This window comes from Bidens hawaiensis, unplaced genomic scaffold (assembly GCF_021521415.1).
Source record: "Bidens hawaiensis isolate Kalapana, Puna unplaced genomic scaffold, B.hawaiensis_p1.1 tig00012184_1, whole genome shotgun sequence".
NCBI classification, from domain to species: domain Eukaryota; kingdom Viridiplantae; phylum Streptophyta; class Magnoliopsida; order Asterales; family Asteraceae; genus Bidens; species Bidens hawaiensis.
In genome coordinates, this window is record NW_027491981.1 from 308,129 (window position 1) to 452,307 (window position 144,179).

A 144,179-nucleotide genomic window follows, 5' to 3' on the forward strand; every position below is an offset into this window, starting at 1 on the left:
AAAGAAGAGGAAGGAAGGAAGTATAATAATAATAATAATTAGGTGGTACAACTTAGATTTTGTAAGTAATAACTTTTGATAAATAAAGTTAAGTAATACACTAAGTAAGTCTGAAATTTAATTATAACTACTATTCACAAACTTAAAAATAAATCATAAATCTCTAAATACTTCTTTCGATACAACATTAGATAATACACTAAAAATATGGTAGCAACTAAAGTAAAATAGTATTATGAGAACATAAACGGTACAATCGAAACAATACGAACAAATCATCAATAGAAGAAAATGTTCGATTAGTTGAAGAATGTACAGTAAAGGAGAATTATTAAGGTTTTGATCGACAAAATATGGATAGAAAGAAAGATATTACGGTTACAGGTGAAAAGAAGGCAGACCAGGTTCAATTAAGATCCACGTGTTTTTAACAATGATCCCGTTGAATAATGAAAATGTTCAGTTTATAAAAATGTTTTATAAAACGTTTTTTAAAAATATAATATATGTTTTGTAAAAGCAATTAGAAAATTTATTAAACAAAAAATATATAAAAATAACTTTTAAAAGGTAGTATAATTAATAGGAGACAGAGGCGGGAAGAAAAAATAATAATACATAAGAGAATGACATGTGGCATAAGAAAACTTTTATTTATTATATAGTATAGATTACTATAGTTTACATACATACTAAGGCTATGTGTAGTGGAGGGGCTACAATTGGGGGGCGAATTGTGACACATGGCGCCCAGTCAGCAAGGAGTGAAAATTTGTTTTTGTGTGTAATAGTGTAAGGGACTAGGGGCTACAAGTTGGGCCCACAGTGTCTTTTTTTATTATTTTCTTTTTATAATTAAACTAATTAAATAAAAACCAATTTATTCAAATAATTAAATAAAAATGCATTAAAATTAAAAAGAAATACAAAAAATACATAACTAAAAATTAAAAAAATACATAACTAAAAAAATACTAATATCCATAATATTCGCGCATTTTTTTCAATTTGTTGTCGTTACAATAATGCGGCATCTTCGTGTAACCCGGCCACTTTGAGATATTCGTATTCTTTACTCATTTCCCGCAATTTCAACATAGCGGCAATCTTTTCGTGTTGTTTGTTGGTTTCTCTTATGGCATCGTTGAATTCCTCGAAACACTTTTCGTGTTTTTTGATCATTTCTGTCATGATAGCGGTGAGTTCCACGGGTTTCGGTTGGTTCGGGTTGTTTGTAGGATTCATTTTGTTAGATTTTTTGAAGAATGTGTTTGTTTATATAGATGTGAAATGGAGAAGAAGGATATGAAATGGTGAAGAAGGTTTATGTTTATATAGATATATAAATATATTGTTTTAATTAATTTTTTTTTATTTTTTACCGTTGTCAAACGGTCAAATTAATAAAATATTATTATTTTCTCACAAGTTTAGGCGACATTAACAATCCGCCCCCGCCCCTTATCGCCCAAAAATCGCGGGGGGGGGGGGGGGGGGGTTGTTCTAGCCCCTTCGCGCCCACTACATATTGCCTAATGCTTCTCGAATTTCTTGGTAATTAAATAATGTCATTCAAAAGTAACAATTCAATTCGTATATGAATGTTAATGATTGTGATATAAATAAAATAGTAAATCCATACTAATGGGGTGGTTAGTAGGGCTGAGCCAAAAACCGAATTAACCGAACCAAAACCTAATTAACTGAAAAAATCGAACCCAAGCATCAACCGACGGTTAATTTTTTGTTTTTTTTGAAAAACCTAACTGAACCGATTGACGGTAATAAAGATTATCAAGATGATGTGGAATAGGCTAAACTTTGAAAATAAATAAGATGATGAGTGAAGATTGTGACTACACATATAATGTTATTTAATTAAGAACTTTGTTGAATTTTTAACTTTGTAACACGTGTCTAATTTTGTTTTTTTTTTAATTCAATATATATGTGGTACTCTAATGCATTCTTAAACAAGCTTAAAATATGCATTTTCATTTTTAATTTTTTTTTTCGCAATGTCTACACGGAATTGAAAAAAAACCGAAAATAACTGAACCGAAACCGAATATAACCGGAAAACCGAACGTTTGTATATTCAAATAACCGATTAGTTCGGTTTCGGTATGGGTTTCGCCTAATAAGCGAACCGAACCGAAACCGAAAATAACCGGAAAACCGAACGTTTGTATATTCAAATAACCGATTAGTTAGATTTCGGTATGGGTTTCGCCTAATAAGCGAACCGAACCGAAACCGAAAATAACCGAAAACCGAACGGCTTGTATATTCAAATAACCGATTACTTCGGTTTCGATATGGGTTTCGCCTAATAAGCAAACCAAACCGAACCCTGCTCAGCTCTAGTCGTTAGTCAATCACATTGATTGTTGGTGCACGATTTTGGTGTCCGTAGTGATCGAATAAGTTATAGGTTGTCTAGTCTTTGTATTTAATGTATATTTATTGTGAATTGTGCTTTGGCTTATAAATAGGTAGATTATGTTCATAATTGAGTGAGAGAGCTAGTACATAGATAGAGAGAGATCTAGATCTAAGTTATTATCTCGATAACTTATTATTATTCACCATTATGTATTCATCCATATTTATCAATAAAGTATGTGTTTAACGTTTAGATCTCGTGTATTCGTATTGTTTAATTGATGTATCAACGTGGCTAGATCTTGGAAGGTTTTCACATTTGGTATCAGAGCAGACGGCTGCTCTCGGTGCATCGATTAAGGTATGACTCTGGTCAAAATAGTGTTCATCGGGTTTTGGTCAGATCTGGAGTAAATTAGTGTGTTATTGGTGGAATTGATGGTAGATTCGTGTTTGTTGATGTAATACGAATCTTCCTGTGTAATTTGGTGTTAAGTTATGGTGTATTGAAGGATCTGCCATGGAAGAGCATGGTTATGGTTTGATTCAGTTTATGATGATTCGGTCTTTGTTAAGTTAAATTGATGTTAGATTTGGAATCGCAATGAAATTCTGAGCTTTCGGTGTGATTTTCGTGGTTAATTATGTGGTTTTGATGAATCTACCATGGTTGAAGTTCAAATTTCCAGAATCCGGCCAGATCTACGATTTTCCGGCGAGATAACCACTTTTTCCGGCAAAACACGCTTTTCCGGTGATCTGTTACAGATCCAACAACCTGATTCGTTAAGTTACTGTAGCAATTCGTTATGGAAACTTAACGAATGTAAAATTTAACGAATTAAGGTAATTCGTTAAATTAAAGATAACGAATTAAGGCAATTCGTTAAGTTAATTCGTCATGGTAATTCGTTAAATTAATGATAACCAATTAAGGTAATTCGTTAAGTTAAAGGTAACGAATTAAGGTAATTCATTAATGTGTACGACGAAGTGGATATCTTAACGAATGGAAGGCCATTCGTGTGATTGTTATAACGAATTAAGAATGGAGAGCACGAACTAAGTTAACAAATGGGGTGGATATTTATAACGAATGGAGAGTTCATTCGTTAAAAAAAAATACGTTAAGTTCTGGAGAATTTACTGGAGGGAGGAGAACGTTGGTGTGGCTAGTCAATAGGCTCGTTTTGACCATGCAACTGCGGCTTGAAGAGTTTATCAACTAAAACTCATGTTTTGAAAAGAGTGGGTGATGTGGGCTTTATCTTTGAATCCCATGGAAACCATGTTTTGAGAAGCGAATGAACATATAAAAAGAATTAAAAAAACTTGAAAACTAAAAAAAAAATTATTTGGCGGGAAAATTTTACTTGAACGAATTTTTTCCTGGATACTCCTCATAAGTGAGACATCATTCTTGAAAATTTTGGCGAAAAATATTTATTTTCCGATAATTTTCGATGAATTTTTGGTGGCAAAATCGGAAAAAATTCTCTTAATCGAAATTTTTCTGGGATGTTTGTAAGGCCCCGTTACCGGTAGCCCTACTTTCGTGTTGGATTTACTCATAAACGCAGTTCTAAATATCAGAGTTAATTAAAACATTCGCGGAATATAAAAGCTTTCATAAAACATTTCATAACAAAACACATCTTGTCTTAAAACATCATTTTGTCTTTCAAAATAAACAAACATTAGACTTAAACGTCTTGAGTCTTCCGATGCCAGCCTCTTATTCAGTGCCACGTGTCTCCTCAAGCGAGCTGGCTCATCCTACTCACCTGCGTGCATACTAAAAGTCAGCTACGCTGAGTGAGTTCTAGTTAATCATACATTATACAATACACATAAACTTATATTCTTTCATTCATACTTTCATACTTTCATACTTTCTTTTTGTATTAACTTGCTTTCATATCTTACGTTATAAAGAGCATTACGCCCTACATTCCTCGAGTATTATTAGGGCTCGGTACTCTTTTTACTCGAGTATTATTAGGGCTCGGTACCCTCCTTCCTCGAGTATTATTAGGGCTCGGTACCCTCCTTCCTCGAGTATTATTAGGGCTCGGTACCCTCTTTCCTCGAATATTAGTAGGGTTCGGTTCCCTAGTTCTCGAATATTAGTAGGGTTCGATTCCCTCCTCGTTACCATACAACCATACATCATACCTCGAGTATTATTAGGGCCCGGTACCCTCTTCGTAACCATACAACCATACAACCATCATTTCCTTCTTTTATTAACTTTATCCCATTCATAGGCATAAGCATACATATCATACTTACCTTATACATAGCGTTACAACCTGACAGTACGTGCAATATCCGAAGATCGTTCACGTACCATCAAGCAATCATTCATACATTTCACATTATTCACATAAGGCATACACTTATCTCTTAAGATAAGCGTATTAACAAACATATTGAGTATGCACACAGCCCCGAAAACATAACACATAAATGGGGCTAGAAACTCACCTGAATCCTGTTATGTAACATCCCGAAATTTCAAGATAATATTAATTATATTACTTAATAATAGAGGGAAAGTTTACTCGGGTTATCAGGAAATAAATAAAAGAGTAGGAGTTGGTATGGGTCGGGCTAGTGTCGGGTAATGGACGTTGGTTATGGATTTGGATTAATTGAGATGGGTTAAATGAGAATGGGATTTCAGAGATATAAATACCCCCAAAATCCCAAAATATCTTTCATATTTCCCCCACTCTCCTAAACACATACATACACACACACTCAAAACACACACATTCTAACCGATCAAGATTCGAAGCCGAGACCCGAGATTTTGTTGATAGATCTGAGTTGGTAAGGTAAGAACAAATCCAACAAAGCTAATATTACTGAAAATGGTTAGGATTGGATGGGTTAACCGGACCCGAAACCCAAACTGCCCAAATCGGACCCCTAAAACGTCGATTTTAGGCCGATTTGATGGTTGGGATTTGTAGGCGCCGATCATACGATTCCGTGGGTACCAAAATCGAGTTATTTGGCTAAGAAACGAAGGATTTATGGGCAAACAGATCTGCAGCGCGATAACTTCGCCTGCAAGATTAAGTTCGCCTGATGAACTTCGCCTTCAAGCGTAACTTCGCCTTCAAGCGTAACTTCGCCTAAGGATAACTTCGCCTACGGCCAAGTTCGCCTAAGGATAACTTCGCCTGAAGCCAAGTTCGCCTAAGGATAACTTCGCCTGAAGCCAAGTTCGCCTAAGGTTTAACTTCGCCTGAAGCCAAGTTCGCCTAAGGTTTAACTTCGCCTGAAGCCAAGTTCGCCTAAGGTTTAACTTCGCCTGAAGCCAAGTTCGCCTAAGGTTTAACTTCGCCTGAAGCCAAGTTCGCCTAAGGTTTAACTTCGCCTGAAGCTAAGTTCGCCCGAGGGTTAACTTCGCCTAAAGCCAAGTTTGATTAGAAAATAAATTATAAAGCGATAAGTTAAAGTAAGCTAATACTAGGCCACCAGATTAGATCAGACGAGTATTGATACGTGTAACTTGTTCAGTCAGCCGAGCTCAGTTAAAGAAGGGATTTACAGCTATCAGAAGAAAGAAGCAGAGTCCAGGTGAGTTTCTAGCCCCATTCCTTGTTATGTTTTCGGGGCTGTGTGCATACTTGATGTGTTGTTAATACATTTATCCTAAGTGATAAGTGTATGCCATATGTGATATATGTGATATGTATGAATGATTGCTTGATGGTACGTGAACGATCTTCGGATATTGCACGTACTGTCAGGTTGTAACGTTATAAATATGGTAGGTATGATATGTATGTTTATGTGTATGAACGTAATAAAGTTAATAAAAGAAGGAAAGGACGGTTGTATGGTTGTATGGTAACGAAGAGGGAATCGAACCCTACTAATATTCGAAAACAAGGGACCAGACCCTTATAATATCTGTGATGTTAGGGACCAGACCCTTATAATATCTGTGATGTTAGGGACCAGACCCTTATAATATCTGTGATGTTAGGGACCAGACCCTTATAATATCTGTGATGTTAGGGACCAGACCCTTATAATATCTGTGATGTTAGGGACCAGACCCTTATAATATCTGTGATGTTAGGGACCAGACCCTTATAATATCTGTGATGTTAGGGACCAGACCCTTATAATATCTGTGATGTTAGGGACCAGACCCTTACAATATCTGTGAGGATAGGGACCAGACCTTCATAATATCTGTGATGTTAGGGACCAGACCCTTATAATATCTGTGATGTTAGGGACCAGACCCTTATAATATCTGTGAGGTTATAGGGCGAAAGGCTCTTTAAAACGTATGATTATGAATGTAAAGAAAGTATGTAAGTAAGAATGAAGGTGTGAGTACTTATGTGTGTATGAAAGAAAGTTATGAGGTTAAGTACGTATGTATGTAATAAGGTATTGTATGGTATTGTATGATTAACTAGAACTCACTCAGCGTAGCTGACTTTTAGTATGCACGCAGGTGAGTAGGATGAGACAGCTGGCTTGAGTGGAGGACACATGGCAGAAGACTAAAGCCTGGCATCTGAAGATCTGATATGTTTTATAAGTTATGTTTTGATTTTGAAAGACAAGAGGAATGTTTTAAGATATGATTATGAATTGATATGTAATGTTTTATGAAAGTTTTATATTCCGCGTAAAGTTTTTAATAAACTCTGATTTGAAGAACTGTGTTTATGAGTAAATCCGACGCTAAAGTAGGGTCACCGGGTTCGGGGCCTTACAAGTTGGTATCAGAGCATAAGTTCGAGAGATTTAAGCATCCTACATGCTTAGACTCGAACAGAGAATGGGATTTAAGTAAGAAAAGAAAGAAGATGCCAGTTCAAGAATGCCATGTGTCGCTCAAGAAAAAATAGTAAAGGTATGGTGTATGATTAAATGATATATGTTAATGAGAAAGAAAAGATACGTGAACGATAAGGATAGAAGTAATTGATTGTTTGATTTAACTAACTGCTTAAGTAGAACCAGCACAAATAGACTCATAAAGGGAAGTGTATAGGACACGGAAAGCAACGTGATCAGCTAGTCACAGCTGGCCACTGTTATTACCTGTTAGCCTTGCTATCCTTGTACTAAATAGTTCCTTGAGTGATGATGTTTGTGTTGTCCCTTTAAGAAGAATATGTGGTATGTCACAGCCGTTTTATGTTTAGTAGTTAAAGAGTGTTTTATGTTACAGTTGAACCTATGTTTGTTTAGCAAGCTTGAATGATTTCCTTTTATGTTATGATGAAATGTTGTTTTAGACAATAGTGTTAAAAGTACTAATCGAAACCCTTAGAAGGATGAGACGAGACTTGGTACATCGAGGGCCTCATGGACAAGCTACCTTAAATAGCTAATACACATGACCACCATTCGATGACTGTAAAACCGGAAGTAAGAAGGGTAACATAGAAAACGAAGGCGATTCAATAAAGCGTGTAAATATAAGAAGTTTTCCTTTTATAGGGAATAAGTTTGGTTTCGGGGACGAAACCTCTTTAAGGAGGGGAGACTTGTAACATCCCGAAATTTCAAGATAATATTAATTATATTACTTAATAATAGAGGGAAAGTTTACTCGGGTTATCAGGAAATAAATAAAAGAGTAGGAGTTGGTATGGGTCGGGCTAGTGTCGGGTAATGGACGTTGGTTATGGATTTGGATTAATTGAGATGGGTTAAATGAGAATGGAATTTCAGAGATATAAATACCCCCAAAATCCCAAAATATCTTTCATATTTCCCCCACTCTCCTAAACACATACATACACACACACTCAAAACACACACATTCTAACCGATCAAGATTCGAAGCCGAGACCCGAGATTTTGTTGATAGATCTGAGTTGGTAAGGTAAGAACAAATCCAACAAAGCTAATATTACTGAAAATGGTTAGGATTGGATGGGTTAACCGGACCCGAAACCCAAACTGCCCAAATCGGACCCCTAAAACGTCGATTTTAGGCCGATTTGATGGTTGGGATTTGTAGGCGCCGATCATACGATTCCGTGGGTACCAAAATCGAGTTATTTGGCTAAGAAACGAAGGATTTATGGGCAAACAGATCTGCAGCGCGATAACTTCGCCTGCAAGATTAAGTTCGCCTGATGAACTTCGCCTTCAAGCGTAACTTCGCCTTCAAGCGTAACTTCGCCTAAGGATAACTTCGCCTACGGCCAAGTTCGCCTAAGGATAACTTCGCCTGAAGCCAAGTTCGCCTAAGGATAACTTCGCCTGAAGCCAAGTTCGCCTAAGGTTTAACTTCGCCTGAAGCCAAGTTCGCCTAAGGTTTAACTTCGCCTGAAGCCAAGTTCGCCTAAGGTTTAACTTCGCCTGAAGCCAAGTTCGCCTAAGGTTTAACTTCGCCTGAAGCCAAGTTCGCCTAAGGTTTAACTTCGCCTGAAGCTAAGTTCGCCCGAGGGTTAACTTCGCCTAAAGCCAAGTTTGATTAGAAAATAAATTATAAAGCGATAAGTTAAAGTAAGCTAATACTAGGCCACCAGATTAGATCAGACGAGTATTGATACGTGTAACTTGTTCAGTCAGCCGAGCTCAGTTAAAGAAGGGATTTACAGCTATCAGAAGAAAGAAGCAGAGTCCAGGTGAGTTTCTAGCCCCATTCCTTGTTATGTTTTCGGGGCTGTGTGCATACTTGATGTGTTGTTAATACATTTATCCTAAGTGATAAGTGTATGTCATATGTGATATATGTGATATGTATGAATGATTGCTTGATGGTACGTGAACGATCTTCGGATATTGCACGTACTGTCAGGTTGTAACGTTATAAATATGGTAGGTATGATATGTATGTTTATGTGTATGAACGTAATAAAGTTAATAAAAGAAGGAAAGGACGGTTGTATGGTTGTATGGTAACGAAGAGGGAATCGAACCCTACTAATATTCGAAAACAAGGGACCAGACCCTTATAATATCTGTGATGTTAGGGACCAGACCCTTATAATATCTGTGATGTTAGGGACCAGACCCTTATAATATCTGTGATGTTAGGGACCAGACCCTTATAATATCTGTGATGTTAGGGACCAGACCCTTATAATATCTGTGATGTTAGGGACCAGACCCTTACAATATCTGTGAGGATAGGGACCAGACCCTCATAATATCTGTGATGTTAGGGACCAGACCCTTATAATATCTGTGATGTTAGGGACCAGACCCTTATAATATCTGTGAGGTTATAGGGCGAAAGGCTCTTTAAAACGTATGATTATGAATGTAAAGAAAGTATGTAAGTAAGAATGAAGGTGTGAGTACTTATGTGTGTATGAAAGAAAGTTATGAGGTTAAGTACGTATGTATGTAATAAGGTATTGTATGGTATTGTATGATTAACTAGAACTCACTCAGCGTAGCTGACTTTTAGTATGCACGCAGGTGAGTAGGATGAGACAGCTGGCTTGAGTGGAGGACACATGGCAGAAGACTAAAGCCTGGTATCTGAAGATCTGATATGTTTTATAAGTTATGTTTTGATTTTGAAAGACAAGAGGAATGTTTTAAGATATGATTATGAATTGATATGTAATGTTTTATGAAAGTTTTATATTCCGCGTAAAGTTTTTAATAAACTCTGATTTGAAGAACTGTGTTTATGAGTAAATCCGACGCTAAAGTAGGGTCACCGGGTTCGGGGCCTTACATGTTACGCTCTCCGTTAATCGTTATTCTATTCTTGAGCTGTGCACGGCTAACTGTATAATATTTACATGTATCAATTAACTACTACTACTCATGTTGTATTTCCATCTTTATATAACCCACAACGAACGGGGGTCCGGGGGCAGCGCCCCTGGCAGCGGGGTCTAGGGGCGGCAACCCCTAGCAGGGTCCAAGGGGAGAGCCCCTGGCTGGGGTCGAGCTGCCAGGTCAGCTTGGAAAAATTTTATTCCCATTAACTGTCTTAACACGTTTCTCATTAGGTTTTTAATTTATTTTCTAATTTGCTAACTTCAGCGAACTTATCATTAAGCGAACTTAACATTAAGCGAACTTACTGTTAAGCGAACTTAGTGTTAAGCGAACTTAACATTAAGCGAAGTTAAGCATTCAGCGAACTTAACTCAGGCGAAGTTAACCCTAGGCGAACATATGTCAGGCGAAGTTATCAGTTAGGCGAACTTGTCACCAGGCGAAGTTATCATGGGCGAACTTATCACCAGGCGAAGTTATCAGCTAGGCGAACTTGGCCTTAGGCGAAGTTATCAGCTAGGCGAACTTGCTTGCAAGCGAACTTGCATGAAGGCGAAGTTATGGCTTGCAGGCGAAGTTGCCCAGCTGTCGTCTCTGTTCAAACTTAATCACCAAAATCACCCTTATTTCATCGAGAATTTCTTGGATATTACGTTAACTAACTCCGCGATCATTCCCATGGCCTAGTTCGGGTAAAACTTAGCCCGAAAAGACATAAAGTTTGGAGCTTTCGGTTAAAACGTTTAATAACAAGTCGCCGTACATAGCCATAGGTTTGTCAAGTTCATTTCCAACATCAAGTTTGTTACTTTACGTTTTGTTTAGACCCGATTTACTTTATGTTTAAGTTTCAAAGCTAACCGATCCTAAAAACGTAAACTTTAAGGTAAAAGGCATACCTTTACGCGTTCGGTGTGGTCGCGGTTTGCTTGGTTATCTCGTATCTAGCTCGTATATCGAAGGTCTAATAATGGTTGGCTTGATTTTGGACTCGATTCCCGTTCTCTCTCTCTCGCGGCCGTGTGAGGTGAAAGATGTGTGTGTTTTTGAGTGTGTAGAGATTAAGATGGAATGAAATAAGGTTTAGGGTTTTATGGTGGTTTAGGAGGATATTTATACCTCTTGAAGCCCGTGGACCTAAAGCCCATTACCACTTAATCCACCTTAATTAATCTAAGTCCATGATCCGTTCTTTACTCGATATTAAATAAATTAATAACGCGAAGTCACTAAACGTAACTTTCTTTATTTAACATTATAATATTTTAAGATGTTACAATGTTCCTAATGCATTGGGTACTCTTCTCTCAAATTTTGGTAATATATTTTCTGCCCGACTTTTTGCGCGTTTCAATTGGCCGATGGGGAGCCCGCGAGTAATTTAAGGAGGAGTTTGTTTGTGAACTTTGAAGATTATTCAAGACCTTGTTGAATTTGTCAAGATAAGGTGGAGATAAAACATTCATATGAGTTTATTTAGCTTACATTTTCCTACGTTTGCAAAGTTTCTTGAAAAATTACTGCAATTCGAGTGGTAATTCATGCTTGCAAAGCTACGTGTGACTGAGTTCAAGACTGCAATTGTTCTTCGATTGTTGATTGGTTTGTTTGAGATTGAAACCTGACTATGTGGGATACGAGTGTCTGTTCGTTTACTTCTTTCTGAGGGACTTTGATCCTGACTATGTTGGCTACGAGTATACGGCGGATTACTTCTGTTGAGGGGGACGATTCTCGAACGAGTTGATCTTATTGAAGAATATACGAGTCTTGTCATTGGATTGAAGTGATCATTTGGGGTTTATTAATGGAGGTTGGAACTTTGAATCATATGCCCAAACATTAGTGCATCTTTGCGAATGAGATGTGGAAGAGCTTCAAAGAGTTATTGGGATAAACGTTATCAAGAGAGGGAAAACCGAAGTGAAAGATGTTGAATGATCGAGTTGTTCATGAAGATGTGTGACGAGGGTACATGTAAAGATATGTTTTCTTTATCGGTGCTGATGGATAGCTGATGACTTGTTGCTGATTGTTGAAAGATTGAACCATATCATACGCCAATGGATGATCGGGATGATCTCCAAGAGTTGCTCACTTTGAGGGGGTGAATATGAGAGGCTACAAGTTGTTGGTTTGCTGAAAAGATTTAAACATTGTCTTTTTGCACAAGCCCTAAAATCATTAGTCAAGGGGGTGTATGTTAGTGCACAGTTTTGTTACTGGTGATTTGCAGTCAAAGTATTCAAGATTAAAGTATTCGATAGCTACGGAAAATGGGGTGTCTGTTAGTGCACGGTTTTGGTGTCCGTAGCGATCGAATAAGTTATAGGTTGTCTAGTCTTTGTATTTAATGTATATTTATTGTGAATTGGGCTTTGGCCTATAAATAAGTAGATTATGTTCATAATTGAGTGAGAGAGCTAGTACATAGATAGAGAGAGATCTAGATCTAAGTTATTCTCTCCATAAGTTATTATTATTCACCATTATGTATTCCTCCATATTTATCAATAAAGTATGTATTTAACGTTTAGATCTCGTGTGTTCGTATTGTTTAATTGATGTATCGACGCGGCTAGATCTTGGAAGGTTTTCACATTGATTATTATGTATCAAAAATTAAGGCACAAACATTGTATGGAATTAGAGAAAGAAACAAATTTATGTTTTTAAAACATTCAAACAACCTTAAATATTCAGATACTTAATAAATTTATTTTTTGAATTTGTTAATCAATTGGGTATTGTCTATATAAATATAAGGTATAAAATATGTATCTAGTTATACTAATATAATAGACTCATTTCCCTTGTTATAATACAAACCACCTTCCATTATAATATCACGATTTAGTAAAATTCATATAAAAACTGATTCAAAGAAACTAATTTAGGTGTTTCCTAATTAGACTATTAAGAGATTAATACTATTTAATAACACACTTTTTATTAATTCTTATTCAGGACAACATATTCTTATTCAATACACAATATTGGTGGGCAAGACATTTTTAAAGTAACGATTGTCGTAAATAATTAGTTGTGTTTGTATATTTCGTGATTAACATTAATGAGTTAGATATTCAAATAATTACTCAATGCAGTTTGTTGTGTCCTTACTCAATTTTGTACTGTATATCAAGAACAAAAATTATGGTGCAAAAACAGTATGGTCTTCTACTAACAAACGCATTTCCTTTTTCAAAAAATTCAAACCACCTAAAATATTCACATATTAACCAATGTAACTTCTACATTATAATAGGCCTATTTATTGGATTTCTTAGATTAACTGAATTCCTTTTATAGATCAATTTCTACAAACAATCTTCCGGTTTCCTAATTTACCTATGAAAAGTTGAATACTAATTAACTCTACACGTTTTGTTTATATACATTCAACACACAATGTTGGCAAGTTAAACACTTTTACATTATTGATTTTATAATCCTCTATGTCGTTTGAAGTTAGCCGTTATTCTTCGTATCCAGTAAACTAAGGTATGTTATTTATGTTTTCCGTGCGATGTTTATAATTTCTATATTTTTACAATTACATTATGAACATCCAATAGAAATAAGTCACGATTGTGACTAAACTTAATATTCTTTGTTATGTTTTTCTAATTTTTACATTTTGTAAATCAACAAAATTAGACAGCATGCCATATACGTTTTTTTGTCAACATTTATGGACTTTCTCATTTTCATATGGTAACCTTGTTATATTATATTACAGATGTTTTCAAAATCAAATAAGCGTAATTTATTCAATCAACCTCTTCCAATAAGAGGAGTAATTCAAACGGTTAGTCATTTTAATATTCTTTATTTACCTTTCAAATGTTCTAAAATAATGTTTTTTTTTCTGAAAGTGCAGTGCCAACGTCAAGAAAACCACTAAGTAGCATTTCGAATGGTAACAATTTATTTATAACGCTTTATGATGCGACATGTGTGGGTATTGAAAAAGTGTTAAGTTTTTCAAATGTTTTGTTCACACAGTGGCTAAATTTAAATTTATAAAAATGATCATTATCTTAAGTAAACCACACACACATAGGCAAGTGTACATATCGTATATGTAGTAAAGTATAGGTAAGAACCAAATACCGAACAACGGACACAATACTAAACCGTTGTATTTTAACCGGAAGTAAGCATCATAGTGATTTTGTTTGATAAGTAGGCTTTCAAGAGAAATTTAAAAACATAAATTAAAAGACAATATTTTTGGGTTTTTGTATTTTTTTAGATAGAAGATAAAGGATAAAAGTGTATCATCTTGGTTCAAACTCCTCTTAACTTGGTTTAACAATAAATTAGTAAACATGTGATGTAACAACTCGGGCTTTTTGATTAAGAAAATTTTATCCGTAAAATATCGCGTTTATCTGGTAATTTTTATATTAATTTTGTTTGTTTATTATATTTATTTAATATATATAGTTTAACTTTGAAAAATATATACATTTTTAACCAAAAACTATACTTTAAACCTATCTTGTCTCCACCCCAATACTTCAGGGACCAATATGTAAATCTGCCATATATATTATAATATTATAACCCTACCTGGTCCAACCAGGTACCCATACCTGACCCACATCACAAATCGGACCGTTCGATTTCCTTGAACCATAATTCTCATAATAGTATTGGTAATTAAATCATGGGTATCGATCCTCATACCATAATCGACTCTGCCGACGTATTTGATTAGGGAACCAGATCAAATGCGATATGTATTGGCCTATTAAGCATCCGTCTATGAGCCACTTATTAATAGGGGTGTTCAAGAAATCCGAAATCCGAAAAAAACCAAAATCCGAACCGAAATCGAAACCCAAATAAACCAATCCGAATTCTTATTCGGATCGGATCAATCCGAATATCCGAATAGCTAATTCGGATTCGGATATGGAACTTTAAAAAATTGGGATTGTTCGAATTATTCGGATATCCGTTTAATCCGAATAAAAAACATGTTTTTAGTGGTATTTTCTAGTTTGGTATATTTATTAGACTATTATTTGAAGTTTAAATTTTAAATTTGTGTTAAGAGTAATTCGTATTTTCCGGTTTGTATGTTTATTATGTATCTAAACTATTAAATGTTAGGCACAAAAAAATAGGAAATTTTTTAGGTTTATTTCGGATGATTCGGATAATTTCGGATTATTCGGATATTATCCGAATCCGATCCGAATTGAATTTGGATAGATTCGGATTGGATATGAATATTCCTAATTCGGATCGGATTGTATTTCGGATATGATCCAAAAATTTTCAAATCCGAATAACCCGAATAATCCGTTATCTGATCCGATGAACACCCCTACTTATTAATATACATTATAACGATCACCATAAAACATTTAACTCTGCAGACCTCATTCTCTTCCCGTCGCTAACTAAAGCCCCATCAATAATTACACCATCGTTAACGTTTGATGCCTAATCTCCATCGTAGCTTGGCCGGCTCTTGAGCGATCAATTAAACACGCCTGTTATCATCGTTGGAGGTAATATTAAGTCATGTAGCGAGTTCGTTTATATTCAAGGAGCAATGGCCCTAGTGTTAATTTAACTAAAGCTTAACGATTTGAACGATCGGGAATTAAGGTTCCTGAGTATTAGGGATTTAAATAGTATACTATTTTAATTTTTGTTTATGTTTCTAACCAACTGACACACCCAGCGCAGTTGGCTGGGTGTGTGGGTGTTAACGTGTGTTGGCCACTGGCTCGGGTTCGAGTCCAGGCCATGGCAGCTTTGGCTTGATTTTTGTTTTATTTGTTTTATGGATCTAAAAGGTTTAAACAAATTAATGTAAATAATATTTTGTTTATATTTTTTTAAAACGAACATATTAACCGAGCATAGACCGAACCGATGTTAAAACCATATATATATATATTTACCTTACTCTGGTCACACAAAATAATGGTGTTTTCTTCCCATATTATTATTATTATTATTATTATCATTTACTGTTGGACTTTGATTTCCATATATTGACCCAGACATATGTATTATAGAGCTGAGGGTCTCTCTGGAAACCACCTCTTTATCCATATGGATAGAGGTACGGTGTGCCTACATCCCACCCTCCCCAGACCCTACTTATAGCTTTGCTGTTGGTGGGATTTCACTGGGTATGATTGATTGATATGTATATGTATTTTAATTGTTAAAGGGTTTTATATAAAATATATATTTAAATTTAATCTTGTTAACTAATATATTAAGATATAGCTACAAGTATTTTATAAAAATCATATGTTATATAAGTCTTATTATTAATTATTTATTATCTATTATCTATGATTTGCAACAAGTATTTAAAAGAGATCTTTATTAATAATAAAAAAATATATATAAATGCCTTAAATGTGTTTTTAGATTGAAATAAACAAATCTCGATATATAAACTATCCAAATTTTTATAAATAATTACTTAAGGATTTTGTTAATTAAAATATACCATTTAAACTAATAAAATAATAATAAATCTTTGTAATATTAAACTTTTGTTAGAACACACTCGACCATCAATTTCCGAACCTCTATCTAATTTTAGCTTCGTATTCAATCCATATTTATTTTCTTGCAATTATTGTTACTTAGGACTTCTTGTCGGTATCATTCCCGAAGAGTTTCGTTTACCGCTTTCTTACTTAACTTGCTTAATCATCAAGGTGAGTACCACATTCCCCTATTTTACTTATTTTTCACGTTTTGGGGACATATGCGTAAATTATACTTCTCATATATAGTTAGTTATACTCAACACTGCAACTATTGTCTCATGTGTTAACAACTTATACCTTACTTGTTTATGTGCTTACTTGTTTTATATGCTTCCGCATTCGAAGAGGTCCAGCATAATCTCATAATAGTATGATCATACGCCAGTCGTTAGCCTTTGTGCTTCTCGACATCTCAATTATACTTACTCATTTGGTTCATTTGTTATTCTCGTATGACTTGTTGCAATAACTTATTTTTTTATATATATTATATGTACATTTAAACTGGTGTGTTGCTTACTCAACATGTGTTGTTGACAAAATTCTATTTTATACACATATGAAGGTTATCGTAGAAATTTAATGCAGGTTGGTGAACACTTAGTGAAGAATTTAAGTTAGAGAATAATTAATCAAGATCATTTGTGATATAAGTTGTATTGTTGTATGTTTATGGATTATGTATTTGTTGTATTTGATTTATTTGAAAACTTAATTTAATTAATAGAAATTGTCATTTTAAATAATGTTGCATGATAGTAACCTTTGAAAAGCTGTGAACAATCAGTTCGCTCCCGGCATTTCTGTCGTAGGTTGGGGTGTGACATGTGATGTAAGTTTTCTATATTGATTAAATGTGGGAATAAAACTTTTGTGACATTCGTCAATTTCGGGTTACTTTTGTTATGTAAACCCGACCCGTTTGTAACCCGAACAATTTAAATATATAAAATATTGGATTTTCTCATTTAAAATATATAAAATATTGGATTTTTATATTTGTTTTATTATGCATTGTTTGACCATTTAAACATACCCATTTTCATGCAAACCATAAAAGAATCCTTATACCCAACCCTTCACTATTTTCCTATATAAACAAGCTCATCTCTTTCATTTCCACCTTGTTCACCTCTCATCTTTTCTCTCCCAAACAAAGAACACAACTTCATCTCTTAAAGGTTTCTTTATAATCAATCAAGAATCATTCTTTAATTTTTGTTTTGTTACTTAAGCTTGTGGTACAACATATATATAATATACACCCCCTTGTTACCTTTGGTAGTTACTTCTCCGATTCCGGTCGGTGAAGTTTCGGACCTCTTAAGGCAAGGTTTCATGGAGGACTTCGTATTCTTATATATATATGTACTTATATAACTTGTTTATACATATTATTCATGCTTAACTTCTGCTCATTTTAGTTTATTTACAAGTTCCATGGTTATGAGTTTGAGGGTCTATGCTTCGGTTTAACCGTTAATAGTTCTAAACTGTAAACCGAACTTTGCTGACTAGCTTTTGTTAAATACTTCTATAAACATGTTTAATGTTAGATCTCAGTTTATAAAACCATTTTTATGAGTTCCATGGTATTGGGTTAGTAGATTCTAAACTCGGTCTTGACCCGAAACTAGATCCAAACCGTAAACCGAACTTTGTTTAAAGACTTTATTGTTAACTTTTTGGTTGTAAAACTTAATATTTTCATTTGTACATTATTATACAAGTTCTTGGGTATATGGGCATGTGAAAACCATCTATGAACTTATTGTGAGATGGAAATCGAACCAATCCAATTTTTACTCGCTTAAGACACGCAAGTGTGTTTTTAGCTACCCAAGACTTGTATATTTCTTTAAAAATAGTTTACAAACTGATTTTAATTATTTTCTTAAGTACTTGGAAATGTTGGATCCAACTTGATCTTATAACAAAGTTTGGACCGACAAAACTGAACACTCGCTTAACGTACGTTGTTAGTTCTAAAACAATAGATCTACATACTTGGTTAAGTATTATTGTATTTTTGTGAGTTATCTCATAACATTTAATATTTTGGAAAGTTGACTTTAGGTTTGACCAATTATAAAGACCCGAACCAACAACCCGAACACTCGTTAAAACTCGTTTTAGTATCTTTATTCCCAAGGGACTTGCATTCTTGCATTTTACCCACCTTATTACTTAACATAGGTTGAGTAAATATTAAGGTTATATAATTTAACCCGGTTTCGAGCAAACTTACATTTTTAAAGGGTTATTATTATAAATTCTTAAATAGTTACATTTTAAACCTTGAAAATTTAATTGCTTACATTTTCCAACATTTATTTTACTTAAAGACTTTCAAGACAACCTTTTCTAAATTCAATACTTCTTTCCTTTAGGCCTTGTTCGTTAAACCCGCCGTTGCGGCAAATCTTCAAATTATCAACTTTTCAAGTTTATTACTTGAACGTGAGTACTTTCATACCCCGCTTTCCATCTTTTGTTTTTGGGGTGACATTTCATACTTATTCAACTAAATGTTTTATACTTGAATCTTAAACCACAAACTTTATTGTATACTTTACTTGAATAATTGCCCGATTTGGTGTTCTATGATTATATGCCTATGTGTTTATCACTTTTGGTTGGTGGAACTATAAAATCCTAGTCTATCTGGCATCCCCTTATAGCAAGGTGTCGTTAACGTAATGCAATTAACGATAACTATAAAATCCTAGACTATTTGGCATCCCCTTATAGTTAGGTGTCGCTACGTAATTCTATTAGCGATTTTATCCAAATTATTGCTTTTATTTATTGTTTCGTATACGAGTTTTGTGGCTCTTTCTTACTATATATCTATATGCTCAAACTTATGAATTGATCACCAACCTTTGTATTGATAAACTTTATTTTATGAAATGTTACAGGTTTACATCTTGGTTGATTATGGAGTTGGAGAAAACGTCATCAAGACTTTAGGATATTAGTAAAAATGAACAATATTTATTTGCTATATTTTGTTATGTTTATCTTATGAAACAAGTATGTTATGTGAAATGAAATGAGTTTGTTAAATATTGTCGCTTTAATAGTGTTGTCACACCCCGACTTAGGGCCTAGGCGTGTGACCAATAGTTGGTACCTGTTTTGTAAATATATAAGAGTTTAGCGGAAGTCTTTAAGTTATATTAAATATTAATATACTTTTGAAACAACAATTTAATTGTAAACCTTTATTTATAATAATATATTAATTTATTTTGGAAAACTTCTCGGATAATAAATATCCAAGTGTTTACTTTATAAACTTTGTTTAAATATTTTAATGATTTAAAACTGAGTCATCTCTACCTTGCGAACGTATGTATTCTTGAATGTCTTTAATTCCTTGCTACTTGTACTAACTTTATTTCCTAAAATGTTAGAAAAATACGTCAGCGGTATGCTGGTGAATCGTTGACTCTAAAAACATTTAATAAATCTTTCTTTGACTGACAGATAGTTTTCTTGAACACACTCAGCAGAAACGTCTCTTATTTCTGGGATTGTGCCACTGCCATACACACACAATTACGGTTCTCTGGGAACTGACGCCCATTGGAGAACTTTTATTATGATCTCTAGTCTGCGGCCACGTAGCCTTGATTGATAGACTAGATTAATTATGTTTGGATCCAGACACGTGTACTCGGTCTGAGTTGCTTTAATTTTCTCTTGTAATTTTAATAGGGATCACGTAATCTCATAAATCTTTATTTAATTGACTTTGTTTAAGATAAACAACTCGTTTATCTTGACTGAAAAAGGTTTAACGTATTCACCTGTGATTGTCTGTTCTGAATGATGTGGTGATCTCGTTTGAAAAACCTTTGTGAATGAATGAATGACTGACCTATAATAAAATAGGTTTATATAAATATCCGGATCGTCTTTTAATTCGGCCATAGTCCTTTAGTCTGGTTTTGATAGCTTTAAACTTGTCATCATTTGCTTTTATAAAACATTTGGACCTTTAGTCCCTTTGTTTATTTATCATATATATGTTACGTTTCTTCGTTACGAAGAAACGTCTTTTGTTTTTCTTTTTCAACAAGAAATATCAATCTAACCATAACCCTCATATATAAAACTTTATGTTTCTTATTTATGTTTCTTAATCACAATGAAACACTATTATGAATTCCATTATTTGTGTGTAAACCTTATGTTTCTTAGTTATAAGAAACATTATTTTGTTTATATCCTTGACTTATGAAGAGTTATATTTAGCTTATAATCAATCAAAGTTTAAGCTATACACTCGACTAGGGTCTAAGCCAATATAATAATATTACTTAAGCGAAATCCCTACCTTAATACGGTTATAAAGCTTACAAACGAACTGGAGACATTTCTATTGCACGTCGGGTGTCGGGAAACGAAAAGTCGGACCCCAGGTAATGGTGTCGAAGTTTCACTTGATTATTTAGAACCCGTGCTTAAGACCCTTACGTCCCACTCGTTTACTTTCTTGATCGGGTTAACCAGCTAATGCTATTAACGCATTGTTATGGTTCACCACTAAGTTTCTTTTTGTGTGTTTCTTCCGAAATGTTCTTTCACTTTGATGCAGTTTCGACTAGCAATCAAATGGCTCAAGAATATAATGATTTCATTCAAACGATTCGAACCGAATGATTCGGTTAACAAGCTTAAAAGCTTACAATCTTTAATTCAAAAACAATCAACTGACTAAACAAGAGACTTAATAATCCTATTTATAAATAAAAATAAACATTTGGGTCGAGCCGAGTTGTTGGGTCGGATGCTACTGCATCATACTCCCTGTCTTTAAAAAAACTCGTCCTCGAGTTTTGCTTTCGGATCAAAGCCACCCGGATCGAAAGGAACTTCAACCCGATTTCGAATTATTATTATCACCAACCTATAAACCTGAACTTCGTGTGTTGTGTCGCTTGGCTTTGGGCCGGTACCACCCGGATCAAATGGAACCTCATAAAACCTTGGCCAACCATGAGCTTTTGCAAGTAACCCACATGACTTGCCATGCATAAGCAAGCAATTACCCATACAAATTGAAACCTCCAACTTATGAGAAATATCATGATTTCCATCATTTTGTGTGGGTCCCTTGAATTGAACTTGCCATATTAAATGTTTGCCAAAAGAAGATTTATTCATAATTCTGGCTAAAATATGCTCATCGTCGGCAACCCTAATTATTTCCATATTTTGATTTTGCAAAACAATGTTGAATTCCGTACAAATCGGATCAACAACTAACTCACAATACAAGTTAACCTTATCTTTAGCAACACTAAAATTTTCCATAATTATGGACGAAGATAATGGGATTTCAAAACTTAAACCAAAATTATCAGTTACCTCCTCCATGAATGTCATCGACATAACGATCGGAACTTCCAAAAACAAGGCAACACCTCCAACCAATTTGTTGCCACCGCAGTCAGCGCATCACCACCGATATCCACCCGAACCCCACCACTGTTGGTAGTGATACCCTTTAAGAACTCATCAAATATAACCGCAGATATCCACACATAGTTTGTCATCTCCTGGCTTAGCGATTTTCCACACAAACCTTTTGTTTCAGTCACTTCACAACGAGCCGAGCCCAGACAAAAACCATCAGTAATATTTAACGCCTATACGAGTTCATCATTACCAACCATACCACCGTCCACCACCGTGCATTCTTCCTCGTCCCCGTAGTCATCAAATACGGGTGGCGAATCATAGATAAAATCGCCATTAGAAGGATACTCCTCATCCCCGGTTAAGTCGTCCCTGACGGGTGATTCCGGTTCCGTTTCCTTCCATGTCGATGCTTCAAGATCTCAGATTCGTTGGCGAAGCCGTTTTATCTCTTGTTGTCTTTCAAGATCACGAACTCGCTTTCGGAGCCGTTCGATCTCTTCAAGATCGCGGACTCGTTGTCGAAGTCGTTTGATCTTCGTAAGATCCCGCGGGTCAGAACATACTCCACCGCTGCCTCGGGTCAGCGACTCTGCGGGTAGGGCGTCGATCTTCTCCACAAGTACGTGAATCGCCAATGTTCTTGTCGATGCCTCGGTCGGCGACTCTTCGAACAAGAAAACTTTCGTCTTCACGTAGAGCCATTTGAACAACCATGAGCTCTGATACCAACTGATGCAGTTTCGGCTAGCAATCAAATGGCTCAAGAACATAATGATTTCATTTAAACGATTCGAACCGAATGATTCGGTTAACAAACTTATAAGCTTACAATCTTTAATTCAAAAACAATCAACTGACTAAACAAGAGACTTAATAATCCTATTTATAAATAAAAATAAACATTTAGGTCGGGCCGAGTTGTTGGGCCGGATGCTACTACATCACACTTGCTAATTTCTAATTTGTTTGGTATCTTTTGTTGTTGGAGCTAAAAGTATTGAGTATATATATAGAAAGCAAGTAATTGCCTATAATTAATGGATAAATGTTTGATTTTTGGTGGCCATTTGTAAATCTAACAGCTTTCACATTTAATACAATGGTGGAAACATACATGCAACGTGGCTTAGTTTTAATTACAGGAGGTGTAAAGTACTCATGCCATAAGTTCATACTTAATCCATATTTCACAACTTATCATTTTAAAACATTTATATACTCTATATATACTATAATATATCTTTTTATTTGAACTAATATGAATATAGATATGTTGCGACATGTACTGTGTTTTGTTATTATAAGTTTAACTCTCTCTCTCTCTATATATATATATTTTTTATCCCCTGTATTATGGGGGATTGTTTTATATTGTTTGTTATAATATTTATTTATTTTATGAATTTATATTTTTTTTACTGAAAGTTAATAATATACTTATGGTTTGATGATAAATTGTTTCACAAATACATGAGATGTTATAACCCGGTTTAAAAGCTATATAGTTTTGATGAGACCCAAGACCCGTTTATTTTTTTACTATAAAGTTGGTTTTTTAATTATAAATAATATTTATGAAAGTTAATAATATACTTATGGTTTGATGAGACCTAAGACCCGTTTATTTTTTTTTTGTTATCAAATTGGTTTTTTAATTTAAATAATATATATATATATATATATATTTAAAATAAATAAGATATTAATTTTTATTATATCCTATTTTATAGAATTTTTACATCAATAATTTGGTGAGAATAATTTTTAATTTAATGAGATATTATAACCCGTTTAAGGAATATCTGAGTTTGGTAAGACTCATACCTATAAATTCAGGTCAAATGCATGAGAAGCCTCCATTTAAAAATCAAGCAAATCTGGTGACTTCAAAAAAAAATGGGAGCGACCACATCGCGACACGTGGGATTTTTATGTCTTCGTTTATATATATTATAGATATATTACATACTATTAATAATAATAGTTTATAAATAATATGTATTATTATTTCGTCTAAATTTTATTGTTTCTTTGATGATTGGTTAAAATATCTCTCGCTACTCATATGATCTTTTATCATTTAAACGCTCAAGTATTAACATTTTGAATATTAGTTGAACTATGTAGATTTTGAAAACGACCATACCATATATTTACACCTTGGCTTTTAAGGTCTTTTTATTTATTTATTTATTCATATTTTTTTAGTTGAAACTTATGAGATTTTGGCGCGTGTTACAAGTGTCATGTGCTTATGGGCAATCGTTACATCTCGGCATGTTCTGTCGCCTTTGGTCGGGGTGTGACAACTTTATTCCTAAGTCATGTTATTCCATAATAATTAAAGAAAAAGATATGCATAACTTCATGATCTCCACTAAAAGATCATTCTATGTAAACAAGTGGTTTATGATAAATCTTTAAAAGATAACTCACTTTAAAGATAAGATAATCCCTTAAATTACTAAGTGAGTTGCCCTTGATATTTTATTAAAAATAACATTTGTATCATACTTAAAATACCAATTAAGATTAGTTAAGTTGTTAAGGATTAACCTTGAATTACTGAGTATTAACCCACACAACTATTGAACAATTATAAAACTCATGTAATAACCACCAAAGAGTTGTTTAAAATAGGTTATGTTGCACCAATTAATCGATTTTAGTGGATGAATATCAACAAATGGTTTCCACAAACATTTTTGATAGTTCCCATTTTAAAATGATTAATTGATACTAATATTCCACTTGGTCCATGTCAATATTAGGATTTACGCCCCCCTCCCCCCAACCAAGCCCTTACAAGAATGACAATTCCTTGGCTTATCATCAATCTCGGAACTTGGCGGCTCTCTTAAAGATTCATAATTTATTAACCAAGTCATAACAAGAGTGACATCTTCCCGGTTTATCATTAAGCTCGGAACTTGGGGTCTATTTTAAGGTTCGCCAAGGCCTCACAAGACTAGCAGTTTCTCGGCTTATCGTTAAGCCTGGCACTTGGGATATATTTTAAGAGTATTTTAATATTCCTCATCAAGTGATAATTGCAACATAACCAATACTTATTAAAAACCGATCACATCTTTAACTATCATTATTAAACTTTAATTAAGGTTCATTATAAACCAAGATGATACTATGAAAGTTTAGCCAATAAAAACATAATGTTAATCATTAAAGTAATAGATACAAATATGACCAAATGGAAACAATCTAACCAATTTGGATAACTAATCTTTGATGCTAATGACCTATTCCAAGAGTTTAATCTCCTTAATCTTCAAGTATTGAATGGATGGGATAATTTTCTTATTAATGGTGGTGAAAATATGTGGTTGAAGTGGAGTAAATGAGGTTGTAAGATGTGTTGAATGGGGAAGATGAAAATTCAATTTATAGGATGATCAGGTGCCCAAAAAACGACTGTGTTTAACAAAACACTATCATGGTGACCTTTTTGTCATGTTGTAATCAATGCTCGTTGTCAGATCGTACAACAGAGGTGAACACGGGCGTGTTGACTTAAACATAGTCGTGTTGACTTGGGAACGACCGTGTTGACCTTTTTTTGTCTTATTGTCTTAATTGCTCGTCGGCAGATGGCACAACAGGGAAGTGAACACGACCGTGTTGAGTTGGGCACGACCATGTTGAGTCTAAAAGAGTCCAAATTTGTGTTTTTCTCTTCTACTTCAACATGGGGTGTGTTTTGGTAAAATAAGACCATGTTTAGCTTCAGAATCTTCTATTTTGTATATTCTTGTTCTTGTAAACATGGTGTGTTAAGGTTAACATGACCATGTTATGACTTCCTGAATTTTGTCTTTTCCTCGTAATACTTAAACATGGCCATGTATTGATTCTCCATGGGGCGTGTTGCGTTTGTTTTCACAATTTTTCTTCGTACATTAACTCGTTTTATTCTTTAGGGCTATATTTACTTATAGGTAAAAATTATAAACATTAGTGGTTACTTATTCTAATATAATTGCCGATATTACGCTTATTTGAAAATATTTTAGTGCCGAAAAGGTGTATAAATTCTTATACATCACCTTAATACAATAACGTATATTTAAATTTATTTTGTTATGTTATCAGCTTCAAGTTAAAGATTATATCAAATGATACAATATACTATAAACGTGAACAAGTATTTCTACCCCGCATGTTGCGGCGGAGCGGGTTAAATGCGTTACATGTTCGAAAGCTATCACGTTTTGCAACGGGAACGCGTCGAGAAGTCGGTTGATATCGGATCGATTCGTTACGGTAAAAATTTTGTGGCAGAAGTTTCATTACCAAAGTTAATGGAATAAAAAGTAAACATACAAAACTAAAGTTGAGGGGTTCAGAAAAATATAAGTGTAAAAACATTTATGCCAAAAGTCTAATAAACCAAAGTTTGTGATAAAAGTTTAAAGGCTAAAAAGTTAATTATTTGAAATTATTGTGATATAATTATAAGAAAAAATACTTTAGTGTTTACCTTTTAAATGCATATATAATACTTATGCAATGATTAGTTGTACATTATGTAGGAAGATATGAACACTGATAAATAGTAATTGTGTGAGTGTAGTAAATAAGGGTTTTTAATATATATATATATATATATATATATAATGTATAGTCAAATAACAATTGATTTTTTATGTACCATCAATTATACAAAATGTAACATACATAATTAGTCAAGAATAAGTAATGGAATATGTTGTAACCATATTTTTCAGTGTTGATTAACAACATATTTTTAATACATTTTAAAACTTAATGCCGAAATTCAACTTTGGTTATTTTTGTTAGCTTGTAATAAATAAAAGTGTATCATAAGACGTTATAATGTCACAAACCTAAATCCAATTAAATTATTATGTTTATTTTAAGTAGGGTGGCAATCTTGACCCAACCATTTCAAACGGGTCAATTTGGGTTGTTTTAAAAATTAATGGATTGGTTTGAGTTAGAGATTTTAACTAAATGGGTCACTTAAAATTCCATCTTGTTATTTTCGGGTCAATATGGGTTGATAAAATCAAATAAATTGGTCGTTGTGGGTTAGTGTCCAAAGTAAACGTGGCTAGTTTCGGATCAGAATGGTTTTCGCACGAGACAGGTTTCGGCACAAAACGTGTTTCAAATTGGAACGGGTTCGGTACATGTTTTAAGCCAACACGACTTTTCACACGGAACGGGTTGGGTTTTGGTTTATTTTTGGCCGATTCCGGACTCGTTTTTGGTTTTTTGTTTCGTTTGTATGCGTTATTTCAGTTTCTTTTATGTTCGATTTCAATTTTTTTAGCTTCGTTTGATCAATTTCTTTGATTTCGATTGATTTGGTTCGGTTTTGATTTTTTGTTTAATTTTCGTCGATTTTTTTAGTTTCGGTTCGATTTCTCGGTAGGTTTTTTCTTTTTTTTATGGATCAAGGACAACGTAATAAACATTTTAGTATTTTTACTTTTTTGTTTTTGATTTATATTTTGAGTTATGATTTTTTTAGTTGCCTTTTAATAAGTTTTAAAGGGTTTTGGATCTTAATAGAAAACCCTCATAAAAAAATTCAAAACAAATAATAAAAAAAAATCAAAACTCAAAATATAAAACAAAAATCTAGAAGACTAAAATGTTTATGTCGTTATCCTTATTCAAAAAAAAAAACTGAAATTCGTTTTGACCTGTTTCGACCCTAACATGAATAGACCCAAATCAAAACAAACCTTTTTTAATTGACCCCGTTCTGACCCTAACTCAATCTGACACTAACCCGTTTCGACCCATGACTCGTTCGATCCAAGCTAACCCATTTGCCACCTCTAATTTTAAGTGAATGTGATGAATACTAACTATTAAACTTTTAAAGTATATTGCTTAGATATTCCTATTAAAGTTATGTATTTTTAGAAATATATTATTTTCTACAGATATTAACACCACATTAGTTTACCTTCCTCAGTACAATCAATAACATTTTTGGGCCCATTATAAATACTTAGCCAATTAGCCTAATCCAATTACATTATAATTTATATAAACACATACATATTTTTCAGCATGATGCTTCGTAAGGGCTCTGACATGATAAATTTTAGTTATCATTTAGACAATATAATTTCTTATGTAAGTCCTAAAGTTCTATATTATGTGTTTGTCATATTTATTACAACATTTATTTGTGAATTATATATGTTTTTATAGGTTTTTTTCATGTTTCTATGATTTTACATTACATTTATTTGTGTATTCAAGCCACATACGTAATAAATCATGTTGACATCCCCAAAAATATACTACAAATTATCTTGTCATTTACAATTATGTGTTTATTAGACGATTTCTATATTTCCACATATGTTGTACACGGGTCAATAACCAACTAGGAAGAGATTAAAACAAATCTTGAGTTAAATGCCAACCAATCAGAATTTACCATAACAAAATTAACTTATTTAATATTTTGTGATTTTCATTCATTCTTTTTATATTTATTTTGTACCTTTTCTAATGACGTATAGTGGTAGGAAGACTGAGTTCATTAATGAAGACTTAGGTTTAATCATTACATATAATATTTTAGGGTGAAGACCGGGATTTTTGTGACATTCAGTTCGATATTGAGGGCGTACGGGATTTACCACCAGTGGGGCTTCGAGCAGGTGAGTTTTCCTCAAAATTGGAGATAACTTGAGGCGCTTAAGGGCTATGTACGTCTGGGTTAGGCCAACTGGCGGTGGCCTTTTGCCATTGGATCACCCCATACAAAATATCTAGACAATTCTCTGTTTGTTGGTCGTTCATAAAAAAATAAGGTTAACTCCTTATTTCTCTTGTTTTTGTTCATTAATTTATTATATGTTTATTTCTAATTTAAAAAAGTGAACCATGCATTTCTAATATAAACCCAACATACTAAATTATATAAAGAATTATAGTATTGTTTGTAGTTAGTATATTATTTAATTTGTTTACACTTTTTATAAACTTATATTTATAAAAATGTTATCACCAGTAAGGTCACCGGTACGATGTCTGGTTTGGTTATGAAACGTTGACACTCCACCATATATATTTTCAGAATATATTTCTACTAGAAGAAATGAGTATAGATGGGTATAACCGTATCACCCAGTTCCAATTCCTACCCTATAAGGATCACACCCAATCCAAACTTGATAAACATGATAGTTCTTACCCATTTCTGTATTCTCTTTCATTCCGTTCGTACCTGGTTATAGTCTTTTTTTTCTTTTGAGAAAAATCGGGAGTTTCCGGCAACTGTAGAGCAAATTTTGACCCTTTTTGAACTTGAGGACCCCCTAGAATGAAATCCGTCTCCCGATCTGAGAAACCTTGAACCTGAACTAATTCGGTTGGTTCTTGAAAAGACTAGCCCAAACCAAAGTAATTCAGTTGGTTCCTGGGTCTTGTTTTTTTGTTTTCAGGACAACATGTATATTTTTTTTTGTTTTTAAACCTTATACAAATATTATTTGGTACAACTGACGTAAGGCATTGCACGTTTCCATCGCTGTCATATACGAAGCTATAATCTGAGCACATGCGGCGGAAAACATCACTGTCTTACTTCTAGAACAGCCATAGGCAGCCGAACATCGAATGTTGTCACCATTTTACTTATGTCACAACATTACCTTCGCCTATGGAGATACATGAAGGCGTACAACATATTATGCAGACATTAAAATGAATGGTTAAATAAAGAGGAGATTTTAAACTTGAAAATAATGTATGATAATAATACCGCCACCGCCACTGCATAGGGTTCCAAACTAGAACTCAATAACAATCACAGTCGGACCATAGACGGTGAACAACATCATCAACTCAATTCTCACATGTAACATCTATGGATTTTTCTTGTTAATAAACGCTAATTTTTCTACTCATTTAATAAAGTTATAGTATTCATTTCATAGTCTACATTTATTATTCTTGAATTATATGTTATTTATTGAATAACATTAACTTTATAGCTTCATTTCATCATAAACATGCTTAATCGTTAATATGACACGTTGAACCAGAATACCTAGATTAATATTTTATAACATGTAACAAAACATTTTGTTATCGTTATTAATATTTATTTTATCCTAAGTATTTAAATTAATTATACAATTTAAAAATGAAACATTCTAAAACCTTCTAAACTTGTTCATCAAGTTAGTTTATCAAATCTTTTTAATTTGAAAACAAAAAATAAATAAATAGATAAATAAAGTGCCGTGCACATTATATGTGCACATGTATATATTATTTTTTATTATAATATTATTATCATTATCATTTTTAAATATCTAAACTTATAATTTAGGGCGCGTTCGTTTCACAGAATTCGTGGGAATTCAAAGGAATTGGAATTAAAATCTCATGAGATGGCATGTTCGTTTCGTTGGAATTGGAATCTCAATTCCATTCTGGTGTACTCGTTGTCAAAGAATTAGAATTGGAATTGGAATTGGAATTCAATTCCTTCAAATTCCTTTAAATAAAGGGATTCCAAATCATTCCAAAATGTAGAGGAATTCAAGTAAATTCATTGAAATGTTTTCTCGAATGGTTTTACTTAACAAGGGCAACGAATAAAACATTTTAGTTTTTTTTTTACTTTTTTTGTTTTTGATTTATATTTTGAGTTATGAATTTATTATTATTATTTTTGAATAATTTTTTTAAGGGGTTTTTGATCTTAATAGAAAACCCATAAAAAATTCAAAAAAGATAATAAAAAAATCATGATGCAAATTATATAAATAAAAAACAAAAAATTTAAAAAAACTAAAATGTTTCCGCTGTTATTCTCGTAAAAGAAAAAAAAACGATTCCAATTCATTTGTCGTTTACAATTCATATGTCAAACAAACACATCAAAAATGGAATTGGATTTTAATTCCTTTCAATTTCAATTCCTATTGGAACGTTCAGATTCCAAAGCCAATTCCTTCAAATACCAAATCCTATGCAAATTCCAATTCCAATTTCATTCTGTGAAACGAACGCGCCCTTAATCTTTAAACAAGTTTTATCTCTATCTCAATTGTATTCAAACCGCCTTACCTCCACTATAAATAGAGGCTCTCATTCTCATTATTTTTCACACCAAATCTCATTCTCTCTTTTCTCTCTAAGCATAAACAAGTCTTATAATTATTTTGCTTTTAATTGTTGTTTTTATACATTTTTGATTTCTATTATGAATTTCTTCTTGTTTGTTCTTATGTTCTTGAGTTTTTCTTTGAATCTTCATAGTTGTTCATATACCCTCACCATGATCATCATAAATTGTTAATAAAACCCTTACCTTTTTGCTTTAAAGATTATGATGATCATGTTATTCCAAGAAATCACAATTATTTTCTCAAGATCTTGGATCAAAAGTATAATTTTTCCATGAACAACTATGAATATTTTTATGATCTTCAAAAACTCATAAAATTATCATAAATACATTAAACCCTATACTTTCATAAATGACAATAAACATCCTAAACTATAATATTTACACTTTGAACCCTATACTTTCCTAAATGATAATAAATACATAAAACTATATGATATTACACTTTTAACCTCCTACTTTCTTATTTATCAAAACCATTCTAAAACATTTTGAGTTAGTATACAAATAGAGTATAAACCGGGTATGTATGTATCTGACAAGCAAACGGTTCTGCCTAAGGCAAGAGTGGCGTAAATAATCCCATTGGACCCGTGACTCTTACCTGGGAATCAACTTGCTGGAGGTCATGCTCTTGGTTTAGAACATTCTAGTATGCGACACTCTAACTAATTTAAAAATCGAAACTTAATCTAGGGCATCCCGTGACCGGTTCAACTAACTCTTGCTCGTATTCGTGTTCATCTATCAAGCAAGGTGAGATCATAGCCCCTTTTACATGCTTTTAAATGTTTTATACTTTGGGGTGGTAACATGCAACTTATTATTCTATGTTTTATAAATGCTATTTGATTCAAGCTTTATTCATGATATTCATGGAGTGTGATCATTAGGAGTATATACTTAATCGCATGTACAACCATTAACTTGTTAAGCCCGTGGTAGTATGATGATAGATCTATTGGCCTCACCCGCCCACTCAGGCCTCGAGTAGAGGCCTGTGTGTTCAGAATCCGATTATCGTTAAACGTTAAACATAATAGTCTAATCGTGGATTAAACGACTCGCTAATCGTGTCAGAGGTTTGGTTGTAATCACTAAAGTATATAAAGTAACTTAACACATATGAAATGTTTTTAACATAATACATATTTTTCTATTTAAAAACCTATGTTCTCACAAACTATTTTTAGTTGACACTCTCGCATGTTTTTCAGGTTATGAAAATTAAGGAAGATTCTTGAAGTTTCACATAGGGGATGAGTCAGACTTAGAAGTTTAATGAATTAATTGCTATGTCATGTTTTCTATATTGGATATGTTTGGTTTATTTTAAGAAGAGATTTTACATTTAATACCATGTGCATGATTTCAATCTAGGCACGCCCCGGCGTTTCCGCCTTCTGCTGGGGGTGTGACAGATTGGTATCAGAGCATTGGTCGTAGAGAGTTAGTAACCGACCTACGTCTTAGAATGTCCCTTAGGTTGAAATTATGTTCTATTAGATGTACTAACTTCCTTTTGTAGCATGTCATTTGATTCCGCCAACCCTTCCGAAAACTCCTGCATCCCCTTACCACCGTTGGACGAAGACTACATTGCGCTAGAGGACTTGGACATGCCTTTGAACCCTCCATCACCAAGTATCTCTACCTACAGCCCAATTAGTTGGGCCCGTTTAATGAGAATTCCTTCCCCCACCCATGGAGAACTAATAGACCCAATCGGAGAATTCTTAGCCCCGTCAGTCAATAGCTCAGTAGGAAGTAATCAACTTCTTGACGACGAGCTCGAGGATGATGCCACTAGCAAATGGGGCGGGACCATTACAACTATCTGGAAGACTAGCGGACTTGTTGTACTTGGAATATTGATCTGTTTTTTTTTATATTTTTTAATCTATCTATGTGTAATCTTGATCCGCCTTTATATATTTTGATTTTAAACCCCTCGTTAATTTGAAACCGACAAAACTCAAGTTCCCCTACACCATCGAGTTAGCCAATGGTAAAACCGTCCAAGCTAATACTCTTATACGCGATTCCACCTTGACTTTTGATGATCATTCTCTTAATATTGATCTAGTTCCCTTTAAGCTTGGTAGCTTTGACCTAGTTGTGGGAATGGATTGGTTATCCCGTAATCAAGCCAAAGTTGTGTGTGCTGAGAAGCTTATTCGTATCCCGTTACCATCCGGTGGAACACTAATCATTCATGGAGAAAAACCTGATCGTAACCTAAAAATCATCTCTTGTATGAAGGCCCGTAAACTTTTGAGAAAACAATGCTATGCCTTTTTAGCCCATGCAGTTGACAAGAAATCCGAAGGGAAAAGGATTCAAGACATTCCCGTTGTCAAAGACTATCCCAAAGTTTTTCCCGACGACCTGCCAGGACTTCCTCCGTCTCGACAAGTCGAATTCCGAATCGACCTTATACCCGGTGCAACTTTCCGTAGCCAAATCTCCCTACCGCTTAGCCCCGTCCAAAATGCAAGAACTCTCTAGCCAACTTTAAGAACTTCTCGACAAATTCATCATTGTTTTTATCGATGACATTTTAATCTATTCAATAACCAAGACCGAGCATGAGCAACATCTTCGTCTCACTTTGGAACTGTTGAAGAAAGAACAACTTTATGCTAAATTTTCGAAATGTGAATATTGGCTTCGCGAAGTTCAATTTTTGGGTCATGTTATTAACGATAAAGGCATACACGTGGATCCCGCAAAAATTAAAGCCATCAAGAATTGTGAAGCTCCGAAAACCCCATCAGAAATCTGTTCCTTCCTTGGTTTAGCTGGTTATTATCGTTGATTCATCTCGAAGTTCTAAAAAATTGCATTACCTCTCACCACTTTAACTCAAAAAGGCAAGCCGTTCATTTGGAACAAAAGCAAGAAGACGCATTCCAAACCCTAAAACAAAAACTGTGTAACGCACTCATCTTAACCCTTCCCGATGGAAACGACGATTTCATTGTCTATTGTGATGCTTCAAATCAAAGTCTCGGTTGTGTACTCATGCAACGATGCAAATTCATAGCATATGCCTCTCGTCAACTCAAGATCCATGAAAAGAACTACATCACTCACGATCTTGAGTTAGATGCGGTGATTTTCCGCTCTTAAAATTTAGAGGCACTACCTTTATGGAAGTAAATGTGTCATCTATACCGATCATAAAAGCTTGCAACACATCCTCAACCAAAAAGAACTCAACATGAGGCAACGACGTTGGGTCGAGTTACTCAATGACTATGATTGCGAAATTCGCTACCACCCCGGGAAAGCGAATGCCGTGGACGATGCCCTAATCCAAAAGGATAGAGTTAAACCCTCTCATATTCGGGCCATGGAAATGATTATTCACACTACCCTTAAGGCCCGAATTCTTCAAGCTCAAGCCCAAGTGGTAGCCCAAAACAATCTCAAGGCCGAATTGGATTGTGGAGCCGAAAAACAATTTGAAACTAAGTCCGATGGAGTTCTTTACTTCATGGGACGCATATGGATTCCAAATTCTGAAGACCTTCGAAATCTTATCCTTGATGAAGCACAGAAAACTCAATACTCGATCCATCCGGGAGCCGATAAAATGTACCACGATCTTAGGGAATTCTATTGGTGGCCTGGTATGAAGAAGGATATATCCTTGTATGTTGGGAAGTGTCTCACTTGCTCATAAGTCAAAGCCGAACATTGAAAGCCCTCGGGTCTGCTTCAATAACCCGAGATTCCTCTATGGAAGTGGGATCAAATTACCATGGATTTCATCACTAAACTACCAAAAACCACTCGTAAGCATGATTCTATTTGGGTTATAGTCGATCGTCTCTCCAAATCAGCTCATTTCATCCCTGTTAGTGAAGCCTACAAGACGAAGAGGCTGTCTCAAATTTACATCAACGAAATCGTGACATGTCATGGTGTTCCCTTATCCATAATCTCTGACCAAGAGAAACGCTTTACCTCTAAGTTTTGGCAATCCCTTCAAAAAGCTTTGGGGACTCGTGTAGATCTTAGTACAGCCTACTATCCCCAAACGGATGGTCAAACCGAGAGAACCATCCAAACCTTGGAAGACATGCTTCGTTCTTTCATAATCGAGTTTGGAGGAAATTCGGATGATCATCTACCTCTCATTGAATTTTCCTATAATAACAGCTACCATACTAGCATCAAATGTGCTCCTTTTGAGGTTTTGTATGGTAGGAAATGTCGAACACCCGTGTGTTGGACCGAGTTGGTGACTCACAAGTTATTGGTCTCGAAATCGTCCAAGCAACCTCCGACAGGATTGTTATCATTCGAGAAAGACTTATGGCCGCTCGTGATCGACAAAAGAGTTATGCTGACAATCGAAGGAAACCACTTGAGTTTCAAGTTGGCGACCGAGTCTTACTCAAAGTTCCCCCCTGGAAAGGCATTGTCCGATTTGGGAAAAAGGGAAAGCTTGCTCCTAGGTATGTTGGACCTTTCGAGATTCTTGATAGGATTGGTCCAGTGGCATACAAACTCAAACTACCTCAGGAATTGCGCGGTATTCATGACACTTTCCATGTTTCTAACCTCAATAAATGCTTATCCGATGACACTCAGCCTATTCCCCTTGAAGATATCTGCATTGATCATAAACTTCACTTTGTTGAGAAACCTATCGAAATCGTGGACCGAGATGTAAAGAAACTCAAGCGAAGTCGAATCCGTCTCGTGAAAGGCAAGTGGAACTATAAGCAAGGATTTACTTGGGAACTTGAAGATCAAACGAAACAAAAGTACCCTCACCTTTTTTTAATCCAAACCAGTATCCACTATTTAATTTCGGGACGAAATTCCCTTAAGTGGGGGAGACCGTAGCATCTATGAACTTTTCTTGTTAATAAATGCTAATTTTTCTACTCATTTAATAAAGTTATAGTATTCATTTCATCGTCTACATTTATTAATGTTGAATTATATGTAATTTATTGAATAACATTAACTTTATATCTTCATTTCATCATAAACATGCTTAATCGTTAATATGACACGTTGAACCGGAATGCCTAGATTAATATTTTATAACATGTAACAAAACATTTTGTTATTATTATTAATATTTATTTTATCCTAAGTATTTAAATTAATTATACAATTTAAAAATGGAAAATTCTAGAACCTTCTAAGTTAAACTTGTTCATCAAGTTAGTTTATCTAATCTTTTTAATTTGAAAAAAAAGGAAAAAAAAAAGTGTCGTGCACATTATACGTGCACATGTATATATTATTTTTATTATAATATTATTATCATTATCATTTTTAAATATCTAAACTTATCATTTAATCTTTAAACAAGTTTTATCTCTATCTCAATTGTATTCAAACCTCCTTACATCCACTATAAATAGAGGCTCTCATTTTCATTATTTTTCACACCAAATCTCATTCTCTCTTTTCTCTCTAAGCATAAACAAGTAAGTCTTATAATTATTTTGCTTTTAATTGTTGTTTTTATACATTTTTGCTTTCTATTATGAATTTCTTCTTGTTTGTTCTTATGTTCTTGAATTTTCCTTTAAATCTTCATAGTTGTTCATATACCCTCACCATGATCATCATAAATTGTTAATAAAACCCTTACGTTTTGCTTTAAAGATTATGATGATCATGTTATTCCAAGAAATCACAATTATTTTCTCAAGATCTTGGATCAAAAGTATAATTTTTCCATGAACAACTATGAATATTTTTATGATCTTCAAAAACTCATAAAATTATCATAAATACTTTAAACCCTATACTTTCATAAATGTCAATAAACATCCTAAACTATAATATTTACACTTTGAACCCTATAATTTCCTAAATGATAATAAATACATAAAACTATATGATATTACACTTTTAACCTCGTACTTTCTTATTTATCAAAACCATTCTAAAACATTTTGAGTTAGTATACAAATAGAGTATAAACTGGGTATGTATGTATCTAACAAGCAAACGGTTCTGCCTAAGGCAAGAGTGGCGTAAATAATCCCATTGGACCCGTGACTCTTACCTGGGAATCAACTTGCTGGAGGTCATGCTCTTGGTTTAGAACATTCTAGTATGCGACACTCTAACTAATTTAAAAATCGAAACTTAATCTAGGGAATCCCGTGACCGGTTCAACTAACTCTTGCTCGTATTCGTGTTCATCTATCAAGCAAGGTGAGATCATAGCCCCTTTTACATGCTTTTAAATGTTTTATACTTTGGGGTGGTAACATGCAACTTATTATTCTATGTTTTATAAATGCTATTTGATTCAAGCTTTATTCATGATATTCATGGAGTGTGATCATTACGAGTATATACTTAATCGCATGTACAACCATTAACTTGTTAAGCCCGTGGTAGTATGATGATAGATCTATTGGCCCCACCCGCCCACTCAGGCCTCGAGTAGAGGCTTGTGTGTTCAGAATCCGATGATCGTTAAACGTTAAACATAATAGTCTAATCGTGGATTAAACGACTCGCTAATCGTGTCAGAGGTTTGGTTGTAATCACTAAAGTATATAAAGTAACTTAACACATATGAAATGTTTTCAACATAATACATATTTTTCTATTTAAAAACCTATGTACTTACCAACTATTTTTAGTTGACACTCTCGCATGTTTTTCAGGTTATGAAAATTAAGGAAGATTCTTGAAGTTTCACATAGGGGATGAGTCAGACTTAAAAGTTTAATGAATTAATTGCCATGTCATGTTTTCTATTTTGGATTATGTTTGGTTTTAAAAACTTGTTGGATTATTTTAAGAAGAGTTTTTACATTTAATACCATGTGCATGATTTCAATCTACGCACGCCCCGGCATTTCCGCCTTCGGCCAGGGGTATGACATCACACAACCAAAAGTTGGCGGTCTTCGAAACCGGCGTCACCTAGGGTTACAAAATGGAACTTGACAACAGCCACATCATCGCCCCCTCCCCGACCACATCATTCATTGAGACAATCGGTGAAACATGTGGACGGAAAACTTTAAAAGATATTTGAAATGATAATAAAGCCTCAATTTTTTTGGGGTAAAATTCTACCTTACGCACCATCTCATGAAACATGTGGACGGAAAACTTATCTCTGTCCAAATTATCTATAAACACAAACTTACCACATACATACTTTCTACCATGGAAGAGCTTATACAGCAAACCAAAAATAAAATAAAATACAAGCGAATGAAAAGTGAAGAAATAAAACAAGTGTGTTTTTATCCCACGTTGGAGGAGAAAGAAAATGAAATGCTTCCACCTTGTTATAGATAAAAATGTAGGTTCTTGTCACATATCGCCAGATTACAAAACTTGTAAGCTCTTTATAAAAAAGAAAGTTCACATTATAATATTCTTATATGACAAGACACTCTCCGTGGTCCTAGCGGAGGGTACGAAGAACCCGACGCACACGAGCAAAGTTCGTTGGCTGCAGCGTGACACTTTGATGACGCGCTTTGCACTTAGTATATTTGTGGAAAATAAAAATGAGTTTTATTCTGAGTTTATGAAATAGAATCATGGTGTTTTTATAACTGTGATAAAATTTTCTAACTACGGCCCTGATGAAACATTCCGATGCAAATTATTATAATAAACACTAATACCAACGCTCGATGTTTACGGCTCCCCTCCCAGGAGTTGGGGGTTGTGACACCTTAAACTCACCACCATAATGTAGCTTCATGGTAAACAAATTAGGGCTTGTTGCACCTGAACAAAATAAAAACACGTAAACTTTATGATCAAACTACAAAAAAAACTCCATAAAAACAACATTGAGTGCAATAACCACATATGAAATCTTACCATAACCATGGTAGGGGTGATTGGGGTCGAAGTCATCGTGTTTCGCCCTTATGTACCAAGTTGTAATAGGGTTCATTGTCCTCATAATACTTCTAATCGATCGATTATGCAAGATCGCTCCATAAATTTTAGATTTTCAGTGTGACCATGTGTTTTCTTGTGTGTTTGAAGAAAGAGAGAGTTGATATAGGAGGGAAATTGAAACTGACATATAGGGACTAGGACTGTTCATTCCAAAAGTTGCCATCATTTAAGTTGTAAAATGACGATAATACCCTCACGTGAGAAGCAGTTGGGGAGACTTAACGGCAAAAACTAACGGAGGAATCACGAGAGTGATAAGTTGTAAACGTTAAGGATCACGTTTGTAAATAGTAAACCTCAGGGGTCAAGTGTGAAACTTTGACAAACCGCAACCAGAGAATAATAAATAATTTGTTCTTGTACGTATTGTGGAAGCAAGAATAAATTTAGGTACCACCTTTGCTCATGTTCGATCGACCTGCCAGGTAGATTATTCAATACTCAAAATTTGAGATATTGTATGTATATTTCAAATCGTTCTCAGAAACCCTAATTTCATTCACTATGAATGTACAGTATGTATCTGGTTAGGTGCCTTTAGCTATGACCTCTGTACTTAAAAGCAGTTTCCAGCCTTCAAGGTAAAATTTTATTTCAAGTGTGTATAATTTACATGCTATGATTAGTCAAATGTGAGTATCTATATTTATCATCATACCTTGATTTCATACAAGTAGTCGAGTAAAATTTTTATTTTTGTTTTGTTTGTGTTGCGTGTCTGTCTCCGTATGATTCGGTGTTAATTTGGGATGATATTTGTTGAATTTTGGTTACACTTTTGCAAGTGATGATTTGGGGATACGCAGGGGCGAAGCTTCTTCAAGGAGTCGATTCCAAACAGGGGTAGTTTTGGGAACAAAATTCTTAAAAGAAGTCTGATTTTCGTGTTTTGAATTTTAATTTACTGTTGATATGCTAGGTCAAAATTTGGTTTTAATATTATGATCTTAGGCAGTAATTCCATTTCAAAAAAAAAAAACAAGAATTCCATGTAATTTGATGGTTGTAGACTCGGGTTAATGAAAAAGACACAACATCCATACTCAATTAGCAACGAGATTTCAGAGCATTTGATAACTTTAAAGACATTTCAGAGCATCATTCAACTCTATTTGCATTTTGTTTTTTCTTGAGTTCAGGGCTTATGACAAAGTTGCCATTAACTGCAATAGCACGGAAGCTGTGACCAACTTTGAGCCTAGCATCTGCGAGACAGATAGAAGTTCCCGAAGCCATGTATCAAAGTATTCGTTGTTCTTATAATGACAATATTTGAAGTTGCTGTGACAGGGGCACTTGCAATTAATTGTTCCTGAGTTGCTTCAAACCAGGTGTTTTTCATTATCTTTTTCTTTACAATATTGTACTTTATCCTACTAGTTTTCAACTTGGGTTGGGTGATGGGTTAGAATAGGTTTGGGTCCATATGGGTTATGAGCAAAATGAGTTCGGGTGAAAACGGGTTACGGGTGAAATGACTCTAGTTCAAAACAGGTGGTGCTAAGTAAATACTACTTTGGTTCGGGTGAAAACGGGTTACGGGCGAAATGACTGTAGTTCAAAACAGGTGGTGCTAAGTAAATATTACTTTGGTTCGGGTCAAAATGATTGCCAAACAAAATGAACTTGGGTTGATGTGAGCTGATTTAGGGAAAAGAAATAATATCAAATGGTTCATCTATTTTATTTATATGCCGGTTATTTATTATTTCTGATGGTTTCGAACCGAATCCAATTGAGACCATTTCTTTGCGATAATAAAAAACAAACAAACCGAGGACTGGACTCGCTTTAGTCACTTTGGTTTTCGATGAAGTTTTGGGTAGTTTTGTTACAATTTTGTTCAATTGTTGCCAACTTTTTTTAAATATTAAAATTTGGTGATTTTATTTTGTTTTAGTTATGATCTCCATTACTTTGTAAAATTACTATAGTGTCCCTGCTTTGACGATTTTTTAAATTCGCTATGTGGCAACATGGGCGGGCAAATTGATTTTCGAAATTTGTAATCGCGATTGAATTAAAACATGCCACTTTTGTTTGGTTAAAAACGGCATATTATATTGCGTCAACACAAACATAGTTTTTGCTTACCTTATGTTTTCATATAACTAACTAGGATAGAGCCCGTGTGATACACGAGTTGTTAAAAAAATACAACAAAAAAATTAAATTTAATAAAATGCATAATAACATACCTTATGGATTATAAGATATAAACAATTTTCTAATATACATAGATTAGTAAGAACAATTTGAATTTGTATTAGAAATCAAAATGGAAGGTTTTGAATATGTACCAATTAAGAAAAAGAGAATATTATTAATTCATCATAGTTGAGTTGGTTACCCACGGTAATGAGTTCAATTCCCACCAACAACATAGTTTTCATTTTATCACTCATGAAGTTTAAAATGTAAAAATGGAAACTTGTATACTTGCCAATCTATGTGGAGGGTTAGTTGAATGACATGTGAAAAGATGGTTTTGCTTTAATTGTATAGGTAGATTAATGCAGTTGATTATAATTGCAAAACCATATTATGTCAATATCAATATAGATGCTCTCAAGATTATGGAACGTATTCAACATGTTAACATGGGGGTGTTCAATATTCGAGTTGGACTCGAGGAACTTGAAATCTGGATTCGACTCGCATTCGAATTCGATTTAGTAGTCGAATACGAATTTATGATTTTAAATTCAATTCGAAATTCGAATTCAAATTATGCATTTTATCTTTATTATAAATATACATATTCGAACAAAGATATATTACATAAGTCTTTTAAGTTCTAAAGACTAATATTTGAAAGTTCATGTAATTGGGTGTTACCATTTTGAATATTTAGAATGCCATAACCTTGAATTATTTATTTGTTTTATAAACTTGTACTTTTTTTTTGTTAAAAAATTCAAGTTTGTAGTGATTTTGAAATTATAATTAAAATAGATTTTTTTAACTGAAGTCGAATTGAATTGATTGGAATCGTAGTACTTAAGTTTTGGTTCTGCTTGTATGGAATCATAGTATTTTGGCATAAAATTGTCTGTGCATTCCATATTATTGGTCCCCGTCACTTCATTTATGCTTTAGATAAAGGACATGCACATGGAAACAATAATTTGCAATATGCCTTGGAATACTTTGGTTCTGCTTGTATGGTTCTGCTTTTTCCCAAATTGGAAGAAAGAGCATCCATTTTGAGATGTAGGTTAAATAAAATCGTATTTTGTATTATGTTTATAACTAGCTGTGTAATTCATGGGTAGCTAACTAAAACATAATATCTAATATTTAATGAATACATATAATACAGTTTAATAATCAAGTTAATAAAAAGTTTTAATACAAGCCGGGTATTGGTAATCCTAGTCCCATACCCGTTTGTAAAATCATGTCTCATACCCGACCCATTACCTGCCGGGTATCCGGCATAACCACGGGTATCGCCATACTAAAATGAAGCAGTAATAGTATATATATATTAAAATTTTAAAGTCTCCGAGTATACGATTCATGTAAACATGTATGTGATTTTGGGTAATCAAGTCGGGTATTATCTAATCCCAAACCTGCACAAAGTTTTAAATTATAATCCAATACGGGCCATACCCGTCTGTTTTTGGGTATACCCGTGCCATATGTTTCGGGTATACCCGTCGAGCTCGGGCTTTTTTGCCATCACTATGTAATTATGTATAAGATTAGGTCGAATAATTTTAAAAAAGAAACAAAGTCAAAAGGCTTCTTAAAACATTAAACTACGTATTATACAAGTAACATTGCATAGGATAGAACAAGTAACATTGCATACGATAGAACGATTTTTCAAGCCGAAAGTTGTTTTCAAGATTAACAATTTTTTTTTTGTTGAAGTGCTTAGTTCCAATATTAACAAAATTTCTTTTTTTTAATAACATCATTAACACGAAGTGCATTGAACTTAGTGTTTAGTTTCCAGTTTTAACAAAAAATTTTTTTTTAATAATGTCATTCCTTTATTAAAAAGGGAGTGTTTAAAGTGTTGTTTTATTCTTTGATTCAACTGTTTTAAAGTGATATAAGGTAAAATACACTTTTAATTTTTATTCCAAAAAAAAGTTCATAATTTAAACAAAATAAAAGTAGGAATGAAATTATTAATTATATATATCTATACAAGTTTAAATTTATACTAGTTTATACATGAATATATACAAATTCTTAGCTTTCATTAATAAATTATCACATTTAAACAAAATAAAAGTAGGAATGAAATTATTAATTATATAACAAGTTTAAATTTATATAAGTTTATACATGAATATATACAAATTCTTAGCTTTTTATTAATAAATTAACACATAACTTGCTCTTTTTGTTACATAAAACAATGCATTTTATAATTTCTGAAATTAAAATTAACTTTAAAAAAGTTCATTAATTATAAATGTATACAAATTGTATTTATTGTCTTTAAAACAAACGGTAACATTTGAAATACGCATTTAGAGGACATATATGAGCTCGTCCTCCAGTCATGGATGAACCACCAAATACGATGTGCATGCCTTCATCGTATACCACTCCTCACAACATTTATGGCTATCCATGATAACCCATTATAATTTATGAGTTCCTATACTTATAAAAAAAGTAGATTGATCTCAATTAGAGATGACAATGGGTCGGATTCGGCCCGAGTACTGCTAATACAAATCCTATACCCGTTTGTAAAATAATGTCCCATACCCGGCCATTAATTGTCGGGTATCTGGCATACCGCGGGTGTCCACATACTAAATGAACCAAACTCTATCCTAGTTAGTTATATGAAAACAGAAGGTAAGCAAAAACTATGTTTATGTTGACGCAATATAATATGCCGTTTTTAACCAAACAAAATGGCATGTTTTAATTCAATCGCGATTACAAATTTCGAAAATCAATTTGCCCGCCCATGTTGCCACATAGCGAATTTAAAAAATCGTCAAAGCAGGGACACTATAGTAATTTTACAAAGTAATGGAGATCATAACTAAAATAATATAACCTAATTTTAATATTTAAAAAAGTTTGGCAAAAATTTAACAAAATCATAACAAAAATAACCAATAGTTATCGAACACCAAAGTGACTAAAGCCAGTCCAGTCCTCGGTATTTGTATTTTCATTTTTTTTATTTTTATTTATTTATTTTTTTTTTTGCAAAGAAATGGTCTCAATTGGATTTGGTTCAAAACAATCAGAAATAATTAATAACCGGCATCTATAATATATATAAACGAAAACATAAAAATCCTATGTGTTGCGATGTAATCGCTCCCCTTTTTTTGGAGTCATCAGATTTGCTTGATTTTTAAATGGAGGCTTCTCATGCATTTGACCCGAATTCATGGGTATGGGTCTTACCAAACCCAGATATTCCTTAAACGGGTTATAACATCTTATTAAATTAAAAGTTATTTTCACCAATTTATTTATGTAAAAATCCTATAAAATAGAATATAATAAAAAATAATATCTTATTTATTTAAAAAAAGATATATATATATATATATATATTATCTAAATTAAAAAACCAATTTGATAGTAAAAAAAATAAACGGGTCTTGGGTCTCATCAAACCATAAGTATATTATTAACTTTCATAAATATTATTTATAATTAAAAAACCAATTTCATAGTAAAAAAATAAACGGGTCTTGGGTCTCATCAAAACCATATAGCTTTTAAATTGAGTTATAACATCTCGTTTATTTGCGAAACAATTTATCATCAAACCATAAGTATATTATTAACTTTCATACAATAAAAAATATATAAATTAAAAAATAAATAAATATTAGAACAAACAATATAAAACAACCCCCGTAATATGGGGGATAAAAACTAGTATAATCTATAATATATATAAACGAAAACATAAAAATCCTATGTGTCGCGATGTGGTCGCTCCTCCTTTTTTAGGAGTCACTAGATTTGCTTGATTTTTAAATGGAGACTTCTCATGCATTTGACCCGAATTCATGTGTATGGGTTTTACCAAACCCAGATATTCCTTAAACGGGTTATAAAATCTCATTAAATTAAAAATTATTCTCACCAAATTATTGATGTAAAAATCCTATAAAATAGGATATACTAAAAATTAATATCTTATTTATTTTGAAAAGGATATATATATTATTTTAATTAAAAAACCAATTTTATAGTAAAAAAAATAAACGGGTCTTGGGTCTCATCAAACCATAAGTATATTATTAACTTTCATAAATATTATTTATAATTAAAAACCAATTTTATATAAAATAAACGGGTCTTGGGTCTCATCAAAATCATATAGCTTTTAAGCCGGGTTATAACATCCCATTTACTTGTGAAATAATTATCATCAAACCATAAATATATTATTAACTTTCATATAATAATAAAATATATATTCAAAAAATAAATAAATATTAGAACAAGATAAAATTATTATATGATTTTTTTTTAAAAAAAAGAAGAAACAATTTTTTAGTAAAAAAAATAAGTAGGTCTTGGATCTCACCCAACCCAGATAACTTTTAAACCAGGTTATAACATCTTAGTTATTTGTAAAACCCTTGTATCATCAAACTCTAAGTATATTATGAATTTCTTTATAATAAATAAAATTAAACTCCAAAAAAGTATATAAATATTAAAAACGAATAATGTAAAACAGCCTCCGTAATACGGGGGATAAAAACTAGTATATATATAAATTAGGTGAACCCATTTGATATTATTTCTTTTCCTTAAATCAGCTCACATCAACCCAAGTTAGTAGTTATTTAGCACCACCTGGTTTGATCTAGAATCATTTTGCCCGTAACCCGTTTTCACTCGAACTTGTTTTTCTCATAACCCGTATGGACTCGAACCTATTCTAACCCGTCACCCAACCCAAGTTGAAAACCAGTATGATAAAGTACAATATTGTAAAGAAAAAAGATAATGAAAAACACATGGTTTGCAACAAATCAGGAATAATTAATTGCAAGTGCCCATGTCACAGCAGCTCCAAATATTGTCATTATAAGAACAAAGAATACTTTGATACGTGGCTTTGAAACTTCTATCTGTCTCGTAGATGCTGGGTTCAAAGTTGGTCTAATGGCAACTTTGTCATAAGCCCTGAACTCAAGAAAAATAAAATGCAAATAAAGTTGAATGATGCTCTAAATGTCTTTAAAGTTTATACACATTAAATGCTTTGAAATCTCGTTGCTAATTGAGTATGGATGTCGTGTCTTTTTCATTAGCCCAAATATACAACCATCAAATTACATGGAATTCTTGGATATTTCAGAAGTTTTAAATTAATGAACTATGATTAAAAAAAGAATACAATTAAGTTTTAAATTTTATCAATTGCATCTTTAGCTACTTAAATGTACTTTATCAGTACGTAGATCCTTTTACACACAAATGGAATTGCTGCCTCTAAGATCATAACATAAAAACCAAATTTTGACTTAGCATATCAACAGTAAATTAAAATTCAAAACACGAAAATCGACTTCTTTTAAGAATTATCGTTTGGAATTAATTACTGTACCTTTTTAGTGTTCTTGATAGTACTCAGAAACCCTATCCTCAAATCATCACTTTAGATGACAGCACCTGCAAAAGGGCAATCAAAATTTAACAAAAAGAAAGCAATTAAAAACATACAATGATTTACTCCTAAATATAAAATGGCTAATCTGACTCAAACTCTCGTCGTCAAACAATCATAGTATGTAAATTAGACACACGTGAAACACCTTGTAGGCTGGAAAGTGCTTTAATCAAAAATCTATTCTCCTTGTCTTCTTTAAGTACAGAGGTCATAGCTAAAGGTACCTAACCAGATACATAGTTTTCTAAGAACGATTTGAAATATACAATATCTCAAATTTTGAGTATTGAATGATGAACAAAGGCAGTACGTACCTAAGTTTATTCTTGCTTCCACTAATCAAAAAAAAATATTCTCTGGTTACGGGTTGTCATTGTCAAAGTTTCACGCTTGATCCTTGAGGTTTACTATTTACAAATGTGATCCTTAACGTTTACTTCTTATCATTCTCGTGATTCTAGCGATGAACGCCCGTTAGTTTTTGCCGTTAAGTCTCCCGAAGTAACACGAAATCACCCCCTTAGGTCTAATTACTTAGTCCAAGGGAGATGATCTAGTATTTCCCACGATGGGTTATATTCCTTGTAGGCGCAAATGAGTAGCACACCTACAAAACAGAACACCGTAAGTTCGTCACGAGGGATATAGGGGGATCCTCTCGTAACCACCCTCCGGCGTGAGAATCAATATACTAATTATGATAAATATTGAGAGAGAGAGAGAGTTGAGAGTGTTAGATGCTAGATCCTTTACCATTTGAAGGTAGGTTGATATTTATAGCTGTTGGAGAGGAGAGAGGGAATATGGCCAACTGCCCTACGCTATCTGACGGGTTTCCCCCGTCTCTTAGGATCGACTAACCCATGTGCAAGTGCCGTTCACATGGAACCTTTCCCCTCTTCGGACTTCAAAGTTCTCATTTGAATATTTGCTACCTGCGGGCACCCCATTCGGCCCGTCTTGAAACACGGACCAAGGAGTCTGACATGTGTGCGAGTCAACGGGTGAGTAAACCCGTAAGGCACGAGGAAGCTGATTGACGGGATTCCCCTAGCAGGGTGCACCGCCGACCGACCTTGATCTTCTGGCTCTCCACCACCAATCATGTCCCTTGCACGTGTGTTCCCTGGAGTTGGTGTTGTACAAACAGAATTAACGTACCCGTAAATGATGCGTGATTGAATACCTTGATGATGAATAAATATAGCAACTTGGATTAATCTTGGAATCGTGATGTCACTATCAGATTAAACTATTTGAAGGTATACTCAATGCTTAATCGGATTAGACCAAGATATCTTAAAAACATAATTTTGATATTGAAAGTTATGTGAGAAAAAACTTGTACCATGTGTATATGATCTAAAAACTTGTACAGAATGTGTATATTGAAAGTTTCTGTGAGAAAAAACTTGTACCATGTGTTTATTAGATCATCAAGTTAATCCAATAACACTAAATCATGTTGATAACACTAAAATTACCAACTTTCCTCCCCCATTTTAGTGATATCCATGATTAACTTAAACATCCTCACAGTAACACAAACACATTCATTACTTTCTCTCAAGATCAACTGTCAATCTTACATCTACCGGTGGCGGAAAGTTAGTAAGGATCCTACAGGGGCAATCGGCGGAACCAAGCGGGTTCTCTGCAAATCGGTTTTGGCACAGTAGTATTTGTGTTTTACGAGAGCTATTCGTTACCGAAAGTTTAAACCTTCTTTCCTGATCCACGGAAGTGATAGGACTTGGACAACAAAGAATTTATTTATTCATTATTATTTAAATTTGTTTTTGCTAATTAATATTCGAGTATGATAAGTGTTTGTATTCTAGTCTAATTAGGTTTTCAAGTTTAAATTAGTATATATATCCGAGTTTATGGGTTATATCATTAAGAGTTTATGTATTGTAATTTTCGAGCTAATAAGAATTACAATTAACAAAGATCGAGCTTATAATCTAAATTTTCGTTTTTATGCTTATTTGTCCTGGTCACCAAACTTCAACCCCATGTCTCGATTGCAGAACCAAAGCCGCTGCCAACTACCTCTGGTCATGAACCTGGTATTTAACTCAGTTTGTTCCCTTGAATTACTCGTCCTTGAACACAATTTGTTAAATATGCAGTTTAATTATTTTCAAAAGTAGTGGTTAATTGATTTATAAATGAAACAAATGATTTTTGTTCGTTGAGGCATTCACCAGATTCTAGATGGTTTGTGTATCTTAATTATTTTATGTAGTTACGAGGGACATTTGAGCCCGGCCCTGAAATATTAATCGTTATAGTATGTTTAAATTGTCGGCACCAAGCTAAGTGAAATTTGTGTTTGTTAAAATATACGGATATTTCAATTCTATAGCAAATAATATTGAAAATATTAAAGAGAACATTGTTCTAATAGAATTTTGTTTGTTTTGTATGTTGGATTGGACAGAGAATAATCTGGGCTGAACTTAAAACTTACGCTGGGCTGAACACGTGCTGGTGGGCTAAGAGATAAATGGGCTGCAATGGGCTTTGAGGATTCAAGTATGGATGAAGCCCATTTGTGTTGTGATCTTAAAAAACAAGTCTTTCACCAGTTATATTAATGCAGGCGTATTGTTCATCGTGATGATTGGTTCTCTCTCTGCGAGTTCATCTCATTTTGTATTAGGTTTTCATTCGGTTAGTCTGGTTTTATTATTTTTCGTCTTTCTTTCATTTCATCATTTGATTTGTATCAGTAGGTGATTGTTTGTAATGTTGATTAATAACTCATGTATGTGAGTTATGAAGGTTTGGGAGGTGTTTTCGGTTTGGATTAATATCTAATAAAGTTTTGTCGCTAATTTTGCCACCACATCTTTCTTGTGTGTAAGATTATCTATAAATTCTGACAATGTTAAACAAGTATAAAAGTCTATAAAACTTGGATTTTGAGTAAAAACAGTTTGCTCAAATATAAATATAAATAAATTAATTTATGACTTGGCGATTTTACAAAATTTGCCAATATCTCGAACTTAACCTAAATAAAAATTTCTAAAACCTTCTGTTCCCGGAAAGATGGAAGTTAATTAAGTCGTGATATTTTTTTCCGAAAGAAATTAAATTGTAGGTTCTTTTTGGTTTTTAACGACGAATTGAGTTGTTTTCCTTTACTTGCTAAACTAAGGTACGGTTACTGTTTTCGCTTACTCATAGTACGTATTAACTCTATTCCGTTACTTCGTGGTACGGATTCTGTTTTCTTTACTCGTAGTATTCTATTTTGTTTTATATTCGGTTTCGTCACTTTGTAGTGCGAAATTATCCGTTATCTTTTAGTTGTCATTGAGTTCGATTTATCCGGTATGTTACGTCTTATATCTATTTTTGTAGCATGCAATAGAATATATATTTTGTACTTGTTATTGCATGTTTCGTGAATAGCATTTTTTTCATGTAGATTATTTATACGACCTTAGCTTTAGTACTCTGTTACCCGAGCATTTTCTAACATGTCGTGACTGTGCGTAATTAAAGTCCACGGCGTCTTTAACTGTACTTGTGTAGTATTAGGGCCGCTTAGGGACGTATAGATTGATCCTAATTCGGTTATGATGGGGATGGAATATAGTGTGTACGCCCAGGGGCAGACTCACTTGTTAGTGAGGGGTGTCCCCCGTCCCCTGTGAAATTTTTTTTAGTGTTAGTATAACGGAAAAATCCCGGCCGATCCCTGTGGAATTTTGAAGCCGAACCCTGTATAATTTCAAGACGACCCCCATGTGATTTTGAGACTAACCGTCATAAAAAATACAATGAAAATTTTATAAATATAATTATATAAACGTTATATAAACAATTTTTCCTATTAATATTAATAAGTCCATTAGTCCAATATTCAATCCAATTTTTAAGCCCAAGACCCAACTCAAACCCTACTCAATTTTTTGCCCAATACCCAATCCTATTCTAAAATAAATTTTCTTTTACCGCATCTCACACCCTCTGCCTCACATTCTGAATGTCTGCCTCCCTTGTCCCTTCGTCTTTTCAAGCTTCAGCTCACCGGAATCAGAAATTCCGGCCACCAGGCAGGGGAGGACTCACGGTGACAAACAATTCCACTATTCCAACTCGCGACATGCATCGATAATTTGAAAGGAAACGATTTAAAAACTTGAATGGTTTTGCAAGTCTTGTTAAAATTGATGGTTCAATTAAAGAAACACCATTCCTTTGCATTGGTGTATAGTTTATAAAAGTTAGCTCTCGTATTACCCGTCGCAACCGCAACCGTTGGAAGATCCTTTTCGGCGATGAAGTATGTGAAGTCCGATTTGCCTAATCGAATGGGTGATGAAAATTTAAGCGACAACTGTATTTGTTACATTGAGAAAGACTTGCTTATCAATGTTAAAGTAAATGATTAATGGTTAGATTTCAAAAAATGAAAACTCGTAGAGAACAACCTTAATATATTTGTTATCTAATATTTTGTTTGGTAATCCTTTTTTTATATGTATGACCCGACCCGACCCGATTCGACCCGACAGTTGTATCAGTACAGACCATAGAAATTCCCGACCTTTGTGAGAAAATTTTCTGGATCCGCCACTGTGTACGCCACGTACACCATCTCATAGGTGCATGGACTAGCTAGCGGTGTACCCCTCTGTTTCTTGCTCTGGGTGTTTCTGTGTTACACGACTATTTTATTATTATTATTATTACGCCACAGTCGTGTAGTTTAGTATCTGCATATGTTTCTATTATAGTTCTGATTTGTTGAATATGTTTATATATACGCATCTGATTACGTTCCGATCGTGTATCAGATTATATGTTTCTGATTACATTAACCATTTGTTTTTGTTTCGGTGTGGATCTCGAGTTTGTATTCGTATTAGTTTTAGCGTCAATTTAGTCCATGCTTCAGTTCAATATATGTCTTGTTTTCTGTATGTACGTCTTTATTTTTACTATTGTTCTTTCTATTACCGGGCACTTTTTGGCTCAGCCGTATTTTCTTTGATGGTTTTTTTTCTTATTTGTTGACAGGTAAACCGGAAAAGTAGGGAATTAGTGATGAGAGAGAGTAATGAAGTTCAAGATTTTTAAAGACTATTCATTTTTATTAGTTTATTTGAGTAAATTTTAATTTGACTTAGGCTTCTATGTATTTTATTTAATATCTATGATAATGACACGTTAGCTAGTTACAGGTTGGAGTGTTACATTTTGAGTTCGGCCCCTAGAAATATGTACAAACTACGCTATTGCCGCTCTACATATATATTATTTTAATATACTCCTAAATCCATACTCAATCCAATTTCTGAATTATAATAGAACAACAGAAAAAGTATAACATTTGATTTCCAGTAACACATTTAACAAGTTACACTACAATCAAATTGTGTAAAACTGTAATATGCAAACCATAAATCTCAAAAGCTTTAATCTGTTGGCTACTTGGCTATATATGCAAGCACAGTTGTCCAAACACAGACACCATTAATGCCAAGTGTATACACCCAACACCACGTTGAAGCCACCGTTACACAACACCTTCATCAACTTCCAGTGCAAGGTGTCTTCACAACATAACTCTTCCGCCACACCCTCTTCCACCACCTCTATAAAACCACCCTCACATCACTTCACATTTCATTCAAACAAACACATACACACATTAATAACCATGGTTGCTATAAAACTCATAGGTGTTTTTCTTTGCCTCCTTGGGACCACTGTCATTGCCACCTCCCGCCTCACCAGCCCGGAGTTCTGCAACCTCCAGCAACTCACCAAGAAACAACCTTTGCAGTTTCTACAATTCGAAGGTGGTTCGGTTGAGAAATATTTGAATCAAAACGATGAGGAGTTTCAGTGTTTCGGACTTAATCCGGAAAGGGTGACGATACAAACCGAGTCTCTTTCGCTTCCCAACTTCTTTCCGTTCCCTCGTCTAATCTTCATTAAAGAAGGTACCTCCGATTAATATTCAAGTATGTGTAACTATGCACACAGTCTGACGTCTATTTTCATATACTAAAAAGTCATAGTATGTTTGAGGTTGGATGACACCAAAACACTTTAAAGTTTGACCAAAACTTGAAAGTCCGTTAATATATGTCTATATATGGGCTAGTCTAGATACTAGCTAAACTGCGTTCTCACCAATAATTTTCACAATTTTCAATGTCTGACTTCTTTATACGTTTTTTACTAACTAAACGATAGTTCTCATCAATAATTTTCAATGTTTTAACTATTTTATACTAGCTAAAAGGCCGGTCTCACCAATTATTTTCAACGTTTGTCTTTTTCTTTCTTCTAATCTTTACTGCTAAACAGTTCTTCTCACCAATAATTTTCAACGTCTGACCTTTTTTTTTCTATTTTGTAATTTTTAAACGGCTGCTCTAATCAATAATTTTCATCAATCTTTTTTATATTTTTTACTAGCTAAACGGCTATTCTCATCAATTATTTTTCAAATGTCTTTTTCTTTTAAATGGTTTTACCGGCTAAACGGCCATTATCACCAAAATATTTTTAACTCTATTGAAAACGGTAATTCAAATATTGTTCAAACTGCCGGTGTTCACAATATTTTTTAAAGTTGGACTTATTTTTGTTCAAAACGCTCATCTAGATATTGTTCAAACAACCATTCACGAATATTATTCGAAGTTCGACCTTTTTTTGGTTAAAACAGCCGTTTGAGTTTTTCCGAATGTTTTGTGGACGGTGTTTTATGATGGGCATGATCCATTTCATAGAAACAAACGGCCATCTGTTTTGACCGAAAATTTTCAAAGTTTAACCGTCTATGATGAAAGGGTCATCTAGGATATTGTCTAGACGGCCGTTCTAACTTCTAACCAATAGTTTTTAGAGGATGACCCTTATGGTCAACCATAATTTTTAAAGTTTTGACTTCTTTTTATCAAAATGACCGGTTGGGATATTGTCTAGACGGCTGTTCTATCCAATAATTTTAATTTATTAAGACGACCCTTATGGTCAACCTATATCTGAGTGTTTTGTGGACGGTCATTTGATATAGTTATTTGCTTATCTTTTGTGTAGATATCGTACTTGGCCGGAGGAGTTTCAAGCCAGCACCTTCAAGAACAACAGGGTTTCTTCAGGCCGGATCAGGAAGGCTTTTTCTTTAAGAGTACCTATGCTGGATTTGATAGGGAACTACTGGCCGAGTCGTTTAACGAATCTCCTCAAGTCGTGAGTGCATTGCAGGAGCCCAGCAACCGCGGGCTCATCGTTAAAGTCCAGCAACCCATGCGATTTGTCACCCCCGACGAACAACAATTCAGCAGAGGAGGAATTCCGGCTAACGGTCTGGAAGAAGGAAGATTTTGCAGTTCTAAACTCGTTTTCAACTTGAATAGCCAACGTGAGGCCGACATCTTCTCCGAACAAGCTGGAAAGCTCAACCTAGTTAACGAGCACAAGCTTCCCATTCTTTCTCACATGGACGTCAGTGCCGAGAAAGGATACCTTCAACCGGTAATTTCTTCAGGAAAACATACACTGTTTAACATTTAATCCTGCATCGTTTCAAACGGCTATCTAGATAGTGATCTTACTGCCGTCTTGACCAACTTTTTTTTTTTTTTGAATTGATCGACCGTCTATGACTTTATGTTCATAACAGCTAGTACAGCTGGCCAATTATTCGCCGAACAGCTGTCAATAATTTTCAAAGTCTGAATCCCTATGGCAATCGCTCATATATTGTTCAAACGACCGTTATGACCAATAACTTTAAAGTTTTGACTTTTTTTTAATCTAAATAGTTGTCCATATATTGCTAGGACGGCCGTTCTGACCAATAATCTTCAAAGTTGGACCCCAACGGACGTTAAGTGTTTTGTGGACAAACGTCTTATCACCTTAAATCTGATGAGCTGTAATCAGATAAGAGTGGTGAAGAGGTAGGTCCCAGCAGAGCCCAGTTGGACCCGCAAGACTCACCTTAAACAGGGACGTCTGCGCAGAGACCAACTGGATCCGCAGGACCAACCATGCTCAGAGACGTAACGTCCTTACGCGCAGTACGCAAGCTGGTCCCGCAGGAAATGCCTCCCAATGGTGAAGGACTCCGCCTGTCCCCGCAGCCTCGGATACAAGCCATTAGGGAAGGCCACCCGCGCAGCATGGCTACACGCACAAGGCACTTAACTCTCCCCAGTGTCACCTGAAGGAATGAGCAAAGGCGGGAGGGGGAAAACTCCCGCCTAAATGAGCCAGTCCGTATGATGGAGGATCTTTTGTGTGATACCTGACGAGGTACAGACAAAAGATCTGACCAAGAATGCGACAGCTCACTGACAGCAGCATGGCAGACAGCACGCCACAGCACTGTGACCAATAGCCGCCGCCTACCCACCAACTCCTGCCAAACCACGTGCCTAGCCTGTAGTTGGCAGAAGAGGAAGAGTGCACGACACGCCTGCTCTGTGTCAGCCGCTACCTATCCACCACTCACAGGCAAGGCACGTGCATAGGTTACAGTTGGTAGCGTGTTGGGCCGGCTAAACCCCTTGGAAACCTACCTTCGGCTATAAATACCCCAATGGTATGATCATCTTAGAACATCTTATCTTATCATATATACCTGATATCTGCTCTAGCAATCTCTTAATATACTTTTATATTTAAAGAGCAATCTAGTCTGATTCTCACGCCGGAGGGTGGTCACAAGGAGGAACCCCCCCCCCCCTTCTCAGTGACGAGCTCACGGTGTCTGTTTTGCAGGTTATCAGAAGAACCATCTTCCAAGGGTCTAACCCCTCGTGGGAAACAGCTATCTAACCCCCAGGTTACCAGTAATCTGCCCGGGGTCCGGTTAGTGTTTCTTCATTGGCGCCATCCGTGCATAAAGCTAGAACTTCATTTTTCTCCAGTTTTTTCAAACTTCTAGAAAGATGGTTAAAGAAACTCCGGTAACCACAACCCCAGCTACTGGAGGGAATACCGGCAACACAGTTTTTACAAACACTACCCCGGTTACCCAAGCCGGGGCAAGTGAAGTAAATTTTTACGAACACTACCCCAGTTACCCAAGCTGGGGCAAGTGCAGTAAATAATCGCCCACTGGGATTCACCGATACCCAGTTTAAAAAACGAACAAGACTCCCCGCCAAACTCTCGATGAAGTTAAGGCATGGGCGGAGGCACGACAAAAGGAATTCCAAGCTGAGTTGGACGAACGCTTGCGTTCCGTCCAACAGGCCGACGAATTCGAAGAATACTTGGACAATGACTCGGAGGAATCCGACTCCGACACGAACCCTCGCCATAGGGCAAAAGGGAAGCGTAAGGAAACGGACTCCCAACTGAGAAGGCATTTTGGACAAGCCTTCAAACCAAAAAGCACAGGTGGAAGTTCACGAGATGTCACACCCGGCCCTGAGCGGCGGAAACAGCCGGGCGCGCACGAGTGGGGATTGATAATTAAGCACGGGCCATTGCAAAACATTCAAAGATTTTTATTGCGCATGAGAAGTTTAGTACAAACACGTTACATTGTTCAAAGATTACAAAAAAAACATCCAAGTATAAAACTGAAGATTTCCTCGCCATATCCCCTTGCGCGGCGGGTAACCGTGCGCATCGAGGGGATAAAACCAAAATCTTCCAAAAAGCTTGTTTTAGATGTTCGGCGTGTGGTGCTCTAAGTGTGACTCCATGCGCTACCTAGTTATCTCCTGAAAGACACGTAAAAACATTTGAATCAGTATAAACTGAGTGAGTTCACAAGTTTTAGTAACTTGATAAATCTTATTGCATCATAATCATTCTGAAACATAATTCTGTTAGCATCATTAAAACACATGCTTGGTAAAACATAGTTCTATCAACATATTCTGATAAAATCGTTCCGCGGGTTACGCGCGAACATTTCTGAGAACTGTGCTCGTCTGTGTAAGTGGCGCTGCCACTACGAGCTAAAATAACGTAATACCGTCCCGCGGGTTACGCGCGGACACTTCTGGAAAACTGTGCTCGTCTGTGTAAGTGGCGCTGCCACTACGAGCGAATATGTGCTGTAATACCGTCCCGCGGGTTACGCGCGGACGTTGTGCCGGAAAACAAGGCGCTCGTCTGCGTAAGAGGAGCGACCTCTACGAGCGGGCTTAATCCCATAGTACTGCCCCGTGACATGCTAGGCACTCGTCTGTGTAAGAGGTGCGACCCCTACGAGTGGGCGGATCAAACCAGCAGTCCCTACCCTTAGAGTTCCAATGGTAAAGTGATCACTTACTCGAATCTGGTGCACTATCATCGAAAAACCATAGATAACTGTTCGCATTGCTCATCATGAAACATAACTTAAACACGTAATCGTTTGCTTAGCTTGTAAGTATACCATGATAAAACATTATTTAAGTACGTGTCCCTCGCCCCGAAAACAGTTTAAAATAGTGAAAACAGTGAAAATGGGGCTGTGAGACTCACCTGTGGTTCTTGTTAAGGGATTAATCGAGATTCGGGTTTTCTTGGTGTTGGCCTCGGATTCGAAGGTCTAGAATACGATTAAATAACAAATATATATATTAAGATCAAGATATAAGGGTTGGAAAGTAGATCTCAAGGTTATAATCTCGGCTTACCTAGTAACAGGATCGGAGCTGGAAACAACGGATGCTTGGGAAAAGATTAGTGCAAGTTTGTAGTTCTTTGAAGTGTGTTTTGGGTGATAATTTAGGCTACAAATTTATAGGCAAACTCAAGGGAACATAATCCCTTGCTTTAGGGAATTGTAATCTTTTGAAATGATGATAAAGTATGGAAATTATTATTATTTATTAAAAAGAGTAGAAAAGTAGATTAAAGATTCTGATTTGATATGGACAGGACATGCAGGGCTGTGGTTGGTGAGAGTGGGTGGCTGGCAGTTGACTTTTACAGTTTGCTTTTTCAGTGCTTTAGACAGTGTACAGTAAAAAGTAGAAGTTTTCTGAAACACGCAACCGCCCTCTTTTGGGCGGGGACAATTTCCTTAAATCTGATCATTTTGACTAAGTGTTCTGCGCGTATAACTTGGTGCGCATAGCTTTCTGCGTGTAGAACATTTCTTTGCTGCGGGTAGGTGCGTAACCTTCTCGCAGTTAGGGACATTTGAGTTTCATTTGTAGATTCTCCAGGTGGTTTTGGTATTTCAACATAGTGATCAGTCATGTTGAAGTCAATTCCATCCTGGAGCTTCAGACAAACTAGCTCTCAACGTTCCCGCCATGCGGGTAGGTTAGTTCCCTTCCGCACGCGCATAAACGATGTAGGATGCACCCGCCTTAGCATCATGCGGGATGGTCAACCCATAGACAACATAACGTTTAAGTTACATGAAAACATAAGGCCAAAACGTTCACGCATGGCGCATATAACATATGCTCACGCTGGTTCTTAACATGGTGCGCTCGCGCAGGGCGCACATAACACATGCACGCGCTGACTAACATGGCGCGCTCGCGCAGGGCAAACATAAATGCCCGCGCTGATTCTAACATATGCTCGCGCCGGGCGCACATAATGTGCCCGCGCTAATTCTTAACATAGCGCGCTCGCGCAGGGCGCACATAACAAATGCACGCGCTGACTATCATGGCGCGCATAATATTTACAATCACCTAATTATTAGGTTGATTACTTAGTTTAAGGGGTTGGGAATTTACCGGGCGTCACATTCTCCCCTCGTTAAACGAATTTCGTCCCGAAATTTAGGAGACGTTGCTGGCAGAAGCCATATTCTGAAAGAGGTGTGGGTATTTTATGCGCATCTGATCTTCTCTCTCCCAAGTGAATTCAGGCCCACGCCTTGAGTTCCATTGAACTTTTACCAACTTGATTCTGCTTCTGCGCAACCTTTGTTCTTTCCAATCGGTTACTGCTATAGGCTCTTCTACGAAGTGCAGCTGTTTGTTAATATGAATTTCTTCCACCGGTAAAATCAACGTTTCGTCAGATAAACATTTCTTGAGGTTGGACACATGAAACGTATCATGAACTCCACTGAGTTCGGCGGGTAGACGGAGTTTATAAGCAACCGGACCGATCCTTTCCAGGATCTCGAATGGTCCAATGAAGCGCGGATTCAACTTTCCTCGCTTGCCGAAACGGGGGACTCCTTTCCATGGAGAGACTTTCAAAAGTACTTTATCCCCTACTTGAAATTCCAATGGTTTCCTTCGCACATCTGCGTAGCTCTTCTGTCTGTCGCGCGCTGTCTTAAGGCGATCCCTTATCTGAAAAATCTTGTCTGTTGTTTCTTGGATCAATTCTGGACCAGTCATTTGCTTGTCACCTACTTCAGCCCAGCACAGTGGGGATCTACACTTGCGCCCATACAAAGCTTCGAACGGCGCAGCCTTAATGCTTGTGTGATAACTGTTGTTGTAAGAAAATTCAACCAATGGGAGATGAGTATCCCAGCTACCTTCGAAATCGATTGCGCACGCGCGTAGCATATCTTCCAATGTCTGGATTGTTCGCTCGCTTTGCCCATCCGTTTGAGGATGATATGCCGTACTCATGTCAAGACGAGTACCTAAAGCCCCTTGTAACGATCTCCAAAACCTTGATGTGAACCGACTATCTCTATCAGAAATGATGGACACTGGGACTCCATGTTTTGAAACTACTTCTCGAATATACAGTCGGGCTAACTTTTCCATCTTATCGGTTTCCTTGATCGGCAGGAAGTGCGCTGACTTAGTTAGCCGATCCACAATAACCCATATTGTGTCATAACCCCCAGGTGTCCTTGGCAGTTTGGTGATGAAATCCATAGAGATTTGTTCCCACTTCCACATGGGAATTTCTGGCTGCTGAAGCAACCCCGATGGTTTCTGGTATTCAGCCTTTACTTTTGAACACGTCAGGCACTTACTGACATACATCGCGATGGCGCCTTTAAGATTGGGCCACCAATACAGTGTTTTAACATCTTGGTACATCTTGTCTGCGCCAGGATGTACGGAATATCGCGTCTTGTGAGCTTCGTTTAATACCTGCTCGCGCAATCCTCCCTTGAGAGGGACCCATATGCGGTTGGCAAAATATCGAGTGTTGTTCCCTTTAAGTTCCAAATTCTTAATCATACCCCCAAGGCATTCGTTTTTAACAAACTCTGGTTTCAAGGCTTCTTGCTGAGCGTCTCGGATGCGGGTAGAGAGATCTGCGTGAATGGTCAACCTTAGAGCCTTGACTCGTAGCGTTTTTATTCGTTCCTTCCTACTTAGCGCGTCTGCTACCACATTCGCTTTCCCCGGATGATACTTGATCTCGCAATCATAATCATTTAACAATTCAACCCATCTTCGTTGCCTCATGTTTAAATCCTTTTGATCAAATATATGTTGAAGGCTCTTGTGATCCGTAAAGATTATACACTTTGTACCATAGAGGTAATGGCGCCAAATTTTTAGCGCGAAGACAACCGCTCCAAGTTCCAGATCATGCGTTGTGTAGTTCTTTTCATTGGTCTTAAGTTGGCGCGAGGCATACGCTATGACTTTGTCTCGCTGCATAAGGACACATCCGAGTCCTTGATGTGAAGCGTCGCAGTAAACGACGATGTCATCTGTCCCCTCGGGCAGAGATAGAATTGGCGCACTACATAACTTCTGCTTCAACATTTGAAACGCTGCTTCCTGGTTTTTGCCCCAAACAAACATCCTGTCTTTCTGAGTTAGCGCGGTCAGAGGTAGAGCTATCTTGGAGAAGTTCTCAATGAAGCGTCGATAGTAGCCAGCTAGTCCTAGGAATTGCCTCACCTCAGTTGGGGTTTTTGGCGCTTCCCAGTTTTCGATGGCCTTGACTTTGGAAGGATCAACGTGAATTCCTTTCTCGTTCACAACGTGACCGAGAAAGTGAACTTCTCTAAGCCAAAACTCGCACTTGGAAAACTTCGCATACAACTTTTCTTTCCTTAACAATTCCAAAATCAATCTCAGGTGTTGCTCATGCTCGGCCTTGGTCCGAGAGTAAATCAGAATATCATCTATAAACACAATCACAAACTTGTCCAAGTATGGTTTGCACACACGGTTCATCAGATCCATGAATATAGCCGGTGCATTAGTTAGCCCGAAAGGCATCACTAAGAACTCATAATGGCCATATCTAGTTCGGAAGGCTGTCTTTGGCGCGTCTTCCTCATGGACCCTAAGTTGGTGGTATCCTGACCGTAGATCTATCTTCGAATAATAACTGGATCCTTGCAACTGGTCAAATAAGTCGTCAATCCTCGGTAAAGGGTACCGATTCTTGACTGTCAGCTTGTTCAGCTCCCTGTAGTCAATACACATTCTGAACGAACCATCCTTCTTCTTAACAAACAGTACTGGAGCTCCCCAAGGTGAAAAGCTTGGGCGTATGAAACCCTTATCCAATAGTTCCTGTAACTGATTGGATAGCTCTTGCATCTCAGATGGAGCTAATCGATAAGGCGCTCGAGCTACTGGCGCAGCTCCTGGGACCAAATCAATACGAACCTCGACTTGTCGCGGCGGCGGTAATCCGGGCAGATCTTCAGGAAAAACTTCTGGAAATTCGCGCACTACTGGTAAGTCTTCAATTCTTCGCTCATCTTTCTTCTCTACTACGTGCGCCAGGAAGGCGTAGCACCCTTTCCTTAGGCACTTACGCGCCTTTAGGCACGAAATCAGTTTCGTCGCAACTCCCTTTCTTTCCCCTTGAATCATCAAAGTTTCTCCGTTCAACAGTGGAATCCGGACCTGCTTCTCATGACAAATAACCTCTGCGAGATTCTCAACTAACCAATCCATACCTACCACAATGTCAAAACTTCCCAAATCTATAGGCAACAAGTTAATATTGAACCCGTGACCTCCCATGACTAAAACACATTGCTCAGCCCTTTCGCTCGCGCACAACTGCCTACCATTGGCCAGTTCTATAGTATAAGGTTTGTCTAACCTACTGGTCGCTAAGCCCAGGGAGTTTTTAAACTCATGGGATATAAAACTTAGGTCAGCGCCAGTATCAAATAAGACAGATGCAAAATGGCCGTTAAGAAAAAACGTACCGGTTACCACATTCGGCTCTTCTTTTGCTTCGCCTGCGCCGATCACAAAAGCTCTCCCGCGAGCTTGGTTTCCCTTTTGCGGGCAATCCCGACTGAAATGCCCTGGCTTTCCGCATGCGTAGCAGTTGTCATTGGCTCCAGCTTCTTTAGCACGGCAATTCATCGTCTTGTGTCCTGGTCTGCCACATTTGGCGCACGTGACGCTCGCGCATTCACCCTCGTGGTGGTACTTGCATTTGTTGCACTATGGGTAAGGCCCGCTGTATCCTTTCCTTGATGGTTCCGCGGCTTGAATCGCGTAAACCCTTGTGCTTTCCTGCTTTTTGGGCGGTGGCTGCTTGAAGTCTGATCCTCGGTGGGAGTTCCATTTCCTCTTGGAGTCAGAGGTTCGCTGCTCGTTCAAGCGAGCAGTCAACATACCCGCACGAACCGTATCCCTTGTAAGGGTGATGGCTCGCGCAACCGCCTCGTCAAAGGTCGGAGGTGCGGCGGCGTTGAGCGGGACTCTAACGACAGGAGGTAACCCAAAGATGTACCTCTCGATTTTCTTTTCTTCTGTGTTTGCCATGTCTGGCACCAGCTGGCAAAGCTCGTTGAAACGATTGGTGTAGGCATCGATATCCGTTCCTACCATGGTGTGGTTCCAGAATTCTTGTTGCAAGCTCTGAATTTCTGCGCGAGAGCAGAACTTTCTCATCAACATTTCTTTCAATTCTTCCCAGGTCTTGTGAAGAGCAACTTCTCGCCCCAAAGTCTTTACTTGGAGCTTCCACCAAGACGAAGCTGCTTCTTGGAACATGCAGGTCGCGTAAAGGACCTTCTGGTTTTCACTACATCCGCTGATGGAGAGAACGGTCTCCATCTTGTCAATCCAATTGTAGAGCCCAATGGCTCCTTCGGTGCCTTTGAACGGCCAAGGCCTACAGGCCATAAATGTTTTATAGGAGCATCCTTTGTCCAAGGCTCCTGATTCGGGTTCTGGGGTCTCGTTCTCTTGGCGACCCTGACTAGATTCGGCCTTGCTGGCCTCATGCGTTGCAATCGCCTGCGCGATTATTTCTGCGAGCTCCTCGGGTGTCATGGTAATTCCCTTGGCTCTGGTTGGAGGCATTCTTTTCATAAAAAGAAAATATAACAAACTTAGCGCATGTACTCAGAGCACATAATGTTCTTATCTCTAGACACTGTGACCCGTGTTCCTAAGTGCGTGTGTGATTTTTCTTTTGAAAATATTCTTTGAAAAATATTTCATGCGATTCCCCAAAGGTTATAGTCTAGGTTAAAAACTTCTTTTCCTAGTTCGCTATAACCAGTGCTCTGATACCAATCTGTCACACCCGGCCCTGAGCGGCGGAAACAGCCGGGCGCGCACGAGTGGGGATTGATAATTAAGCACGGGCCATTGCAAAACATTCAAAGATTTTTATTGCGCATGAGAAGTTTAGTACAAACACGTTACATTGTTCAAAGATTACAAAAAAAACATCCAAGTATAAAACTGAAGATTTCCTCGCCATATCCCCTTGCGCGGCGGGTAACCGTGCGCATCGAGGGGATAAAACCAAAATCTTCCAAAAAGCTTGTTTTAGATGTTCGGCGTGTGGTGCTCTAAGTGTGACTCCATGCGCTACCTAGTTATCTCCTGAAAGACACGTAAAAACATTTGAATCAGTATAAACTGAGTGAGTTCACAAGTTTTAGTAACTTGATAAATCTTATTGCATCATAATCATTCTGAAACATAATTCTGTTAGCATCATTAAAACACATGCTTGGTAAAACATAGTTCTATCAACATATTCTGATAAAATCGTTCCGCGGGTTACGCGCGAACATTTCTGAGAACTGTGCTCGTCTGTGTAAGTGGCGCTGCCACTACGAGCTAAAATAACGTAATACCGTCCCGCGGGTTACGCGCGGACACTTCTGGAAAACTGTGCTCGTCTGTGTAAGTGGCGCTGCCACTACGAGCGAATATGTGCTGTAATACCGTCCCGCGGGTTACGCGCGGACGTTGTGCCGGAAAACAAGGCGCTCGTCTGCGTAAGAGGAGCGACCTCTACGAGCGGGCTTAATCCCATAGTACTGCCCCGTGACATGCTAGGCACTCGTCTGTGTAAGAGGTGCGACCCCTACGAGTGGGCGGATCAAACCAGCAGTCCCTACCCTTAGAGTTCCAATGGTAAAGTGATCACTTACTCGAATCTGGTGCACTATCATCGAAAAACCATAGATGACTGTTCGCATTGCTCATCATGAAACATAACTTAAACACGTAATCGTTTGCTTAGCTTGTAAGTATACCATGATAAAACATTATTTAAGTACGTGTCCCTCGCCCCGAAAACAGTTTAAAATAGTGAAAACAGTGAAAATGGGGCTGTGAGACTCACCTGTGGTTCTTGTTAAGGGATTAATCGAGATTCGGGTTTTCTTGGTGTTGGCCTCGGATTCGAAGGTCTAGAATACGATTAAATAACAAATATATATATTAAGATCAAGATATAAGGGTTGGAAAGTAGATCTCAAGGTTATAATCTCGGCTTACCTAGTAACAGGATCGGAGCTGGAAACAACGGATGCTTGGGAAAAGATTAGTGCAAGTTTGTAGTTCTTTGAAGTGTGTTTTGGGTGATAATTTAGGCTACAAATTTATAGGCAAACTCAAGGGAACATAATCCCTTGCTTTAGGGAATTGTAATCTTTTGAAATGATGATAAAGTATGGAAATTATTATTATTTATTAAAAAGAGTAGAAAAGTAGATTAAAGATTCTGATTTGATATGGACAGGACATGCAGGGCTGTGGTTGGTGAGAGTGGGTGGCTGGCAGTTGACTTTTACAGTTTGCTTTTTCAGTGCTTTAGACAGTGTACAGTAAAAAGTAGAAGTTTTCTGAAACACGCAACCGCCCTCTTTTGGGCGGGGACAATTTCCTTAAATCTGATCATTTTGACTAAGTGTTCTGCGCGTATAACTTGGTGCGCATAGCTTTCTGCGTGTAGAACATTTCTTTGCTGCGGGTAGGTGCGTAACCTTCTCGCAGTTAGGGACATTTGAGTTTCATTTGTAGATTCTCCAGGTGGTTTTGGTATTTCAACATAGTGATCAGTCATGTTGAAGTCAATTCCATCCTGGAGCTTCAGACAAACTAGCTCTCAACGTTCCCGCCATGCGGGTAGGTTAGTTCCCTTCCGCACGCGCATAAACGATGTAGGATGCACCCGCCTTAGCATCATGCGGGATGGTCAACCCATAGACAACATAACGTTTAAGTTACATGAAAACATAAGGCCAAAACGTTCACGCATGGCGCATATAACATATGCTCACGCTGGTTCTTAACATGGTGCGCTCGCGCAGGGCGCACATAACACATGCACGCGCTGACTAACATGGCGCGCTCGCGCAGGGCAAACATAAATGCCCGCGCTGATTCTAACATATGCTCGCGCCGGGCGCACATAATGTGCCCGCGCTAATTCTTAACATAGCGCGCTCGCGCAGGGCGCACATAACAAATGCACGCGCTGACTATCATGGCGCGCATAATATTTACAATCACCTAATTATTAGGTTGATTACTTAGTTTAAGGGGTTGGGAATTTACCGGGCGTCACACGAGACTTCTCCAAAACGTTCAGACCGAACGTTGCAAATGCGGGAACGTCCAAATTTGCAAGGGACATTGCGGAAGCAATTGCCCCAAAAAGTGCCAAACAAATGCCCAACATAGGCACTTATGATGGTATGTCCGACCCAGACGACCATTTGAACAGGTTCATAGCAGGGGCAACCGTCAGCAACTGGACGGAACCCACGTGGTGTTACATGTTTCAAATGACGCTGGTGGGGGCTGCTAGGGTTTGGTTTGATCGTTTACCGGTTAACCACATTTACGACTGGGCAGACTTCCAGCAGAAGTTTAGCCAACACTTCAGCCAGCAGCGAAAGTATACCGAGGAGCAATGGACAATCCTCAAATGCATACGGGAAGAAGATGAATCTCTGCCAAACTTCATCACTCGCTTCAACTCAAAGAAGTTAAGTTTGGGCAATATCAGCGAGGATCTTGTTCGCGCAGCCTTCATCCAGGGCGCGCAGGACCCAGAGCTTATCCGCACCCTAACGGGTAAAGATGGAATGCCATCCACATGGGATGGCATCATGACAGCAGCTAAACGCTATGCGGAAACGGAGAAGCAACTGGGTAGAGACCTTCCGCAGAGCACAAACCTTTACACCCAGAGGACGAGAGAGGACAACGTCCTCACCGCCCGATTGAACAAAAAACGGAAGCAAGGCATTTGGCAGTCAAGGGTAAACTTTGACACCTCATCCGGCTTACAGCACCGATTGGGTGAAAGGGATAATGTAAAGCTGCACCGGAACTCCAGATGGACGCCACTTACCAAAAGCGTCACTGACATATTTGCTACTGAAGAGCTCCCATGGCCAAAGCCTCCAGTAATCCGACATCGTCACGATGCTGATCGGAGCAAGTACTGTGACTATCACAGAACAAAAGGCCACAACACTGAAGAATGCATAGACGTAAAAGACATGGTCGAAACATTCGTCAGAGATGGGACGCTCGCACACCTCGTGGCGAAATAAAAGCTAAGCAGGCAGGTGCATGTGGAACCATGGCTGGGGTAAACACGAATAAAAAATCAGCTTCAATATGGAGACTACATGCTGCGTAAAGAACGAGATCCCGAAACAGGTGCGTGTCGGCTCGATGGCACTCCTGTCCCAACATGGGAGTTCAATTACACAGTTTGCATGTAATCAATTCCAATTTGTACAGAAAAGGCCAAGAGCCACTTCTAATGGAAATGATTCTCTTTCAAACGTCGAAGCTGATGATTTACATTTACTTTTGTACACACTAATATGCTGGTTTTCACCGCATAATTACAAAAAACGTCATTGCATGGGAAGGCGGTCCTACCCGCACGAACCCAAAAAGCATGATAAACCTTCACGCAGGTCAGTTGAAGGGGAAAAAAGTTACCATATGAAAGTGCTGGTCTATCCGCATGAATCATTCGAGGGAACTGCACCAACCTATCAACAACCGCGCGTGGGACGGTTCAAAATTCTTAAGAGGAAAAGGTAAACCTATACGCAGGTCAGATATGGGTAAAGTTATGCCATCCTAAGTGCAAGTGACGGGTCTACCCGCACAGTCACGAAAGAGGAAGCAAAACTTCACACCTATTATCAGCCACGTTCAAAGGTTAACTTATCCTCAACAGGCAAACCTTCGCGCAGGTCAGTTGAAGGAGAAGAGTTCTATTATTCCATTAAATGAAAGTGCCGGTCTATCCGCATGAATCATGAAAGGAAAATGAACACTAACCTATCAACAACCGCGCGTCGAACGGTTAAAACTATCCAACACTGGTGACGGCATTCACATTACGTGAAGTCGTTGCGTGGGAAGGCGGTCTTACCCGCACGAACCCAATAACGTGGCAAACCTTCACGCAGGTCAGTTGGAGAAGAGTTCAATTATTCCATTAAATGAAAGTGCCGGTCTATCCGCATGAATCATGAAAGGAAAATGAACACTAACCTATCGACAACTGCGCGTCGAACGGTTCAAAACAAAATTCTTAAAAAGGTAAGAAAAACCTACACGCAGGTCAGGTATGGGTAAAGTTTTGCCATCCTACTAAGTGCAAGTGACGGTTCTACCCGCGCAATCACGAAAGAGGAAGCAAAACTTCACCTGTTATCAACCACGTTCAAAGGTTAACTTATCCTCAAAAAGTAAGAAAAACCTACACGCAGGTTAGATAAAAGTTAAAGTTTAGCCATCCTACCAAGTGCAAGTGACAGTTCTACCCGCACAATCACGAAGGAGGAAGCGAAACTTTAACCCACTATCAACCACGTTCAAAGGTTCTTATTCTAAACACTTGGAAAATTGCTATTTTAAACTAAGTATGCAAGTCATAAGTTTATAAAGCAAAGAATCCAATGAAAGGAATAACAATCGTATATTTCAATGATATATTACAACAGTGGCCGGGTAACTACCCGCCTAAAAGAAATCTATACAAAGCTAAGTCTATCCTTGCAGTGGGAAGGGATCTTCAGGATCAGGCTTCAGGGCCACCTCCGCTTGGACCAGCACCGTCAGAGAGCGGCTGCCCAAGGAAAGCCTTAAGGATGTTTAGCCCATCATCAGCAGCAGCAGCTTCATTCACCTTCTCCACCACTGGATGCGGGAAGGCAGCGTACTGGTTCACAGCTTGGTCATAAGCAGCTTCAGTATTAACATTGAATAAAGGGAAGTTGGAGGGCGGAAAGCCTCTCTCAGCAAACCCTAGACCAAGCAGGAAGCCAGTCTTCTCCCCATCCTCATGAGAAGCGTTGAGGGCTGCGCTCATCGCATCATCATAAGAGGTCTCAGAAAGGACCCGACGCACAACCTACAAAAGAAAATTACAAGTTAGAACATTTTCTAATTACAAGTAGAAAGAGAAGAAAAAGAAAAGAGGATACCTGAGGCAACGCTTCTCGAAGTAGCCATTGGAGGGTAGCTTGCACTTCGTCACGGGCGCGTTCGGCTTCGATTTGGTTCAGATTGGCAAGTAATACTTCCTTTGCGGCAGCCTCTTCGACGCCCTTAAGCTTCCGCTCGGTTTGGTCAAGCACCCCCCTCTGGTCAAGAATCTCTTGCAGCTTCTTGGCATCTTCCATTGCCAAGGCGTCATGAGCATGCTGAAGAGCCTTTAATTTGCATTTAAGCTGCTCATTCTCTTCGCGAAGTGGCTCAGCAACAGCTTCAGCCCTGGCAGCCCTCTCAGTTGAGTTTCGCGCAGTCTCCTTGGCCAGCCGAAGCTGTTCATTCACAGCTTGGGCAGCCTTGGAGCGGGCCTCGAGTCGCGCCTGGACTTCAACCTCGAGGGCCTTGAATGCCTTCTCCTTCTCGGCTGCGGCAGCGGCCAACTGCCGGTTCTCCTCCCGAAGAGCCCGCGCTTCAGATACATCTTTGGCGCGCGCTGCTTTTAACTTGTCGTTTTCACGACAAAGCAGCTCGACGCGGGGCTGCGTCCGGGCCTGGAGAACCCGAAGCTCATTGGTTAGCCTACCCTCTTGGTAGCTAGCCATGGCTTCCCCCAACGCACCATGAGGAGCAGCGTGGCGAGCCCAGTCCACGCACTCCACAGGGGTGCGAAGGGTTGTTCCTCGGCGTATGTTCCATCTTGGAACATACACTTCATTGGAATCCGACACTGCAAAAGAAACAAAGGCAGTTAGGAAAAGATGATAAAAATATACAAAGGAAAAAGAACCCTACGTACCTGTAGGGTCAATAACAGGCCGATAGCCGCCAAACCCATCACCTGAACCTAAAGGAAATCCATCCAACAGGTCAGGCAGATGGGAAGGTGGCATAGATCGGCGGGAAGCCCGGCGCGTACCTGATGGTCCGGCCGTCGGTGCCGGTGGCGCAGGTATAGTGGCAGCCGCTGTGGTAGCCATTGTTGGCGTCGCCTCCTCAGCAACAGTAACCGCCGGCTCCGTGAAAGATGCTGTAAAAATTGCACTCACGGCCGGCGGAGACACCTCAGCTGGAACAGCCTCAGGAAGGCTGGAACCAGCGGAAGCAGGCGCAGACGCCTGGGTCGACGCCTCGGGAAGGCTGACCGAGCCTTCCCTCATTGGCGGGGGAATACTTGCTCCAATTACACCCGGGAATGCGTCAACATCCACACCTGCACAAGCAAAAGTGTTAGAAAAATTTATTTGAAACAACAAATCTAGACAAGAATTATGGGGGTACTTACGGGGTTTCTTGAGCTTGAACGTACGGACGAGCGGGGGCGAACCCGATGGAGCCGGCCTCTTGACACCGGTAACCGTCGTCGTCGCTGCCTCCCCGGAGGTAACAGCTACAGCCTCCGGAGCGGTGGTCTCCTCACCACCGGGCTTCCCCGCCACCTCTGCACTATCTGACTCCGAGTCAGATAGGACTACCGGGTCGGCCATAGAGGCCACCTTCTCCTTGCCTTTCCCGACGGCAGCCTTTTTCTTCCGCACCAGTGGAGGACCTTCTGCGGATTCCTCAGAAGAAGAAATGTCAACTCCAGCAGCAGGCACAGCATTGAGAGGTTCAGGGTAGAAGATAGGCTTACCTGGCCGTCGGTGGCTCAGGATCTCTTGGCCTGGCGGGTAAACCTCCACGAACCGACCCGCGGTCTGCTCTAAGATGGGCAACTCGTTCTCGTCCAGAGCACGAGTACCCATCCGCGCGGGACCATCTTCCTCCCGCGGGTTCAGGAGCGACTGAAGATCGTTCCCCTCTGAAATCAACAAGAAAGTTAGAAAAAATCGAAGTCAGCAAAATGAAACAAGACGTACCATAAGGGACAGAGTTCGAACCATATTCAAGGACGATCGGAACCTTATCCGCATTCGCCGCCTTCCACACCCGGCTCATCCCCAGCATCACCATCGCCGACTCCGGAAAACGGAAAACCGGGGACTGGACCCGGGATATCTTCGAGAACCATTCCGCCTCCTCGTAGTTGAGGGCGGGAAGGTTCGGAAGCGCCTGGCCATTCTTGAACTTCATGGCGATGGGGATGGCGCGAGCGGATATGAAGAAGAACTCTCTTCTCCATGAGCGAAGACTCCGCTCGGTGGTACAAATCTTTAAACCCTTGATACGGGTTGTAAGAGTGTACCACCCCTGGATGCACCTCCAAGTGTAGAAGGTCATCAGACGGTCAACGAGGGGCTCAAGGCCCAGTATCCGGCACACCCACTCAAAGTGCCGGACCTTGGCAATGGCCATGGGGTGCACCTCTGTCAGGTGCACACCGTGCCTCTCCAGGACACGGTACACAAACTTTGTCAACGGAAACCTAAGGTTTCCGTAGACAAAGAATGCAGCATAAACCCCGATCTTGCCACTAGGGGCATCGTACACAGTATGGTGGGGTTCAGGAAACACAGGCTCGAGAGACTCGAGCATGAACTTCCTGACGATATACTGGTACAGATCGACAGGAAGAGAGCACTGGCATTCTCCAGCAGTCTTCTGGTCATCAGCATCATGAGAAGACATGGTGGAAGAAAGATGAAAAGAGATTTCAGGGTAATGCTTTACTGAACAGAAAAATTCGCCGGAAATTACTTGAGAAGAAGAGATGAAAGTGAAAAGTGTGAATTGCAAATAACCCTCTCCCCCTTTATATAGTAATCGCAATTAATGCGATGAATTTAATACGGAAGAGAGAGAAATCAAAGGTGCAATGAAACTAGGACGCGTGGCAAAAGCAAGCTGGCAACATCTGTCACAAGGACGTATGCCAGAGATTTCGCGGCTACGCGCCCGAAATCCCGTGCCCACGCGCCTGAAAAAGCAACTGGAATGACCATGTTCTGTCACGTCACCATAACTCCCTGCACGTCCTGACACAGTCAGAAGAAACCGTCGCACGACGTTTCAGAGGTTTGGACTTATCTTTTCACCAACTCTTCGAATTTCAAAATTCAAAATTCGAAAATATTAAAAAGTAAGCGGGAAAATACCCCTTACCCCTTGGCAAGCAAGTAACCGTAAGACGGATGCGGGTACAGTGTAAAGGCAAAACCCTTCACATACCTAGCACCCGCAGGGAATTGAAGCCAAATAAACCTTGGCAAACAAATAACCGTAAGACGGCTGTGGGTACAGTGTTAAGGCAAAACCCTTCACATACCTAACACCCGCAGGGAATTGAAGCCAAGAAAACCTTGGTGAACAAGTAACCGTAAGACGGATGCGGGTACAGTGTTAAGGCAAAACCCTTCACATACCTAGCACCCGCAGGGAATTGAAGCCAAGTACCTCGGCAACCAAGTAACTATAAGACGGGTGCGGGTACAGTGTAAAGGCAAAACCCTTCACATACCTAGCACCCGCAGGGAATTGACGCCAGGAATACCTTGGAAGTAAAGTAACCGTAAGACGAGCACAGGTACAGTGTTAAGGCAAAACCCTTCACATACCTAGCGCTCCGCTGGGAATTGAAACCAAGAAGGATCTTCTGGGCAATGCTTGCGGAAACGGAAATAACATCCCCGCATAGCGGGAACGTCGAGAACTACGTTGTTTGAAGCTCCAAGATGGAATTGGTGGTCTTAACATAATTGATCACTATGTTCAAAACTACCAAAACCTCATGGAAAATACATACAACTGGGACTCAATGCTCCTGACTTGCGAGGAGGTTACAGACCTACCCGCATCATACCCAAAGACCAAGCAGGAAACTCGGGCATTTCTGCAAGTGACAAGGACTTCCGCGGAAAGAATCCCCATGGAAAACCTTACAAAACCCTTTTCAAAACCCTTTGCTCAAGTCCAAAAGTTCACCTCATTTTATTAAACACTCATGAGAAGAACATTGGACTGGGGGGACTTGAAGAGGTAGGTCCCAGCAGAGCCCAGTTGGACCCGCAAGACTCACCTTAAACAGGGACGTCTGCGCAGAGACCAACTGGATCCGCAGGACCAACCATGCTCAGAGACGTAACGTCCTTACGCGCAGTACGCAAGCTGGTCCCGCAGGAAATGCCTCCCAATGGTGAAGGACTCCGCCTGTCCCCGCAGCCTCGGATACAAGCCATTAGGGAAGGCCACCCGCGCAGCATGGCTACACGCACAAGGCACTTAACTCTCCCCAGTGTCACCTGAAGGAATGAGCAAAGGCGGGAGGGGGAAAACTCCCGCCTAAATGAGCCAGTCCGTATGATGGAGGATCTTTTGTGTGATACCTGACGAGGTACAGACAAAAGATCTGACCAAGAATGCGACAGCTCACTGACAGCAGCATGGCAGACAGCACGCCACAGCACTGTGACCAATAGCCGCCGCCTACCCACCAACTCCTGCCAAACCACGTGCCTAGCCTGTAGTTGGCAGAAGAGGAAGAGTGCACGACACGCCTGCTCTGTGTCAGCCGCTACCTATCCACCACTCACAGGCAAGGCACGTGCATAGGTTACAGTTGGTAGCGTGTTGGGCCGGCTAAACCCCTTGGAAACCTACCTTCGGCTATAAATACCCCAATGGTATGATCATCTTAGAACATCTTATCTTATCATATATACCTGATATCTGCTCTAGCAATCTCTTAATATACTTTTATATTTAAAGAGCAATCTAGTCTGATTCTCACGCCGGAGGGTGGTCACAAGGAGGAACCCCCCCCCTTCTCAGTGACGAGCTCACGGTGTCTGTTTTGCAGGTTATCAGAAGAACCATCTTCCAAGGGTCTAACCCCTCGTGGGAAACAGCTATCTAACCCCCAGGTTACCAGTAATCTGCCCGGGGTCCGGTTAGTGTTTCTTCAAGTGGCTTAGGTATTGCAAGAGCTAGCCATTCAAATCTACTATATATAATTAATTCTTTAATTTTGTCACATGCAGAATGCATTATTCTCACCACACTGGACCGTGAACAGCCACACCCTCGTATACGTGCTGAATGGTGAGGCACAGGTGCAAGTGGTGTCAAACAACGGTCAAGCCGTGTTGGACGAGCAAGTGAACAAGGGTGACATCTTCTTCGTGCCACAATTCTTCGCAACAACAGCTAGAGCTGGCCAAAATGGGTTCGAGTGGGTAGCGTTCAAGACCAACAAGTCTCCACTTAAGAGCCCGGTCGCAGGGTACACGTCAGTGTTCCGAGCCATGCCACTCGAAGTGATCACCAACTCGTATATGGTGTCTCCGAGCCAGGCCCAAGGCTTGAAGATCAACAGGCAGACGGAGAGCCTACTGTTTTCTCCAATTAGCCAGAGGTCTTAAGTGTACGATGGGGCAGGCTAATAAATGAGATTTAAGTGTCCTTTCGTTGTTGTTTATGTGTACTGGAATAAAACTTAAAGAATAAGTTCGGATGTTAAGGCTTTGTAATGGTGTTGTTTTGTGACGTGTCAAATAAAAAAGGTGGTTCAATATTATCAAACAAGTAGCTGGAATATCTCAGTTGGTTAGAGCGTGTGGCTGTTAACCACAAGGTTGGAGGTTCAATTCCTCCTTCTAGCGGTTTTTTTTTTATAAATATTTTTGGTGGATAATTGTTGGGCAAAATGGGCTGGGTTGAAAAATGGGTCTAGTCAGTTGTCACCACAGGTTGCGAAAATTTTAACAATAGTTGTTTTGGAATATGGGTTACCATAGGCCGGGCCGAGTCGGGTGCCAGTGGTAATATCTAATGAATTATGGGCCAGTTTGAGAAAAATTTAGTAATACAAGTAAAGTATACAACATCAGGCTCGCAAATTATCAAAGACTGATCTCATCTTAGAAATACGATAGTAGATACTGACACAATACGAAAATAATCAACCTTAAATCCTTAATCAACTTTGGGTTGTCTTCGGATTGTCCTAAGATTAAATAACCTATTTACAATTACAACTTGTGTAGCATGTTTATAGCCAGTACGTTTACAACTTTATTACAACATCTCCCTTAAATTGTTTAAAAAAATGGGTTACAATAGTAATGCTCAAATTACATGGTTTACCAAGTCATAGTTATTTGCCACCAACAAATATGTATGTGTTTGGATGCATTTATTTTAAATTGTTTTGACAGTGATATGATCTACATATAACATGACTGCATCAACGCATACTAGTGTGTATATAAATATAAGAAAAACTACATGGTTCAACTGATACAATCCTTAGAGGGGATTAGGCTCCAAGAAATTAGAAAGGAGGTTAGAGACCAACTTGGGACAATTTTATGATGATTTCATTAATGAAAAAGATTACAACTTAAATAGGAATTGGGAATACATGTCCACCATGCCACTAATAGCATGTACACCATGTCCTACCCTTATTTCTAGCCATGACCTCCACTACTTAGATCATGTTAATTACTGACTCAACAAGTAAATAAAAAAACATAAATACTAGACTTAATAATTGCTGAGAGAAATTAATAAAAATCTAATCCATCAAACAGGCTGGTTTCGCATATTGTCTTTTGGGCCAATTGGATTGGGCCGTGGTCTTTGGGCTGCTTCCCTGATCCGCATCATCAACCTACTCCACAAAATATATATTCTAGAACATTTAAGCATTATATAGTAAAAATCGTTTAGGGTATTATTTATCTATCAATAAATAGAAGTACGGTAGAAGTGTCAGTTATGACTGTTTTGACTGGTTGACGTGTTTTGGGTTGCATTTTTAATTAGGTTGTAATACCATATAACATAAATATAAGATGATGGACACCTAGTAAGGTATCATGCATTATTTGTTAGAAGTGTCGGTTATGACTGGTTGACGTGTTTTGGGTTGCAATTTTAATTGTTGCACACGATCACAACCAATATATTTATTCATTTTTAAGATATCAACTTGAATATGTACACACTTAAAGGACATAGCCCAAACATGCCCCTTCAACACATATATCTAAGCTACAACATGTTGGAGGGTCGTAATATATGGATTTTGCGGGTTGACATGCTTACTTTAATTGGTTAAATATGTAAATTCAAACACAACATCTCTGCTTAATGAGTTACATTTAACATTCATATATAAATGTTGTGCAAGTGAAATTAAGCAAGGCTTCAAGCCTCGACTTCTCTAATTCTCTTTCTCTCTCTCTCCCAAATTCTAAAAAGAAAACTATGTGGAAATAATTTGGGCTTTGATTTGGTGGAGGTGGGCTTTATATAGTCTTTTATGCAGAAGATGATATATAGAGGTGTAAAAAAAAACCGGTTTGGGATCGGTTTGGGTTTAAAACCGGTTTCAAAACCGACCCAAACCACCAGTTTCAGGACCGGTTCCCCTTAAGATATACCAAACTGGTTTTAAAACCGAACCGGTTTGAGAAAAACCGGTTTAAACCCGGTAAAACCAGTTTATATACCGATCCGAACCGACGTGACCAGGCCGGGCTAGCTTGCTTCTAAACCGGTTTATAAACTGAACCGGTTTGAGTCAAACCGGTTTTGACCAGCCGTTGACCAAACCGGTTTTGACCAGCCGTTGACCAAACCGGTTCGGTTTATAAACCGGTTCTGTTTGAGTTTAAAACCGGTTTTGTACACCTCTATTGATATATGAATCAGAATATTAAATTGCGAAACTTATTATTTGCTTGGACACTAAAAAGCTTGAACCGGCTCTGATCCTATGTTTCCCATTGTGGTTCATGCTAATTCCCTTTTTCAAACAATTTAATGATAAATATGGAGAAACAAACCTAACTAAAATAAATCGGGCAACAAAAAAACAAATCACATCACTAACTTAACTTTCTTACTATCAAACCTAAAAATATAAATAATTAACCAATCAAAAATGTCTTCGTCATAAGAGGATGTCGGGTGAAAATTGGTTTGTTTCAAGACGTCTAAAGTACCCACCAGCTAGAAAAACACACTGCTTCAATTATACTCTGTACCTTTTTTCTTCCTAGACAAATAAAGAGAATCCACATGATGATGATCGCATTTGGCCAAAAGGAAGTGGATAAGAAATATCAAGACATTCAAAAACCGATCACCACGCATTGCAATCAATGTGACAATCACCAAGAATGTGCTCCAAATACTCCACATAGTCCAAGCACCAAGGACACAAAATTTGGTGGGCGCATCCATCCCCATATAGCTCAAATTGACTCTAGTAGGAAGACGATCCAACAAAACATGCCAGACCAAAATATTAATTTTCCTAGGCTAAACTTATTCCATCAAATCGAGGCATGAGAGTTAGGCAACAACACAAAGTCAATTATCTAGCGAATAGGTACAACAAAAAAATCTGTCATTTCTAACAAAATCCCAAATTCAAAAGTCAGTTTTATCATAGAGAGAACAAACTTGCAAAATATTGCCAATTCCCCCATTTGAGCGCTTGCATCCGCCTCTAACAGCCCTATGCCACTCCCACGACCACATTGCGCTATTGAATCAATTGGCAAGGGAGCGGGATTTGTCTTCCTCCAAACTGGAAAGCCAGTGAAACTCAAAAGCAAAAGAACTTTCTCCCGACCAGGAATCAAGCCAAAACTAAGTATTAATTCTTATATTTTTCTTAAATAATTACATCAACCACTTTTATATTTTTACAATCGGTTTCATCAGCTTGTTCGGTAACACCGACACAACAAGTTTGGTTTGTGGATTCGACATTTGATGGATTCATCAAGTATAACCTGAGTGTGAAATCGAAGATGAATGATCGTTTTGTAGACCTAATAACGCCCCAGCACCTCAAAACCGAAATGAATGATTTGGTGGCATTCGGATATATTATTGGGTACTTCGGCATGGACCCTGAGTCCTCTAATTATTCTACAATGTAATAAACACTAAAATAAAAAAGTACCATATCCAAATTCACTCACCATGGTACAATTCTACTATACCATTTTGTAGATATCATACAATGTTTGAACTTTGCATAACTTTTTTTAGTATACATCTACAACATATGAATCTATTTTAACCCCTAACGATAACCAAAATCTACAGAAACTTGGCACAAAATGATTCAAAAATGAAACAAATGATATATATATTAATTTCAGGGACTCCTACCACCCCTCAGGCGGACACATCCTCGGCAAAATATGCAAACTCAACACTTGCTGCCCAACCGGAGTATCCAAAACCGCCAACCGCGGCGACGACACCACCACATCCACCACCAAAATCCCATCACCACCACCACGGACAACACACACTCTACCACCACCACCACCAGCAATATACTCAGCCCCTCTAAACATTCATCCTCCATAACATCCACCCATACATCCACCACATCATCATACTTTCTTAACACACCTTTTAACTCATCCACCATATATATCACCTCCTCATCCATCGCCGCCGCCGGACCTCTCCAACCACCCAACATCCCCTCCGGCATCGGCATCCACTCATCCGAATTTATATTATAAACAACTCCTTCTTTACCCCCATTAATAATATAAAGCTTCTCTTTGCATCCCACAGCATCAATGGCTTCACGGCTAAACTTCACATCTATTAAAGAACTCATTTTCTTCCAAACCCCATTTGATATTTCACTCTTTTCATCAAAAAGATTTGATTCCCGGAACACCCATTTCTCCACGGACCTTGCAATGGTCTGTGTGAAGTGTGAGCCTATCCCACTCGCGACCACCACGGCGGCGCGTGAGGCTCCGGCGGCGCACCACCGTCGTGGGTTTTGAAGTGGGGGTCCAGAGAACCAAGTCTTGGTTAATGGGCTGAAGATTAACGGGTGAGAAAGAGCTGGTACTAGGTCGCCGGTGGTTCCGGCGAGTAATACAAGTTTTCCGGCGACTGAAAGCGACTGCATGGGTAGGTTACGTGCAATAAACGACGGATGACGGAGGCACACGTGGCGGAGATAAGGCTCCGGTGGTGTGACATCACTCCACTCAGAAGAAACTGGATCAAAAGAAGAGATTTGGATCGCCGGATTAATAATATTAATATTATTATCGCCGGTGGTCGGAAAAGAGAGGGTGTATAGCGAGAGAAAAGGTGGCAAAGAGGCGGTGTAGATCACGCGCCGCCATGAACGGCAAACGGAGTAGTGGGTGGAAGGTGGGACTAGGTTGAGACAAAGTTGAGCGATGTGATCTGGAAGACCAGGTAGCAGCGGCTGGTGGTGGTGGTGGTCAAGCTTCCGGCGTTTGGTGGATGCGGTGGTGGCGCGTGAGATGAAAGATGGATCATCAAGTGAAGGGGCCATAATAATATGTGGTGGTGGATAGAAGCTCAAACGGAAAGGAAACTTTGATACTTATATAGATGCGACGTAATGTGTATATAATTAATTAATATTAATTTATTGTTCTTTTCTTTTCCAGAAAACAACTTTTTGTCCACCTTTCTGATTTTTATTCATGAACAATATTCGTGTATTTTTATTATCATTATTTATCAAAACAATATGTAATTATATTATCTTTAAAAAAATTACAGTAGATATTATTTTGATGAATAATATGACTATAAATATACAAGAGTTAATATACGTATACACTTTACTTTTACAAGTCAATAAATTTAGCCCACTTTTTAACTGTTTTTTATTATTTCTTGTAGTAAGCGATTTCTTAAGTAGACAGAGGTCAACGTTAATTTTTGTTAAGGTATTATCAGCACTAGTAAAATTTTAGTTTATGATAGATATTGAGGTATATCGAATGATTTGTCATTTCTACTTTGGTGAGGTGATAAGTTGGTTTGGGTGTGAATTTAATAATCAAATATTTAATTCCTATAGTATACAGTATATAGTTATTAAAAAAAAGTATCGTATGATTTTGTTATTCCATTCATTAAAAAATTTAAAATATAAACAAGTAGAGTAATAAATATTAGTTGGCGGTTGATGTGATCATGCAGGTTGAATAAAAATTAGAATATGTTGATGAAAAGGTGTTTAGTTGGAGCATATGGAAGGATACAGACAGATATTAAATGCAAAAAGTTGGCATTACATACTGAGTGGTGTATATTCAAACCTATCTATATCAAGCCTTTTCACAATTTCCAAACAATAAATATATATCCCGTGTGACATCTTTCCTCTTTTTCCTATTGACAAATTATTTATTTATTATTTTATTTATATCGTAATCATTCACATAGGTAGTTCGCGTCGTTATTTTTTCACACAATTGTTTGCACAAATATCCACGTCATCAAAAATTAACGGGCTTAGACATTATTAGAAAATAGCTCAATGGAGGAAAAAAATTGAAAATTGGGACTGTCCTGATACATTTGTTAAGTTAGGTTTAGAGTCGGCTCATGGATCCAAGTTTCGATTATTCAAATTCAATATCTTTTTCCTAAACTAGGTGACGTGGGCGTTCACATGTATAGGGTCCAAGGTATAAGAAGGTGTACATGTATACAAACGCCATCATTATGAGAACCCCCTAAAAATTGCGATTTTGGGTATTACACTTCGTGGTAAATTGATGGATGTGGTCGTTGGACAACAATTACGTAGCTGTTGGATTAAATAGCCCGCTTTTTTATATCATTTTAGTTCATTAAAACCAAAAATATCTACAGACATTCTACATACAAACTTTTCACAAAAATTACGCGTCGGTACAAGCAAAACTCTCGAGGAGCCGGCTCGAAAAGAGGTGGTTCTAACTCGAGAGGAAGTGGTTCAAGATCGACTTCAAATCAAAATTAACCGCAACAATGTTTGCATGACACCCACAAATGTATCCTTTCCAACCATATGGCTATTCAATAAGGACAAGAGGTCATACTTGAGTTGCACCGAACCAATATCAATATGCTTCAGAAAAGTCAAATGGCCTTCGAACCATTTCACTTGTTTGCAATGAGAAGCCCAACTTTTCATCCACCTCGAAGCAATGAGGGATGCTCCCTCTCGATTTATAAGGATCGTGATGATTATGGTCAAGATTTTGTGTCCGAAACTCATGAACAAAATCAAAATCATGATGAAGATCTTGAAAACACTGAAGTTGAACAAGAGAAAATATATAGGAAGATGACCAAGGTGGTGCAAGTAGACGAAAACTTAACGGACGTGTGGATCGTACATTATGGAAAACCGAGCAAAACGTAGTGCGTGTCAAACCCAAATCGTCGTCCTCAACACCTCTTGCACGCCCAAAAGCTCTCCCAAATCAATTCCACACCCATTTCGCACCTCCAAACACCTTAACATAATTTTTTTTGAAGAATTAAAGTGTTCTTCATGTTCCTCATAAAATCCAAGCAATTGTGCATGTGCAATCAAGTGGTGAAGCTTTAACAAGAGGGATTCAAGTGTGAAGTAAGTTGTAGAAGTTTTCAAGCTACTGATAGGATCATTTGAATATTTAGATCATGTTTCGGTAAGACCTAGACCTAGACTTGGTTTTGACACCGCCATCTACGAATCTAAGAGCATCTCCAATGCTTTGAGGATGGTTTAAAATTCAAACATCCTAATCATCCACTCAAATTATCTCTCCTTTCATTCTCACTCCATCACCCCCTCAAACACACCTTACAAACCATATTGAAATTCCAAACTCTTTTCACTCTCTCCTCTCTTTTCCATCTAGGAGCCACCTATGATTCAAACCAATCAAAAACTCACCATTGGAGATGCCCTAACTACCATTGGGCTACTACCAAAATGCTTGTAGGTTGTAGCCCAGTGGTATTTGTTAAGGTAGAGTCGCTTTCAAATTGTGTAATAATTTGTTATTAAAAAATCTATGTATCTAAGTATCTACCTAAAACACCTAACAACCAATTAATGCAATTCTTTTGAATGCATAAAAAGCTTAGAAAACTTTAGTAATCTAAAATTTGTGAAAATCTAATCTAGGTACTTTGAAAGGTGCTATTTATCAAACCATCTCATAAAAAGTTTAGTGACAATTTACTGGTGATAATATTTAAATTTTAAAAGTTTACCTTAGATATCCAAGACAGTTTGCAGTAACATGAAAATAATAATTTGTTTAGCCCAAAACAAACCATGTGGAATTGTTTTTGTGATTAAAGTATTAAAATCTGAAAACGGTCCCAATACAGGCCACAATATTCATGTGGACATACTAAATGTAGAACGACAACTTTGAGTGTATTATTGCAGCCTGGAGACCTTTTCACAATCAAGACGAGTCACCACATTAAATAAACATCTTTTTTATTTTATGATTTCTCTCCATCTGTCACAACTGTTTATTTTCTTTTCCAAAAATAATATGTTACTTTCAAAAGAGATCTTAAGACAAATCAAACAAATATCTGTAAATAAACCCGTGTTTTTAACATATATCATTGATGAACATACATAGTTTATTGTTAATATCAAAAGAAAGTCTCAGGAATAATCGCTTTTACGAGCATTTTTATACAGTTATACGGTAATGTCTTTGTGAAACAAATTCAAACAAATCTGTGTCCATTTTATGTTTGTGCATCAACATGTACAAAAATCAGGGCTATTTTTTTATTATATATAAAAGTAAAGTAGATACGTGAAAAATAAATTAAATATACGAAACTAGATGCAAAAAAATATAGATACGACTAAAGTAGAAGCATGAAATGAAGGTACGTAAAAAAGAAGATATGAAATATATACATGAAAAATAGATACGCAGAAAAAATTGATAAATTAAAAAAAATCACATAAAAAGCAGATTTAGGTTGGTACGACACTTTATAAAGTGGATGCATAAATAACACAATTACACAAACGTATAAGCATACCTATAAATAATAACCGATAAACAACATGAACTTTATTTATTCAAAGACTCATTGGCCAATAATAAATAGTAAAGATTATTTAACCAGTGTCGCTACTAACTTCCATTTTTGTTATCAAAGACGATTTCATTCTAACGAAAAAGTAACTTCGAATGTCCCTAACCATACATCCATATATGATTTTACGCACACATATATATAGATTCAACTCCTCTATTCATTTAGTAATCAATAAAAACTTGCATGAAGTATTTAGAAGGATACAAATTCCTCTTTGTGTGTGTAATTGGCAGAAAAAAGTATATTTAATTTGAAAAAAAAATAAAAAATCTAATCTTTAACTGGTAAAGAGTACATGGGTTGGAAGGGTTTAAGTTTGTATCTATAGAAAACCTTTCTATTTCTAGAAGTTGGATTTGCAAATGAAATTAGAATCTTTCCAGGCTCATTCACATGAAATGAATTTGATGTCATTCTGCCTATTTGTTTCCCTTTTTGAACCAACACATTATATGACCCTTCATCTTCTGGTACAAATTCTTCCTTATAACTAACTTCACTTCCTGTTACTGTTATATCCCAATATACTGTCATCCCCACCTGATCATTCACCAAATATCAAACTCAAAAAATGGTTCACTCATGACCCTAATTCGTAGGCCTGTAAACGAACCGAACGTTCGGTGAATTGTTCGTGGACCGTTCGGCGGAAAGTTCGTTTATGTTCGTTTATTTAATAAACGAACAAACATGAACACAAAATTTGTGTTCGTTTAATTAAATGAACGAACATGAACACATGTTCCGTTCATTCATTTATGTTCATGAACGTTCGTTTATGTTCGTTTATGTATTAATAGAAAATAATAAATTTATTTGGATATGTCATATGTTTAAAGGTTTTATATTTGTTAATTGGTGTTCATTTATGTGTTTTCAGATTTAAGTTTGTTAGTGTTCATTCACATTGGTTCATATATGTTTATTTAAGTTCGTTTATCTTTGTTTAGTTGTGTTTGTTTATATTTTAAACAAACAAACATAAACGAACACAAATGTCCATTTTTAAATAAACGCACATGAACATAAATATTTATTCGATTAATTATAAAGTTAAATGAACGAACACGAATATGCCCTTGTTCGTGTTCATTTGATTAATTTAAGGGCTTTTAATATTCACATTGATGAAAACATCGGTCTTATTCTCTAGCCTCTACCGAATTTATTTGTGTTCATTTGTGTTTGTGAACCGTTCGTAAACATATTAATTTTCTTTATGAACGAACACGAACATAAAATCTCGTTCGGTAAGTGTTCGTGAACCGTTCGTGAACACAATATTTTCTTAATGAACGGACATGAACAAGGCCTTGTTCGTGTTCGATCGGTTCGTTTACAGCCCTACTAATTTGTAACAAAAACAAACCTCTTTTGTGACTATTCGGATGCTATCAGTCGCGTATCCTTTAAGCCTTTTTTCTAAAACATTGTCTTCGTATGTGAATTCGCCGCCTACTCTTCCTAGCCCGCCATATTGAGCCAGAAGGTGTTGCGGCTCAATGAACCTTCATCATTTTACGTCTTTCGTTATTATTGTCAAAAACATTATACAAAGTACAAACAAAAATAATCAGATCATTGAACATATAATCACAAGACTAACTTTAGAAGTGTCTCAGTAACCGCAGACGGCTTCACATACATCACTTTATATTTTCTCGTCATTAATCGCATGTTTAACGTATAAAACGCGAAAAACCACATTGGGACATTAACAATCACCTGATTCATACACAAAAAAAGTATCAATAATCACAAAACTTCAACCAAAAATGAAATCTTTTCATAAAAACAAAACACAAACTTACAAATCTGTAAATAAGCCCGGGATAATTCTCTTGCAACATGGAAAAATACCTCTTACTACCCTGAAAAATTTCATTCAAAAACTGTCTAGGTATGTTCTTCACATCAATAATCTGAATCACGGAATCCGCCCCATCATGTCGAAAATCCAGCTTCCTAACACACCCTTCCATCAACCGTATCCTCCACCGCAGAAACTCCTCACACGATTCCTTACTCCCTAATCGCCTCTTCAACATCTCTTTATCCTTAAACGCCTCGTATAACTGGTAACACAACGGGTGTCCCGCCTTATCCATCCCCTCAATGTACCCAATATTATCCAAATCCGACCCAAACACTTCATCCACCACCTTGTCCACATTATAATCCTCCCTCCACATAACCATGTTTCCGATCATTTCAAGCGCGTTTTGCACATTGTAATCTTTCGCTTTCAAAAACTTTTTAAGGATCATGTCTGTCCGCTCATGACCTTTGCTAGGTAACAATGGGACACCCCAAATTTCGATGTCTTTAAGGTTGTTGTTAACTTTATATTTTTGTTTAACTAACGTTTTATTAATCATGGCGTGTTCGAGTTTAGTACGTAGGTCGGTTAAGGCATTGCGTTTCTTCTTCTTAAGCTCGGTTCCGAATATGCTTTCGGATTCACGGTCGTGGGCTTTGGGTGTGATAATAATATCATCTTCGTCTCCTTCTATGGTGTCGTGGAAGGTTTCGGTTGGTGATTCGGGGTCGTTGTCTTCGTAGTCGTTGGCCATGGTTTGTGGAGCTCGAGCACCGGTGTTGCATGCACCGGTGGCCGGAAACTCGAACGGAAGGTTGTGGGTGTGAGACCGATTAGTGCTCCGGTAATAATATTACGTTTGCATGTTTTCTAATTATTTTGCGGTTAACAAATTCTAGGGTCATTCACTCATTTGTTAATTATTATATGTTAAGTTTGTCTAACTTCACTAATTTTTTTTGGTTGAAAAATATTGATATTGAATCAAGAGTTTTATGATACCATATTTTGTTGGTATGTCTTTTGTTATATTCAAGATATCATACAAATTCGATTTATATTTGGATGGTTTGATAAAATAAAAATTAAATTAAATTAATGTGTTAACTGTTAGAATTAAGGAATGTAATTATATTTACAAGTAGTGTTATACGATGTAATTACATAATTACACTACTTGTAAATATAATTACAGTATTGGTTGATTCTTACAGTTAGCATGTTAATTTCATTTGTACATTGATTTTTCCTTATATTTGAATGCCATCTTTTTTCAAACTTGTTTATATTAAAATTTACGCATATTGGATTTTAATAGTCTCGCATTTTTACAGTTGTTGATTATAATTTCACATTGGAAAATAGTTGTCATCGATCCTACCTTTCGCACTAATTGTTTTCATTGGACCCTGTCAAGAGAAACTTAACGGAAGGAGGACATGAATAGATTGATGTAAAGTTTGTCTTGAAACGGTGCTTCAATCGGCTTGATTTTCGTTAATTGGAAGTTTAAATTAAACATCCGAATTAAAACACTGTTTCGTCGTTTGGAGCACTTTTTCGAGATAAGTTTTACATCAATGATGTGTATCCTCATTCCAATCAGAATCCCTAAAACATCATTTAAAAAGCCTTAACAGACTCAAAAAAAAATTAATGAAGATCCAGTGAAAACAATAGTTTGAAATGTGGTATCAGTGATAGTTATTTTATGAGGTGTTATTATTATCGGCCAATTGCAAATAAGTGATATTATTAAAATTCAATTTACTTAAAAAGTAATAGATTTGGGTATTAAGGTTTTTTGTAAACAGGTTTAGGTATTATGTTTATTTCTTTTTGTAACATGATTAAGTGCTAATACTAACGGACGTTAAAATCTGAAGTGATCGAGAAGCCCGTGCCGTGCATGCCTCTAACATGTGACGTTATGAAGTGGCGAAGCTTGGACATGCACATCGAGGGGGGCGGACTTAATATGTATAAAAAATCATAAATTAGAGGGGGACGGGATAATTTAATAAGTTACTAATGACTTACTACTTTTGAAAAAGTTAAAACACGTTTGAGAATGTGGGTTAATGTTAGAGGATAATTTAATAAGTTACAATATTATAGCTTATTAACTTATCCCAAAAGTTATAAGGGGGTAAATCGGATAGATTAACAGAAAGTCAACCACCACATATCAATCTTAAGTTTAAAGTAAACTAACAGCAGAAATCAAACAAAATCTAGTAAATCATACACACAAACCTTTTGACTACACTATTGTTGCATGCTTTAACTAGAAAGATAAGTCAAGCTTATGTACTTGCAAATATATGGTAAAGGAGCTATTTTATGAGGTGTTATTATTATCGGCCAATTGCAAATAAGTGATATTATTAAAATTCAATTTGCTTAAAAAGTAATAGATTTGGGTATTAAGGTTTTTTGTAAACAGGTTTAGGTATTATGTTTATTTCTTTTTGTAACATGATTAAGTGCTAATACTAACGGACGTTAAAATCTGAAGTGATCGAGAAGCCCGTGCCGTGCATGCCTCTAACATGTGACGTTATGAAGTGGCGAAGCTTGGACATGCACATCGAGGGGGGCGGACTTAATATGTATAAAAAATCATAAATTAGAGGGGGACGGGATAATTTAATAAGTTACTAATGACTTACTACTTTTGAAAAAGTTAAAACACGTTTGAGAATGTGGGTTAATGTTAGAGGATAATTTAATAAGTTACAATATTATAGCTTATTAACTTATCCCAAAAGTTATAAGGGGGTAAATCGGATAGATTAATAGAAAGTCAACCACCACATATCAATCTTAAGTTTAAAGTAAACTAACAGCAGAAATCAAACAAAATCTAGTAAATCATACACACAAACCTTTTGACTACACTATTGTTGCATGCTTTAACTAGAAAGATAAGTCAAGCTTATGTACTTGCAAATATATGGTAAAGGAGCTACCAAATACACCCACAACCCGTCTTCAAAGCTGCAGAGTCAAGTCTCCCGATATCGACTTAGGTCAAATGTCAAAGTTCTTGAACAGCTGCAGTGTAATAATGTCACGTGTCATGCAAGTTTTAACAAATTTAAAAATTAGAAAAAAATTATATATATTAGGAGGCTGGAGAAAGGTAGTTACCCTTTTTCAGAGTCCCTGTAAACCCCTACCAAAGCTTCAGCCTTGTCGTAAAAGGTATCCTTGAGTGAAATCACAATACTCTGAAAACCATTTCCATCTAGAACATCCTGAGCACCACCACATGATTTTGATCTAATGAAATTAGCAACCTTAGAAACATTAAGATTGTCCAGCGCGGCGTCCACCTCATCCAGTATAAAAAACGGCGATGGCTTGTAACTGAAACAAATTTAATAAAACAAACATTAAATCAAAAAAACTGAAAAAATGCAAGAAAATATCTAAAAATGTCATTCCAAGATGTTTATAAGTGCACCTGTGGATGGAGAAAAGTAAAGCGAGTGCTGCAACTGTCTTCTCCCCACCTGATAACAGCTCCATATCACGAAACCGCTTTGTAGGAGGCATAGTAGAGTACTTGATTCCATGTAAAAATGGCTCATCAATGTTTTCCAGGTTTAAATATGCAGTCCCACCGAGCGGATGCGTTGAGCTTGTCGTGAGTTCCTTGTAGATTTTGTCAATATTACCCGAGATATGATGGAATGCATCCATAAAACATGTTAGCCTGTAAACGAACTCCAACATAATTATTCTGCAAAGTGTAAATAACAAACAGTATCTCAAATGCTACCTTTTAGCCCTCACAGCTTCAAACTGTTTACGTATCTGAGTCTCTTCTTCTCTGGCCTCTTCAAACTCTTTGCTTGCTTCTTTCTCTTTCTCCTGCAAAACAGCATACTGATCTAGGGCTTTTAAGTTAGGGGCAGTTCTGTCAATTTCTGATATTAAGTTTCCGATCTTCTGTTTAAACTCTGCCTCGATTTTTTCCCTTTCAGCAGGTCGCATGTTATGCCTAAGTGATCTACTCAGTTGATCAAAATCAAACACAGGCCCTGATGATGAATCAACATCCATTGCATCAGCCACAGTTGGAAGGCTAATTTGTTCTAATTCACACTTTTCTAGAATATCTTGTTTCTTTGAGTTCAATTGTGTGATTAGATTCTTCTGCAAACCAGAATGCAAAAACAATCGTTTATTAAGTATGTAGGTAAAACAAAAGGGACATGATTAACAAGTTTGCACAAAGAATTAACCTTAGCATCAATCCTGTTGTTATGTTTTGTTATGTTTGTTGTAGCAGCAGAGATCTTTAGTTTCCATTCTTTCATCTCCTTCTCGCACACTTCTAATTGTGACTTCCACTCTAGGAAAAAATAATCATGAATTTACAAATGCTACACATGATGTAACTTCAGTTTGGAGAGGAGAGGGGGGGGGGGGGGGTACCTTGTACTTCTTCCTTCATTGTGTTAATCTCCTCAGTAGCTGTTTCTATAGTCGATTTTAGTTCTTTTTCTCTCTTATCGACTTCAGCCAAAGCATTTTTCAATTCAGCTTGTGATTTTTCCAGCGTAGCAATACGTGCTCCCATGTCCCTCTTTTTCTCATATTCCAACCTGAAAGTCAAAGTTTGACCCAAAAAAAGGTTACTCAATCTATTGGAAAATATCAACAGAATGGATACTAAAGATTAACAAACATACTGGTATTTCAACTTAGACAATTGACTACTCAAGCGAAGTCTTTCGTCAGCCAACGCTTGGGCAGCTTCAAGCTGCTTTTCTTCATACTCACGGATATTTTCCACCCCAACAGACTCACTGAATCTCTTGTAAATCTTGTCAACGATTTCATTAATCCTTTTCTCCAGTGTTAATATTTTCTCTTTTCTTGATGATATGTTAGCTTTTATCTGCTAAATTGCATTCCTGTTAGCTCTCAGCATGTAATATGATCAACAAAGTCAAATAATCGGCTTTATTGTTTGAAACCGCACCTTACGAAGTTGAGGTTTAATGTAATCAATTCCCTTTGTTGTATTATCATATTCAATCGCCAATTTTGAAAGTTTCTCCTCCATATTTTTCTGCAACAGAAAAATATGAACACTCATTAGAAAATTAAATGATTTAGAGTGTCACTACAAGTTAACAACCTTCTCAATCTCTGCATACTGTATCTTTTTCTCAAGCCCACTAATCTTCCCAGATGCTTCAGACTCCTTTAACTGCAAATCTCTTATTGACCCGAGCTCTTGCAATTCTGCTTCAAGCCCTTCTTTTTTCTTCTTTAAGCCTATAAAATACTGTCATGTGTAAATGGTACTGCAAAAAGATATAAGGACATTAACTAAACTAATCCAAAAACCTTCTATCTTCTTATCATCCCATTTATATGACCTTGCCTCCATTCCACCACTTGTACCACCAGTCATTGTACCAGCCTTAGTCAATAAAATCCCATCAACCGTCACAACTGCAACCACATTGGTAATCAGTTATGAAAACAAATTTGACACTCAGTATCATTCCTATACAATAAAAAAAATAACTAAAGATGTCACGTTTTACCTTTATATCTGTCTCCCGTCCAACTCAGATGCTTGGCCTCATCAAGATCATCACAAACTAGAGTATTACCAACAGCAAATAAGATAGCCTTGGCCAATATTGGGTCAAATGTGCAACTGTTAAGTAAACATATTCATATAACAGGTCACTAACATGTTGAATGCTTTAATAAAAGTAAAACATTAAGGCATAAAAGGATATTGGATGACATCGTATATAAGCTTAGCAGTTCCTCCTAATGCGCGTAGTTTCTCAATGACTGGCTTCACTCTGATCGAGTGTAGGGGTATAAAGGTCAACGGAGGAAGCCGTTGGTCTTTCAGATACTGCATAACACAAAAGCGCATCATAATATTATCTTCATGTATATCATTGTATCATATTATTATCAATTTTAATTTACCTTTATACATTCTTTTCCTGTCTGCTCAGTATCAACAACAACAGCATCCATAAATCTGCCCATAGCAACAGTAACAGCAAGATTATATTTCTTCTGTGTTGGCCTGCAAAGCTCAGTCATACGACCATGAACACCTGGAAAAAGACGCCTGAGAGCCTCAACTGCTTGTGACAGTTTAGCATCCCTATCATTTTCATGTTTATCGGCCTTCAACTCACGTAACTGATTCTCTAATTCACTTATCTTTGCCCTCAACATCTCATATCTTTCTCTGCATTATAACAAGCATCAGTACTGAAAATAGTGTAAAATTAGAGTTCTAATTGACCTTACTTTGAATCTCCAAGTTTCTTCCTCACGTCATTTTGTTCTCTTCTGAGTCGTTTGAGCTCTTCATTGTGTTTTCCAACGGCCTCAACAATCTTCTTGAGTCTGCTTTGATTTTGTTTTTGTTGTCCCTCGAGTTCTTGTTTCCTGCTCTCCAGCTCCTGAAGATTCTGTTCAAGATTCTCTTCAGCTTCCACATCAGCAAGTTGTTCCCTGTCTTGAACCTCTTTCTCATCCTTTAACTTAGTAGTCTTCATACCAGCTTCTTCTTTACTGCAACAGATCAACTTTTGTAATAAGTTCATTTTCTTCCTTTATAATAACTTGTTTTTCTATTTAAAAATACCAGCTAAACAAGTACTTACATGCGGTTATATGCATCCAACTGATCATCAGCTAAATGAAGTTTCCCCCCTTCTGATTTACCTTTTGTTTGTAAGTTGTCAAGTTGCTTTGTAAGGTCCTCTAAATCGTTTTTAAGTTTATCAACTTCAACCATGTTTTTCTTCTTCTCTTCTTTCCTTTTGTCAAGCTCTTTCCCAGTGTTTTTAAGTTTTGCTTGTAAACGAGCTTTCTCCTCCTTCAGTTTCAGAAGCTCTGGTTGCTGTCAAAACAGAAAAAACACGGTCTACATTCGACATTTTTTTATATATGTAATAAGGAAGAAAGTTATATATAATTTTTAGGAAAAGAGAATGGGCTCACGTTTTTATCAATTCTATTTTTCTTCTCTGTAATCTTCTTTTCACGTTTGTCAATTTCTTTTTTGTATTTTGCCAGCTCCTTCTCTTTTTTGCGTGATTCATTCTCATAGCCATCCAATTCACTAATAATTTCTTGAAGGCTTCTCTGTTCAGCTTCAATCTCCTCATTTGCCTTCTCAACGTCATTTTCAATATTAAATAACTGCCACAAAAGGTGTTCTTTCTTTTTTGTTCTCTGCAAACAGATAGGTAAAAATATGAGCAATATGGACGTGTGTATGTTCATACACGCATGTTACACGTATGGAGGATTGGAGATGCATACCAACTCCTCTTGCAAACGCATATGCCTCTCGGCCTCTTCTTTCTGCTCCTTTTTCTGCTTTCTCTCCATGACAATGGTCTTCTTTTTCTGGTAAGCAAGTGTGGCTTTTTCCTCGGCTGCTCCTTTCTTTTCCTCCAATTCTTCATACAGTCTCTTATCTTCATCAGACCCAGATATTTGCTCAAGAAGCATGGTAAGTTCTTTAGGATTTTTAGATGCAACAGACTCCACATCACCCTGCATTTTGACAAACATAAATGATCAAGAATAACCACTTATCTTAGCAAAATCACAATCGATTTCATCTAATGTCATTCTGCATTTAAAGCATGTATCCAGCATGGGAAATGTTAATCCTTAACTTGATAAAAACCAAATGTCTCTAGAGATGTAAATCACCGCTTTAAAAGTCAGTTCTCAGTAAATTCCTAAATGAATTGTTAATCTACAAGTAGATAAGAAAAAAAATCAACTTACTCGGTGCGCTATTTAATAACTGAAGCTAAAAAATGGTAACATTAACATGATTTAATGGAGACACATGGCCATTACAAAAGTTACAAATTTCCAATTCAGGTAATGATCTACCACTCCAGCTCTCAACGCAAACCAACAGAAAAAAAAACAAGAACAATTAATGACAAATCAGTCGACATTACATCCCTGTGCAACACACACGTGAGTATCAAATCATTGAGAGAAAACGAAAACCCTACATGTTAACCCTTTCATACAAACAATCTAACAATCTTTACATTGAACATTCCATCACTTGTTATCAATACATAAACAAAAATTGATGCATATAGATAATCAGATAACAATAATGTACATAACGACATACAGCCATTAATCACATTACATACAATCTAACGCCTAAACAGTACGCAAGACACAGTTAACAATAATCCGCATAATGACATAGAGCATTAATCTCATTACATATGGCCTAACGCCTAAATGGTAAACAAGACACTCACAAAAAGTCAAAAACTACACCGACACACCATGTCTAACAAACCAAGCACATCCTTGAAGTCTAATAATACTTTTAAAGCCACAATAGTTAGTATAGTACACTGTATCCTTGTAATTTAATACTCCGGAGACTTGGCATCTAAGCAACTTAAAGTGAATTAAAGCATACTAACTCATTAAATTCACAATTCATCTATAATTAAGGTACCAAACCACAAATAATAATAATAATAATAACAAAGGGAAAGTTAACATACAAATTAAATTAACGTGCTAATTCATCTATAATTAAGGTACCAAACCACGAAGAATAATAATAATAATAATAAATATAATAATAATAATAATAATAACAGCAACAACTAAGGAAAAATTAACGTACAAATTAAATTAGCGTGCTAACTGTGAGAATCAAGTAGTGTAATTATATATGCAAGTAGTGTAATTACGTAATTACACTATGTTGTATATATAATTACACTAGTTGATTCTAACAGTTAACACATTAATTTAATTTGTATTTGATCCAAACCCTAGTAACAACAACAACAATAAATAATAATAATAATAATAATAATAAAATTAACCTGAAACACGAGAAAATTCCTGGCCTTAACGAGAATCCCAAGCGACTTCAAGCGGTTACTATACTCATCCCAATTAACAACCCTATCATCAACACGGTACTCACTTCCACCAGCACTAGTGATCGAACGAGTAAACAACAGGTCCGTGCCGTTCTGAAGGCGGTAAACGAGCTTAACATAAGCCCTACGGCCTCTCTGCTCCTTCTCACGGTCATCAAAGGCGTAAATGAGGTCCTTGAGTTGACCGCCTCTGAGTTGACCGGTGCGTACACCGAGGACGAAGCTAATTGCGTCCATTAGGTTAGACTTACCGGAACCGTTGGGGCCGATGATGGCGGTGAAGTCGTGAAATGGACCGATGGTTTGGTGGCCTTTGTAGGATTTGAAGTTCTCGAGTTCGATTTGGTGAATTTTGCCTTGTGATGCCATGGCTGGCATTTTTGATTTTGAATTTGAATTTGAAACCCTAGGTTAGGGTTTCAAATTGGGGGTTTTGATATTAAGATATTTGTGAGTAAATATGTGTAGTGGGTGAGTGAGGGTTTATAATTATAATTAGAATTAGAACACTGGTTTATGGATCAGATGGTAGAAGATGAACACTGAGAAATGAGAGGGAAGAGTATCCCGGGCATATTTCATAAAATTTTTAGTGCCGCTTGGTTTAATTTTAGAAAGACAACCCGTAGACTCTCTAACTGATAACTGATAGCCTAATACATTGTATCGTTAAATTAAGTGGCGTTAATCATTAAATAGTGGTGGAGATGGCGAATCGAAAGGACACTTATTTGGTGAAGAGTATTAACGCGATTCGCTTGACTCGTTTTCATGAAGATGAAAAGATGGATGGGTTGTCTGTTTGTGGTTTTTGGTATGAAAATTCAAAGATTGGTGATTGCTTCTCGTTGACGGGTTTTGATTTAAGAGGTGGGGTGTGTTTATCAGGGAATCGGGGGTGGAAATAGAAACAAATTCTGGTTAGATGCATTTTTGTGCAGGTTCGCGTTAAAAGATATGTTCTTGAATGGTACGGATTGGAGGGGAAGAAAGCTTGTCTGGTTAAGGTTGGAGTGATTTCATTTGCGATTAGGTTGATTGACACGGTTAGTCATTGACTGGATATAATCCTTCAATTGAATTGTCTCTATCAATTACCTTCGCCTCATTTTTCTATCCTCAACCCCCCTTCAATCGTAACTGATAACTTATAGTCCGATACATTGTATCGTTAAATTAAGTGGCGTTAATCATTAAATAGTGGTGGAGATGGCGAATCGAAAGGACTCTTATTTGGTGAACTGTATTAACGCGATTCGCTTGATTCGTTTTCATGAAGATGAAAAGATGGATGGGTTGTCTGTTTGTGGTTTTTGGTAGAAAAATTCAAAGATTGGTGATTGATTGTCTTTGACGGGTTTTGATTTAAGAGGTGGGGTGTGTTTTTCAGGGAATCAGGGGTGGAAATAGTAACAAATTCTGGTTAGATGCATTATTGTGCAGGTTCGTGTTAAAAGATATGTTCTTGAATGGTACGAATTGGAAGGGAAGAAAGCTTGTCTTGTTAAGGTTGGAGTGATTTCGGTTACGATTAGGTTGGTTGACACGGTTAGGCATTAACTAAGTATAATCTTTCAATTGAATTGTCTCTATCAATTACCTCTGCCTCCTTTTTCTATCCTCAACAACCCAACCCAACCCCCCCCCCCCCTCTATCTTTGAAGTTTATTTTAGACATGCTTGTTTATTTTTCTAAATTACTCAAAAGTTTATGCTTTAAAGAAAGAATCATTTATATTTATTTATTCTATAAGTTTACACCTTGGATCTCACCATATACATATTACATATTGAGCTAGTTATACTTGTCATAGTTGTCAACTTACTATATATTCATCAAGTTATTTTTATTTTTCCCTTTTATCTATTATAACTAGTTTTAAAGAGCCGTATAACACACGTGATGATATAATAAATAAAGTTACAAATAAAACAATCCATGATGAATGTGGAAAAATGTATTATATATGTGTTTGCATCAATACTATGTGTGAATAAATTGATTATATTTATATCATAAAATGATTTTTTTAAATGAACTCAATAAAAAAATGCTATGGCAAAAAAATACTCGATAACGTTCTATATAATGGAAATTTCATTCTCGGTATCTTATATGTATAATTGAAAGAATTTTGCTTATGAATCAATTTCGAAGAATACTTCTCATACAATAACGATTTTAGTTATACAATGAAAAAGATTTTGATAAGTTTGAGGTGCTTCTCGACTTTGCCATAATGATAATGTAAGAAAATAGCACGTTAACCCGTTCAATTTTATGAATATTTTGCTTCACTTGAGCATAATTTTGTATAACATGCTTCATATGCAACATTTTGATTATTATTCAAGGAAAAGTCAATGACGACACAAATGCTTCAAATTTGATGAAAGTTAGAAGTATTAACTGATAGCTCTGGAGGTGGCATATCGGAAGTGTTCGTCATTTTTTCTTAAATTTTAATAGTAGTGGGAAAAATACTCAATTTTTTCAAATCCCGAATCTTTTGATTATTTCCAAAAATGCCCTTGAAAATAAATTTGAAGCCAAATCACATATAAAATTCCAACTTTCATTTGTTTTACATTTTTAAGTTAAAACTTTGAACTCGTAACAAGTTTGATGATAAATGTATTTGCATTTTCAAACTTTTAAAAATATTCAGATTATCCGTTTTTTACTCGTAACAAAGTTTGAGCCAAATGTAGTTAATTTGTACAAAACAATCTATTTACCAACTTTTGACCTGTAACAATCAAATTTTAAGTTCAACAAAAAACCCGAAACAATACTTGATAAAAAAACCAAGAAACTAAATATGGTACACTTTATATTATTTGAAAGTGATTGGTGTATACCATCCTTACAATTTAACACACACACACACACACACACATATATATATAGCTTACTAAATTAACTGGAAAAATGAATGAATATATTTAAATCATATATTTATAATTTATTAATTTATATGACAATGTACAAAAAATAAATCAATAGATAAATGGATTGATTTTTTATAAGAAAAATGGTCAACTTTTAAGCATATATTTATAATTTAATGGTTAAAAAAAATTCTTCGTAAAATGGAAGCATATTAGAGTTTTTTTATTTAGAATCTTCAGCAATACAGAGTATAATATGTTAATGATAACATTTAAAATTATATTATTTTAAATATCTAATAAATGTTGTTTGTTGTTGATTTTTGGATTTCACCAAGTTTGTTGTGAAATATATATTCTAACAACATATATATAGTAGTATAATATGTAAATATTTATTTTTATAAAAATGTATAGATTTATAATATAAATAGAGTTTCAAGGAAAGATAATAATTTAATCATGTTCTAAATATAATATAAATGAAGTGTAAAAGGAAAGCGAATAATTATTGATCTATGACATATATTAGTTTTGGAGGGGAAAAAATTGTGAGAAGTAACCACAAAGTAACATGTGTCCATAATTATTTTACCTTATTAGAATAGATAGATAGGTAGATTTTTATCCCTAAAAAAATTAGATAAGGTCATTGTTTTGGATAAAAATCTGTTAAGGATCAAGTATCCAAATCTGTTAAGCGAGGTAAGGTGCTAACTTGATAATGACAAGTGAGTAATCGTAATATTGGTGAACACAAAGGTTTGATCACGAAGGAAAAAACCCTTAATCAAGATAGTCTTACTTCGGTCAAAACTTATCAAGGCAATCTTTGGTAAAATAGCTTCGGCCAAGGATTAATGAGATAATCTTTGGTCGAATTACTTTAGTCAATGATCAACAAGGTAACATTTGGTCGAGGAGTATGTGATTATCGTGATCTCCGGCACAAAAAACCCCCGGATGATGAAAACTATCACCGTCGATTATATTAATAAACAAAAGGTGGTTACAAATGCGGTGGAGTTTATGATCGAGATTACAAAGTATGCTAGTGTAGAGAGAATGCTTGTTTCATCTCTAGTGTGTGCGATATTACATGTGTTTTTTCTACTCGATCATAGCTTGTTTAAATAAGATAATAACATTAACAATATCTCCTAATTATTCGGAAGTCCTCCACTTAGCCGCTCCACGACCTTTGACCACATGCCAATAGCCATCCATCAGCGATATAAGCGGTAGACCAAGTCTAAATACCGTTGTTGTTATTTAAACATCAATCTTCTAGAGAATTCGTCCATAATCAGCTGTGTTGAAGTATGATCCTGGATTCATGCTCCAGCCAGAGGTTGCTATATGAAGATAGTTGATACAAATATGTCTTAAAGTTGCCACACCTGTCTAACACATCACCAAACTAAACGCAATCATTAGTAAACAAGTAATACCGAGGATCGTCGATCCTTTATATCCTGATACATATTTCAAGGATAACCTATCCATAAGACAGTTAAGGATAAAGGATCCTTAGTATAAAATTCATGGCCTAACAATTGCCCCCAAAATGACGGGTGACAGTGGAATACAGCTGTCATTTTGAAATTCAAAATCCTGCAAAACGGAAGGTGATTAGACGTGTGTCAGGCGGTTTAATATCCACAAACCATAATTACGCGCCGCCTATATATGTGATAACTATAATATTCTTATAATCACATATCCAAGCGTCTTTCAGGTATCTTTCTTTCTTTTTGTTAATCTTCCTTCGACATGTCAACTGCTTCTACATCTTCTTCCTCTTCTTTTTTCCATCCAGATGACCTTTATTCACAAAATCTCCTTCAATCACCCTCTTTCGAAACCTGTAAATTCACAGATTCGGATATCGATGAAATCCGATCATATTTCCCAGCCGACACAGTTTTTCGACCCTTCAATCCTGCATCTCGTAGTGACAGCATTTCGAAAATCTGGGTTTGCTTTCCGGCCCAACCGTTTCTCATTGGTTATAAGTATCCTTTCCCTAGTTTCACTCAAAGGCTCTTTAATTTAGTGGGAATTTTTTATATCCAGACCACGCCAATGTTGTGGAGAGTCCTTCATACCATAGAAAGGATAATCGTAGAGGAAGGAGTCGAGTTCGGCTTAGCAGAATTAGCATATCAATACAATGTTGTTACCCACGGTTCCCAACGCTTTATCTTTAAATCGAAACCTCACCAAGAAAATCCCATTTCCAAAGTCACCCTTAATAGTACCCTTTGGAAAAACCATTTTTTCTTCCTAAGACGAGATTCTATTCCGGGTGGAACTAATCTCCCCAAAAAGTGGATACCAAAGGGTAGGATCCAGGATCCTTAGGTTACCAAGACAGGATATTCTATTCTTCTGCTAATAACTTTTATCACTTGTGCAGTTGAAAATTTCGAATTGTTGGCTGATCTTCCGGGAGTTGAAGATAGAGTGAAGAGGTTTCTGTCACTGGATCCTGCAATTAGGACCTTTCAGGCAAAGTTTGTTGAAGCTTTTCAAAGATCAAACTCAGTATCAGTCATGTCAAGTAAGAATAATAACTCTTAATACAAAAAAATATTAATAATTTGAAAACTTATCTGTCAGTTGCTGTTTATAGGTGCTCCGAAATCCGGAAAGTCTGCTTCCAAGTTTTCCCTCAAGGATATTGATTGTATTCTTACCAAGAAAAAGACCCCGAAATCAACCCCTACATCCGAGCCTCGCCTTATCACAACTCGAACAAAGTCCGGATCCAAGAGAAAGAGGAGTTCAGATACGGAGAATCCCTTTGATGCCGAAAAGCAGATTCTGGACATGCTTTCTATTAGTAAGGATCCTTTATCTTTGTCAATTCCTATTATTCCAAGCATCTTCCTAAGCTTATTCCGCTTTCACTCATAGGCCAATAATTCTGCCCGGCACCACTATGAGAAGACTGTCGCAGAGCATGAAAAGACCCTCGCTGTGCTGAGATCAACGACTGCTGCTAAGGAAAAGGCCCTGTTGAAGATGACCAAAGAGAAAAGATAGATAGAAGCACATGCTGCTGCCTTGGCCGTCCAGATGCAGGACGAAATCAACCAGGTTGCCGAAGAAGCGAAAGTATGGGCAGCCAAGTCGGTCCTCGAGGCCAGAATCAAAATGTTTACCGAAGCCAATGATCCATCTGTCGATAAGTCTTCATGGGAAATCAAAGAATGGAAGCAAGCCTTAATCGACTTGGATGGAGGCGAGGATGAGACTAAAGCTATAATGGTTGAAGCGGGCGAAGTAGGAACAAGCAGTGTGAAGGATCTGGATGAAGCTGAAGGTGTAAACGAGGCACCGGTGGAGGTGAAGACAATCGTATGAATAGGCGATGATGGATACGAAAGACAAGGCCCAAGCCTGTTTTATTTTGCTTTTATGGTGTTTTTAGAGACAATTTCCATGGTTTGTAATGAATAATAGTATTTAGGATAAAGGATCCATGATCCTTAAGACAATCGGCGGGGGTGACAAAGGTGGAGGGATCCTCTGTTTGTGGGGATGATGCCTTTGTTGCCCCTGTTTTATAATTTTCCTGCACTTTATGAACAATTAGTAACTTTCACTTAACCCGGATGGATGGTCCATCTTTTCGTATGGTGAAGTCCAGGTTAGGAATTTTGGATAAGTCCTAGGGGCTTATTTTAATTAATATATAAATCTTTTAATTTTTTTACTTGTTATTTATTTTCAAAATTTTTATTAGATATAATCTTGACATTGTTGATAGTTTTGCAAAGTAATCTTAAGTAAAAGATTTTTAGGATAAAATATCCTTATTACGATTGCTTAGGATAGAATATCCTTAAAAGTTGATAAATGTTTTTATGATAGAGTATCCTTAAAATAAGGTAAAAGTTTTTTAGGATATAGTATCCCAAAAATAGAGTAAAATATCTTTAGCAATAAAACAGCTTTAATGGAATAACCTTCTAAACTGAATTATTCAAAATTGTTGCAATAAATATAATACATAATTTAGTAGAGATCATACCAGAGGGTCTAGATAGACCTAAGTTACCAGAAGATCCTTGAAGGAAGAGCTTTAGGATCCGGGATCCTTAGAATTTTGATCTTCACGAAGAACTTAGCAAGTCTGTTGCAAATAATTCATAAGGTTAACTGGATCAAACCCATTAAGCTGGGGACAAGCTCAAATAATATACTGGGGACAAGCCCGTTCAACTGGGGACAAACCCGTGTAATCTGGGGACAAGCCCAAAATACGGATGTTAACTGGCGACATGGCCCTTGAAAAGAGGTGAAAACCCCTTAAACCTTAGGATTAAACTGGCGACAAGGCCCTTGAGAAGAGGTGAAAACCATTTAAACCTTAGGAAATGGTACGTCTACCATAATTCGTAGGATCCTCCATATAGCCGGAAACAACGAAATTGTCAGCCACTAAACGTGTACTGGTCCCGCTGCCCCGAACTATACGTTGGATAGCGTGCGCAACTGGCGATCGTGAGAAAGGTGAAAACCTTTAAACCGTAGGGGATATGACCATCGGGGGTCATATCCAATCGTGGGCAAGGCCAAGGGAAGTAGTAAAGTACCTTATATGTAAATGAGAGGTGGCCAACCTCTTTAGACTTCGAACCTCTTATTGAAATCTGCATCGTTACTTAAAAACTTGGAAAAGATAAATGTTAAGAATATATTATCCTTAGAATAACAAGAATAAGAAATAGATAAGTAATCAGATAGATATTACCGATTTTAGGATCCTTGATCTTTAAGGATAATATATCCTCTCAGGATACTGGATCCTGATTAGAAAAATACTTCTTTAGATGGATAACATTCCATGCTCTTGGTATTCTATTGCCTTCCATTGTGAGCAAATGATATGCCCCCTTTCCTGCTTCCGACTTAATCTGACAAGGTCCTTCCAATTTGGGCGCTAGTTTCCCATCAGCCGGATTTGTTGTGTTTTGGAAGGCTTTCCTTAACACTAGATCTCCTTCTTGAAACCTTCTGATTCTGATATTTTTGTTGTATGCCCCAACTACCCTTTGTTGATAGGCTGCCATTCTGATTTTTGCTAGGTCTCTGAGTTCTTCTATAGTATCCAAGTCTTCAAGAAGGATTTCCTCATTGGCTTGAGGATCACGGATGCTCGTTCTCGTAGTAGGAACCACCATTTCTGTGGGAATTACTGCTTCGGATCCAAACACCAATGAAAAGGGTGTTTGACCTGTTGCATTCTTTGGAGTTGTCCTGTCTGCCCAAAGAACATAAGGAAGTTCTTCACCCCATTTCCCTTCTTGGATCCTAGCTTCTTCTTTAGATTGTTGATGATGATCTTGTTGCTAGACTCTGCTTTACCATTGGCTTGAGGATGAACCGGAGTGGAAGTAATCATTTTGATGCCCCAACTGTCACAAAAGTTAGTGGTTCTATTCCCGATAAACTGGGAACCATTGTCACAAGCAATTTCAGCAGGAATACCAAATCTAGTTATAATATATCGTTTAATAAAAGATATTACTTCCCTTTCTCGGACTTGTACAAATGCTTCTGCCTCAATCCATTTGAAGAAGTAGTCAGTCATAGCAAGCATTAAGACTTTTCCACCGGGTGCTTTTGGTAGCTTGCCTACAATATCCATACCCCATTTCATGAAAGGCCATGAGGAGGATATAGGATATAAAGGCTCCGCTGGTTGATGAAGGATGTTTGCATGTCTTTGACAAGCATCACATTTCCTTGAATATTGCACAGCATCCTTCTTCATTGTTGGCCAAAAGTATCCAGTTCTAAGTATTCTAGAAAATAATGCTCTTCCACCTGTGTGATTGCCGCAGTCTCCTTCATGAAAATCCTTGAGTACTTCGTTGATCTCAGGATCCTCGATGCACCTCAAGTATGGACCTGCAAGAGATTTTCTATATAGTACATCATCTAATAAAATGTACTGTGATACCTTGAGTTTGAAGGATCTGGGATTCTCTGTTGATGGAATTTCTCCTGTTTGGATGTACTTTTTGATCGGGAGGATTCAGGATCCTTGATTGTCCGAGGATAATGGATCCCAAAGTACAATCTGCTTATCACTTGTTATTTCCTCAACTTCTTGCTCTCCTATTGCTGGCGAGAGTATGTGAATAATTGGGATCTTCGTATTTTCTGGTATTTTTAGGGATGAGGCTAAATTTGCCAAAGCGTCTGCCCCAACATTTTCTTCTCTTGGTACTTGTACTATACTAAACACTTCGAAGGATTTTGCTAATTCCTTCACAATTTCTAAATATTTGATCATATTTTCACCTTTTACGGTACAAGAACCGTTAAAGTGGTTAGTAATGAGTAAAGAATCCATATAAACTTAAAGATACCTGATCCTCATATTTTTGGCTAAAAGTAAACCTGCTATGAGTGCTTCGTATTCTGCTTCATTGTTGGTAGCTTGGAATGCACATGCAATGGACTGGGGTATTATGTCCCCCTGTGGCGATTTCAGTAGTGTTAGGCCACGATTTTTATACTGAGGATCCTTTATCCTTAACTGTCTCATGGATAGTTTATCCTTGAAATATACATCAAGGTATAAAGGATCGACGATCCTCGGTATTGTTTGTTTACTAATGATTGCGTTTAGTATGGTGATGTGTTAGACAGGTATATCAACTGTAAGACGAACTTGCATCAATTATCCTCACGAGACAACCTTTTGCTAGAGCATGGATCCAGGATCCTACTTCAATGTAGCTAATTATGGATGAACTAATGTGAAGATGAACGCGTTAATATCAATAACAGCTATAAGACTCGTTCTCCCGCTTATATCGCTACTGGGTGGCTATTGGCACGTGGTCAAAGGTCGTGGAGCGGCTTAGTGGAAGACATCCGAATAGACAGGGAATATTGTTATTGTTATTATCTTATTTATACGAGATATGATCGAGCTAGAAACACATGTATCTACACACACACTAGAGCAGAACGTAACACTCTCTCTATTCACTAGCTTTCATTGATCTCGATCATAATCTCCTCAAACACTTGTAATACCTTTTTTGTTAATCAATAAACACGACGGTGATAGTTTTCACCGTCCAAGGGTTTTTTGTTCCGGAGACCACGATAATCGTATACTCACCGACCAAAGGTTACCTTGTTGATCATTGACTAAAGTAATCCGACCAAAGATTATCTTGTTAATCCTTGACCGGAATTATTTTACTAACGATTGCCTCGATAAGTTTTGACCGAAGTAAGACTATCGTGATTAAGGGCTTTTTCCCTCGTGACCAAATCATTGTGTCCACCTATATTACAATCATACACTTTCTTTTACCGAGTTAGCAACTTACCTCACTTAGCAGATTTGGATACGTGATCCTTGACAGATTTTGTCCAAAACAAGTAGTATGCCCAATCCCATTCCTTTTACGTTGGATGCTCCATCTGTGAAGAGGATCCAAGGATCCTTGATCTTTTCCAGTTGTTGGACCTCCAAGTCAGCTTCTTTTTGTAGATCACTAGTGAAATCAGCCACAAAGTCCGCCAGTGCTTGAGACTTGATTGCTGTTCTCGGCTCGTACTAGATATCATATGCATTTAACTTCACTGCCCATTTGGCCATTCTACCTGATAACTCTGGTTTTCTAAGAACATTCTTCACAGGATAATTAGTTCTCAAAATAATAGGATGAGTTTCAAAATAATGTCTCAATTTAGTAGAAGCCATAATTAAAGCAAGAATTAATTTTCAAGATGAGAGTACCTGGCTTCTACATCTAACAGACTCTTACTTACATAATATACGGGGTGTTGTTCACCTTCATGATCCTTAACTAGAACAGCACTTACTGCATTACCTGAAACTGCTAGGTATAAATGCAAGGATTCTCCATCCACAGGCTTCATTAAGGATGGTGCTGAGGATAAGTAATCCTTCAACGACTTGAGTGCTGCCTCATGTTTTTCTGTCCATTCAAACTTCTTATTCTTTCTAAGAATATCGTAGAAGTCTTTGCATTTCTCAGGGGATCTTGAGATGAATCGATTGAGAGCAGCTATTCTTCCTGTGAGCCTTTGGACATCCTTTGTGTTTGCAGGAGATTTCAAATTGAGGATGGCTTCAATCTGCTCGGGGCTTGCTTCAATTCCTCTCTTAGTCACCATATATCCCAGAAACTTTCCAGCCTTAACACCAAAGTGGCATTTTGACGGATTCAGTTTCATGTTATATTGGTCAAGGATATTGAATGCTTCCTCGAGGTCTCTACGGTGATCCTCAGCTTTCTTTGATTTTACCACCATATCATCTATGTAGACCTCCATAGTCTTACCCAACTGATCCTTGAACATCATGTTGACTAATCTTTGGTATGTTGCCCCTGCATTTCTTAGTCCAAACGGCATAGCAGTATAACAGTATATGCCGGTAGGAGTTATGAATGTTGTATCCTCTTGATCAGATGGTTCCATCTGAATTTGTTGAAATCCAGAGGAAGCATCCATAAAAGTAAGCATTTCATGTCCTGCCGTTGCATCCACCATGGAATCTATATGTGGTAATGGGAAAGGATCCGTGTGGCATGCCTTGTTTAAATCAGTAAAGTCGACACACACCCTCCACTTCCCATTCTTTTTTGAAACAACGACCACATTAGCTAGCCATCGAGGATATTGAACCTCTCTGATCATACCGGTCTTAAGAAGTCTTTCAACTTCTTCTTGTATGATCTTGTTCCTCTCAGGAGCGAATTTCCTTCGCTTCTGATGGACGGGTTTAACAGATAAATCAAGGCCGAGTTTATGAGTGATTACCTCTTGTTTTGGACAAAAATCTGTTAAGGATCAAGTATCCAAATTCGTAAATGTGAGGTAAGGTGCTAACTCGATAATATTGAACGCGTAGTCGTAATCTGGGTGAACACAATGATTTGATCACGAGGGAAAAAGCCCTTAATCAAGATAGTCTTACTTCGGTCAAAACTTACCAAGGTAATCTCTCGGTCGAATTTCCTCAATCAAGGATTAACTAAATATTCGATGGTTGAATCTTTTCGGTCAAGGATCAACAAGGTAACCTTTGGTCGATAAGTATGTGATTATCGTGATCTCCGGCACAAAAAACCCCGGACGGTGAAAATTATCACCGTCGATTATATTGATAACAATAGGTGGTTACAAGTGTTGTGGAGTTGATGATCGATGTTACAAAGTAAGCTAGTGTAGAGAGAATATATGGTTCTGCTCTAGTGTGTGTGAGAATACATGTGTCCTCTATTCGATCATATCTCAATTATATATCTAAGATAATAACTCATTGGAGTTATTAATAATTAAGACTATTAACTAATTTTCCTAAAAAACCGCCTTTATCTTGAATATACTTGTAACAGCCACTTTGACCACGTGCTCCATCACTCAGGCTGCGAATTAGGGGGAGGACCAGGTCTTGGAGCCGTTACACTTGATAAGTATCAACCTTCATATAAGAAATAATCGTTATTAGCATCAAATACCGAGGATCCAGGATCCTGACATAGCTCTGGAACTCTTCAGAAGGATAATTGATTCAAACACGTCAATATCTTCTTGATTGCAAGTTAGTACATAGACTGAGTCTTCTAATCGTTACATCTACTAAATATAAGACTACACATGAGAACAATCGTTAGTAAATAATAAGTACTGTGGATCCTTGATCCTGACGGGATCTGGAACACACGCTAAGGATAACTGATCCAAAACATATGCCAGGATAACATATCCACAGTGTCAAATTTCCGTGCACTAACAATTGCCCCCAAAATGGCGGTTGTGATAAGATCACAGCTGTCATTTTGCCTTTGAATTCAAACTTCCAGTAAAAACATATGAGATTTGACAAGTTGGATATAATTGTCATATTTCAATGGAGTTTCCTTGGGAACTTCCCTTCCGGTTGTTTATCCTTATCCCTGCAAATCATGAACAACTAGTAACACCTGTTTAACCCGGGTGGAGGGTCCATTTTTTGAATGGTGAAATCCGGGTTAAGATTTTTGGTAATTGCAAGTAAATTTAATAAATAGTATTTTTTAACTATATGTTGATTGTCTGTTATTTTGAAAGTTTGTTTAATATAGATTTATACTTGTTGAAAGTTTTGAGAAATATTCTTTGGTAAAAAGTTTAGGATAAAATATCATTGCAAAAATAAACTAAGATCTTAAATCCTTATAAAAATAGATTGGGAATAATGAATCCTTATATCTATAAAGATATAAACTGAAATCAAATAAGTGTAAACCGATAAACAGAAATCATACCGTAAGGTCTGGTTAGACCTAAGTTACCATAAGTACAGAACCTTCGATGATCATTGGAGAAGTAATTTAAGGATTTTGAATCCATAAAACCTTGTCTTCGTGATGAACTTAGAAAATCTGTTGCACATAACTTATAATGTTAACTGGGGTTAAACCCATTAAGTTGGGGACAAGCCCATAAAATAAACTAGGGACCAGCCCGTGCAACTAGGGACAAGCCCGTGTAATCTGGTGTTAAACTGGGGACAAGCCCGAACTGAGTGACGTGAAAACGCCAAAACCTTAACTAACATGAAAATGTTTAAAACCTTTGTCTTGAGATAACGTGAAAATGTTATAAACCGGTGGTATGGTACGTCTACCATAAATCATAGGATCTTCCATATAGCCGAAAACAACGAAATTGTCAGCCACTAAGCGTGTACTGGTCCCGCTGCCCCGAACTATACGTTGGATAGCGTGCACTCCAGGCAAGAATGTAGAAACTCTATTTATAAGAAAGGTGAAAAACTTTAAATCTTAGAGGATATGACCATCGGGGGTCATACCCAAACGTGGACTAGGCCAAGGAAAATAGCGATGTACCTTAAGCGTGAGGGAGAGGTGGCCAACCTCTTAGACATTGAACCTCTTATTGAAACCTGCAGTGTTACTTAAAAACTTGGAAAAGATAAATGTTAAGAATATATTATCCTTAGAATAATAAGAATAAAAAGTAGATAAGTAATCAGATAGATATTACCGATTTTAGGATACTTGATCCTTTGAGATAATATATCCTCTCAGGATACTAGATCCTGATTAGAAAAAATACTTCTTTATGTGGATAGCATTCCATGCTCTCGGTAGTCTATTGCCTTCCATTGTGAGCAAATGATATGCCCCCTTTCCTGCCTCGGACTCGATCAGATAAGGACCTTCCCATTTGGGTGCTAACTTCCCATCAGCCGGATTGGTTGTGTTTTGGAAGGCTTTCCTTAAAACTAAATCTCCTTTTTGAAATCTTCTGATCCTGATATTCTTGTTGTATTCCCCAGCTACCCTTTGTTGATAAGCTGCCATTCTGATTTTGGCTAAGTCTCTGAGTTCTTCCACAGTATCCAAGTCTTCGAGAAGGATTTCTCTATTGGCCTCAGGATCACGGATTCTTGTACTAGCTGTTGGAACCACCATTTCTGTAGGGATAATTGCTTTTGACCCAAACACTAATGAGAAGGGTGTTTGGCCTGTTGCATTTTTTGGTGTCGTCCTGTCGGCCCAAAGTACATATGGTAGCTCTTCGGCCCATTTTCCTTTCTTAGATCTTAGCTTCTTTTTCAAGTTGTTGATGATTATCTTGTGTCTTGACTCTGCTTGACCATTAGCTTGAGGATGCACTGGAGTAGAGGTAATCATCTTGATGCCCCAACTGTCACAAAAGTTAGTGGTTCTTTTCCCGACAAACTGGGAACCATTGTCACAAACAATTTCAGAAGGGATACCAAATCTAGTTATAATATTTCGTTTAATAAAGGATATAACTTCCCTTTCTCGGACTTGCACAAATGCTTCTGCTTCAATCCATTTGGAGAAGTAGTATGTCTTGGCAAGCATAAAGACCTTTCCACCTGGAGCCTTTGGAAGCTTACCAACAATGTCTATTCCCCACTTCATGAAAGGCCATGAAGAGGATATAGGATACATTGGTTCTGCTAGCTGGTGAAGGATGTTTGCATGCCTTAGACAAGCATCACACTTTTTTGAGTACTCCATTGCATCCTTCTTCATTGTCGGCCAGAAGTACTCAGTCCTAAGTATCCTGGAGAATAATGCTCTCCCCCTGTGTGGTTGCCGCAATCACCTTCATGAAAGTCCTTGAGTACCTCTTGGACTTCAGGATCCTCTATGCACCTCAAGTATGGACCTGCAAAAGATTTTCTGTATAGCATATCATCTAATAAAATATATTGTGATACCTTGAGTTTGAAAGATTTGGGATTCTCTGTGGCTGGAATTTCTCCATTTTGGATGTATTTTTTGATTGGGAGGATCCAGGATCCTTGGCTGGCTGAGGATAATGGATCCAAAAGTACAATCTGTTTGTCACTTGTTATCTCCCCAACCTCTTGCTCTCCTATTGCTGGCGATAGTATGTGGATAATTGGGATCTTTGTATCTTCTGGAATTTTCAAGGACGAGGCTAAATTTGCTAAGGCATCCGCCCCAGCATTTTCCTCTCTTGGTACCTGAATAATACTAAACAATTTGAAGGATTTTGCTAATTCCTTCACAACTTCTAAATATTTGATCATTTTCTCACCTTTCACGGCATAAGAACCGTTAAAGTGGTTAGTTATAAGTAAAGAATCTATATAAACTTGAAGATACCTGATCCTCATGCTTTTTGCTAAAAGTAAACCTGCGACGAGTGCTTCGTACTCTGCCTCATTGTTGGTGGCTTGAAATGCGCATGCAATGGACTGGGGTATTATGCCCCCCCGTGGCGATTTCAGTAGTATGCCCAAACCTGTTCCTCTTATATTGGATGCTCCATCTGTGAAGAGGATCCAAGGATCCTTGGTTTCTTCTAGTTGTTGTACTTCTAAATCAGCTTCCTTTTGCATGTCACTGCTGAAATCAGCCACAAAGTCTGCTAATGCCTGTGATTTGATAGCTGTTCTGGGCTCATACTGAATGTCATATGCACTCAGCTTCACAGCCCACTTGGCCATCCTACCTGACATTTCTGGTTTTCTAAGCACATTCTTAATAGGATAGTTAGTTCTCAAAATAATAGTATGTGTTTTAAAATAGTGTCTCAACTTGGTTGAGGCCATAATTAAAGCAAGAATTAATTTTTCAAGGTGAGAATACCTGACCTCTGCGTCCAAAAGACTTTTACTTACATAATAAACGGGATGTTGTTCACCTTCGTGATCCTTTACCAAGACTGCACTCACTGCATTTCCTGAGACAGCAAGATATAAATACAAGGATTCTCCATCCACAGGCTTCATTAGGGCTGGAGCTGAGGATAAGTAATCCTTCAGTGCTGTAAGTGCAGCTTCATGCTTTGCAGTCCACTCAAATTTCTTGTTCTTTCTAAGAATATCATAGAAGTCTTTGCACTTCTCGGAGGATCTTGAGATGAATCTATTCAAGGCCGCTATTCTTCCGGTGAGTCTCTGGACGTCTTTGGCATTTGCAGGAGATTTGAGATTGACAATGGCTTCGATTTGCTCCGGACTTGCTTCAATTCCTCTCTTTGTGACAATATATCCCAGAAACTTTCCAGCCTTAACACCGAAGTGGCATTTGGACGGATTTAGTTTCATGTTATAATGGTCAAGGATATTGAATGCTTCCTCGAGGTCTCTAAGGTGATCCTCAGCTTTCTTTGACTTCACTACCATATCATCTATGTAGACTTCCATAGTCTTACCCAATTGATCCTTGAACATCATGTTGACTAATTTTTGGTATGTTGCCCCTGCATTTCTTAGTCCAAATGGCATAGCAATATAACAATATATGCCGGTAGGAGTCATGAATGCGGTATCCTCTTGATCAGATGGTTCCATATGAATTTGTTGAAATCCAGAGGAAGCATCCATAAAGGTAAGCATTTCATGTCCTGCCGTTGCATCCACCATGGAGTCTATATGTGGTAACGGGAAAGGATACTTGGGACATTCCTTGTTTAAATCTGTAAAATCAACGCATACCCTCCACTTTCCATTTTTTTTTGAAACTACAACCACATATGTAACCATCGAGGATACTTAACCACTCTGATCATACCGGCCGTAAGAAGTTTTTCAACTTCTTCTTGTATGATTGCGTTCCTCTCAGGAGCGAATTTCCTTCGCTTCTGATGGACGGGTTTAATAGAATGATCAAGGCCCAATATATGAGTAATTACCTCATTAGAAATACCTGTCATGTCTGAAGGTCTGAAGGCAAACGTGGATTTTCGTCGCTTTAGGAAGGATATTATATCCTCCTCGGTCTCGTTAGGGATACAGGATCCTAGGAACACCTTCATGTCTGGATATTCAGGATCTAAAGATACTTTTTTTAGGTCCTGCTCTCGAGCTTCCAGTACATTCCTAGGATTTTGTTGTAATTGCTATGCTATCGTCTGTTTAGCTGTCGGCTTCATGGATGAAGAGTAATAATTCTTGTCCTCCACTTGGTCACCGTCTATCCTTACTACTCCCCAAGGAGTTGGTAGTTTGATGCATTGGTGGTAGGTTGAGGCCACTGCCTTCATCCCATGGATCCAGGGCCTACCTAAAATAACATTGCAACAAGAAAGGTTATCAATTACACAGAATTTTTGATATCAATTTAACCCTTCAATATAAATTGGAAGGTTGATGTCTCCCAATGTCTTCTTGGTATCTCCGCTGAAACCGACTAGCACTGATGTTCTAAGGACGATCTCGGAATCTAGAATGTTCATCTACTTAAGGGCATCATGCTGGATGATGTTGACCGAGCTTCCACCGTCCACTAAGATCCTGCGTACATAGTGGTTAGCAATAAAAAAAGTAATAATTAAACCATCATGGTGAGGATTCTGGATGTTTAGTTTGTCTTCCTCATCGAAGAAGATCCTTTTGTCTGTCGTTAAAGTGGTGGATACTATTGGTCTGTCTCCGTTGTCCAACTTGATCTCTTTGGCGAGCCTTTTTGCTGCTGAGAAGGAAGTTCCATATATGTCGGATCCTCTAGAGATGAAATTGACCATTCGTACATCCCATCCTAGTGAGGATCCTAGATGCTCGAATCGAAGAATATCCTTTCATCAGTTATTCGAGTAGTGGGGATGAGCGGTCTTCTTTCATCATCCAACTCGAGTTCTTCTGTGGGACAAGAAGTTTGAATCATGCCGTATTTTCTGGAGACGAAGTTGATCACGTGAGCGTCTGGTGGTGGTGGTGTTGCTTTTTGTGGAAGATCTTCAGGATCCTAGATCTTGGATCTCTTCCTTCCCAAGAGTTATTTAAAGTGACCCTTGCTCAGGAGGTATCCAATTTCCCTCCTTAAGCCAAAGCACTCGTCTGTCATGTGACCAAAATCTTCATGGAAAGCACACCACTTAGACTTGTCTTTGAAGGTGGTAGTCTTCTCGTTCTTTCGGGGCCACCTTGCATTTTCCCCTAGATCCTTCATGGCACAAATTAAGCCATGGGTATCTATGGAGAAACAATACTCGGAGATGTAGGGATAGTCTTCATCACCATCTCCTTCTTCGACTGCTCGTACGTTTTGATTGTTGAACTTGGTGTACGGCTTTGAGTTGTTGTTCCTGTATGAGGATCCTTTATTCTTTTCAGGGGATTCCTGTTTTGTTTGAGCTCCCGGACGATCCTGGATCCTCTTGTCGTCTTCCAATCGTATGAATCTCAGTGCCCTGTTTCTTACTTCATCTAGGTTCCTGCATGGAGTCATCACAAGATCATTATAAAAGGGGAAGCCCTTCTGAAGTCCCATCTTGAATGCTTCAACAGCGGTAGCCATGTCAAGATTAGGGATTTCTAGAGCTTCCCTGCCAAACCTTGTAACAAAATCCTTTAAGGATTCATCATAAGGGTGGACAACTCTATATAAATCACTAGTTAACTTCTCAAATTTCCTACTACAAGAAAACTGGCTGTTGAACAAGTTAACTAAATGTGAAAAAGATGTAACAGAATAAGGAGGAAGACTTAGCAGCCATTTAAGTGCAGATCCTGTTAGTGTGGATCCGAAACCCTTGCATAGACAAGCTTCCTTGAGTCTTTCAGGAATTGGGTTGATCTCCATCCTTTCCCTATACCGAGCCACGTGTTCTTCCGGATCAGTGGTCCCATCATACACCTTCATGTTGGGGGTTTGAAAGCCTTTCGGGATCTCCGCATCGCATATCGGTGGAGCAAATCTGGACAGCTTGTGGCTCTCTTCTGGTATTTCAGGAATTGGACGGACCACTCCTGGAACGCTGGATATCATATCCTTAAGCTTCTGAAGTTCCCTAGCCATAGCCTGATTGATACATGTATCCTGCATAGAGCCAAGGTTAGTGTCTGAGGATATGTGATTATAGGCGTTACCTCTTGGTTGGTTGAACGTTGGCATCCCAGAAGTGTAGTTGGGATAAGAAGAAACTGCGATAGGAGTTGGTCCTCCAGAAGCTATGGTCTGCATGGGGATAATGTCTCCTTCATGGACCTCCGAAGACCTTTGATGTTGAACCCCTGAGAATCCTTGATCCTTGAAGAAGGATCCTTGATTGTGGATGAAGGATCCTAGTGGTTGGGAGTTGAAGGATCTTTGAAAATACAATCCGGAGGATCCTGGTTGAAGGATCGATGGTCTTTGCTGAAAACTTGAGGATCCTTGAGCGGGTTGAACCATGGACTCATGTTGGAGGATAGATGATCCTGGCTGGAAGATCGAGGATTCTTGAGTATGCTGACCCACGGACCCTGGTTGAAGGATGGATGATCCTTGTTGGAAGATCGAGGATCCTTGAGTATGCTGACCCACGGATCCTGATTGAAGGATGGATGATCCTTGTTGGAAGGTCGAGGATCCTTGAGTATGCTGAACTACGGATCCTGGAGTAGAGAATTCCAGCACCCTAGGCATCAAGGGAGTCTGATCCTCCGCTGGCCTCTTTCTTTTCTTGAGATCTTCAATTTCACGTAGAATCCTCTGGTTGGTTTTGTTCTGCTGCTCCATGTATGCCTTAACTTGTGAAAACATAGCAGAAACATCATTGTTAGATTTGACCACAGAAGTGGCAGCAGTGGTTTTTGAGCTCTGGAGGACTGGAATTTGTGTCTTGTTTCCAGCCGCGGTGGTCTTTGGAGCTCCCGTGATTGGCGGAGGCATCGGCGGCAAAGTCCTCGAAGAGAGAGGGACCGTAGCTGGCATGGTTGATGAAGTAGAGGTTGATTGAGAGGCCATTGATAGTGATATAGGTATGAAAAGGTTGAAAATGATAGGAATAATATGGATTATAGCACCAATTGCCCCACGGTGGGCGCCAAATTGTTTTGGACAAAAATCTGTTAAGGATCAAGTATCCAAATTCGTAAATGTGAGGTAAGGTGCTAACTCGATAATACTGAACGCGTAATCGTAATCTGGGTGAACACGGTGATTTGATCACGAGGGAAAAAACCCTTAACCAAGATTGTCTTACTTCGGTCAAAACTTATCAAGGTAATCTCTTGGTCGAATTTCCTCAATAAAGGATTAACTAAATAATCGATGGTTGAATCTTTTCGGTCAAGGATCAACAAGGTAACCTTTGGTCGATAAGTATGTGATTATCGTGATCTCCGGCACAAAAAACCCCCGAACGGTGAAAATTATCACCGTCGATTATATTGATAACAATAGGTGGTTACAAGTGTTGTGGAGTTGATGATCGATGTTACAAAGTAAGCTAGTGTAGAGAGAATATATGGTTCTACTCTAGTGTGTGTGAGAATAAATGTGTCCTCTATTCGATCATATCTCAATTATATATCTAAGATAATAACTCATTGGAGTTATTAATAATTAAGACTATTAACTAATTTTCCTAAAAACCGCCTTTATCTTGAATATACTTGTAACAGCCATTTTGACCACGTGCTCCATCACTCAGGCTGCGAATTAAGGGGAGGATCAGGTCTTGGAGCCGTTACACTTGATAAGTATCAACCTTCATATAAGAAATAATCGTTAATAGCATCAAACACCGAGGATCCAGGATCCTGACATAGCTCTGGAACTCTTCAGAAGGATAATTGATTCAAACACGTCAATATCTTCTTGATTGCAAGTTAGTACATAGACTGAGTCTTCTAATCGTTACATCTGCTAAATATAAGACTACACATGAGAACAACCGTTAGTAAATAATAAGTACTGTGGATCCTTGATCCTGACGGGATCTGGAACACACGCTAAGGATAACTGATCCAAAACATATTCCAGGATAACATATCCACAGTGTCAAATTTACGTGCACTAACACCTCTTTTGAAATACCTGTCATGTCTGAGTGCTTGAAGGCAAAAGTAGATCTTCTTCGCCCTAAGAAGGATATTATATCCTCCTCAATCTTACTGGGGATATTGGATCCTAGGAACACCTATATTTCAGGATCCTCGGGGTCCAATGATACTTCTTTAAGGTCTTTCTCCCGAGCTTCCATCACGTCCCTAGGATGTTGCTGTAGTTGCAATGCTATGGTTGGCTTGGCTGTTGGCTTCATTGATGATGAATAATAGTTCTTGGCCTCCGCTTGGTCACCTACTATCTTTACAACTCCCCAAGGAGTAGGTAGCTTGATGCACTGGTGATAAGTTGAGGCTACAGCCTTCATTCCATGGAGCCATGACCTACTTAAAATAACATTGCAACAGGAAAGGTTATCTATAGCACAAAATATTTGGTATGAATTTAACCCTTCGATATAAATTGGGAGGTTGATGTCCCCCGACGTCTTTTTGGCTTCGCCACTGAAACCAACTAGCACCGAAGTTCTAGGGATGATTTCTGAATCAGGGATGTTCATTTTCTTAAGGACATCATGTTGGATAATGTTGACCGAGCCGCCGCCGTCTACTAGGGTCCTGCGTACATAATGGTTAGAGATAAATAAAGTAATAATTAAACCGTCGTGATGAGGATCCTGAATGTTCATTTTGTCTTCCTCATCGAAGAAGATTCTCTTGTCTGTTGTTAGGGTGGTTGACACGATTGGTTGATATCCGTTATCCATTTTTATTTCTTTAGCGAGTCTTTTTGCTGCAGAGAAAGAAGTTCCACATATGTCAGAACCTCCTGAGATGAAATTAACCGTTCACACGTCCAGCTTGTCCTGGTGAGGATCCTGGTTCTTTGAATTGAAAAAGATTCTCTGATCAGTCACTCTAGTAGTGGGGATGAGCGGTCTTCTCTCGTCGTCCAGTTCGAATTCTATTATGGGATCTTCTCTTTTAGCACAAGAATCTTGAAATAATTCGTAGTCTCTGGAGACAAAGTTGATCACATGAGCATCTGGCGGTGGTGGTGCTGCTTTCTGTGGAAGGTCTTCAGGATCTTGGATCTTGGACTTCTTCCTTCCCAAGAGTTCTTTAAAGTGACCCTTGCTCAGGAGGTAACCAATTTCCCTCCTTAAGCCGATGCACTCGTCTGTGGCGTGGCCAAAGTCTTCGTGGAAAGCGAACCACTTAGACTTGTCCTTGAAGCCGACAGTCTTCTCATTTTTTCTGGGCCATCTTGCTTTTTTTCCCAGATCCTTCATGGCACAGATCAAGCCATGAGTATCCACAGAGAAACAATAATCGGAGATGCAAGGATAGTCTTCATCGTCATCTCCTTCTTCAACTGCCCGCACGTTGTAATTATTGGGCTTGGCGTACGACTTTGAATTGTTGTTCCTATTCCAGGATCCTTTATTCTTATCAGGAGTTTCTTGTTTCGTTTGTCCTCCAAGACGATCCTGGATCCTTTTATCTTCTTCTAATCGGATGTATCTTAATGCCCTGTTTCTGACTTCGTCTAATGTCCTACATGGAGTCATCACTAAATCATCATAAAAAGGGGAGCTCTTCTGAATTCCCATATTGAATGCTTCAACAGAAGTAGTCATGTCAAGATTTGGGATTTCTAGAGCTTCCTTACCAAATATGGTGACGAAATCCCTAAGGGATTCATCACTAGGTTGGACAACACGATATAAATCACTGGTTAACCTCTCAAATTTACGCCTACAGGAAAATTGAGTGTTAAACAAGTTAACTAAGTGAGAGAAAGAAGTTATTGAAAAGGGAGGAAGACTTAGCAGCCGTTTTAGAGCGGCTCCCATTAGTGTGGATCCAAAGCCCTTGCATAGGCAAGCTTCTTTGAATCTTTCCGGAATAGGATTGATCTCCATCCTTTCCCTATACTGTGCTACATGTTCTTCAGGATTAGTGGTCCCCGTCGTAAGTCTTCATATTCGGAGTCTGGAACCGCTTCGGGATTTCAGCATCACAGATAGGCGGAGCGAATCTGGATACTCTGTGGCTTCCCTCAGGTATCTCAGGAATTGGTCTTATGACCCCGGGAACACCGGATAACATATCCTTGAGCTTCTGCAGCTCCTTGGCCATAGCTTGGTTGATACTTGCATCCTGCATGGAACCACGGTTAGCATCTAAGGATAAAGGATCGTACAAGTTACCTCTTTGCTGAGTGAAGGTTGGCATCTCGGATGAGTAGATGGGATAGGAGGAGTCTGAGATAAGAGTTGGTCCTCCAGAGGCTATAGTATGCATGGGGATTATGTCTCCTTCATGGACTTCGGAGGATCGTTGATGTTGGACGTCTGAGGATCCTTGATTCGGAAAGAAGGATCCTTGATTCAGGATGAAGGATCCTTGAGGTTGGGTACCATAGGATCCTTGTGGAAGGATGACCGATTCTTGCCGATAACATGAGGATCCTTGATTCTGCTGACCCATGGATCCTTGTAGAAGGATAGATGATCCTGGCGGAAATAACGAGGATCCTTGAGTCTGTTGACCCATGGATCCCTGTTGAAGGATAGATGATCTTTGAGAGAACTGAGCCATGGATTCTGGACTGGTGAAATCCAGCATCCTTGGCATCAGGGGGTAAGATCCTCTGCTGGCCTCTTGTTCTTCTTGAGATCCTCTATCTCACGGAGGATCCTCTTATTAGTCTTGTTCTGCTGCTCCATGTATGCTTTAACCTGTGAAAACATAGATGAAACATCACTGTTAGTATTAACCACCGGGGCAGCAGCAGCAGTCTTTGAGCTCTGGAAGACTGGTAGTTGCGTCTTGCTCCCAGCAGCAGCATGCCGTTGCGTTCCCGTAATTGGCGGAGGCATCGGTGGCAAAGTCCTTGATGAGAGAGGAACCGTAGCCGGCATGGTTGATGAAGCAGAGGTCGATAGAGAGGCCATTGATAGTGATTGGGTATGAAAAAGTTGAGAATGATAAGAATAATATGGATTATAGCACCAGTTGCCCCACGGTGGGCGCCAAATTGTTTTGGATAAAAATCTGTTAAGGATCAAGTATCCAAATCTGTTAAGTGAGGTAAGGTGCTAACTTGATAATGACAAGTGAGTAATCGTAATATTGGTGAACACAAAGGTTTGATCACGAGGGAAAAAGCCCTTAATCAAGATAGTCTTACTTCGGTCAAAACTTATCAAGACAATCTTTGGTAAAATAGCTTCGGTCAAGGATTAATGAGATAATCTTTGGTCGAATTACTTTAGTCAATGATCAACAAGGTAACCTTTGGTCGAGGAGTATGTGATTATCGTGATCTCCGGCACAAAAAACCCCCGGACGGTGAAAACTATCACCGTCGATTATATTAATAAACAAAAGGTGGTTACAAATGCGGTGGAGTTTATGATCGAGATTGCAAAGTATGCTAGTGTAGAGAGAATGCTTGTTTCAGCTCTAGTGTGTGAGATATTACATGTGTTTTTTCTACTCGATCATAGCTTGTTTAAATAAGATAATAACATTAACAATATCTCCTAATTATCCGGAAGTCCTCCACTTAGCCGCCCCACGACCTTTGACCACGTTCCAATAGCCATCCGACAACGATATAAGCGGTAGACCAAGTCTAAATATCGTTGTTGTTATTTAAACATCAATCTTCTAGAGAATTCGTCCATAATCAGCTGTGTTGAAGTAGGATCCTGGATCCATGCTCCAGCTAGAGGTTGCTATATGAAGATAGTTGATACAAATACGTCTTAAAGTTGCCACACCTGTCTAACACATCACCATACTAAACGCAATCATTAGTAAACAAGTAATACCAAGGATCGTCGATCCTTTATATCCTGATACATATTTCAAGGATAACCTATCCATAAGACAGTTAATGATAAAGGATCCTCAGTATAAAATTCATGGCCTAACAGTCATGAAAATATATTTCAATGTATGCCTCAAAAAAGGTTGAGCCAACCATTAAGGTGGGTGTTAGTGGTCTATTTGACAATTTGAACGAGACTATTAATAAATATGTTAAAGGATATATGGTTTCATAACAATATATCTCAATCACTTTTTATCCTTTCTCGATAAAAAAAGATCATTTTAGATCTATAATATTTTAAACTTTTAGTATACTCGTTGTTAGGTCACGATTTTTATACCGAGGATCCTTTATCCTTGACTGTCTTATGGATAGTTTATCCTTGAAATATACATCAGGATATAAAGGATCGACGATCCTCGGTATTGTTTGCTTACTAATGATTGCGTTTAGTATGGTGATGTGTTAGACAGGTATATCAACTTCAAGACGAACTTGCATCAATTATTCTCATGGGACATCCTATAGCTGGAACATGGATCTTGGATCCTAATTCAACATGGCTGATTATGGACGAACTCTCTAGAAGATTGACGTTTAAATAACAACAGTATCTAGACCCGGTTTACCGCTTTATTCGCTAGTGAGTAGCTATCAACACGTGGTTAAAGAGCACGTTGGTGAAGAATGGAAGACTAGCGGATTAATAGGATGAAGTTGTTAAGTTTGTTAATTACTTTTTCCTTATATATTTGAGTATGATCGGGTAGGAAGACACATGTACTTACACACACTCTAGAGCAGAAATTATTACTCTCTACACACTAACTTACTTTGTAACCTCGATCGTATACTCCACAAACACTTGTAATCACTTTTTGTTAATCAATAAACTCGACGGTGATAGTTTTCACCGTCCGGGGGTTTTTTGTGCCGGAGACCACGATAATCATATACTCATCGACCAAAGGTTACCTCGTTGATCATTGACTAAAGTAATCCGACCAAAGATTATCTTATTAATCATTGACCGGAGTTATTTTACCAAAGATTACCTTGATAAGTTTTGACCGAAGTAAGACTATCTAGGTTAAGGGATTTTTCCCTCGTAATCAAATCTTTGTGTTCACCAACATTACGCATATACATTTTTCATTATCGAGTTAGCACCTCACCTCACATAACAGATTTGGATACTTGATCCTTAACAGATTTTTGTCCAAAACAATTAAGCGCCCACCGTGGGGAAATTGGTGCTATAATCCATATTATTCTTATCATTCTCAACTTTTTCATACCCATATCACTATCAATGGCCTCTCAATCAACCTCTGCTTCATCAACCATGCTGGCTACGATTCCTCTCTCATCAAGGACTTTGCCACCAATGCCTCCGCCAATCACGGGAACGCAACGGCCTGCTGCTACTAGGAGCAAGATGCAACTACCAGTCTTCCAAAGCTCAAAAACTGCTGCTGCTGCCCCGGTGGTTAATACTAACAGTGATGTTTCATCTATATTTTCGCAGGTTAAAGCATACATTATGACAAACTGAAAATCTTTCTTACTTTTTCAGGCTCTCATCACGACTTGACTCAAATTTTCGGGACGAAAATTCTTTAACATGGGAATGATGTGACAATCGTCAATTTCAGGTTAACCTCGTTAACTCAACTCCGTTAATTCAAACTTTAAGATCGTTGAATCTATAACGCATACTTCATTACATTTAAACTAGGGTTTAAATGACGCTTAACACTTACTACATGTGTAGTAGTCTTTCGGGATTTGCACCGAAACGCAAACGATTGAGGAATAAACGAAGCACACTAAAACACTAATGATGTGATAACTATGTGTTAGGATTATGTGTTATATTATTGTCATGATTATGTGCAAGTTAGGATAGAATGTTCTAGAAAAACAACACTTGAAAGTAGAAGGACTAGAGTGTAACTTGTTTGTTTATAAATATATCACTAATAAACAAACCCTAACCTATTATTCTAAACCTACAACACCACCGATCGGCTCTCTCTCCCTCTCTTGACCCACGGCTGCCGTCCACCATCACACACATATACACATCAAATCAAGAGATTAATCCAAGAACTAGGTGCTAGGAAGGTATACTTGATCATCTCTTACCTCTTTGTTGTTTAATTTTGATGTTTGATGGGTTGTGTGAAAACCCTAAATCGGCCGATCTTGTATGTATGTGATTGTTATGATTCTTGTTAGTTGGATAATAGATTGATAACTAGATTGATATTGATACATGATTGATTGTTGCTCCTGATTTGAATTAAAACACAAACCCTAATCTGGTATGTATGGTGTGATTGATATGCATGGATAGTAGTTATAGTGTCTAGAGGGTTATATGGATGCATGATAGTTCATAGATTGTTATTATGATGAGTTTTGATGTGAACAGATTCTGGACAGAACGTATATACGATGTTTAACTGACTGTAACGAAGTGTAAACGTGAAAATTGATTGAGATTGTGGGTACTGCAGTAAACTAGGTTGAGTCTAGTTTCTATGAAGTATAAATTCGTAATTTTTGGATAAGTGGAAGTATACTTTTATGATTTTACAAAAACGTGATGCAAAGCTGAGCTGTTAGACCTGCTGTTAGGTTATGTTGTAAATGTTATATCTCATGAACTACGAGACCAATTGGGTTGGTTCCACTTCTGGAGGTTGACTCACTGAGTTAGGAACCAAACCCAAGTGGTCTTGCATTTATTGGATTTTTCGTTTAACGGGAATTGCAAATAACATTCTGATGTGCATGAATCTGACTGATATAAGTTAGCTGTAATGTTTTGATCATTATGAACAATCTATATGGAATAAAAATAAGATAAAAGATGTTCTGGAAACCTAAGATATGTATGCTCCTGTGGTAATTTTTGGTAAATTAATTGAGACGTTATAATCGGTAAACTAGTGCAATCTTTCAAGTAGAAATTCTGTCATAACGAAACTAGCTGCTGAGTTGTATAGGAATGCATGAAATATGATAGTTTTTATATAATTGTTGTATTTTGACCAAAATACCCTTTCGGGGAATAGTTGCTAGTTGATTGCCATGAATTGACCAAATTGCCCTTATGGGGAATAATGGTTAGTTAGTCTTTGTTTGTTGACCAAAATGCCCCTACGGGAATAATTGCTAATAAGTATGTTATTAATACGTGACACGAAAGTAATTGCTCACTCATGTATCGTATCACAATTTTACTTGTTTAAGTCACACACGATTCACAAACGAAACACGAAACATGTTACGTGCATAGGTATTATGTGCCGAGTCTAGAGACTCGTTAAACATTCCGATACTTAGAAAATCTCTTTGTTATTTTAGAACGCTAGAGAGTTTTCTACGACGCGCATCACTCGGTGATCTAGATCGGATATTCTTCGCAAACAGTGAGTTCACTTACCCCACTCTTAAACTGTTTTCAAACGTTTTTCACTTGGGGGAGATAACATACTCCGATAAACATATTTTCTGAGATAAACGCATATGAAAGATTTTGTTATAAATTATATATCACTTGTAAAGGCTAAGCGGCATACGTAACATTTGAAGTCCCACACATCGGACCGGTTAATATTTGGAATAGCGAGTCACTTTTGGGTAGTACTACTGGGTTTGACAAACCCCACCCGACGCTAAGCTCAACTGGAGGTTGAGTGGGTGTAAATTTTGGCTAACACTTACCATGGTCTGGAGGACCTGGTGACGGGCACTTGATAAACAGTCAGCTTCGGTCGCGAACCACTTAGCGATACTTGTTGTATAGATTAGCTACCTATCGATATATAATTTGACATAACACTATCTGGTAATGCAAAACACTTAAACGCTGTAACGTGGTTACACACTTAAACGCTGTAACGTGGTTACACACTTAAACGCTGTAACGTAGTTACACACTCAAACGCTGTAACGTAGTTACACACTCAAACGCTGTAACGTGGTAACACACTCAAACGTCGTAACGGGGTTACGCAACATTTAAACGTCGTAACGAGGTTACGCAAAACGCTAAACGATTTATCTTATTTTACTTGTGAACTCACCAACCTTGTGTTGACACTTTTAGTATGTTATTCTCAGGTAGCCGAGGCGGGCGCGCGGTTTAGGAGCATGCATTAATGAAAACACTTTTATTCTGCAAACTTAATTTTAACAGTTACATTTGGTTTTAAGTCGTCCTGCGTGACGCAACTTTTGAATTAAGGTTTTACGCTTCCGCACTTACTTTCATTTAAACGTTTTTCTTTGGTTTGGTTATAACTAATGATTCCGATCCTGCCAGTTCACACCCTCTGACGGTAAAACTCCGTTAGTGGATTTTGAGGGTGTGACAGATTGGTATCAGAGCCATTGGTTATAGCGAACTAGAAACTGCATGCATACTAGACTATAACCGCGACGACCCATTAGTTATAATGATACGCACTGCATAGGTTTGTGTAGTCTTGAAATCTTATTTCCTTATCTCCTTCACTCATACGCGCGCATATACCCGGCTTACCTGTAGGAATGTCGACGCCACCCTCATCATCATCCGATTCGATGACGCATGCTCACGGGAAGGAACCGCAGTTACCTACTGCCTCGCCACCCCGTGTAGTCCCGGAACTCGAAGCTCCTGCACCAAAGAGGTACCGCCTATCCGGAGGCTTGTATGACAACAACGTTAGCTGGGAATGGTACCCCAACATGATCAGACGTATGGTCTACCGTGAACAAGTTCCCCCATTGCCTCACCCGAACCACCCTGCTTACCCTAACACTCTACCACCTATAACCGAACCTGTAGAGCGAGTTCTCGCAGCTGTCGTTTCTTGTTTGGAGCGTGATGTGGGTTACATGCGCTACACTAGAGAAAATGTTGCCAGACTGTTTAAAGATGGAACCGAGACTCAGGAGGAGATTGCCCGCATGGCAGCGGCAATGAAAGAAATGCAAGAGACTAGTGAGCAACAAACCAAGGTTATGATGAAGATGCAAGCCGAGATGATAGACTTGCAAGAGCAACTCCAAGAAGCAAGGACCCGAACCGAAATAGCCTTAGAACGTTGCGATATCCTACAAATGCAACTTGCCCAGAACGTAGCAGAACCTGAGGCAGAGCCCGAGGCAGAGCCTGATGTAGAACCTGAAGAAGATCCCGAAGAGGAGCCTGAGGAGGATCCCGAGGAAGATCCCGAAGAGGAGCCCGAGGAGGAACCTGAAGAAGAACCGGAGGAGGAACCAGCTGAGGAGGAGGCACATTCAGAGGTGTCCTCAGATGACGACATCTAGTGAGGATGACACTTAGATGGAGGGGTTGTCTCCATCCGAACTATTATTTTTCTATAATTTTAAGGATTGATTGGAAATACTTTGTAGCGAATACAATGGTTTTAATCATGAATTTTTAATTAGACTAATAAGTGGTTGTGATGTGATGTTGTTTTTTTTTTCTTACCTATCTTTTATTACATGTATGGTGTGTTGTATATGAAAGAAAAATTCACGTTTTATACTATGATTCTAGGAAATGGCCGGAAGAAACGCTGGACGAGGACGAGGTAACATCAGCATGACTGCAGCTGAACTCCAAACCCTGCTGAATGACCATGTTGCTGCCGCTTTAGCTGCACACGTTCAAAATCAAACAGGAGGTCCGAATGGAGCATGTACCTTCAAGAACTACTTAGACTGCAAGCCCAGTACGTTTAAGGGCACTGAGGGAGCTATAGGCTTCCTGCGTTGGGCTGAGAAGGCCGAGTCGGCCTTTGAGATGTGTAATTGTCCCCCTGCCAGTAGGGTCAAATTCGCTGCTGGGACACTTGAGGATTCCGCCCTCACTTGGTGGAATTCGAACGTCCAGATCCTTGGATTGGAACTGGCTAACGCGATGAACTGGGAGGAGTTCAAAAACATGATGCGAGAGGAGTACTGTCCGAGGGAAGAAATTTCGAAGTTAGAGTCGGAGTTTTGGTCGTTGAAAATGGTGGGTTCAGAGATTGAAAGCTACACTACTCGTTCGCACGAGTTGGCAGTGATGTGTCCGCGGATGGTGGATCCGCCGAGCAAGAGAATAGAGATGTACATTGATGGGTTAGCACCACAGATTCAGGGTATGGTGACGTCTTCCAGACCAGCCACGATCCAACAAGCGATCCGTTTGGCTCACAAACTGACGGATCAGGCTGTGACCCAGGGTGCGTTACCACCGAGGGGTTCGACTGTTAAAGCCCGTGACAACCCGAGTAATGACCACGTCAGCAACAGTAACAACAACAGCAACCCGAACAGCGGGAAGAGAAAGTTTGACAACACCAGATCTTCATCCTCAAACCTCCCACCGCAACACCACTACCGTAAGCCCGAATTTACTCGGAGTTTCAACACTCAGAATCACAACAACAACAACAACAACGGTAGCGGGCAGGTTTCGAGCGGATATGTTGGGAAATATCCAAAGTGCAACAGGTGCAACTTTCATCATGTTGGTCAATGTGACCGTGTCAAGTGTCAAAGATGCGGAAAGATAGGTCATCAAGCGAAGGAATGTAGAGGAGACCTTGCGGCGAAGGGTGCTCCTAAGCCACCGATGACGACTAAGGGATGTTTTGAATGTGGACAGGAAGGTCATTTCCGGAAGGATTGCCCCAAGCTGAAACATAATGACAACAATGGGGGCAATGGAAGTGGCAGTAATGGTGGAGGAAATGGCAAAGGAAGAGCGTTTGTGATTGGATCAGGTCAAGCCCGCAGAGATCCGCATGTGGTGTCTGGTAAGTTCCCTGTAAACGATTGTTTTGCTTCTGTTTTGTTTGACACTGGAGCTGATAGGAGTTTTGTGTCAAAGGCCTTTAGCCAACTTTTAAACCTTACTCCAACCCCGTTAGACGCTAAGTTTCCTGTTGAATTAGCTAACGGTAAAACTGTAATAACAACTCATATAGTTGCGGGATGTAAGTTGAAACTGTCAGGTCATGTCTTTGACATCGACCTTATTCCTTTTACGCTTAGTAGTTTCGATGTCGTTGTCGGCATGGACTGGTTATCCGAGAACCGAGCGGAGATTATATGCCATGATAAGATAGTCCATATTACCACCCCTTCTGGCGAGATCATTTCGGTCTGAGGCGAGAGAAGCGGCATGACCACCAGCGTCATTACCCTTATGAAGGCACAGAAGTATTTACGAAAGGGTCATCCGGCAATTTTGGCGCAGATTGTTGGGAAACCCGCGGAGGAGAAACGAATTGAAGACATACCGGTTGTGCGAGACTTCCCGGAAGTTTTCCCGGAGGATTTACCTGGACTCCCTCCTATTCGTCAAGTCGAATTTCAGATCGAGTTGACACCCGGTGCAGCACCCATAGCACGAGCCCCGTATCGGCTCGCACCGGCGGAACTTCAGGAGTTGTCCACCCAGTTGCAAGATTTGTTGGATAAAGGTTTTATCCGACCTAGCTCATCGCCATGGGGAGCCCCTGTCTTGTTTGTCCGAAAGAAAGACGGGACTTTCCGAATGTGCATCGACTACCGGGAGTTGAACAAGATGACGGTCAAGAACCGTTATCCTTTACCCCGAATTGATGATTTGTTTGACCAGCTTCAGGGATCGAGTTACTACTCGAAGATCGATCTACGATCCGGTTATCACCAGCTGAGAGTGCGCGAAGAAGATATTTCAAAAACGGCTTTCAGAACACGGTATGGTCACTACGAGTTTTCGGTTATGGCTTTTGGCCTAACCAACGCACCAGCCGTATTTATGGATCTCATGAATCGAGTATGCAAGGCGTACCTCGACAAGTTCGTGATTGTTTTCATCGATGATATTCTCGTCTATTCCAAGAACGAGACTGACCACGAAGAGCACTTAAGGATAATTCTGGAACTACTGAAGAAGGAACAACTGTATGCTAAACTCTCGAAATGTGAATTCTGGCTTCGCGAGGTTCACTTTTTAGGACATGTGATCAACGAGAATGGTATCCATGTCGATCCCGGTAAGGTAGAGGCCATCAAAAACTGGGAAGCACCTAAGACTCCGACTGAGGTGCGACAATTCCTAGGACTGGCCGGCTACTATCGGCGTTTCATCGAGGGATTTTCAAAGATTGCTCAACCCCTCACCGCTTTGACTCACAAGGGCACTAAGTACAACTGGGGTGACGCGCAAGAATCCGCTTTTCAACTGTTGAAAACCAAGCTTTGTAGCGCCCCTATTTTAGCTCTCCCCGAGGGAACGGAAAACTTTGAGGTACACTGTGACGCATCTATACAAGGTCTCGGTTGTGTGCTGATGCAACTCGAGAAGGTTATAGCCTACGCCTCTAGACAACTACGGGTTCACGAGAAGAACTACACGACCCACGATTTGGAACTCGGAGCTGTAGTGTTTGCTCTTAAGATATGGAGGCATTACTTGTACGGTACCAAGTTTACCATTTACACCGACCACAAGAGTCTCCAACATATCTACGATCAGAAGGAGCTGAACATGCGACAGCGTCGTTGGGTCGAGCTGCTTAAAGATTACGATTGTGCCATCAAGTACCACCCTGGCAAGGCCAATGTGGTGGCCGACGCCCTCAGCAGAAAAGAAACAGATAAACCCAGACGGGTGAGAGCATTGCAACTTACGATTCATGCCAGCTTACCCGATCAGATTCGCGATGCGCAACTGGAAGCGTTGAAAGATGATAATCTTCCATCGGAACTCATGCGGGGCATGAGCAAGCAACTTGAAACCAGATCGGACGGGGTCCGATATTTTGAGAACCGGATTTGGGTTCCACGATACGGAGAATTGAGAACTCTAGTGATGGACGAAGCTCACAAGTCCCGATATTCTATCCACCCTGGCTCAGATAAAATGTATCATGATTTAAAGGAACTTTACTGGTGGCCGAACATGAAGGCCGACATTGCCACCTACGTGAGCAAATGCTTGACTTGTGCCAGAGTCAAGATAGAATACCAGAAACCATCTGGTCTACTGCAACAACCGGAACTCCCAATGTGGAAATGGGAACACATCTCAATGGACTTTATTACGGGTTTGCCTAAAACACCGACGGGATGCGATACCATCTGGGTGATCGTTGACCGGTTGACTAAATCGGCGCACTTCCTAGCGATTAAGGAAACAGACAAAATGGAAAGACTGACTCGTGTCTACATGAAGGAAGTAGTGTCGAGACACGGAGTGCCTGTCTCGATCATTTCCGATCGAGATTCTCGTTTTACCTCACACTTTTGGAAGTCGCTGCAAAGCGCACTGGGCACACGTCTCGATATGAGTACCGCATACCATCCTCAGACGGATGGGCAAAGTGAACGGACTATTCAGACCCTGGAGGATATGTTGCGTGCATGCGTCTTAGATTCCGGAAAAAGTTGGGAACCCCACTTACCCTTGGTAGAGTTTTCGTATAATAACAGCTACCACGCAAGTATTAAGGTAGCGCCGTTTGAAGCGCTGTACGGACGGAAGTGTCGATCACCACTCTGCTGGGCAGAGGTGGGTGATAGCCAAATCACTGGTCCGGAACTGGTACTCGAAACCTCGGAAAAGATTGTTCAAATCCGAAATCGCATGGCAGCAGCACGAGATCGCCAAAAGAGTTACGCCGACAAGCGCCGAAAACCTCTCGAATTTCAAGTAAACGATCGAGTGTTACTCAAAGTCTCACCCTGGAAAGGTGTGGTTCGCTTTGGTAAGCGAAACAAACTCAACCCACGATATGTTGGTCCGTACCGGATAACTGAGCGCATTGGTCCGGTGGCGTACCGACTGGACCTACCAACAGAACTCAGTGGCGTACACGATGTATTCCACGTATCAAATTTGAAGAAATGCCTATCTGATGAAACCCAAGTAGTCCCTTTGGAGGAACTACAAGTTGATGAACAGTTACGGTTCATTGAGGAACCAGTCGAGGTTTTGGATTGGGAAACCAAAACGCTCAAACACAGCAAAATTCCAATTGTTAAGGTTCGTTGGAACTCGAGACGTGGACCGGAGTTCACATGGGAACGCGAGGATCACATGATGAAAAAGTATCCTCACCATTTTGAAGGGCTAACCAAACACCGAAAACCGCGAAACCCGGCAAACCGTCAAACATCACCGGAGGTATGAACTAAATTTCGGGACGAAATTTCTTTCTACTAGGGGATGATATGACAAACTGAAAATCTTTCTTACTTTTTCAGGCTCTCATCACGACTTGACTCAAATTTTCGGGACGAAAATTCTTTAACATGGGAATGATGTGACAATCGTCAATTTCAGGTTAACCTCGTTAACTCAACTCCGTTAATTCAAACTTTAAGATCGTTGAATCTATAACGCATACTTCATTACATTTAAACTAGGGTTTAAATGACGCTTAACACTTACTACATGTGTAGTAGTCTTTCGGGATTTGCACCGAAACGCAAACGATTGAGGAATAAACGAAGCACACTAAAACACTAATGATGTGATAACTATGTGTTAGGATTATGTGTTATATTATTGTCATGATTATGTGCAAGTTAGGATAGAATGTTCTAGAAAAACAACACTTGAAAGTAGAAGGACTAGAGTGTAACTTGTTTGTTTATAAATATATCACTAATAAACAAACCCTAACCTATTATTCTAAACCTACAACACCACCGATCGGCTCTCTCTCCCTCTCTTGACCCACGGCTGCCGTCCACCATCACACACATATACACATCAAATCAAGAGATTAATCCAAGAACTAGGTGCTAGGAAGGTATACTTGATCATCTCTTACCTCTTTGTTGTTTAATTTTGATGTTTGATGGGTTGTGTGAAAACCCTAAATCGGCCGATCTTGTATGTATGTGATTGTTATGATTCTTGTTAGTTGGATAATAGATTGATAACTAGATTGATATTGATACATGATTGATTGTTGCTCTTGATTTGAATTAAAACACAAACCCTAATCTGGTATGTATGGTGTGATTGATATGCATGGATAGTAGTTATAGTGTCTAGAGGGTTATATGGATGCATGATAGTTCATAGATTGTTATTATGATGAGTTTTGATGTGAACAGATTCTGGACAGAACGTATATACGATGTTTAACTGACTGTAACGAAGTGTAAACGTGAAAATTGATTGAGATTGTGGGTACTGCAGTAAACTAGGTTGAGTCTAGTTTCTATGAAGTATAAATTCGTAATTTTTGGATAAGTAGAAGTATACTTTTATGATTTTACAAAAACGTGATGCAAAGCTGAGCTGTTAGACCTGCTGTTAGGTTATGTTGTAAATGTTATATCTCATGAACTACGAGACCAATTGGGTTGGTTCCACTTCTGGAGGTTGACTCACTGAGTTAGGAACCAAACCCAAGTGGTCTTGCATTTATTGGATTTTTCGTTTAACGGGAATTGCAAATAACATTCTGATGTGCATGAATCTGACTGATATAAGTTAGCTGTAATGTTTTGATCATTATGAACAATCTATATGGAATAAAAATAAGATAAAAGATGTTCTGGAAACCTAAGATATGTATGCTCCTGTGGTAATTTTTGGTAAATTAATTGAGACGTTATAATCGGTAAACTAGTGCAATCTTTCAAGTAGAAATTCTGTCATAACGAAACTAGCTGCTGAGTTGTATAGGAATGCATGAAATATGATAGTTTTTATATAATTGTTGTATTTTGACCAAAATACCCTTTCGGGGAATAGTTGCTAGTTGATTGCCATGAATTGACCAAATTGCCCTTATGGGGAATAATGGTTAGTTAGTCTTTGTTTGTTGACCAAAATGCCCCTACGGGAATAATTGCTAATAAGTATGTTATTAATACGTGACACGAAAGTAATTGCTCACTCATGTATCGTATCACAATTTTACTTGTTTAAGTCACACACGATTCACAAACGAAACACGAAACATGTTACGTGCATAGGTATTATGTGCCGAGTCTAGAGACTCGTTAAACATTCCGATACTTAGAAAATCTCTTTGTTATTTTAGAACGCTAGAGAGTTTTCTACGACGCGCATCACTCGGTGATCTAGATCGGATATTCTTCGCAAACAGTGAGTTCACTTACCCCACTCTTAAACTGTTTTCAAACGTTTTTCACTTGGGGGAGATAACATACTCCGATAAACATATTTTCTGAGATAAACGCATATGAAAGATTTTGTTATAAATTATATATCACTTGTAAAGGCTAAGCGGCATACGTAACATTTGAAGTCCCACACATCGGACCGGTTAATATTTGGAATAGCGAGTCACTTTTGGGTAGTACTACTGGGTTTGACAAACCCCACCCGACGCTAAGCTCAACTGGAGGTTGAGTGGGTGTAAATTTTGGCTAACACTTACCATGGTCTGGAGGACATGGTGACGGGCACTTGATAAACAGTCAGCTTCGGTCGCGAACCACTTAGCGATACTTGTTGTATAGATTAGCTACCTATCGATATATAATTTGACATAACACTATCTGGTAATGCAAAACACTTAAACGCTGTAACGTGGTTACACACTTAAACGCTGTAACGTGGTTACACACTCAAACGCTGTAACGTAGTTACACACTCAAACGCTGTAACGTGGTAACACACTCAAACGTCGTAACGGGGTTACGCAACATTTAAACGTCGTAACGAGGTTACGCAAAACGCTAAACGATTTATCTTATTTTACTTGTGAACTCACCAACCTTGTGTTGACACTTTTAGTATGTTATTCTCAGGTAGCCGAGGCGGGCGCGCGGTTTAGGAGCATGCATTAATGAAAACACTTTTATTCTGCAAACTTAATTTTAACAGTTACATTTGGTTTTAAGTCGTCCTGCGTGACGCAACTTTTGAATTAAGGTTTTACGCTTCCGCACTTACTTTCATTTAAACGTTTTTCTTTGGTTTGGTTATAACTAATGATTCCGATCCTGCCAGTTCACACCCTCTGACGGTAAAACTCCGTTAGTGGATTTTGAGGGTGTGACATACATGGAGCAGCAGAACAAAACTAATCAGAGGATCCTCCATGAGATAGAGGATCTCAAAAAGAACATGAGGCCAGCAGAGGATCTTACCCCCTGATGCCAAGGATGCTGGATTTCACCAGTCCAGAATCCATGGCTCAGTTCTCTCAAGGATCATCTATCCTTCAACAGGGATCCATGGGTCAACAGACTCAAGGATCCTCGCTATTTCAGCCAGGATCATATATCCTTCAACAGGGATCCATGGGTCAACAGACTCAAGGATCCTCGCTATTTCAGCCAGGATCATCTATCCTTCAACAGGAATCCATGGGTCAGCAGAATAAAGTATCCTCATATTATCGACAAGGATCGGTCATCCTTTCACAAGGATCCTATGGTACCCAACCTCAAGGATCCTTCATCCCGAAACAAGGATCCTTCTTTCATAATCAAGGATCCTCGGGCGTCCAACATCAACGATCCTCTGAAGTCCATGAAGGAGATATAATCCCCATGCAGACCGTAGCTTCTGGAGGACCTACTCCGATTGCTGACTCCTCTTATCCAAGATACTCGTCTGGAATACCAAACTCCACCCAGCAGAGAGGTAACTGGTATGATCCTATATCTTTAGATACTAACCATGTTCCCATGCAGGATTCAGGTATCAACCAAGCCATGGCCAGAGAATTACATAAGCTAAAGGATATGATATCCAGTGTCCCGGGAGTGATACGTCCAATCCCTGAAATACCGGAGGGGAGTCACAAATTATCCAGATTCGCTCCGCCCATATGTGATGCTGAAATCCTGAAGCAGTTTCAAACTCCCAACATGAAGACGTATGATGGGAGCACTGATCCTGAGGAACATGTAGCCCAATATCGAGAGAGAATGGAAATTAATCCTGTTCCTGAGAGACTCAAAGAGGCTTGCCTTTGTAAAGGATTTGGAGCCACACTAACGGGAGCTGCACTAAAATGGCTGCTAAGTCTCCCCCTTTTCTCGGTTACATCTTTCTCTCATTTAGTTAATTTGTTTAACACTCAATTTTCTTGTAGTCGGAAATTTGAGAGGTTAACCAGTGATTTATATCGTGTTATCCAGCCTAGTGATGAATCCCTTAGGGATTTCGTTACCAGGTTCGGAAAGGAAGCTATAGAAATCCCAAACCTTGATATGACTACTGCTGTTGAAGCATTCAAGATGGGAATTCAAAAGAGCTCCCCTTTTTATGATGATTTAGTGATGACTCCATGTAGGACATTAGATGAAGTCAGAAGCAGGGCATTAAGATACATCCGCTTAGAAGAAGATAAAAAGATCCAGGATCATCTCGGGGGACAAACGAAGCAAGAAACTCCCGAAAAGAATAAAGGATCCTGGAATAGGTTAGTTTTTATTTAATACTACTCCTAATATGTTCATATTCAGATTCTAAGAGTTTGAGGTGACAACAGACTAATATGGATTATTTCTATAATACTTAAAAGCACACTATTGAAACTTCAAACAAATTTCATTTATCATAATTATAAATATTATATAGGATTAACTTTTTGTGTTAAATTATAAAAGAAGTTTACAAAGTTTAGCCTATATAATAATGAAGTCTTGTACTACGTCAACGTTGATAGATCCATTAGTATTGTTTTAAGTTTATACTAAATTTTTTTTGTTGCTAATATCCCATGCAGTTATGACCACACATCACAAATATTGAATAATTACATACCGTCAAATGTAGATTGCAAATTCACAAATGCAAAGGAAATAAATGGACATGCTTAATTTCATTGTTGGTGTAGGCTCATGTTTTAAGGCTACCATATATAAATACGTTTGGGTTATAGATGGGCCTCATGTTTATTAGAGATGGAGATCAAGTTTAAGCATGGGCTGAATTAATAAATGGGAAAACCGACACCACAAGGCAAAGATTTTTTTTTATATATAGCTTGTTTGAAAAGAACCCTATTGGGGGGATTTTTGGGAGCCGTGAAATTAAGAGTTGAATTGGAAAAAGAAAACGTGAAGTCAAAAGAAACAAAGTAGTGATATCATTAATAGAGAGCGAGGGAGCCGAAGCAGAGGAAATAAATATCATAATTATTGGTGGTGCTATAATTCGCATGAAGAAGAATACAGGTGGTCTGTTTTATTAAATTTTTATTTATAATTATTGTCATGAACTCATTTATTTTTGTTTCATATTTTTATATGAGTAGCTAATACTTTTACACTACCTAGGTTCTGGTTGAGTACTAGTTTAAATTAATGGTTTGACGAACTATTATTTGACTTTGGTTTTTTAATATTATGGTAAAAGTTTTTAATTGGTTTGGTCATAATATTGTTGAGTAATTGAATCTAGTTTCTTACTTTAATATTTATTCCACTTGTGTTTAATAGTTTTTGGTGATTGTTAGACGCATGATTAGGTTGTCTACTTTGTGTTTTCAACTTGTTTGCGGTTTATGGTCGAAAAAATCGTAGGGTAAATTATAAAAGTTTATTAGATTGTCACTAGAGAGGCCGGGAGGCGATTTAGTGTTGTATCATCTTTGTCTTTTGCGGGTTTGGGTAATAATTGCACGGGAGTGAGTTATCCTAGGTCCCTTAGATTATTGTGATATAATTTTTGTTCAAATTAATTAAAAATACCCTCTTTATATTAATATATATTGTATCCGAAGAGACCGGGAGGTGATTTGGGTTGTAGGGTACCATAATATTATTGGGTAAGGTGAGACTGGGAGGTGATCCAACCTTTAACAATTAAGCTTCACATGTCATTAGAATTCTAGGGTGTCGTTGGTGAGGTCGGGAGACGATCTAGGGCATTTTTAGTGGTCTCTAGTGTCATACTTTTAAGATATTGTTTTTCAACCAAGTCAAGTTCGTTAGCTATTAACTTAACTAGTATGATTCCATTACCTAGGTAGTCGTTTCTCGCATATTAGTAAAACCCAATTTTTATAAAGTTTTATTTTTAGTTTAAATTTTAATTAGTTAAGTTTTATTAGTTTAATTAATATAAAAAAATTCTAAAAAATCAAATGAAAGTCCAGGTTAGTAATCTTTTAGGTTTAATAATTAGAATTTACCCATAGTGTCCTAGGTTCGATATCCGTTCTTACTTGCTAACTACATTGCGACCGGTACACTTGCCGATTGTGTGTTTTTTTAGGTGAATTCGGTAAAACTTGGTTTTTAATATTATATACGTTTTTCACACATCACCAGTGCATCAAGCTACCTACTCCTTGGGGAGTTGTAAAGATAGTAGGTGACCAAGCGGAGGCCAAGAACTATTATTCATCATCGATGAAGCCAACAGCCAAGCCAACCATAGCATAGCAACTACAACAACATCCTAGGGACGTGATGGAAGCTCGGGAAAAAGACCTTAAAGAAGTATCATTGGACCCCGAGGATCCTGAAATAAAAATGTTTCTAGGATCCAGTATCCCAAGTAAGATTGAGGAGGATATAATATCCTTCTTGGGGCGAAGAAGATCTACCTTTTCCTTCAAGCACTCGGACATGACAGGTATTTCAAAAGAGGTAATCACTCATAAACTCGGCCTTGATTTATCTATTAAACCTGTCCATCAGAAGCGAAGGAAATTCGCTCCTGAGAGGAACAAGATCATACAAGAAGAGGTTGAAAAACTTCTTAAGGCCGGTATGATCAGAGAGGTTCAATATCCTCGATGACTAGCTAATGTGGTCGTTGTTTCAAAAAAGAATGGAAAGTGGAGGGTGTGTGTCGATTTTACTGATTTAAACAAGGCATGCTCCAAGGATCCTTTCCTATTACCACATATAGATTCCATGGTGGATGCAACGGGAGGACATGAAATGCTTACCTTTATGGATGCTTCCTCTGGATTTCAACAAATTCAGATGGAACCATCTGATCAAGATGATACATCATTCATGACTCCTACCGGCATATATTGTTATACTGCTATGCCTTTTGGACTAAGAAATGCAGGGGCAACATACCAAAGATTAGTCAACATGATGTTTAAGGATCAGTTGGGTAAGACAATGGAGGTTTACATAGATGATATGGTGGTAAAATCAAAGAAAGCTGAGGATCACCTTAGAGACCTCGAGGAAGCATTCAATATCCTCGACCAATATAACATGAAATTGAATCCATCAAAATGCCACTTTGGTGTTAAGGCTGGAAAATTTCTGGGATATATGGAAACTAAGAGAGGAATTGAAGCAAGCCCCGAACAAATTGAGGCCATCCTCAATTTGAAATCTCCTGCAAACACAAAGGATTTCCAAAGGCTTACAGGAAGAATAGCTGCTCTCAACCAATTCATCTCAAGATCCTCCGAGAAATGCAAAGACTTCTACGATATTCTCAGAAAGAATAAGAAGTTTGAATGGACAGAAAAGCATGAGGCAGCACTCAAGTCGTTGAAGGATTACTTATCCTCAGCACAATCCTTAATGAAGCCTGTGGATGGAGAATCCTTGTATTTATACTTAGCAGTTTCAGGTAATGCAGTAAGTGCTGTTCTCGTTAAGGATCATGAAGGTGAGCAACACCCCGTATATTATGTAAGTAAAAGTCTGTTAGATGCAGAAGCCAGGTATTCTCATATTGAAAAATTAATTCTTGCTTTAATTATGGCTTCTACTAAATTGAGACATTATTTTGAAACTCGTTCTATTATTTTGAGAACTAATTATCCTGTGAAGAATGTTCTTAAAAAACCAGAGTTATCAGGTAGAATGGCCAAATGGGCTGTGAAATTAAGTGCATTTGATATCCAATATGAGCCAAGAACAACAATCAAATATCAAGCATTAGCGGACTTTGTGGCTGATTTCACTAGTGATCTACAAAAAGAAGCTGACTTGGAGGTCCAATAATTGGAAAGGACCAAGGATCCTTGGATACTCTTCACAGATGGAGCATCCAACATAAGAGGAACAGGATTAGGGATCCTACTGAAATCGCCACAGAGGGACATAATACCCCAATCCATATCTTGTGAGTTCCAGGCAACAAACAATGAAGCAGAGTATGAGGCTCTGATCGCAGATTTGCATTTAGCCAAAAGCATGGAGATTAGGTACCGAGGGAAGAAAACGATGGGGCAGACGCCTTGGCAAACTTAGCCTCATCTCTGAAGATTCCTGAGGATTTGAAAATCCCAATAATCCACATACTCTCGCCAGCAATAGGAGAGCAAGAAGTTGGGGAAATAACAAATGATAAGCAAATTGTGCTTTGGGATCCATTATCCTCGGACAATCAAGGATCCTGGATCCTCCCGATCAAAAAGTACATACAAACAGGAGAAATTCCAACAACAGAAAATCCCAGATCCTTCAAACTCAAGGTATCACAGTACATTTTATTAGATGATATGCTATATAGAAAATCTCTTGCAGGTCCATACTTAAGATGCATTGAGAATCCTGAGATCAAAGAAGTACTCAAGGATTTTCATGAAGGAGATTGCGGCAATCACACGGGTGGAAGAGCATTATTTTCTAGAATACTTAGAACCGGATACTTCTGTCCAACAATGAAGAAGGATGCAGTGGAGTATTCAAGGAAATGTGATGCTTGTCAAAGACATGCAAACATCCTTCATCAGCCAGCAGAGCCTTTATATCCTATATCATCCTCATGGCCTTTCATGAAATGGGGTATGGATATTGTAGGCAAGCTACCAAAAGCACCCGGTGGAAAAGTCTTTATGCTTTAAACGAAATATTATAACTAGATTTGGTATTCCTGCTGAAATTGTTTGTGACAATGGTTCCCAGTTTATCGGGAATAGAACCACTAACTTTTGTGACAATTGGGGCATCAAAATGATTACTTCCACTCCGGTTCATCCTCAAGCCAATGGTCAAGCAGAGTCTAGCAACAAGATCATCATCAACAATCTGAAGAAGAAGTTAGAATCCAAGAAAGGAAAATGGCTTGAAGAACTTCCTTATGTTCTTTGGGCAGACAGAACAACTCCAAAGAATGCAACAGGTTAAACACCCTTTTCACTGGTGTTTGGATATGAAGCAGTAATTCCCACAGAAATGGTGGTTCCTACTGCGAGAACGAGCATCCGTGATCCTCAAGCCAATGAGGATATCCTTCTTGAAGACTTGGATACTATAGAAGAACTCAGAGACCTAGCAAAGATCAGAATGGCAGCTTATCAACAAAGGGTAGCTGGGGCATACAACAAAAATATCATAATCAGAAGATTTCAAGAAGGAGATTTGGTGTTAAGGAAAGCCTTCCAAAACACAACAAATCTGGCTGATGGGAAGCTAGCGCCCAAATGGGAAGGACCTTATCAGATTGAGTCAGAAGCAGGAAAGGGGGCATATCATTTGCTTACAGTGGAAGGCAATAGAATACCAAGAGCATGGAATGCTATCCACCTAAAGAAATATTTTTTCTAATTAGGATCCAATATCCTGAGAGGATATATTATCCTTAAAGGATCAAGGATCCTAAAATCGATAATATCTATCTGATTACTTATCATTTTATATTCTTGTTATTCTAAGGATAATATATTTTTAACGTTTATCTTTTCCAAGTTTTTAAGAAACAATGCAGATTCTAATGAGAAGTTCAATGTCTAAGAGGTTGGCCACCTCTCCTTTACATATAAGGTACTTTACTATTTCCCTTGGCTTTGCCCACGATTGGGTATGACCCCCGATGGTCATATCCCCTAAGGTTTAAAGGTTTTCACCTTTCTCACGATCGCCAGTTGCGCACGCTATCCGATGTATAGTCCGGGGCAGCGGGACCAGTACACGTTTAGTGGCTGACAATTTCGTTGTTTCCGGCTATATAGAGGATCCTACGAATTATGGTAGACGTACCATTTCCTAAGGTTTAAGGGGTTTTCACCTCTTCTCAAGGGCCTTGTCGCCAGTTTAACCCTAAGGTTTAAGGGGTTTTACCTCTTCTCAAGGGCCATGTCGCCAGTTTAACACCAGTTTATTGGGCTTGTCCCCAGAATATTTGTTGGACTTGTCCCCAGTTTATTGGGCTTGTCCCCAGAATATTTGTTGGGCTTGTCCCAGTTTATTTTATGGGCTTGTCCCCAGTTGCACGGGCGTGTCCCAAGAATATTTGTTAGGCTTGTCCGTTTATTTTATGGGCTTGTCCCCAGCTTAACAGATTTGATCCCAATTAAAAATATGAATTACTTGCAGCGGATTTTCTAAGTTATTACTGAAGATCGAGAAACTAAGGATCCCGGATCATAAAACTACTCTTGTAAGGAACATTAAGAGTTCAATACTTCTGGTAACTTAGGTTTATCTAGACCTTCTGGTATGATCTTTATCGTTAAACTTAATCTTGTTATTCGTTGCAATAAATTTGGATATTTCAATTGGAAAGACTATTTTCTTAAAGTTATTTGAATACTAAAAATTTGTCTATCTTAAGGATACTTTATCCTAAAATTTTATGATTTAAGGATATCCTTTTCTAAATATTTTATTCCTTAAGGATATCTTATTCTAAACAACTTTTAAGGATCTTTTATCCTAAAAACCTTTTACTTAAGAATATTTGTCAAACTATTAATAACGTTAAAAGTTATATCTAACAAATTTTTGAAGATAAATAACATGTAAATAGTCAAAAGATTATTATATTAATTAAGATAAGCCCCGAGAACTTATCCAAAATTACCTAACCCGGACTTCACCATATGAAAAGATGGACCATCCATCCGGGTTAAATGAAAGTTACTAATTGTTCAAAAAGTGCAGGAAATTAAAAAAAAGGGGCAACAAAGGCTTCATCCCCACAAACAGAGGATCCCTCCACCTTTGTCACCCCCGTCGATTGTCTTAACGATCATAGATCCTTTATCCAAAATACTATTGTTTAATACAGACCATGGAAATTGTTCATGAAAACACAATAAAAACAAAATAGAACGGGCTTAGGCCTTGTCTTTCGTATCCTTCATCGCCCGTTCATACGATTGTCTTCACCTCCACCGGTGCCTCGTTTCCACCTTCAGCCTCATTCAGATCCTTCACACCGCTTGTTCCTGCATCGCCCGCTTCAACCATTATTGCTTCAGTCTCATCCTCGCCTCCATCCAAGTCGATCAAGGCTTGCTTCCATGACGACTTATCGAAAGATGGATCGTTAGCTTCCGTAAACATTTTGATTCTGGCCTCAAGGATTGACTTGGCTGCCCATACTTTCGCTTCTTCGGCAACCCGATTGATTTCGTCCTGCATCTGAACGGCCAAAGCAGCAGCATGTGCCTCTATCTCTCTTTTCTCTTTGGTCATCTTCGAGAGGGCCTTCTACTTGGCAGCAGTCATTGATCTCAGCACAGCGAGGGTCTTCTCATGCTCTGCCACAGTCTTCTCATAGTGGTTTCGGACAGAATCAATGGCCTATGAGTGAAAGCGGAATAAATTCAGGAAGATGCTTGGAATAATAGAAATTAACGAAGATAAAGGATCCTTACAGAAGAAAGCATGTCCAGAATATGCTTTTCGGCGTCAAAGGAATCCTCCGTATCTGAACTCCTTTTGGTGACCTAAGGATCCTGGATCCTACCCTTTGGTATCCACCTTTTGGGAAAGTTAGTTCCACCCGGAATAGAATCTCGTCTTACAAAGAAAAATTGGTTTTTCCAAAGGGTACTATTAAGGGTGACTTTGGAAATGGGATTTTCTTGGTGAGATTTTGATTTGAAGATAAAGCGTTGGGAACCGTGGGTAACAAGATTGTATTGATACGCTAATTCTGCTAAGCCGAATTCGACTCCTTCTTCTACGATTATCCTTTCTATGGTATGAAGGACTCTCCACAACATTGGTGTGGCCAGGATATAAAAAATTCCTGCTAAATTGAAGAAACTTTGCATGAAACTGGGGAAAGGATACTTATAACCGATGAGAAAGGGTTGGGCTGGAAAGCAAACCCAGTTTTTCGAAATGCTGTCACTACGAGCTGTAGGATCGAAGGTTCGAAAAACTGTGTCTGCTGGAAAATGTGATCGGATTTCGTCGATATCCGAATATGTGAATTTACAGATTTCGGAGGAGGGTGATTGAAGGAGATTTTGTGAATAAAGGTCACCAGGATGGAAAAAAGAAGAGGAGGAAGATGTAGTAGTAGTTGACATGTTGAAGGAAGATTAATGAAAAGAAAGAAAGATACCTGAGATACGCTTGGATATGTGGTTATAAGAATATTATAGTTATCATATATATAGGCGGCGCGTAATTATGGTTTGTGGATATTAAACCGCCTGACACACCACCTTCTGTTTTGCAGGATTTCGAATTTCAAAATGACAGCTATGCTCCACTGTCACCCGCCATTTTGGGGGAAATTGTTAGGTCACGATTTTTATACTGAGGATCCTTTATCCTACCGTCTTATGGATAGTTTATCCTTGAAATATACATCAGGATATAAAGGATCGACGATCCTCGGTATTGTTTGTTTACTAATGATTGCGTTTAGTATGGTGATGTGTTAGACAGGTATATCAACTTCAAGACGAACTTGCATCAATTATTCTCATGGGACATCCTATAGTTGGAACATGGATCTAGGATCCTAATTCAACATAGCTGATTATGGACGAACTCTCTAGAATATTGACGTTTAAATAACAACAACGGTATCTAGACATGGTCTACCGCTTTATTCGCTAGTGAGTGGCTATCAGCACATGGTTAAAGAGCACGTTGGTGAAGAATGGAAGACTAGCGGATTAATAGGATGAAGTTGTTAAGTTTGTTAATTACTTTTTCCTTATATATTTGAGTATGATCGGGTAGGAAGACACATGTACTTACACACACTCTAGAGCAGAAATTAATACTCTCTACACACTAGCTTACTTTGTAACCTCGATCGTATACTCCACAAACGCTTGCAATCACTTTTTGTTAATCAATAAACTCGACGGTGATAGTTTTCACCGTCCGGGGGTTTTTTGTGCAGGAGACCGCGATAATCATATACTCATCGACCAAAGGTTACCTCGTTGATCATTGACTAAAGTAATCCGACCAAAGATTATCTTATTAATCATTGACCGGTGTTATTTTACCAAAGATTTCCTTGATAAGTTTTGACCGAAGTAAGACTATCTTAGTTAAGGACTTTTTCCCTCGTAATCAAACCTTTGTGTTCACCAAAATTACGCATATACATTTGTCATTATCGAGTTAGCACCTCACCTCACATAACATATTTGGATACTTGATCCTTAATAGATTTTTGTCCAAAACACTCGTGCTAATAAGTTGTGTTTCATTATAATGTAAAACAATCAATCCAACAATGAATTAGTTAATGAGTTGGAATAAACTATTAAAATCAAGAGTTTCTATTTCATTAGATCAATGTCCTTACTTAATCCTATAATTCATATCAAAATAAAGTACTAGGGGTTGTATAGGGAGAAAAATGCTTTAAACTTGAGCAGAATTATGATATTTTTTTCCTTGTGTCGGGGCCTAAAATAAACCTTGTCAAATGCCACATGTTTGGTTTCGAGGCTGGTGTAGGTGAGAAAAATCAGGTTGCGGAGGTCTTAAAATGTAAAGTTGAGGAATTACCATTTATTCACTTCGGTCTCCTAGTTGGAAAAAATATGAATGGTATTAATGAAGGGAATCAGGTGGTTGAAATCTTTCGAAAGCGGTAAAATATTTGAAAGGCGAAACAACTCTCTTTTGGGGGTCGTATCACGGTAATCCAATATGTTTTGAATTTTCTTCATACTTATAATTTCTCATTAGTTAAGGCTCCTGAAAGTGTGTTGGAGAAGCTCAAAAGGTTCAGGCGCGTCTTTTTTCGGGGAGGGTCGGAGGATAAGGCAAAACTTAATTGGGTGGCATGGGATAAAGGTGTGGCTCCTATCTATTTCCGGGGTCTCGGGCTTGGTCGTCTAAGAGACATTAATGTCTCGCTACTTACTAAATGATTGTCACACCCGAACCTAAGGCGGAAATGCCGGGGCGCGAACCGATTGCTCACAACTCTCAAGGTACTATCAAGCAATAATTAAAAGTGACAATTTCAATAAATCCAATTAAATATTCCAAATAATCTGTAACATCCTAGGCAAATCCCACATCGGCTATGGACAAGAGAGATCATTGGTTCATAAGTAAATGTCCCGCCTCTTAAATTACCAAAGCATTTTGGGTTTAATGGTATGGAGATGAGAGCTCCACAGTTAAGCGTGCTCAGCTGGAAGTTGTGACATTCGTTAATTTCGGGTTCTATTTGTATTCGTTTGTGTATTCGTTTATCACGTAAACCGACCCTTTTTATATCCTGAACATTTCAAATATATACAATATTGGATTTTATGTTACTAAATCATTCCCACTTGTTCAATTTGAAAAACCCCTTTTACGGATTCGAAAACGCCTTTAAAACGATCAAATTACATCGAAAACGAACTTTCGGGACGCAAAACGAACCATGCTAGACGAGCTGGACCAACCCCACTCCTAGGGGGCCCCGCTCCGCGCGGCCACCAAGGGGCAGGGGGTCGCGCATGGCGGTCTTAGGCCTGCAGATGTTCCCAACTCGTTTTTGTTGTTTTATGCCTTGTTTGACCAAATTAACCAACCCATTTGCATGTAAACACTTGAAAGAATCATTATACTCAAACCCTTACTCTTTGCCTATATAAACAAGACCATTCCATCTTCTTTTGGTTGCTTCTCCTTCTCCCAAAAACTCTCTCAAACTAAAGATTCAAGTATCCATTCTTCAAGTTCTTAGTTCATCTTCCACATTAATGCTAACCTTGTTTATAACTAATTCTTGTTACTTAAAGCTTGTTGTTGCAACATATACATAATATAATACCCCTTGTTACCTTTGGTAGTTACTTCTTCGATTCCGGTCGGTGAGGTTTCGGACCTTGTAAGACAAGGCTTCATGGAGGACTTCGTGTCCTTATATATATATATACTTATATAACTTGTTTATACATACTAACCATGTTTAACTTCTTCTCATTTTAGTTTGCTTGTCATATTTACAAGTTCCCTGGTTATGGGTTTGAAGAGTCTATGCCTCGGATTTAACCGTAAATAGCTCCAAACCGTAAACCGAACTTTGTTTACTAGTTTTGTTAAATAATTGTTTAAACATGTTTTATGTTGATTTAAACTTCTAAAATCATTAGTATACAAGTTCTTAGATATTAGGCATTTGGAAACCATCTATGAACTTATTGTGAGATGAAAACCGAACTTTCGTTTAAATACTTTATTGTTAACTTTTTGGTTGTAAAACTTAAGTTTCTACATTTATAAATTATTATACAAGTTCTTTGATATTTGGGTATGTGGAAACTGTAACACCCCGACCAAAGGCGGATTATACATCGGGGCGCCACATATTGTTTCATTACTCGTGACACTATTGGTGTCAATATTTATTAATACACATTTTATCGCGCACGTGCAGCGGGGAAAATAAAGAACATAAATCAACATAAATCGATATATTATAAAGCATAATATTCAAATAACATAAACTTGTCTTGTTACATTTTAAATCTAGGTCCAAAACAAAAGTAAACATCCTATGTGTCCTCAAGCTTCAAAGCAGCTACTGCAAACCTGAACATGTGTTAAAATAAACGTCAAACACTTGCGTGTTGGTGAGAAATCAAGTTTAATAGATATTCATAGTTAATCATAGATAATCATAGATAACAACAGTAAATCTGCGCGCAACATATGTTAATCTGGTATCTAACAAGGGTGAAATCAGATTGTGACCAAGCCTTAGATTCATAGCTCATAGTTCAATCCGTACTCCCAAATGAGCACAAAAACAAGAAAACTGTGCAAGTGTAAACAAAAGAGAAAACATAAACGATAGGTTCTCCCGTGTCTACCAATGGATCCATGAGAACTTCGGAATAGGCCGAACAAAGCGGTTAATGATACACACATACAAATAACAGCCAAGTAAATATCCATAACACATGGGATACTGCGCGACTAAAACTTCATAAACAGTTTAAGACTCAGTTTTGTACGAACACATGAACATCCCAAAACATTAAAACAAAAAGGGATTAGATACGAGATTACTCACTTGATAAAGATGCGATGTAAGATAATGCAAGAACCAACTCT

General features: G+C 37.9%; 3 protein-coding genes, 1 long non-coding RNA gene and 1 pseudogene across 4 annotated transcripts; 2 read left to right on the plus strand and 3 right to left on the minus strand.

Annotated features, from left to right (window-relative positions):
• The first annotated feature begins 39,343 nt into the window (after positions 1–39,343).
• On the plus strand, positions 39,344–41,243 carry LOC143540239 (uncharacterized). The gene is made up of 3 exons (XR_013136568.1): positions 39,344–39,743; positions 40,302–40,656; positions 40,730–41,243. It is a non-coding gene; the product is annotated as an uncharacterized LOC143540239 (long non-coding RNA).
• An 11,235-nt stretch (positions 41,244–52,478) lies between these two features.
• Positions 52,479–73,763, plus strand: LOC143540255 (11S globulin seed storage protein 2-like). Its single transcript, XM_077033363.1, has 4 exons — positions 52,479–52,764; positions 52,837–52,841; positions 53,873–54,310; positions 73,293–73,763. The coding sequence occupies exons 1-4, from the start codon at positions 52,479–52,481 to the stop codon at positions 73,671–73,673; spliced, it is 1,110 nt and encodes a 369-aa protein (XP_076889478.1). The 3' UTR covers positions 73,674–73,763.
• A 3,664-nt stretch (positions 73,764–77,427) lies between these two features.
• On the minus strand, positions 77,428–78,657 carry LOC143540240 (F-box/kelch-repeat protein SKIP25 pseudogene; annotated as a pseudogene).
• A 3,776-nt stretch (positions 78,658–82,433) lies between these two features.
• On the minus strand, positions 82,434–84,828 carry LOC143540241 (patellin-4-like). Its single transcript, XM_077033352.1, has 4 exons — positions 84,006–84,828; positions 83,801–83,919; positions 83,564–83,702; positions 82,434–82,734 (listed from the first exon to the last, which is right to left on the minus strand). The coding sequence occupies exons 1-4, from the start codon at positions 84,765–84,767 to the stop codon at positions 82,465–82,467; spliced, it is 1,290 nt and encodes a 429-aa protein (XP_076889467.1). The 5' UTR covers positions 84,768–84,828; the 3' UTR covers positions 82,434–82,464.
• Positions 84,829–86,808: 1,980 nt separating this feature from the next.
• On the minus strand, positions 86,809–93,598 carry LOC143540264 (structural maintenance of chromosomes protein 1-like). Its single transcript, XM_077033371.1, has 18 exons — positions 92,908–93,598; positions 91,343–91,579; positions 91,019–91,252; positions 90,679–90,917; positions 90,320–90,586; positions 89,987–90,257; positions 89,783–89,909; positions 89,584–89,691; positions 89,381–89,488; positions 89,169–89,308; positions 89,010–89,099; positions 88,717–88,925; positions 88,460–88,629; positions 88,267–88,376; positions 87,801–88,177; positions 87,483–87,734; positions 87,167–87,385; positions 86,809–87,070 (listed from the first exon to the last, which is right to left on the minus strand). The coding sequence occupies exons 1-18, from the start codon at positions 93,343–93,345 to the stop codon at positions 87,022–87,024; spliced, it is 3,645 nt and encodes a 1,214-aa protein (XP_076889486.1). The 5' UTR covers positions 93,346–93,598; the 3' UTR covers positions 86,809–87,021.
• Positions 93,599–144,179: the final 50,581 nt, after the last annotated feature.

Excerpts from the sequence above, each read along its gene's own strand:
- LOC143540264 (XM_077033371.1), bottom strand. The coding sequence starts at position 93,345 with ATGCCAGCCATGGCATCACAAGGCAAAATTCACCAAATCGAACTCGAG. Across the intron at positions 88,926-89,009 it reads TTAAACCTCAACTTCGTAAG|ATAAAAGCTAACATATCATC; the intron begins GTGCGGTTTCAA and ends GCAATTTAGCAG. Across the intron at positions 88,630-88,716 it reads TTGTCTAAGTTGAAATACCA|GTTGGAATATGAGAAAAAGA; the intron begins GTATGTTTGTTA and ends TTTGACTTTCAG.
- LOC143540241 (XM_077033352.1), bottom strand. The coding sequence starts at position 84,767 with ATGGCCAACGACTACGAAGACAACGACCCCGAATCACCAACCGAAACC. Across the intron at positions 83,703-83,800 it reads GTTACTGAGACACTTCTAAA|GTTCATTGAGCCGCAACACC; the intron begins GTTAGTCTTGTG and ends AAAATGATGAAG. Across the intron at positions 82,735-83,563 it reads TCCGAATAGTCACAAAAGAG|GTGGGGATGACAGTATATTG; the intron begins GTTTGTTTTTGT and ends GTGAATGATCAG.
- LOC143540255 (XM_077033363.1), top strand. The coding sequence starts at position 52,479 with ATGGTTGCTATAAAACTCATAGGTGTTTTTCTTTGCCTCCTTGGGACC. Across the intron at positions 54,311-73,292 it reads AGAAAGGATACCTTCAACCG|AATGCATTATTCTCACCACA; the intron begins GTAATTTCTTCA and ends TGTCACATGCAG.